Source organism: Meriones unguiculatus (assembly GCF_030254825.1).
Source record: "Meriones unguiculatus strain TT.TT164.6M chromosome Y unlocalized genomic scaffold, Bangor_MerUng_6.1 ChrY_unordered_Scaffold_23, whole genome shotgun sequence".
In the NCBI taxonomy this organism is placed as follows: Eukaryota; Metazoa; Chordata; class Mammalia; order Rodentia; family Muridae; genus Meriones; species Meriones unguiculatus.
The window spans coordinates 10642209-10786387 of record NW_026843709.1 but is presented as its reverse complement, the minus strand read 5'-3'; the positions used below and the strand labels follow the sequence as shown (position 1 = coordinate 10786387).

General features: G+C 38.1%; 1 pseudogene; it reads left to right on the top strand.

Moving 5' to 3' along the window:
- The first annotated feature begins 67863 nt into the window (after window positions 1-67863).
- On the top strand, window positions 67864-132871 carry LOC110544736 (A disintegrin and metalloproteinase with thrombospondin motifs 6-like; annotated as a pseudogene).
- Window positions 132872-144179: the final 11308 nt, after the last annotated feature.

The window sequence follows — 144179 nt, the reverse complement described above, 5'->3', positions numbered from 1 at the left end:
AAGGTCCAGTTTTAACTGTAAACCCAGGACCAGGAGGGTTCCTCACTGACCATAGAGTAGGACACAGCTGCCAATCCAGCCAGATGACCCAAGGCAAACCAGGTCAAAGAAGGTTGGAAACACAAGTGTGGAAGAGCACAAGCTGTCAAATAGTTAATTGCCCCTCAGTTTTCCTTTTACATAGAAAGATCTTTCTCTGACCCAGACAAACAAGTCCCAGGAATTGTTTTGTTTCAGTCTCTTTAGCTGTTCTTACTGACTCAATACCACAGGGAACCACAGACTCTGCCAGCCTACTATATCAATAAGAATGTGAAGTTACATTTAATGAGTACACCTGTAACTGCTCAGTTCAAGGTCACAAACCTAGGAAATTTCAGAACCAAGACCACAATAGGAGACCAGCTTTTCATTCAGTACATAAACCTAAATCCAAATGAAATTGAAAATTTCCTACTTTGGAAGTTATCTAATTAAATAAACATTAAAGTTTCATTTCCAACTTGATATTGTCACAGAGGTTAACAAGAGTTAATTTGTGGGATCTGGATAAAGTGATGATAAAAGGGCATGTCGAGTTTCACAAGAAAAAGTAACTTGTGCACAGGATCAGAGATACTGGACACTGAAATTTTCTTTACTCATTTCCATGGAAACCTAAGATTCTCTCATGTGCTGATTGGCTGAGAGGCAAAATAATGTCATGAAACAGGTGAAATCCAGAAAGATTGTCAGGAGCCAATTATTAAAAGGCCTAAAGTGTACAGAGTCCTTGAGAGACAGGCTGTGCAGTTGAAAGCACATAATACATAGATGACAGTTCCTACGACCAAGACTCTTACTTCAGGAAAAGTGTGACATATTTTTTTCAAGTGGTAATTAATAAAGTCACATGTCCTTGACATGTGAGTTTCATGTTAACATAGATTCCATTGTTATTTATTAAATACACAGATATATCATCAATCAGTGAATTACTTACTATGAAAATGTTGCTTTACCAAGGCAAATCTTTCAACAAAAAGCATTTAATTGTGACTTTGCTTATATTTATACAGAGAACATCCCTGATGTCACATCAGCAAGTAGTCATCTTGCTGTAATCTTGAGCAGAACAACTGAACGACAAATGTTAGGCAGAGAGAGGGAGACTGAGAGAAAAAGAAAAAGCTAGAGAGATCAAGACCAAAAGAAACAAAGATAAAAATTGACAAAGTCTGAGAGATAGAGACTCCATTCTGTCTTTCATTGGCATATCAACCTCAAAGCACACCCTCCCATAATGTAACTCCAATAGTAATTATATTATCCAACAAGGCCATACCTACTAACCCTTTCCAGATTTTTCTCACTAGGGATTAAATATGTAAATACATGAGCTTCAAGGGGACATTGCAATCTGAATTACCAGGACATGGAAAAAGATGTAGGGACTTCCAGGCTAAAAGAACATAGTTTGTTATTCAATACAATGATTAAAGTCCCAGCAACTTCCAAACTATAGAGAAGAACTAACATTCTCTTTCAGGGAAAATGGAATGTTTCCATATTGGAGTATTGTTCAGCTAAGAAAAGGACATCATGTTTTTTTTTGTTTTTGTTTTCCAGTCAAATGGATGAAACCAGGAAAAATTAATCAGGGTGAAGTAACTAAAATGTATAGAAAGACAAATATGGTATATATTCACTTGTTAGAGGTCTCCTAATAGTGAGGGATAAAGTTGCAATAGGCTTCTATTGTAAACAAACCATTCTTAAAATAGGGGTATTGGCTGGCTGTTAATTGAATTTTGGAGCCAGGTCATCATATGGAAATTTTCAAACAAACCCAGCTGTTGTTATTAAGATATGTTGCTCTCTGCCCTCAACTGATAGATCAGTGTCATGTTCTTGTATCCTCAGACATGTTTCTTTCTGCATCATTTGGGATTACTTACACAGTCCAATATTATGCACAGAGAGAACTTAAAACACCCAGCATTAAATAGGCTTTCCCTATGAAATTATGCCTCCTCTCAGAGCTCTGGGAAGCCTGCAAGAGAAGAAGCAGATCTGGGCACAGGGTCTTTTCTGAGACTGACATTCAACCAAGGACCATGTATGGATATAACCTAGAACCTCCACTCAGATGTAGCCTGTGGTAGCTCAGTAACCAATTGGTTTCTGAAAGTGAGGGGAACAAGGACTATTTCTAACAGGAACTCAATGACTGGCTCTTTGGTCTCCCCACCCCCGAAGGCAGGAGCAGTCCTGTTAGGCCACAGAGGAGGGCTTTGAAGCCAGTCCTGAAGATACCTGATAAAACAGGATCAGATGAATGGGGAGGAGGTCCTCCCTATCAGTGGACTTGGAAAGGGGCACGGTGGAGATGAGGGAGGGAGTGAGGGACTGGGAGGGAATGAAGGATCTGGACATGGCTGGGATACAGAGTTAATAAAATGTAACTGATAAAAAAAATAATAATAAAATAAAAAAAGAGAAGAAGCAGGAAGAGTGTCTTAAGTAGAGGGAACTGAGGACACGATGCCCTGAGAATCAGCCAACAGGATATGATTATGAAGACAGCCTTCATGAGACGTGAAAAGCTAGGGTCAGATAGAAGGGGGAGGAGGACCACCCCTATGTGGGTAATTATAGAAAGGCATAGGGGTTGAAGACGTAGGGTGGGTAGAACTGAAAGAATAAGAGGGAGGGGACAACAGAGGAGATACAAAGTGAACACATCATAATAAATAAATATATAATTATAACTGTGATCATGGCGATAAAGTATAGAGCTCTTCAGGATTAATGGCTTCTTCTTGTGGGTGGTGCCAGGGTTCAGCAATGCTGAGCACAGTTTTCCTTAAAGGACATGGCACTGAGACTCTGATCATGTTCCAATGAGTAGATGAACAACACATACTTCAATTGGTGTATTTTAAAGAAAAAAAATACTGTGACATATGGGAAGGAATTTGAACCAGGGAACAATGGAAAGGAGTGTAAGGTATATTATATGAAATTCCCACATAATCAATAAAAATGAAAAAGATAATATGTGAACAATTATACAATGCCTGTGAAAATGGAGAAAAGATACAGCTGAACAAGCTGTCCTGACAATAACACTATGTTTAAAGTGTTTGTCTGGAGCACCACTGAAGGAAACAAAGCTGCTCTTTTGTCCTAGGCTTATAGAACATACCCATTTCTCTGTCCTGAAGGCCCAGGTATAACTGTAAATCCCAAGACCAGGAGAGTTCCTCACTGACCACTATGTAGGAAACAGCTTGCTTGACAGAAAGTCTGAACAGCCCTACATGCCTCCATCTGGGCATTTGATAGCACACAACACAGAGATGACAGTTCCTGTCCAAGATTTTTGGTTCAGGAATAGTATCACATATTTCTTTCAAGAAGTCATTAATAAATTCATCTGGTATTTTGATATCACAATGGTAGTATCATAATGCTATGATGAATCTCAATGCTATTATGAGATCACAATGGGGCTATGACCTAAACATGCTATTATGGTATCACATTGAGTGTCCAAAATAATATTTCAGTTAAACTGTCACATATTTCTTTCTAGTGGCCATAAATTAAGTCGCTTATCCTTGATGTGTGAGTCATATTTTATCACAGATTCTATTATAATTTGTTTAATGCACAGATATGTCCACAGTCAGTGAATTACTTATTGGGAAAACACTCCATGACAAGGCAATTCTTTGAACAAAAAGCATTTAATTGGGATTTTGGGTATGTTTTTACAGAGACTACCCATGATTTCACATCAGTAAGCAGACAACTTTTTGTAGTTCTTTCAGAAGAACTAAGAGCTTTTCAAACTGAACCACAAGTGGAAGCAGATAGAAGGAGACTGAGAGAGACAGAGAGAGAAAGAGTTAGAGAGACATACTCAGAAATAGAGACACCAGACCAACAGAAACAAAGTTGTAAAGTGACAAAAACAGAGAAACAGAAACTCCATTCACTCTGCTCACTTTCATTTGAATATCAACCTCAAAGCATACCCTCCTATAATATAACTCCAATAGGAATTATATTATGTAACAAGGCCATACCTCCTAATCTTTACTAGATATTTGCTCATTGGGGACTCAACATGTAAATAAAAGAGCTTCAAGGAGACATTGCAATACAAATCACCAGGAAGTGGAAAAAGATGGAGGGATGTATAGGCTAAATGAACATAGTTATTCTGATAGTTTGTCATTCAATACAATGATTAAAGTCCCAGTAACTTGCAAGGACTAACTAACAGGACTGACAATCTCCTTTGGAGAAAATGTGGAATATTTCCATAAGGGAGCATGATTCAGCTAAGAAAATGACATCATGATATTTTCAGGCAAATATGCAGAACCAGAAAAAATCATCCTGGTGAAGTAACTAAAATGCAGAAAGACAAATATGGTATGTTTTCTCTTATTAGAAGGTCTCCTAATATTGGAAGATAAAGTTCCATTAAGCCATCTAATTGTGACCAAAGCAGTCTTCTTCTAGGGGTATAGTGTAACAGTGAATTGTACTGTTGGGCCACGACATCCTACAGAAATTTTCATGCAGCACAGGCTGTTTGTATTAAAATATGCTGCTTTCTCCCCTCAACTAATAGATCAGTACCATGCTCTTGTATCCAAAGAGATGCTGCTTTCTGTATCATTTTGGATGGTATTCAGAGACCCCAGTCTGATATTACGCAGAGGTAGAGACCTTAAAACACCCAGCATTAAATGGAATTTCAATATAAAATTCTCCCTTCCCTCAGAGGTCTGAGAATCCTGAAGGAGAGGAGGCAGTCAGAGTGTCATAATTAGAGGGAATTAAGGACACAAGGGGAACAATGCCCTGAGAATCAGGCCACAGAGGAAGCTGATGCAGCCATCCTTGATGAGAACTGATAAGCTAGGGTGAGATAGAAGAGGGAGTAGGAGCTCCCCTGTCAGGGGAACTAGAGAAAGGGCATAGGGGTAGAAGAAGGTTTTGGGGTGGAACAAGAATGAGAAGCAGAGGAGCCAGCATTGGGGATAAAAAGTGAACAAATATTGTTCTAAATAAATATGCCTTTGATGTGTTTTTAGATTCAGTTTTTATTTTGTTGAGTATTTTTACATCAAAGTTCATGACGGAGATTGGCCTGAAATTCTCTTTCTTTGTTGGGTCTCTGTGAGGTTCAGGCACTAAGGTGACTGTGGCTTTTTAGAATGAGTTTGGTAGTGTTTCTTCTGTTTCTATCTTGTGGAATAGTTTGAAGAGTATTGGTGTTAGCTCTTCTTTGAAGGTCTGGTAGAATTCGGTGCTGAAACCATCTGGCTCTGGGCTTTTTTTGCATGGTAGACTTTTGATGACAGCTTCTATTTCCTTATGGGTTATAGGACTATTTAATAGGTTTACTTGTTCTTGATTCAGGTTTGTCATGTAGAATTGGTCAAGAAAAATTGTCCATTTCATTCAGATTTTCAAATTTTGTGGCATATAGACTTTGGAAGTAAGACCTAATTATTGTTTGGATTTCTTCAGTGTCTGTGGTTATGTCCCCCTTTTCTTTTCTGATTTTGTTGATTTGGATAGATTTTCTCTGCCTTTTAGTTATAAACCTACTAAAATATGTACACCTAAAGAAACTAATCAGGAGGGAGGACTCTTTGCTAAAATGCTCAATTCCTACAGATAAAGGCAAAGAAGCTGGACATAAGAAGAAGGAGAAAAGAGGAACAAGTCATGAGCCTGACACCAAAGACATCTGAAAGGCTCTGCCTTGCTGACTATCAATGCAGATGCTGAGACTTATGGGCAAATTTTGGGCAGAGTGCAGGGAATCTTATGAAAGAAGTAGGAATCAGTAAGATCTGTAGAGGACAGGAACTCCATAAGGAGAGCAACAGAACCAAAAAATTTCAACCCGGGGCACTTCCTGAGGCACTGATACTGCAACCAAGGACTATGCATGGAGATAACCTAAGGCCACTGCAGAGATGGAACGCATGGCAGTTCAGTATCCAAGTGGGTTCCATTGTAACAAGTACAGGGACTGTCTCTGAAATGAACTGATTGGTCTGCTCTTTAATTACCTCCCCCTGATGTGGAAGCAGCATTACCAGGCCCCAGAAGACAACACAGCTACTCCTGATGAGACTTAATTGCCTAGAATCAAAAGGAAGCAATAAAAGATCTCTCCTCTAAGTGAAAATGTGGAGGAGCATGCATGCAGAGGGTGGAGGAATGGAGGGATTGAGATGGAAGAGGAAGGGAACCACAGAGGGGATACAAAGTGAATGAAGTGTAATTAATAAAGAAAAAATAAAGAAAGAAACAAAGGGATGAATACATAAGAAAACTGTGATAAAGGTGATGAAATATAGAGCTCTTTAGGATTGATGGCTTCTTTTGGGGGTTGTACTAGCATGCAGCAAAGATGAACATAGTTTTATTTATGGAAATTGGCATTGAGACACTGATTATGTTTCAATGTGTATATGAACAAAACATACTTCAATTAATGTATGTTAAAGAAAAAATAATTAGTGTGACACACAGGTAAGATTTGAACCTGGGAGCAATTGAAAAGGTGTGTATTCTATATTATATATCAATAAAAATAATATGCTGACATATTTTACACTGACTTTAACATGGAGAAATGATTCCACTAAAGGAGGACATAGTTTGAATTTGTAAGGCATGCTTTCTAGGAAGTCAATACATAGCAGAGAATCCCAGCCATGAACTAGTGGTTACCCAGGTACCTCAGACCCCATGAGCTCTGGTGGCACATATGAACCAGCATTCATGGCCCTAACACTACATTTAGGGAGTTTGTCAGGAAGACCACAGCAAGAAATACAGCTGCTCTTGTGTCCTAGGCATAAAACACAAACCCATTTCTCTGTCCTAAAGGCCCATTTTTAACTGTAAAGTCCAGGACCAGGAGGGTTCCACACTGACCATAGATAAGTACTTATTTGCCAATCCAGCAAGATTGACCATGTCAACTCTGTTCATACAGTTTTGGCAATAAGGTGTGGAACAGCATCAGCTGAGAAATAGTTTATTGCTTCTCAGTTCTCCCTTTACACTGACCAATATTTTTCTCTTTCAGCCAAACCAGTCTCATGTTTTCCTTCTCTTTGCCCTGCTCTTAAACACACTATATCACAGGTAAGCCTAGACCCTGCCAGCCTATTATATCAATAAAGATGTGAAGGTACATTTATTGAGTATGTGAGAAACTGCTCAGTTCAAAGTCACAACCTAGAAAATTTTAGATGGAACACCATGTAGGAAATCACCTTGTAATTTAGTACATTCTCCGTAATCCCACATCACTTTGAAGTTTCCCTACTTAGGATACTGTCCAATTAAATAAACATTAAAGTTTCATTTCCTACCTGAAATTGTCACAGAGGTAAACAGCAGTAAAGGTGTCGGGTCTGGATAAAGGGATTAGATAAATGCTACTTGTGTTTCATAAGAAAAACAGACCTGTGCACAGGATCAGAGCTACAGGACACTGAGGAAAGTTTGTTTACTCATCTTCATGGAAATCTCAAGATTCTCTCAGGTACTGATTGGCTGAGAGGGAGAATAATGTCATGCAAAGATGAAAGCCAGTAAGAATTTCAGTAGCCAGTTATTAAAAGGGCCAAGTGAAATGCATGCTTGAAAGAAAGTTTTAGCAGCTCTACATGCCTCAAATTGGGCAGCTGAAAGTAAATAAGCCAGAGATGACAATCCTGTGCCCAAGACTCTTAGTTCAGGAAAAGTGTCACATATTTCTTTCAACTGGTCTTTAACAAAGTCACGTGTCCTTGACATGTGTGTTTCACATTATTACAGATTCTATTAATATTTGTTAAATGCACAGATATGTCCTCTGTCATGGAAATATTTACTGGGAAAATGTGCTCTGACAAAGGCAACTCTATGAACACAAAGAATTCAATTGGGACCTTGCTTATATTTTTAAAGAAACCATCCAGGACATCACGTCACCAAACAGTCATCTTTTTAATCTTCCAGCAGAACTGAGAACTTTTCATAATGAACCACAAGCAGCAGCAAGAGAAGGTAGACTGAGAGAGAGAGAGAAAGAGAGCTAGAGAGACAGTTTCAGAAATAGAGACCAAGACTGATTAAAACAAAGAGACAAAGTGAAAGAACTGAGAGACAGTGACCCCATCTCTTTAGTCACTTTCATTGCCATATCAATCTCAAAGTGCACTCTCCTGTAATATAACTCTAAAAAATTATTTTTTATATTTTTAAATATTTTTTCATTTTTATTTTTATCAATACACTGTATACCTCCATAACCCTTCTCCTCTCAGAATCCCACCTTCCCTGCCACTTTTTCACTCATGCTCCCCCTCCAGTCCACTGATAGGGGAGGACTTCCTCTCTTTCCTCCTGATACTAGTCTATCATATCTCATCAGGAGTGTTTGCATTGTCTTCTGTGGCTTGATAAGGCTGCTCCACAATCAGGGTGAGGTAATCACAAATCAGGCCAATCAGTTTATGCCAGAGGTAGTCCCTGTTCCTATTACTATGCAATTAACTTAGACACTGAACTGTCATGGGCTATGTTTGTGGATTTTTGGTTCTGTTACCTTCTTGTGGAGCTCCTGTCCTCTCCAGATATTACTATTTGCCACTTCTTTCAGTAGATTGCATGCACTCTGCCCAACAGTTGGCCATAAGTCTCAGCAACTGCTTTGAAAATCTGCAGGACAGAGCCTTTCAGACACACTCTGTGGCAGGCTACTAACTTATTCCCTGTTTTCTCCTTCTGATGTCCATCTCCTTTGCCTTTTGGGAGAGGGATTGAGCATTTAAACCAATTTTCAAGCAACACAGTAAGTTGTTATTGAAATATGTTGCTCTCTGCCCTCAAATGATAGATCAGTCCCATGTTCTTGGATCCACAGTGATGCTTCCTTTGTATCAAATGGAATTGCATACAAAGACCCACACTCTGATATTATGCAGAGAAAGACCTTAAAACACACAGCTATACGTGGGATTTCCATATGAATATCTCCCTCCCCTCAGAGCTCTAAATGTTTCTCAACATTTTGAAGAAATAACAAACCTTGGTATTTATTTTATTAAGTTTACAAAGTAAAACCAAGCCATACTGTTGAAGCCAATTAAATAAAAACTGCAGTCATTACAATATATTCATATAAAAAAAAACTATAAGGTATGTTGTTCTTCATTTTAAAAGGCTGGAGATTCTTCAATGCAAAATGTTTACTTATGCTCTTTTACAGGATAAAATGGTCTAAACTTTCTTGTTAGCCCAGGTTTATGCAGGGCTATATATTGATCATTGTTAACCATTATGTAAAGTATATCACTGGAGGCCAGTACCAAATAAATGATTTAATGCTGTTTATTTCTGCCTTGTAGCTTTGGTATGTCCAGAAGAGTGCATTTTTGCTGAGGGCTACAATCTAAGTTTAGTTTTCTGTTTAATGTTAAATAAAACTTTTGTCCTTTCATTTCTTGCTGTTAAGTATTAACACAATGTGATAGGATTAATAAGATTTGTTAGGCCCTTTATAAATTATGTATCATTAATTTTTTTCTTTGATTTTAGTTTTAAAAGAGCAGATTTAAAATTATGCTAAACATTATAGTAGAGTACAAGATAGAGTTTTACATAGTCTCTTTGTTTAGTTTTTGTTGTTGTTGTTGTTGTTAAATCTAAAATTGGAACCATAAAGTTTGCTTATATAGTTCTACCTAAGGTTTGGTTCTAAAACATACATTTAAACAATATGCCAAATTTGAGATCAGAACATCCTGTTTCACAGGACGAAGTTTAGAGCAGATGATAAAGATAGACAAAGGGTAACTCACATATGCTGGCCCTCAGAATTCTCAGAGATCTGACAAATATGGCATTTTAACATATGTAAGCTTATTATGACAGAGTCAAACCTGTTGAGGCACAAAAAAAAAAACAAATTATTTTAGATTTTATAGGTGCAACTTATAGTTTTTCCTTTTAAAATAAAGTTAGCCCAATATTTGATACTTTAACTGTATTTACTGATGGTTCAGTATCTGGTGTTGCTGCCTGTGCTTGTTAAAGTAAAACAATATTTTTTCAAGTTCCTACCACATCTGCACAGAGAGCACAGTTATCTTCATTATTGGCTGTGTTTCAAAGTTTTAATAACTAGTCTTTGAAAATTTTTACAGTTAGTGCATATGTAGCTCAGTCTTTGCCTTGGTTGGAGACTGCAGGACAAATTCAGACATCTTCTTCTGCTGGAATTTTGTTTTTATAAATTCAAAATTTGATAAAACAATTTGATAAAACAATTTTCCCTGTTTTTATAGAAATTTGAAGGCTCATTCTAATTTGGCAGGTCCTTTGTCTAAAGGAAATGTGTTGGCAGATAAAGTCACCAAAGTTTATTGTTCACAGATAAAAAGGGCCCAGTATGCCCATAATATGAATCCTCTTAATAGTCAATCCTTGAGACTTAGATATGGATTGACTGAGGAACAGGCCCATAGTATAGTCAAGGCTTGCAGTACTTGTCTTCAGTTTCAGCCTGTTCCTCATTTGGATTGACCCGAAATCAGATTTGGCAAATGGATATTACTCATATTCCAGAATTTAAACAATTAAATATGTATATGATTGTATAGATACCTATTATGGATTTATTTTTGCCACTCCTCAACCAGAAAAACCTGCAAAGAATGTTATTGTTCCTTGTCTACAGGCTTTTAATGTTCTAGGAGTTCCTAAGCAAATTAAAACCGACACTGGAACCAGATATTGTAGCAAATCTTTTAAAAAGATTTTGTCAAAAGTTTCAAGTTTTTTATATAACTAAAATACCTTACAATCCTCAAGGACAAGGCATGGTAGCGCATGCCCACTAAATAGTTAATATTTATTTGATAAAAAAAGAAAGAAAGGAAAGCTACTCCCTTGGACACCTAGGAATCCTCTTAATCATGTTCTTTTCATTCTGAATTTTTAAAATTTAGATAAGCATGGTAAATCTGCAGCAGAGAGATTTTGGGAAACAGAAACCAAAAAAAAAAAAAAAAAAAAAACTTTTGCTGAAGTGAAATGGAGAAAACCTTTAACAAATCAATGGTATGGATGTGACCCTGTACTCATATGGGGACGAGATCTTTCTGTTTTTTTTCCTCAAGAAAATGATGCAGCCCTGATGGCTTCTGGAACATCTGTTGCAACAAGTGGATGAGAAGTTTTCTCCTGACAATGAGGAAGTCAATGAAGATCACTCTGGTCAAGTCAAGATGACTGTTTTTTGGCTATATGTTCCTAATCCACCTCTACTACATCCAGTTTCCTGGGATGATCCATAAGTCCTTGTTTATGTCAATCACACTTCATTGCTGGGTTTTCCTGCTTTTGAAGGAACACAAGTAAAACAGTCTCTTAAATTTTCAGGACTAGGAAGAGGTCATCCTCTTTGCTTTACCAGAGAGAGTATTCATCAGGACAGCTTCCCAGGTTTCCCTGTCCAGGAAACAGGTCAGAATGCCTACTACTCTAAAGTTGGGGTGTCAGCTCAAGCCTCTATTTGCAGCCAGGCAAAGAGAATCTTTGGAGAGATAGTATTGTCACTATTTAAGGGAGTTAATTAATAAAGAAAAAAAAAAACTGCCTTACACTGGAAAATAAAAAAAAAAAAAGAATGACAGTCTTACATCTCCAATGAGTTACCCACCCTGTGAGAAAGAGAATCAACACAATTGTCCTTCACTGATGTTTCCCTGGACAAGATTTATCAGAGAAATGCCCATCATCTACTAATGGGATAGTGACACTGCACTTACAGTTGTGGACTGGATTGGTCTATTTTTATGGGTATTAAGAACTTGGCTTCTGGTAAAGGCAGTCAAAATTCCTTTGTTTTAGAAAAATCTTTTAGTGCTGGACTTTGGAGGACTTCAAATAAAAGTTGGCAAAACTATGTATGAAAATTGGGGGCTGCATTGTTATATATAGGCATTCTCTCTGGGACTGCAAGCTTTGCTAAATTATTGAAGTATACTTCTATTTTGGCATGTTTAATCCTACTTGTTAACTGCTAATTGGAAACATTGTAGAAAGACATTTTAAGAACAAAGATACCTATTCAATTGAATGTGTATATTACAATCTTACTAATTGTGTTAGTGCTGATAATAATACTCTTTCAGTGTTACTTGTTAAGCAACCTGCTTTTGTTATGAATCCTGTTGGGGTCTGTGATTCTTGTTCTGATGAAACAGAATTTAATTGGACTCAGGTTCAGAATCACCTTACTGGTATTTAGTCATAGCAATAAAATTCTCATTGGACATGTTAACGATAGGAATAAAATCCATGACATACAATCTGTCAAGAAGTTTAGGTTTGAATTGGCCAATACAGCCTGGGATATATTTACTAGCCTCAGGTTGTACTTTCCACCCTTTGACTCTGTGTTTAAGTGGGCACTGACATTTGAGGGCATGGTGGGTATGGGTTTATTGGTCTGTGCCTGCCTCCCTGGTGTGTTACAGTTCCTTCTTCAACAACTTCAACTAGGGCAAGTGCAGTTGCATGAATTTAAATTAACCATCTCTAACAACCCCATTGTAATTCAAATCATGAGGACATGGAAAAAAATTTAGGGACTTCTAGGCTAAAAGTGCCTCTGAAAAGCTCTGCCCTACAGACTATCAAAGCAGACACTGAGACTCAAGGCCAACTGTTGGGAAAAGTGCATGGAATCATAAGTAAGAAGTGGGAAATAGTAAGATCTAGAGAGGACAGGACCCCACAAGGAGAGCAACAGAACCAGAAAATTTGAACACAGGGGTCTCTCCAGGGACTCATATTCCAACCAAGGAACATGCATGGAGATAACCTAGAACCCCTGCACAGATGTAGTCCATGACAGCTTAATATCCAAGTAGGTTCTATAGTAATGGGAAGAGGGACTGCCTCTGACATGATCTGATAGTCCTATTCTTTGATCACCTTGCCCTGGGGGGAGAGCAGCCCTACCAGGCCACAGAAGATGACAATGCAGCCATTCCTGGTGGGATCTGATAGACTAAGATCAGAAGGAAGGATAGGAGGTCCTTCCCTATCATTGGACTTGGGAGGGACAAGCGAGAAAAAGGGAGAGTGAGGGTGGGGCTTGTAGGGGAGGAGGGAGGGGGTTACAGGGGATACAAAGTGAATAAACTGTAATTAATAAAAAATTAAAAAAGATTTAAAAAAGTACACTCTATGTACACTCTCAGGACTGGGACCTTTGTGTGTTCTACAGTCTCTCTGATTTCATATATGCATAAATCCTGTTGTGTCTGGAGGATGCTATGTCCTTGAAGTTATACATCAACTCTGGCTCTTACAATCTTTCTGCCTTCTCTGAGCCCCAAGGTGAAGAGATTGATGTGATATTCCATAGTATATGTGCATTGGTTTGCCTCACCTTTTACACATTTACTCAGTGAGCATTTGAGCTGTTTTTAATGGGAAAGAATATTGTGAGCATGTGTGTATAGATTTTATTTTGTAAAATCACACTTTTCATTTTTTCTCAACTAAATACCTAGAAATACATTTACTAAGTCATATACTAGTTATGTACTTAATAGTCTATCTACCAAACTGTCACATAGACATGCTGTGTAATTTCACATTTCCACCATTATTATATTAAAAATCTCATTTCAATAAATATTTGTAGAACTTTAAAAAAAAAAGAACATACTTATCCTGATAGTTTGTCATTCAGTATAATGATTAAAGTCCCCGCAACTTCCAAGTTCTAAAGAATAGCACTGATAATCTTCTTTGGGGGAAAATGTAAAATATTTCCATAATGGAGTTTTATTCAGCTGCAAAATGACATCATGATATTTTCAGGCAAATGGATGGAACTAGGAAAAATTATCTTGAGTGAAGTAACTAAAATGAAGAAAGATAAATATTGTATGTAATCACTTATTAGGAGATCTCCTAATGGTGGGGGATGAAGTTACCATAGGCCAACTATTGTAACCAAACCAGTCTTCCACTAAGGGAATTGGGAGGCAGTTAATTGAGCTGTTTTGCCAGGGCATCCTAAAGGAATTTTCAAGCCACCCAGGTTGTTGCCATTTAAATATGCTGCTCTCTGCCCTCAACTGATAGATCAGTGCCATGTTCTTGGATCCACAGAGATGCTTCCTTCTGTATCAAGTGGTATTACGTACAGAGTCCCACAGTCTGATATTATGCAGAAAGAGTCCTTAAAACACCCAGGTCTAAATGGGATTTCCCTATGAAACTCTCCTTCCACTGAGTGCTCTGAGAAGCCTGCAGGAGTTGAGGCAGGAAGACTGTCATAAGTAGAGCGAATTAAGGACACAAGGAGAACAATGCCCTGAGAATCAGGCTGAGGAGGAAGATGATGCAGCCAACCTAGGTGATTCCTGATAAGCTAGGACCAGTAAGAAGGGGGTGGAGGAACTCCAGTATCAGGGGAATTTTAAAAATTGCAAAGGGGTAGAAGGAGGCTTTGTGGGACTTGAAGGAGATGAATGAGGGAGCAGCAGGGAGTATATGATGTAATCAAATCATAATAAATAAATACATAAGGAAAACTGTGATCTAGTAGAGAGCTCTTCAGGACTGATGTCTTCTTCTTGATGGTGATGCCAGGGTCCAGTAAGGATGAACTCAGTTTTCTTTAAGAGACTTGGCATGGAGAGTCGGATCATGGTCCAATGAGTATATGAATAACACATACTTGTATTGGTATATTTTAAAGGAAAAAAAATATGACACATGGGTTGGAATATGAACAAGGGAGCAATGTAAGAGGACTGTAATGTATATTATATCAAATTCCCACCTTAGCAAAAAAAATAATAATATTTTGACAACATTTACAATAACTTTTAACATGGAGAAAAGATTCTGCTAAAGAAGGCAGATTATTACTTTATAAGTAATGCTTTCCAGGAAGTCATTATGTAGCAGAGAATCCAACCACTCTAGGAATCTACCCCTATTCAGCTACCTCAGACCCCATGAGCTAAGGTGGCACCTCTGAACAAGCAGTCTTGGCAATAAAACTATGTTGTGAAAGTTTGTCTGGCAGATCATATCAGGAAACACAGCTACTCTTGTGTCCTAGGCAAATAGCACAGATGCATGTCTCTGTCATGAAGCCCCAGGTTTACTTGTAAATCCAGGACAAGGAGGGTTCCTTACTGAACACTGAGTAGGAAACAACTGCCAATATAGCCTGGTCAGCCAAAACAACTCTGCTCATAGAGGGTTGGCAAACCTAACGTGGAATAGCAATAACTGTGAAATTATATCATGCCCCTAAGTTCACCCTTTGCACTCAGAGAACTTTCTCTCTTTCAACCAAATCAGTCCCAGGAATTGTCTGGTTTCCTTCTATTTTCTGTCATCAAAAGACATGATAACCCAGGGAAGCCTCGACCCTGCCAGCCTATTACATCAATAAGAATGTGCAGGTATATTTATTCAGTACTCCAGTAACTGCTCAGAGCAATGTCATACCTAGGAAATTTCATATCAAAGACCACAATAGAAGACCACCTTGTCATTTTGTACATTCCTTTAATCTCACATCACATTGAAGCTTCCGTACTTAGGAAGTTGTCTAATTAAATAAACATTAATTTTCTTTTCCTACCTGACTTTTTCACAGAGATAAACAGTAGTAAATTTGTGGGATCTTAATCAAGGGATGAGATAAAGGCATGGTTGGTTTTTCAAGAAAATTTCATATGTTGATAGGATCAGTGATAGTGGAGAGTGAAGTAAGTTTTACTACTCATCACCATGGAAACCTCAAGACTATCTCATGTGCTGAATGCCTGAGGGCTAAATAATGTCATGCAACAGTTGAAAGCCAGTAAGAGTTTCAGGAGCCAATTTATAATTGATTGGTTCAGTTATTAAAAGAACCAAGTGGACAGTCTGCTTGAGATAAGGGTTATGCAGCCCTACATGCCTCAATCTGGGCAGCTAAAAGCAGGCAAGACAGAAATGTCACTTCTTGTGTCCAAGACTCTTAGTTCAGGAAAATTGTCACATATTTCTTTCAAGTGGTCATTAATAAAGTTATGTGTCCTTGATATCATTATCACAGATTCCATTAGTATTTGTTAAATGCACAGATATATCCTTAGTCAGTGAATTACTTACTGTGAAAATGCTCCCTAACCAAGGCAAATCTTTAAACAAAAAGCCTTTAATTGGGACCTTGCTTATATTTTTACAGAGACCATCCAGGATATCGTGTAATGAAGAAGTCATCTTGTTGTAGTCCTTTAGCATATCTGAGAGATTTTCATACTGAAACAGAAGTGGCATACACAGAGAGGCAGACAGAGAGAGACAGAGAAAGAGTTAGAGAGACAAATTCAGAAATATAGAGAACAAGACCAACAGAAAAAAAAGAGAAAGTGACAGAGACTGAGAGACAGAGACTCCATTCTCACTGGTCATATTCATTGGCATATCAACCTCAAAGAACACCTCCTATAATATAACTCCAAAAGGAATTATATTTTTAAATAGTTTTTATTTAATTTTTAAAATTACACTTTTTTCACTTTGTTTCCTCCCATAAAACTCCCCTCCTCCTCTCACTATCCAACCTTTTCTCCTCTTTCTCCATGCATGCCCTTCCCCAAGTCTACTGAAAGGGAGTCTTTCTTTTCCTTTCTGATCCTAGTCTACCAGAAATCATCAAGAGTGCCTGCATCATCTTCCTCTGTGTCCATCAGGGTGAGGTGATTAAAGAGCAGGCTAATCAGTTCATGTCAGAGGCAGTCCTTGTTCCCATTACTGTGGAACCTACTTGGATACTGAACTGCCCTGGGCTACAACTGTACACAGGTTCTAGGTTATCTCTATGTGAGGTACTTCGTTAAAGAATGATAATCAGAAAAGACCCCTGTGCTCAGATTTTCTTTTATATTGTACCCCTCCTTGTAGAGTTCCTGTCTTTCTAGATGTCACTATATCCCACTTCTTTCATTAGATTCCAGGCACTCTGCCCAAGAGTTGGCCATAAGTCTCAGCATATGCATTGGTAGTCTACAGGACAGAGCCTTTAACAGGCCCTCAGTGTCAGGCTCCTGGCTTTTTCCATCTTTTCTCCTTCTTCTGATATCCATCTTTTTGCCTTTCTGGATAGGAATTCTGGGTAGGAATTGTAGCAAGAGTCCTTCCTCTTGAAAAGTTTTTTTTTTTTGTGGTATTTCTTTTTTTTTACTCTTTTATTATTATTATTATTATTATTATTATTATTATTATTATTAATTACACTTAATTAATTTTGTATCCCCCCATAAGCCTCTCCCTCTTCCCGTCCGGATCCCACCCTCCCTCCCATTTCTGGATACATGCCCCTCCCCAAGTCCACTGATATGGAAGGTTCTCCTCTCCTTTCTGATCTTAGTCTATCAGTTCTCATCAAAAGTGGCTGCATTGTCCTCTTCTGTGGCCTGGTAAGGCTGCTCCCCCCTCAGGGAGAGTTGATCAAAGAGCAGGCCAATCAGATTATGTCAGAGGCATAATCAGAGGCAGTCCCTCTTCCCATTATTATGTAACCCACTTGGACACTGACCTGCCATGGGCTACATCTGTGCAGGGGTTCTAGGTTATCTCCATGAATAGTCCTTGATTGGAGTATGAGTCTCTGGGAAGTTCCCTGTGTTCAAATTTTCTTGTTCTGTTGCTCTCCTTGTGGAGTTCCTGTCCTCTCCAGCTCTTACCATTTCCCACTTCTTACATAAAATTCCATTCACTCTGACCGAGAATTGGCCATCAGGCTCAGCATCTGCTTTGATAGTCTGTAGGGCAGAGGCTTTCAGAGGCCCTCTGTGGTATGTTCCTAGTTTGTTTCCTGATTTCTTCTTCTGGCTTTCAGAGGCCCTCTGTAGCAGGTTTCAAGGTTGTTTCCATATATATATATATATATATATATTGTTTGTTTGTTTGTTTGTTTTTTTCAATGCAGTTTATTCAGGAACCTTGAACAATCATCTGACCCTGGAGAAAGCCAGCCCACATCATAAATAGCCTCTGGAAAGCTAACCCCAGCGTGCCACCTGGGCAATGCAGATAGGTCCACATACATGGAAGCAAGCCAGATCCTCGGCCTTAGCCAAATGTGGAGTTGTTTGTGACAGAGAGCACTCACCATCAGGAAAGTGGAAGGCGGAAACCAGCTCCATCTTTAAGGTGCGGCCTTTTGTAGCTCTCTACAGTTCCCCCATTTTTCTTTTAGACACATCAGACAAGAGTAGAGGTCTGATCTCTGATATTAGAAGTAAATGGGGACTTTGTACTGATGTTCATTTAGGTGTCATCCACTGATGTTCATTTAGGTGAGCATCAGACCTGTCTGATACCTTTTTCTCAGAGGCGGGACCTGGGGCATCAACCCGCATGCAATCAGACAAGCTCTTCTCTGGGTCGAAAGCGGCTGACCCTGAGTGCAGTGCTTAGCTTTGCATCCTGAGCATAACATTTTAGCTCTTTATGGTAGCCAACCATGCTTGGGGAGACTGTCCTGCTTCAATGGCTGTAAAGGCCTGAATGGTCATGGCTGCATTACCCTGTTGTGAGACTCTAATCTTGCATATATACCACAGGCAAACCAAGGAGACCAACACCAGAAGGCCTGCTAACGCTCCCATGCCCGCCCATTCCTTCAGATGATTCATGGCTGCAGCAATCCATGATGATAATCCTGTGGCTAGTCCTGCATCCACTCTGGTAGAATTTACTGTGACAATGACCACTCTCAGCTGCTCCATCGTAGTATCGAATTCTCCAGTCCAATTACCTAAAATATAGCTCGACAATTGTTTAGACAGATTTGCAGCACAGGAAAAATTCTCATGTTGTATGCTAGTGACTCAAAGTCCAGCATACTTTCATTGACAGCTAAGTTGAGTGATATGCCATAGGGTATCAATTTGCTCCTGCACGAGGTCAATCTTCTGATTGAACACTGTCAAGCCTCCTTTTAGTTGAACATTAATTCATTTTTGTACATCTAAGGCATGAGCTACATTGGCTAAAAGATTGTTCAGGGTCTTAGCAGTCTGCACAGTAAGACTCATGGCTAATGCCAAGGTGGTAGCTCCAATGGCCGCCAATGAGATGGTAGTAACAATAGTGGCTGTAGTTCCAAGATCCCTTTTCTGTCTGAAGAGAGTCATAGCGTGCAGGGCATCAACTGGCACAGGCACCCAGCGAGGTATGTGAGTAACCAGGGCATACCTAAATTCACTAGCATTCCAGCATTGGGCAAAAAATCAAGTATCATTACCACAATTACTTGGCTCTATCTGGCTAATAATTAATAAAAATGGGGGATATAAACAAACAGTTGTGGGCTTAGAGGAAATATTATGAGAAGCCTTAACCCCCTTGTTGGAACATCCTGCATCAGTTCTAGAACTAGCAGTGGTGGTGTCCAAGGTCTGAGTAGGTTCAGGAGACCATTGTCCCCAGGGGCAAGACATGCTCCATGTAAATTGACTGACTCCATGTTTCCCTCCACTTTTGAAAGTCATTTAAGGTTCTTAAATTATTTTTTCCCTCTTTTAAAATTTTTCATCAATTACACATTATTCATTCTGCATCCGCCCATAAGCCCCTCCCTCCTCCCCTCCCAATCCCACCCTCCCTCCTCCCTCTGCATGCATGCCACTCCCCAAGTCCACTGATAGGGGAGGTTCTCCTCTCCTTTCTGATCTTAGTCTGTCAGTTCACATCAAAAGTGGCTGCATTGTCCTCTACTATGGCCTGGTAAGGCTGCTCCCCCCCAGAGGGAGGTGATCAAAGAGCAGGCCAATGAGATTATGTCAGAGGCAGTCCCTCTTCACATTACTATGTAACCCAATTGGACTCTGAACTGCCCTGGGCTACATCTGTGCAGGGGTTCTGGGTTATCTCCATGAATAGTCCTTGGTTGGAGTATGAGTCTCTGGGAAGTTCCCTGTTTTCAAATTTTCTTGTTCTGTTGCTCTCCTTGTGAAGACCCTGCTCTCCAGCTCTTACTATTTCCCAGTTCTTACCTAAAATTCCATTCATTCTTCCCAACTGTTGCCCATCAGGCTCAGCTTCTGCTTTGATAGTCTGTAAGGCAGAGGCTTTCAGAGGCCCTCTGTGGTAGGTTCCTAGGTTGTTTCCTGTTTTCTTCTTCTTCTGATGTCCATCCTCTTTGCCTTTTCGGATGGGGATTGGACATTTTAGTTAGGGTCCTCTCTCTTGCTTAGTTTCTTTAGATGCACATGTTTTAGAGGGTTTGTCCTATGGTGTATGTCTATATGAGGGAGTATATACCATGTGTGTCTTTTTGATTCTGGGACAACTCACTCAGGATGATCCTTTCCAGATCCCACCATTTAACTGCAAATATCATGATTTCCTTATTTTTATATATCCAACATCAAACTGAACGGCGAGAAACTTAAACCAATCCCACTGAAATCAGGGACAAGACAAGGCTGCCCACTCTCTCCATATCTCTTCAACCTAGTGCTGGAAGTCCTTGCTAGAGCAATAAGACAGTTGAAGGCGATCAAGGGGATACAAATTGGAAAGGAAGAAGTCAAATTATCACTATTTGCAGATGATATGACAGTATACGTGAGTGACCCCAAAAACTCTACCAAGGAACTCCTACAGCTGATACACACCTTCAGCAAAGTGGCCAGATACAAAATTAACTCAAAAGGGCTGAGAAAGAAATTAGGGAAACAACACCCTTCACAATAGCCACAAATGACATAAGGTACCTCGGAGTAACCCTAACCAAGGAAGTCAAAGACATGTATGGAAAAAATTTAAAATCTCTGTAGAAAGAATTAGAAGAAGATATGAGAAGATGGAAAGATCTCCCATGCTCATGGCTTGGCAGGATTAACATAGTAAAAATGGCCATCTTTCCAAAAGCAATCTACAGATTCAATGCAATGCCCATAAAATTACCAATACAATTCTTTACAGAACTGGAAAGAAAAATTCTCAACTTCATCTGAAATAACATGAAACCCAGAATTGCGAAAACAATCCTCTAAAATAAAAGATCTTCTGGAGGTATCTCCATCCCTGATCTTAAGTTGTATTATAGAGCAACAGTTTTGGAAACTGCATGGTACTGGCATAGAAACAGAATATTGGATCAATGGAACAGAATAGAGGACCCATTAATAAACCCACACACTTATGGACACTTGATCTTTGACAAAGATGCCAAAACCATACAATGGAAAAAATGATAGCCTCTTCAACAAATGGTGCTGGTCCAACTGGATGTCTACATGTAGAAAAATGAAAATAGATCCATTCTTATCACCCTGCACAAAACTGAAGTCCAAGTGGATCAAAGACCTCAACATAAAACCAGACACATTAAATCGGCTTAAAAAAAAGTGGGGAATACCCTAGAACTCATTGGTACAAGAGAAAAGTTCCTGAAGAGAACACCAACAGCACAAGAACAACAACAAATAAATGGGACCTCATGAAACTGAAAAGCTTTTGCAAAGCAAAGGACACTGTTATCAAAACAAAGAGACCAGCTACAGATTGGGAAAGAATCATCACCAACCCTTTATCTGACAGAGGACTCATATCCAGTATATATAAAAAACTAAAGGAGCTGAAAAGCAGCAAACCAAGGAATCCACTTAAAAAATGGGGAACAGAGCTAAACAGAGAATTCTCTGTAGAGGAATAGCAAATGGCAGAGAAGCACTTAAAGAATTGCTCAACCTCACTAGCCATTAGGGAAATGCAAATCAAAACAACCCTGAGATTTCACCTTACACCCATGAGAATGGCCAAGATCAAAAACTCAAGTGACAACACATGCTGGAGAGGTTGTGGAGAAAGGGGAACCCTTCTCCACTGCTGGTGGGAATGTAAACTTGTACAACCACTCTGGAAATCCATCTGGCGTTTTCTTAGACAACTAGGAATAGTGCTTCCCCAAGATCCAGCCATACCACTCATAGGCATATATCCAAAAGAGGCTCAAGTACACAAAAAGGACATTTGATTAGTTTCTTTAGGTGTACAGATTTTAGTATTTATCTGATATTATATGTCTATATGAGTGAGTATACCTTTTATGTCTTTCTGCCTCTGGGATGGCTCACTCAAGATGATATTTTCCAGATTTCACTAAATACATACAAATTTCATAATTTTCTTGTTTTTTATTGCTGAGTAATATTCTATTGTGTAGATGTACCACAGTTTCTGTATCCATTCCTCCTTGGAGAGGTATCTGGGCTGAACATCTATGCAACAAATGCAAGGGCATTCACATTTGTAAAAGAACTTTAATAAAATTTAAAGCACATATAGACCTCCACACATTAATTGTGGGAGATTTCAACTCCCCACTCTCAACAAAGGACTGGTCAACAAAACAGAAATTAAACAAAGAAACAATAATTCTGACAAAGGTATTGAATCAAACAGACCTCACGGACATCTACAGAACTTTCACCCACATATAAAAGAATTTAACTTCTTCTCAGCTCCTCATTCTTCAAAATAGATCATATAGTTGGTCATAAAGCAAGACTCAACAGATATAAGAAGATGGAAGTAATCCTTTGTATCCTATGTGATCACCATGAAATAAAGCTGGACCTGAATGACAAAAACAGGAAAAGGCTTATACACAAATGGAAACTGAACAACTTGCTACTAAATGACAGCTGGGTCAAAGAAGAAATAAAGAAAGAAATTAAAAACTTCCTAGAATTCAATGAACATGAAGGCACAACATATCCAAACTTATGGGACACAATGAAAGCAATGCTAAGAGGAAAGTTCATAGCACTAAGTGCCTTCAAAAAGAAATTCGAAATACCTCATGCAAGCAACTTAATGGCTCACTTAGAAGCCCTAGAAAGAAAAAAGAAAAGAAAAAGGCCTACACCAAAGATGACTAGATGGATGGAAATAGTCAAACTCAAGGCTGAAAAGAATCAATTAGAAGCAAATAAATCATTTCAAAGAATCAATGAAACCAAGAGCTGGTTCTTTGAGAAAATCAACAACATAGACAAACACTTACCCAAACTAATTAAAAAGCAGGTAGACACTATCCAAATCAACAAAATCAAAAATGAAAGGGGAATATAACCAAAGACACTGAAGAAATCCAAACAATAATTAGGACTTACTTTAAGAGCCTACATGCCACAAAATTTGAAAATCTAATTGAAATGGACAATTTTCTTGACCAATTCCACATGCAAAAGCTGAAACAAGACCAGATAAATCAATTAATTATCCTATAACCCTTAAGGAAATAGAAGCTGTCATCAAAAGTCTACCATGCAAAAAATAAACACCAGGAACAGATGGTTTCAGCAGAGAATTCTACGAGACCTTCAAAGAAGAGCTAACTCCAATTCTCTTCAAACTATTCCACAAGATAGAAACAGAAGGAACACTCCCAAACTCATTCTATGAAACCACATTCACCTTGGCAACTAAACTTCACAAAGGCCCAAAAAAGGAAGAGAATTTCAGGCCAATCTCCCCTATGAACACTGATGCAAAAATACTCAACCAAATACTTGCAAACCAAATACAAGAACACATAAAGATATCATCCACTATGACCAAGTAGTCTTCATCCCATGTATGCAGGGGTGGTTCAATATATGGAAATCCATCAATGTCATCCACCATATTAACAAACTGAAAGAAAAAAAAAATACATGATAATCTCCCTAGATACTGAAAAAGCATTTGACAAAATACAACATCCATTCACCTTTAAACCATTTTAGAGATCAGGGATAAAAGGTACATATCTAACCAGAGTAAAGGCAATATATAGCAAACTTATAGCCAACATCAAACTGAACAGAGAGAAACTTAAAGCACTCTCAATGAAATCAGGGACAAGACAAGGCTGCCCACTCTCTCAGTATCTCTTTAACATTGTTCTCGAAGTCCTTGTGAGAGCAATAGGACAATTGAAGGAGACGAAAGGGATAGAAATTGGAAAGGAAGAAGTCAAAGTATCACTATTTGCTGATGATATGATAGTATACCTGAGTGACTCCAAAAATTCTACCAGGAAACTCTTCCAGCTGATAACTCCTTAGATGCTGAAAAAGCATTTGACAAAATCCAACGTGCATTCATGTTTATAGTATTGGAGAGATATGCTAGGGAACTCCTACTGCTGATAGACACCTTCAGCAAAGTGGCTGGATAAAAAATTAACTCAAAAAAATCAGTAGCCCTCCTGTATACAAAAGACAAAAGGGCCGAGAAAGAAATTAGGGAAACAACACCCTTCACAGTAGCCACAAATGACATATAGTACCTTGGTGTAAATATAATCAATCAAGTCAACGACTTGTATGAAAAAAAATTTCCCAACCTTTGGCAGAGTGCAGGGAATCATATGAAAGAAGGGGAGTTAGTATGATATGGAAAGGATAGGAGCTCTATAAGTACCAAATATATCCGGGCACAGTGTCTTTTCTGAGACTGACACTCAATGAAGGACCATCTATGGATATAACATAGAACTTCTGCTCGGATGTGGCCCATGGTAGCTCAGTAACCAAGTAGTTTTCGAAAGTAAGGGGAACAAGGACTATTTCTAACAGGATCTCAAGGGCAGGCTCTTTGACCTCCCCCCCCCCAGGGAAGGAGCAGTCCTGTTAGGACACAGAGGAGGACTTTGCAGCCAGCCTTGAAGAAACCTGATAAAACAGGGTCAAATGAAAGGGGAGGAGGTCCTCCCCTATCAGTGGATTTGGAAAGGGGCAGGGAGGAGACCAGGGAGGGAGTTGGGGAGGGGGAGGGAATGAGGGAGTGGGATACAGCTGGGAAACAGAGTGAACAAATTGTAAGTAAAAAGAAAAATAAAAATTAAAAAAAAAGAAAAAATTTCCAGTCTCTGAAGAAAGAATGAGAAGAAGATGTCAGAAGTTGGAAAGATCTCCCATGCTTATGGATTGGCAGGATTAATATAGTAAAAATGGCCATCTTACCAAAAGCAATGTAAAGATTCAGTGCAATTTGCATCAAATTACCAACACAATTTTTTACTGAACTTGAAAAAAAATTCTAACATTCATATGGAAAAACAAGAAATACAGAATGGCTAAAACAATTCTTTATATTAAAAGTCTTCAGGAGGTAACTCCATCCCTGATCTAAAGCTTTACTATAGAACAACAATATTAAAAACTGCATGTTGCTGGCATAGAAACTGATTGGTGGATCAATGGAATTGAATAGAAGACCCCGACATAAATCCATACACTTATGGACACCTGATTTTGACAAAGATGCCAAAATCATTCAGTGGAGAAAAGATAGCATCTTCAACAAATTGTGCTGGTCTAAATGGATGTTTACATGTAAAAATATGCAAATTGATTCATAGTTATCACCCTATACAAAACTAAAGTCCAAATCCTCATGAAACTGACAGTCTTCTATGAAACAAAAAACACTATCATCAGAACAAATGAATGCCTAAAGATTGGGAAAGGATCTTCACCAACCCTATATCTGAAAGAGGGATTAATATTCAGTATATATAAATAACTCAAGAAGTTAAACAGCAACAAATCAAGTCATCCAATTAAGAAATGGATTACAGAGCTAAACAGAGAATTCTCAATAGAGGAATATCAAATGGCAGAGAAAAACTTAAAGAAATGCTCAACATCCTGAGTTATAAGCGAAAAGAACATCAAAACAACCATGAGATTTCAATTTACACCCATGAGAATAGCTAAGAACAAAAACTCATTTGACAACTCATGCTGGAGAGGTTGTGGAAGAAGGGGAACCCTCCTCCACTGCTGGTGGAAATGTAAAGTTTTAAAACCACTCTGGAAAGCAATCTGGAGCATCCTTAGAAACCTAGGAATAGTGCTTCCTCAGGATCCAGCTATATCCTTCCTAGGCATATATCCAAAAGAGGCTCATGTACACAATAAGAACATTTGCTTTAGTTCTTTATATATACTGTTTATTAGTCCTCTGTCACATAGAGGGTTGGAGAAGATTCTTTTCCAATCTGTATTCATTCATTTTGTTTTGATGACAGTGTTCTTTGCTTTACAGAAGATTTTCAGTTTCATGAAGTCCCACTTACTGATTGTTGCTGTTAGAGCCTATGCTGTTAGTGTTCTATTCAGGAAGTTGTCTCCTGTGGCAATAAATTGGAGGCCCTTTCCCCACTTTTTATTCTAACCAATTCAATGTGTCATGTTTTATGTTGAGGTATTTGATCCATTTGTACTTTAGTTTTGTGCAGGGTGATGAGTATGGATCCATTTGCATTTTTCTCCATGAAGACATCCAGTTAGATGAGCACCATTTTATGAAGATGCTATCTTTATGCCAGTGTATGGTTTTGGCACCTTTGTCAAAACTCAGGTGTCTGTAAGAATGTGGATTTGTTTCTGTGTCTTCTATTTGGTTCCACGGAGCCACCATTCTGTTTCTATTCCAGTACCATGCAGTTTTTATAACTGTTGTTCTATAGTACAGCTTGAGTTCAGGCATGGGATACCTCCTGAAGATCTTTTATTATAGAGGATTGTTTTGGCAATTCTGGGTTTCTTGTTTTTCCATATGAAGTTGAGAATTTTTCTTTCAAGGTCTGTAAAGAATTGTGTGGGCAATTTGTTAGGAATTGCGTTGAATTTGTAGATTCCTATTGGTAAGGGAGTCATTGTTACAATGTTAAGCCTGCCCAGCCATGACCATAGGAGATCTTTCCATGTTCTGATATCTTCTTCTTATTCTTTCTTCAGAGACTTGAATTTTTTTTTCGAACCAAGTTACTTTAAGTATTTGAACAACTACAAGAACAAACCAAAGATACTATTCACTATGACTAAGTAGGCTTTATCCCAGGTATGCAGGGGTGGTTCAATACTGGAAATCCATCAATGTGATCCACCATATTTAGAAAATGAAAGGAAAAAAAAACACATGATAATCTCTTTAGATGCAGAAAAAGCATTTGACAAAATCCATTATCCTTTCATGTTTAAATTATTGGAGAGAACAGGGATGCAAGGCACATATCTAAATATAGTAAAGGCAATACAAATCAAGCCTGTAGTCTGCATGAAACTAAACTAAGAGAAAATTAAAGCCATCCCACTGAAATTAGGGACAAGGCAAAGCAGCCTACTCTATTCGTAACTCTTCAAAATACTTCTGGAAGACCTTGCTAGAGAAATAAGACAATTGAAGGAGATAAAGAGAATACAAATCAAAAAGGAAGAATTTAAAGTATTACAATTTGGAGATGATATGATAGTGTGCTTCAGTAACCCCCAAAATTCTACAAGGGAACTACCACAGGGGATGAACACGTTCAGCAAATGGCTGGATACAAAATTAACTCAGTAGCTCACCTGTATACAAACGACAAAAGGGCTGAAAGAGATATTAGGGAGACATAAGAAAATATATTACCTATCAAGGCTATATATCTTAACCCTATCCAGATATTTCCTCACTGGAGACTCCACATGTAAATTGATGAGCTTCAATAGGACAGTGCAAATCACCAGGAAGTAGAAAAAAGATGGAGGTACTTCTATGCTAAAAGAACATTGCTATCCTGAAAGTTTGTCATTTAATACAATGACTAAAGTCCCAGGAACTTCCAAAGACTAAAGAATAGGACTAACAATTTTCTTCAGGGAAAATGTGGAATATTTCCATAATGGAGTATTATTCAGCTAAGAAAAGGACATCATGATTATTTTCAGGCAGATGGATGAAGCCAGGAAAAATCATCCTGGGCGAAGTAACTAAAATGCAGAAATACAAATATGGTATGTATTTACTTATTAGGAGGTTTCCTAATAGTGGGGGATTAAATAGCAATAGGCCATCTAGTGACCAAACCAGTTTTCCACTAGGGGGATTAGATAGCAGTTATTTGTGTTGCTGGGCCAGGGCATTCTATAGAATTTTTCAGGCAACCCAGGCTGTTGTTATTAAAATATGTTGCTCTCTGATCTCAGCTGATAGATCATGAACATCGATCTGCCATGTTCTTGGATCCACAAAGATGCTTCCTTCTGCATCTAACAGGATTGAATACAGGGACCCACAGTTTGATATTATGTAGAGAGAGACCTTAAAACATCTGGCTCTAAATGTGATTTCAATATGAAATTCTCCCTCCCCTTAGAGCTCTGGGAAGCCTGCAGGAGAAGAGGCAGGAAGAGGGTCATAAGGAGAGGGAATTGAGGAAACAAGGAGAACAATGCCCTCAGAATAAGGCTGCAGAGGAAGATGTTGCAGCTAGACTTGATACCTGATAAGCAAGGGTCATATAGAAGGATGAGGAGGACCTCACCTATCAGGGAACTAGAAAAAGGGCATTGGTATTGAGGAAGGAGCGTGGATCTTGAAAGAGAACAGGGATGAAGCAGCAGAGGGGACCAAATTGTAATAAATAAATACATAAGAAAATCTGTGTACAAAGTGATGAAGTATAGAGCTCTTCAGGTTGGTTGGCCTCTTCTTGGGGATGGTACAAGTGTGCAGCAATGATGAACTGTTTTCTTTCTATTTTCCCTGCTCTCAAAGACTCAAACCCAGGAAAACAAAGACACTGTCACCCTATTATATCAATAAGAATGTGAAGGTACATTAAAGTATACATGTGTAACTCTTAGTTCAAAGTCACAACTTTGAAATTTCATATCCAAGACAGCAGTATGAGAGCACCTTCTCATTCCATACATTGCCCTGAATCCCATATCGCTTTGAAGCTTCTTTAAGTAGTAAGCTGTCCAACTAAATAAAAAAATATTAAAGTTTCATTTCCTCTCTGACACTGTCACAGTGGTAAACAGGAGTAAAGTTGTGGGATCTGCATAAAGGGATGAAATAAACAATTTTGGGTTTCACAGAAAAAGTAAAGTATACACAGGATCAGAAATACTGAACACTGAGGAAAGATTGTTTACCCATCTCCATGGAAACCTCAAGATTCTCTCAGGTGCTGATTGATTGAGAGGGAAAACTATGTCATGCAACAGGTGAAATCCAGTAGAATTTCAGGAGCCAGTTATTAAAAGGGCCAAGTTGACAGTAAGCTTGAGAGAAAGTCTGAGCAGCCCTATATGACTCAGTCATGGTGGCTGAAAGCACAGTTCCTGTGTCCAAGACTCCTAATTCAGGAAGGAAAAGTGTCACATATTTCTTTCAAGAGCTCATTAATAAAGTCAAGTGTCTTTGACGTGTGACTTTCACATTATCACAGATTTCATTATTATTTAAGTGGACAGATATTTCCTCACCCTGTCAATTACTTCCTGGCAAAACACTCCCTGAACAAGGCAATTCTTTGAACAAAAAGCATTTAATTAGAACCTTCTTTATATTTATACAGAGACCATCCAGAATGTCACATCAGCTAGCACATCTTGTAATTCTTCAGCAGATCTGAGAACTTCGCATACTGAACCACATGCAGCAAGCAGAGACAGGGAGATTGATAGAGACAGGGTGAGAAAGAGCTAGAGAGACAGATTGAGAAATAGATGAGAACAACAGAAACAAAGATATAAAGTGTAGGAGACCAAGCGACAGAGATTCCATTGTGTCTGGTCACTTTCATTGCCATATCAACATCAGTGCACACCCTCCTATAATATAATTTCAATAGAAATATATTATGTAATATAATATATATTATATATAATTCCAATAGGAATTATATTATCTAACAAGGACATAATTATTAACCCATACCTGATGTTTCTTTACTAGGGATACAGCATCTGAATAGATGAACTTCAAGTGGATATTTCAACTCAAACAGTAGAAAGTAGAAAAAATGGAGGGAATTCTAGGCTTAAAAAACTTCGTTATCCAGATAATTTGTAATTCAGTATAATGATTAAAGTCCCAGCTACTTCCAAGGTCTACAGAGCAGGACTAACATTCACATTTTGGGAAAATGTGGAATATTTCCTTAACAGAGTATTATTCAGTAAAGAAAATGACATCATGATATTTTCAGGCAAATGTATGAAACCAGGAAAAATCATCCTGGTTGAAGTAACTAAAATGTAGAAAGACAAACATGGTATGTACTCACTTATTAAGATATATCTTAATAGTGTGGGATTAAGTTCCAAAAGGCAATCTATTGTGAAAACCAGTCTTCCACTAGGGTGGTTAAGTGGCAGTTAATTGAGTTGTTGGGCCAGGGCATAGTATGGAAATTTTCAAGCAACCCAGGCTGTTGTTATTAAAATATGTTGCTCTCTTCCCTCAAGGGATAGATCTGTGCTATGTTCTTAGATCAACAAGGATTTTTCCTTCTGCATCAAATGGGATTGCATAGAGAACCCCGCAGTCTGATATTGTGCAGAGAGAGTCCTTACAACAGTAAGCTCTAAATGGGATTTCCCTATGAAATTCTCCCTCCCCTCAGTTTGGATAAGCCTACAGGAGAGGAGCCATGAAGAGTGTCATAAGTAGAGGGAATTGAGGATACAAGGAGAACAATGCTCTGAGAATCAGGCCACTGAAAGAATGATGCAAAGAGCCTTGATGAGACCTGATAAACTAGTGTTAGAGAGAAGGTTTGGAGGACCTACCTTATCAATGAAAAAGAGAAAGGGCATAGGGATAGGAGAAGCAGTGTGGGTGGGACTGGAAAGAGAAGAGGAAGGGGGCATCAGAGGGGAAACAAAGTGAACAAATTGTAATAAATAAATACATCAGACAAACTGTGATCAATGTGATGAAGTACAGAGATTTACAGGGACTGATGGCTTCTTCTTTGGGATTGTATCAGAGTACAGCAAGGATGACTGTTTTCTTTAACAGACATGGCACTGAGACTCCCATCATTTTTCTATTAGTATATGATCAACACATACTTATATTAATGTATTTTAAAGAAAAACAAATTTTTAGTGTGACCCATGGTAGGAATTTGAACCTGGGACCAATGGAAAAGCAGTTTATGTATATTATATGAAAGTCCCACACAAGCAATAAAAATAATATGGTGACAACATTTATAATGACTTTTTTTCATTTTTTATTTTATTATTATTTTTTATCAGTTACATTTTATTAACTCTGTATCCCAGCTGTGTCCTGATCCCTCATTCCCTCCCAGTCCCTCCCTCCCTCCCTCATCTCCACCGTGCCCCTTTCCAAGTTCACTGATAAGGGGGACCTCCACCCTAGACAGAGAAATAAGACAACTAAAGGAGATCAAGGGGATACAAATCGGAAAGGAAGAGGTCAAAGTGTCACTATTTCAGATGATATGATAGTATACATGAGCGACCCCAAAAATTCAACCAGAATACTCCTTCAGCTGATAAACACCTTATAATGACTTTTATCATAAAGAAAAGATTCTGCTAATGAAGGCAGGGTTTGACTTTGTAAAGCATGCTTTTCAGGACTCATTATGTCACAGAGAATGCTCGCCATGAACTAGTGGTTACTCAGCTACCATAGACTCATGAGTCAGGTGGCACCTCTGAACAAGCAGTCCTGGTACTAACTACATTTAGAGATTTTGTCTGGAAGACAAGAGCAGGAAAACCAGCTGCTCTTGTGTCCTAGGCACATAACATGGACAAATTTCTCTGTCCTGAAAACCCTGTTTTAATTGTAAACCCCAGGAACAAGAGGATTTCTCCCTGACCACTGAGTAGGACACAGCTGCCAATCCAGCCAGGTCAGCCAACATAACCCTGCTCATAGACAGTGGCAACACTATTGTGGAACAGCACCAGCTGTCAAAGAGTTTTTTGCCCTGAAGTTCTCTTTTTACAAACACTGATCTTTCACTGTTTCAGCCAAAAAAATTCCCAGGAATTGTCTGGTTTCCTTCTGTTTTCCCTGCTCTTAAAGACTCAATATCCAAAGGAATACTAGGCACAGCTTGCCTATTATATCTATGAGATTGTGAGTGTGCGAGTAACTACTCAGTTCAAAGTCACAACCTAGGAAATTTCAGATGCAATACCACAGTAGGATATCACCTTGTCATCCATATATACCACTTAATCCCAGATCACTTTGAAGCCTCCTTACTAAAGAAGCTATGCAATTGAATAAACGTTAAATTTTTATTTCCTATCTAAAATTGTCACAGAGGTAAACAGGAGTAAACATGTGGCATCCGGATAAAGGGATAAGATGTGGCTTGTTGGGTTTCACAATAAAATGTCAGCTGTGCACAGGATCAGAGATCCTGTACACTGAGGAAGTTTCTTTACTCATCTCCATGGAAACATCAAGATTCTCTCAGGTGCTAATTGGTTTAGAGGGAAAATGATGTCATGCAACATGTGAAAGCCAGTAAGAATTTCAGGAGCCAGTTATTAAAAGGGCCAAGTGGACAGTGTGCTTGAGAGAAAGTCTGAGCACCTATGCTTCAATCTGGGTGGCTGAAAGCACCCAACACAGAGATGACAGTTCCTGTGTCCAAGATTCTTAGTTCAGCAAAAGTGTCACATATTTCTTTCTAGAGGTCATTAATAATGTCATGGGTCCTTGACATTTGACTTTCAAATTATCACAGATTCCAGTATCATTTGTTAAATGCACAGATATGTTCTCAGTCAGTGAATTACTTTCTGGGAAAACACTCCCTTACCAAGGCAAATCTTAGAAAAGAAAGTTTTTAATTGTGTCCTTGCACATATTTTTACAGAGATCTTCCAAGATGTCATGTTAGCATTTAGTCATCTTGTTGTTGTCCTTCAGCAGATGTAAGAGCTTTTTATACTGAATCACAAGCATCAAGCAGAGAGAGATAGGCTGAGAGAGAAAGAGCTAGAGAGACATTTTCAGAAATAGAGAGACCAAGACCAACTGAAACAAAGATATAAAATGATAGACTGAGAGGGAGAGACTCCATTCCGTCTGGCCACAATCATTGGCATATCAATCTCAAAGCACACTCTCCTATAATATAATTCCAATAGGATTATATTATTTAACAAGGCCATACCTCCTAACCCTTCCAGACATTTCCTCACTGGGGACTAAATCTGTAAATAGATTAGTTTCAAGGGGACATTGCAATTAAAAAAAAAAAAAAAAAAAAAAAAAAAAAAAAAAAAAAAACTGGAATTAGAAGAAAATGGAGGGACTTCTAGACAAAACAAAACAAAAACCATACTTATGCTGATAGTCTTTCATTCAATAAAATGATTTAATTCCTAGAAACTTCAAAGGAGTAAAGAACAGCACTGATAATCTCCTTGGGGAAAATGTGAAATATTTCCATAGGGAATATTATTCAGATAAGAAAATGACATCATTTTATTTTTAGCAAAATGGATGGAACCAGGAAATATCATCCTGGGTGAAGTAACTAAAATGCAGAAAGAAAAATATGGCATGTATTTACTTATTAGGAGGACTCCTAATAGTGGGAGATAAAGTTCCAATAGGCCATCTATTGGAACCAAACAAGTGTTCCACTAGTGGAATTGGGTGGCAGTTAATTGAGTTGTTGGGCCTGGGCATCCTCCAGAAATTTTCAAGCAACCCAGGCTATTGTTATTAAAAAATATGTTGCTCTCTGCTCTCACCTGACAGATCGGGGCCATGTTTTTGGATCCACAGAGATGTTTCCTTCTGTATCAAATCAGCAAGCATACAGAGACCAACAGACCAATTTTATGCAGAGAGAAAACTTAAACACCCAACTCTATATGGGATTTCCCTATGGAATTTTTCCTTTCCTCAGATCTCTGGGAAGCCTGTAGGGAAAGAGGCAGGAAGAGTGTCATAACTACACAGAGTTGAACACACAGGAGAACAATGCCCTGAGAATCAGGCCACAGAGGAAGATGATGCAGCCTGACTAGATGAGATCTGATAAGCTAGGGTAAAATAGAAGTGGAAGGAGGATCTCCCCAATCAAGGAACTAGAGAAAGGGCATAGGGATAGAAGAAGGAGGCTGGGTAGGACTGGATGAAGAATAGGAGCGGGCAGCAGAGGGGATACAAAGTGAAAAATCGTAATAAATAAACACATAAGACCAACTTAGATCAAGGTGTTGAAGTATAAATATCTTGAGGACTTGATGGCTTCTTCTTGTGTTTGGTACAAGGGTGCAGCAAGAATGAACTCAGTTTTTTTAAGGGAGTTGGCCAGTGAGACTCTTACCATTTCCAATCAGTATGTGAACAACACATACTAAAATTGAAGTGTTTTAAAGAAAAAGCGTTAGTGTGACAAATGGTAGAAATTTGAAACTATGAACAATGAGTGTAATGTATATTGTATTCAATTATCCAATTCCCACATACCCAACAAAAATAACATGTTGACAACTTTTACAATGACTTTTAATATGGAGAAAAGATTCTGTTAAAAGAGGGTGTAGTTTGACTTTGTAAGGCATGATTTCAAGGAAATCATTATGTAGCAGAGAATCATAGCCTTGAAGAAGTCATTAACCAGTTACCACATATCCAGTGAGCAGTCCTGGCACTAACACTATGTTCAGACTGATGTTGGAGGACCACATCAGGAAACACAGCTCACTTTATGTCCTAGGTATATAATGAGGACACAATTCCCTGTTCTGTATGCCCAGTTTTAACAATAAACCCTAGGACCGAGAGGATTGCTCACTGATCACTGAGTAGGACAGAGCTGCTGTTCTTGGCAGGTCAACCAAGACAAACCTCTCACGGAGAGTTGCCAACACTAATGTGGAAAAGCTCCAGCTGTCAAATAATTTATTGGCTCTCAGTTCTCCTTTTATAGTAACTATCTTTCTCTGTTTCAGACAAACCAATCCCAGGAATTATATAGTTTTCTTCTCTTTTCCCTGCTCTTAAAGACTCAATACCCCAGGGAACCATAGACCCTGCCAACCTATTATATCAATAAGAATGTGAAGGTATATGTAGTGAGATTATGGGTAACTGTTCAGTTCAAAGTCAAAACCTAGGAAATTTCAGATCAAATACCACAGTAGGGGAACACCTTGTCATTCAGTACATTCCTCTTAATCCTACATCAATTTGAAGGTTCCCTACTTTGGAAGCTATACTATTAAGTAAACATTAAAGATTCATTTTCTACCTGAAATTGTGACAGAGGTAAACAGGAGTAAAAGTGTGGGTTCTGGATAAATGGATGAGATAAAGGCCTCTTGGATTTCACAAAAAAAAGTCACATGTATACAGGATCAGAGATACTGGACACTGAGCAAAGTTGGTTTACTTATCTCCACGAAAACCTCAGAATTTTCTCAGGTACTGATAGGCTGAGAGGGATATTGATGTCATGCAACAGGTGTAAGACAGTAAGAGTTTCAGGAGCCATCTATTAAAATGGACATGTGAACATCAGACATGTGAAAAATGCTTAGCAACCCTACGTGCCTAAATATGGGCAGCTGAAAGCACAACCCATAGATGAAAGATCCTGCATCCAAGACTCTTATTTCAGGAAAAGTATAACATATTTCTTTCAAATGGTCATTATTAACATCACATGTCCTTGACATGTGACTTTGACATTATCACAGATTCCATTATAGTTTGTTAAATGCACAGACATGTCCTCTGTCATGACAATATTTACTGGAAAAATGCTCCCTGTCCAAGGAAACTCTTTGAACATAGGTTTTCAATTGGGACCTTGCTTATATTTTTACAGAGACCATCCAGGATGTCACTTCAGCAAGCAGTCATCTTGTTGTAGTCCTTAAGCAGAACTGATAGCTGTTCATATTGAACCACAAGTGGCGGTCAGAGAAAGGGAGCCTGAAAGAGACAGACAGAGAGAGAGAGAGCTAGAGAGACACATGCAGAAATAGAGACTAAGACCAACAAAAACAAAGATACAAAGTGAATGATACAGAGAATCCATCTTTTTGATCACTTTCATTGCCATATCATCAAAACAGTATGCTGCTATAATATAACTCTGAAAGGAATTATATTTTTTATATTTTTATTTTAATTTTTATCATTTACACTTTATTCACGTAGTATACCCCCATAACCCCTATCCCTTCCAACCCCATTTTCCCACCCCACTTGTACACGCATGCCCCTCCCCAACTCCACTGATAGGGAGGTCTTCCTCTCCTTCCTTCTGATCCTAATCTTTCCAATCCATTCAGGAGTGGCTTCATTGTCTTTCTCATTGACCTGGTAAGCCTGCACCCTCAACATGGTGAAGTTATCCAAGAGCAGGCCAATCACATCATGTCAGAGGCAGTGCATGTTCCCATTATTATGGAATCCACTTGGACCCTGAATTGCCATGATCTACATATGTTCAGGGTCCTAGGTTATCCCCATGCATGGTATGTGATTAGAGGATGAGTCTCTTGAAAGACCCCTGTGCTCAGATTTTTTGGTTCTGTTGTTCTCTTTGTGGAGTTCCTGGCCTCTCTAAATCTTATAATTTCTCTCATATATCACTAGAGTACATGCACTCTGCCCAACAGTTGACCATAAATCTTATCATCTGCTTTGATAGTCTGCAGGGCAGAGTCTTTTAGTGGCCCACTGTGGCAGGCTCCTAACTTGTTCCCTGTTTTCTCCTTCTTCTGATGTTCATCCTTTTTGCTTTCAGTATGGGGATTGAGCATTTTAGCCAGAGTCCTCCTATTTGATTAGTTTCTTTAGGTTTGCAGATTTTAGTTGGTTTATATTATATGTCTATATGAGTGAGTGTATCCCATGTGTGTCTTGATGCTTCTGGGTAGCTTACTCAAAATGATCTTTTACATTTCCCAAAATTTACCCACAAATTTCATGATTTCCTTTTTTTTTATTGCTGAGTAATATTCCATTGTGTAGATGTACCACAATTTCTGTATCAAATTTTCATGGGGTGGCATCTGTATTGTGTCTAGGTTCTAGCTATTAAAAATAAAGCTGCTACAAACATGGTTGAGCAAATGTCCTTATTGTGTACTTGAGAATCTTTTGGATACGTGCCTAGGAAAGGTATAGCTGGATATTGTGGAAACACTATACCTATTTGTCTGAGAAAGAGACAGATTGATTTCCACAGTAGTTGTACAAGTTTACATTCCCACCAGCAGTAGAGAAGTTTTCTCCTTTCTCCACCTTCTCATCAGCACTTGTTGTCACTTGAGTTTTGATCTTGGCTATTCTGATTGGTGTAAGGTGAAATCTCAGGGTTGTTTTGATTTGTAATTCCCTGATGGCTAATGACATTGAGCATTTCTTTAAGAATTTCTCTGCCATTCAATATTCCTATATTGAGAATTTTCTGTTTAGCTCTGTTCCCCATTTTTTAATTGGATAACTTGATTTGTTGCTTTTCAACTTCTTTAGTTCTTTATATATACTGGATATTAGCCCTCTTTCACATAGAGGCTTGGTAAAGATTTTTTCCCAATCTGTATGTGTTCATTTGTTTTGATAACACTGTCCTTTGCTTTACAGAAGCTTTTCAGTTTCATGTGATCCCATTTACTGATTATTGTTTTTAGAACCTGTGCTGTAGGGCTTCTGTTCAGGATGTTGTCTTTTGTGCCAATGAGTTCAATACTCACCCTCACTTGTTCTTTTAACCGATTTAATGTGTCTGGTTTTGTCTTGAGATCTTTGATGCACTTGGACTATAGTTTTGTGCAGGGTGATAAAAATGAAAATACTTGCATTTTTCTACATGTAGACATCCAGTTAAACCACCACCATTTGTTGAAGATGCTCTTTTTTACATTGTATGGGTTTTGCATCATTGTCAAAACTCAGGTGTCCATATGTGTGTGGATTCATTTCTGGGTCCTCTGTTTTTTTCCACTGATCCACCATTCTGTTTCTCTCCCAGTACCGGGCAGTTTTTATTAATGTTTCTCTATAGTAGAGCTTGAATTGAAGGATGGAGATATCTCCTAAAGACCTTTTATTGTAGAGGATTGTTTTAGCAAATCTGGGTTTTTTGTTTCTGTATGAAGTTGAGAATTTTACTTTCAAGTATTGTAAATAATTGTGTTGGTAATTTGATGGGAATTGCATTAAATATGTAGTTTGCTTTTGGTAAGATGGCCATTTACTATGTTAATCCTGCTAGTCATGACTATGGAAGCTCTTTACATTGTCTGATATTTTCTTCTAATTCTTTCTTCAGGGATTTGATTTATTTTCATACAAGTCTTTGACTTGCTTGGTTAGGGTCATACTGAGGTACTTCATGTCTTTGACCAAATACAAGAACACATCAAAGATATCATCCACTATGAGCAAGTACGCTTCATCCCAGATATGCAAGGGTGGTTCAATACAGAGAAATCCATCAATATGATCCACCATATTAACAAACTGAAAGAAAATAATAAAAAAAAACACATGATAATCTCTTTAGATACTGAAAAAGCATTTGACAAAATTCAACCTCCCTTCATGTTTAAAGCATTGGAGAGATCAGGGATACAAGGCATACATCTAAGTACAGTAAAGGCAACATACAGCAAGCCTATATTCAACATGAAACTAAACTGAGAGAAACACAAAGCAATCCCACTGAAATCAGGACAAGGAAAGGTGGCCCACTGTTTCCATATCTCTTCAACATAGTTCTGGAAGTCCTTACTAGGGCAATAAAATGATTGAAGAATATCAAGGGATAGAAATGTGAAACAAAGAAGTCTAAGTATCACTATTTACACATGATATGATAGTATACCTCATTGACCCCCAAAATTCTACATGGGAACTCCTACAGCTGATATACACCTTTGGGATAGTGACTGGATACAAAATTAACTAAAAAAAAAAAATCAGTAGCTCTCCTGTATACAAAAGACAAAAGGGCTGAAAAAGAAATTAGGGAAACAAAAGAAATCATATTATCTAAAAAAGCCATACACCTAACCCTTCCCAGATATTTCTCCACTGGGGACTAAACATGTAAATAGATGAGCTTCAAGGGGATTTACAATTTAAATCACCAAGAAGTAAGATCAGATGGAGGGACTGCTAGGCTAAAAGAACATAGATATCATGAAAGTGTGTCATTCCATTAAAGTCCCAACAAGTTCCAAGGACTAAAGAACAGGACTGACAATCTCCTTTGGGAAAAATGTGGATTATTTCCATAATGGAGTATTATTCATTTAAGAAAATGACATCATCATGTTTTCAGGCAAATGGTTGGAACCAGGAAAAATCATCCTGGGTGAAGTACCTAAACAGCAGAAAGACAAATATGGTATGTATTTACTTATTAGGATGTCTTTTAAAACTGTGGGAAAAAATTCCAAAAGGCTATGTATTGTGAAAAAAATCAGTTTTCCACTACTGGGATTAGGTGTCAGTTAATTGAGTTGTTGGCTCAGGGCATGCTACAGAAATTTTGAAGCAACCAAGTCTGTTATTTTTAAAATATTTTGCACTCTGCCCACATTTGTTAGATGAGTGCCATGTCCCTGTTTCCACAGAGATGCTTCCTTTTCCATCAGATGGGATTGCATACAGAGACCCATACTCCTATGATATGCAGAGAGAGTCCTTACAACACATAGCTCCTAATGGAATTTACCTATGGAATTCTCCCTCCACTCAGAGCTCTGGGAAGCCTGCAGGAGAGGAGGCCAAAAAGTGTCATAAGTAAAGATAATTAAGGACACAAGGAGAACAGTGCTCTGAGAATCATGCCACAGAAGGCAGAGGAAGATGATGCAGCGAGCCTTGCTGACACCAGATAAACTAGGGTCAATTAGAAGGTGGAGGAGGACCTCCGCTATCAGGGAACTAAAGAAAGAGCATAGCAGTACAAGAAGGAGGGTGAGTGGGACTGGAAGGGATAGAGAGAGGGGGCAGCAGAGGAGATACAATGTGAACAAATCATAATAAATATATACGTAATAAACTTTGATCAAATTATGAAGTATAGAACTCATCAGGACCGGTGTCTTCTTCTTGGGTTGGTGCCAGCATGCAACAGGGATGATTTGTATTTTCTCTAAAAGACTTGGCACTGAGACTCTGATCATGTGCCAATGTTTAGATGAACAACACATATTTCAATTGATGTATTTAAAAATAATTCAGAGTTGCACATGGGTAGGAATTTGAATGTGGGAGCAATGGAAAATGAATGTAATCAAATTTCCACATAAGCAATAAAAATAATATTTTGACAACTTTTACAATGACTTTTAAACTGGAGAAAATATTCTGTTAAAGAGGGGCAGAGTTTGATTTGTAAGGCATGCTTTCCAGAAATTGCTAGGATTCTCTGCAAATAAATCTTTGCAGAGAATCCTAGCAATGAACTAGTGGTTATGCAGCTACCTCAGACCCTAAGACTTCAAGTGGCACATCTGAGCAAGCAGTCCTGCAACTATCACTACATTTAGAGGGTTTGTCTGGAGGACCACAGCAGGAAACACAGTAGCTCTTGTGTCCTAGGCATATAATATGGATGCATTTCACTGTCCTGAAGGCCCAATTTTAAGTGTAAACACCAGAACCAGTAGGGTTCCTCACTGACCACTGAGTAGGACTTGGCTGCCCATCCAGCCAGGTCAACCAAGGCAACCCTGCTCACAGAGGTTTCGCAACACTAGTAAGGAAAAGAACCGGCTTTCAAGTAGTTTATTTCCCCTCATTTATCCTTTTACACTTGTAGATTTTCTCTTTTTCAGCCAAACCAGTCCCAGGAATTATCTGGTTTCTGAAAGAATTTGGTAATTTGAATTCTGCCTCCTGGGCTTGGCAGATGCACAAGTCTTATCTAAGTTTTCTGTCACAGAGACTTTCCTTGGCGATCTCTGCATGTTGGGTTTTCTGAGCCTGAGAAGTAGATAGCAAACTCTCTGAAAGCTTGGATACTAGACAGCAAACTTTGTGTAAACTGGAGCAAATTCCTGGACACCTTGCCAGATGGCACAGATGTGATTCTATTGTGAATTTTTTTTTTTTTTTGCTTGTACCCTTTACTTTATAAGTGTTGTTTACACGTTCAATAAATTGAGACTTGATCAGGAACCTGTCTTGTCTCCATTCTTTGCATCTCTGTTCCCCCATTTATAATCCCTCTTTCCAGTGGATGGTGTTCGAATAGCCCACAGGACTGGTCAGTTTGCCTCTGAACAAGGGACTTTGAAAACAAGAGGCAATGTGAGAAACACTGATGTTTGGAGCTCTGAATGCCTAAGAAAAACTGTGCTTCACAACAACTGCCCATAGCATGGAGGAAGAAACAAGGAAGGCAAGCAATGATATCATGTGGCAGAGAAATAGCAAGAGATGTTAATGAAGACTTTAAAGTCAATTCTAATAAATGCATGGAATTGGGAGAAACATTCTTATCCACCTTAGTTTGTAAATGAAGATTGTCAATTACAAACTAATAATAATAATAAAATTGGATTGTTTGCCCTGGTAAAATTTAAAGTCTGATTTTGACTTTTAAAACTATAAATGTGATTTATGATTTCACTAATAAAGAGGATGTTTTTTATTAATATTACAAAAACAGGTTTTAAAAAAATATTTAAATGTTTAAAAAGCAGGTACCTCCCTTGTTTTTTGGCTTTGTCCCTATTTCTTTTGTTGTTTTGTTTTATTTTGTTTTTGTCTGCAGGCTTCTGTGTAGCTTCTGATTTTGGTTTGCCCACTAGGTCTGGAAAACTTGGAGAGTTTCCAATCTCATTGATGATGAATATGGAGGATGCTCCAATTCCCAGGAAAGAGCCCATGAAGGTTCTATTCCTTTTGGAACCAGGAGAGAGGATCGCTGGGACCGTGTTCTGTGTAGTAACAAGGCTGATGGAGCCTGCTCTCCATCTGGAAGCTTTGGAAAGGGCCATGGGCATCTGCTCCTCTAGAATCTATGTGTGAGGAGGGGACCCATGATGGGGTACAATCCTTCTGGAATCTGTGGGACATGTGTCCAGTAGGGGCTGGTTAAGTCCTGGTATTTGGGTATTCTGGGGTGTTTTAAAAAAGTAATCCTTGGGAAGTCTAACAAAGAACTTAAAACAGTTTCTCAACCTTTTGAGGGAAATAAAAAAGCTTAGTATGTATTTTAATTAATTTTACCAATTAAAACCAAAATATGCTTTTTAAGCCAATTAATCAAAAATTGAAGTTATTACAATATATCATGTAAAAAAATCTATAAAATATGCTGTTCTTCATTTAAAAAGTCTGGAGATTCTTAAGTGCAAAATGTTTGCTTATGCTCTTTTACAGAAAAAAAAAAAAAGACTACAGTTCCATGCTAGAGCAGGATTGTGTATGGTTATATTCAGATCATTCTTAACCATTCTATAAAATATATGCCTAGCTACCAGTCCCTAAATAAATGATTTAATGCTGATTTTTACTGGTCTGTAGATATAGTACAGCCGGAATAGTCTATTTTTGCTGAGGGCTACAGGCTAAATTTAGTTTTCTGTTTAATATTAAATAAAACTATTGTCCTTTAATTTTTTGCTGTTAAGTTTTAATACAATATGGTAGGATTAATAAGGTTTGTCAGCCTCTTTATAAATTGTTTATTTAAAAGTTTTGCTTTGATTTTTTTTTAAAGAGCAGATTTAAAGTTATGCTAAAGATTATAGTTGATAAAGATTGAATTTTAGCTAGTTTCTTTGTTTAGTTTTTTTTTTTTTAAGGTTGAATCTGAAATGGGTAGCCAGAAAGTTTGCCTATTTATATCTACCTAAAATTTGGTTCTAAAACATACATTTAAAAAATGCCAAAATTGAGATTATCACATCCTATTTTATAGGATGCAGTTTTCAGAAGATGATAAATATAGACAAAGAGTTACTCAAATATGCTTGCCCTCAGACTTGTCAGAGGTCTGATAAATATGGCATTTTAACATATGTAAGCTTATTATGGCAGAGTCAAACCTGTTGAGACACAAACAACAAATTCATTCAGTTTTTATAGATGCAACCTATAATTTTTCTATTTAAAACATAAGTTAGCCCAATTGTTGATAGTTTAACTGTATTTACTGATGGTTCATTATCTGGTGTTGCTGCCTATGCTTATCAAAGTAAAACAACATCTTCTCAAGTGTCTAACACATCTGTGCAAACAGCAGAGATATCTGTAGTATTGACGGTGTTTCAAAGTTTTAATAAGTAGTCTTTGAACATGTTTACAGATAGTGCATATGTAGCTCAGTGTTTGCCTAGGTTAGTGACTGCAGGTCAAATTCAGACATCTTCTTCTCCTGCTGGAATTTAATTTTTACAAATTCAAAATTTGATACAAAAGAAATGTTTCAACTTCTTATAGGACAATTGAGGACTCATTCTAATTGACAGGACCCCTGTCTAAAGGGAATGCATTGGCAGATGAAATCACCAAAGTTTATTGTTCATAGATAAAAAAAAGCACAGAATGCCCATAACAAGCATCATCTTAATAGTCAAATCTTGAGACTTAAATATAGATTGACTAAGGAACACGCCCATAGTATTGCAGTACTTGTGCTCAATTTCAGGCTGTTCCTCATTTGGGAGTAAATCCTACAGGATTGGCTCCAATTCAGATTTGAAAACTGGATATTACTAATATTCCTGAATTTTAACAATTAAAATATGTACATGTTTGCATAGATACCTATTCTGCATTTATTTTTGCCACTCCTCAACCAGGAAAAGCCACAAAGAATGTTATTGCTCGTTGTCTACTTGCTTTCAATATTCTAGGAATTTCTAAGCTATTTTAAACTGACAATGGAACATGATATAATAGCAAAACTTTTAAAAGATCTTGTCAACAGTTTCAAGTTTCTCATATAAGTAAAATAATCATCAAGGACAAGGGATTGTAGAACATGCTCACTAACCAATTAAGATTCATTTGCAGAAAACAGAGAAGGGGGAGCTAATCTTCTGGACACGTAAAAAAACATTTTTATCATGTTCTTTTTTGGATACGCATGGTAAATCTGAACCAGATAGGTTTTGGCATACAGAAACCAAGTAAACTTTTGTTAAAATAAAATGGAAGGGATCCTTTAAGAAATGAATGGCATGGACCTGACACTGTACTCATATGAGGACAAGGAAAATGACACAGCTCAATGGCTACTGGAACATCTGGTGTGACAAGTAGATGAGGAATTTACTCCTGACAATGATAATGGTGTCAATAAAGGCCCCTCCAGTCAAGATGACTGTTTATTGGGTGAATGTTTCTAATCCACCACTACTATATCCAGTTTCCTGGGATGATCCAGAAGTCCTTGTTATGTCAACAACATTTGGTTACTGGGTTTTCTTGCTTTTGAAGGAACACAAGTAAAACAGACTCATAACTTTTTACGACTAGGAAGAGGTCATTCTCCTTACTTACCAGAGAGAGTATTCATCAGGATGGTTTACCAGTCTCCCCTGGCCAGGTCATACATCAGAATACCAACTACTCTAAAGGTGGCAGCTCAAGCCTCCCTTTACAACCAGGCAAAATGGAACACTGGCGGGATATTATTGTCCCTTCCTACAGGAGTTAAGAATGACAGTCTTACATCTCCAGTGAGTTACAAACCCTGTGAGAAAGGGGATCAATGCATTTGTCCTCAACTGATGGTTCCTTGGACATGATGCATTAGAGACATGCTCACCATCTACTCCTAAGACAATGACTCTGCATTTACAATCATGGACTGGACTGGTCTATCATTAAGGGTAGTAAGAACTTGGCTCCTGGGTAAAGGCAGTCAAAATTCCTTTGTTTTAGAAACAGCTGTTAGTGCAGGACTTTGAAGGACTTCAAATAAAAATTGCCAAAACTATGTATGGAAATTGGAGATGTGTTGGGATATATAGGCATTCTCTCTGGGAATGCAAGGAGCTTTACTAAATTAACCAAGTATACTTCTGTTTGGGCATGTGTTAATCCTCCTTATTTACTGCTAATTGGAAACATTGCAGTAAGACATTTTAAGAACAATTATATCTATTCAATTCCATGTGTATATTCCAATCTTACTAATTTTTTAGTGCCGATAATAATGCTCTTTCAGTACTAGTTGTTAAGCGACTTGATTTTTTTTTATGATTCCTGTTAGGGTTTCTGATACTTGGTATGATGAAACAAAATTTAGTTGGACTCAGGTTCAGAATTACCTTGCTTGTATTTGGTCTAGGAAAAACTTCTCTTTGGACATGTTAATTTTGAGAAATAAGATCCATGACATAGAATCTGCCAATAAACCTAGGCAAATACAGCCTGGGTTATATTTACTTGCCTTTGGATGTGCTTTCCATCCTTTGACTCTGTGCTTAATTTGGGACTGACTCTTGCCAGACTGGCGGGTATGATTTTGTTGGCCTGTGCCTGCATTCCTTGTGTGTTACAGTTCCTTCTTCAACAAATTCAATGCATGCAAGTTCAGATACATGAATTTAAGTTAAAGATCTCTAACAACCCCATTTGATATGGAGATCACTCAATGATGTGTAAGAGTAAAATTGTGGTTTTTCCAACCTAAGACAGAGGCTCATAAAAATCACATCCAAGACCTTGATGACAAGTAAGGAAAAAATATACATTTCAGCAAACTAAGACAGGCTTTCCATAAAACAAAAAAGGGAGAACTGAAGGAGTTTGTTAGAATTCTTCCTCCTGACCTTGTCAAATGCTTGTTAATTGGAATTCTTCCTCCTGACCTTGTCAAATGCAGGTATTATCTAAGTTCCATGTCTCAGAGACTGTCCTTGGTAGTCTCTGCAACCAGGGCATTCTGAGCCTGAGAAGTAGAAAGCAGACTCCCTTCAACCTTTGGAACCAGACAGAAAACTTTGTGTAACCTTGAGTGAAGTCCTAGATACACTGCCAAGGGGCACAGACAAGTTGCTACTATGAAAAAAATTGCTTATACCCTTTGCTTTATAAGTGTTGATTGCACATTCAGTAAAGTGAGACTTGATCTGTCTTTTGTCCATTCTTTGCATCTCTGTCTCCCCATGTCCACTCCCTTTTTCAGGTAGACACTGTTCAACTATCCAGTAGGACTGGTCAGTTTACCTTCTCCTTTCCTGCTTTTAAAGACTCAATTCCCCAGTGACCCCTAGACCCTGCCAGCCTATTATATCAATAAGAATGTGAAGGGACATGTAGTCAGTACACAAGTAACTGCTCAGTTCAAAGTCACAGCTTAGGAAATTTCAGATCCAAGAGCAAAGAAGGAGACCACCTTGTCATTCTATACACTACCCTTAATCTTACATCACTTTTAAGCTTCCCTACTAAGGAAGCTGACCATTTAAATAAACCCTAGAGTTTCATTTCCTTTCTGACATTGTCACAGAGGTAAACAGGAGTAAAGGTATAGGATCTGGATAACGGGATGAGATAAAGGCTTGTTGGGATTCACAAGAAAGAGTCAAGTGTGCACAGGATCAGAGATACTGGACATTGAGGAAAGTTTCTTTACTTATCTCTATGGAAACCTCAAGATTCTCTCAAGTGCTGATTGGCTAAGAGGGAGCATGATGTCATGAAACAGGTTAAATTCAGTAAGTGTTTTAGGAGCCAGTTATTAAAATGGCTAAGGGGACAGCCTGCTTGAGAGAAAAGCTAAGCAGCCCTAATGCATCAATCTGGGCAACTGAAAGCACACAAAGCAGAGATGACAGTTTCTGTGTCCAAGACTCTTAAGATCAGGAAAAGTGTCACATGTGTCTTTCAACTGTTCATTAATAAACTCACATGTCCTTGATGTGTGACTTTCACATTTTCAAAGATTCAGTGATTATTTGTTAAATGCACACATATGTCCTCATTGAATTATTTACTCTGAAAATGCTCCCTGACCAAGGCAAATGTTTGAACAAAAAGCATTTAATTGGGACCTTTCTTACATTTTTACTGAGACCATTAATGATGTCATGTCAGGAAGCAATCATCATGTTGTAATCCTTCAGCACAACTGAGAGCTTTTCATCCAAAACCATAAGCATCAGGCTGAAAGAAGGAGACTGATAGAGACAGGGATAGATAGATAAGACCTAGAGAGACAGATTCAGAAATAGAGAGACTGAGAAAGACAGAAACAAATATATAAAGGGACAAGACCAAGAGACAGTGACTCCATGCTGTGTGGTCCCTTTAATTGGCATATCAACTTCAATGCACACACTCCTATACTATAACTTCAATAGGAATTATATTATCTAACAAGGCCATACCTTGTAACCCATACCAGACATTTCCTCACTGGGGATTCAACATCTAAATAGATCAGTTCCACATAGACATTTCAATTCAAATCATCAGACAGTGGAAGAAGTTGGAGGGACTTTTATGCTAAAAGAACATAGTTATCCTGAAAGTTTGTCATTCAATACAATAATTAAAGTACCAGAAAGTTCCAAGTTCTAAAGAACAGGACTGACAATCTCCTTTAGGGAAAATATAGAATATTTCCATAACAGAGTATTCTTCAGCTAAGAAAAAGACATCATGACATTTTCAGGTAAATGGATGAACCCAGGAAATATCACTCTGAATGAAGCAACTAAAATGCTGAAAGAAAATATGGAATGTATTCACATATTAAGAGTCTCATTATATTGGGGTATAAAGTTTCGGTAGCCCATCTACTGTGTCTAAACCAGTCTTCCACTAGGGAGATTGGGTGGCAGTGAATTGAGTTTTTGAGCCAGGGCATCCTACAAAAATTTTCAAGCTCCTAGTCTGTTATTAAAATATGTTGGTTCTCAGCCCTCAACTGATAGGTGAGTGCCATCCTCTTGGATCTACAGAGATGCTTCCTTCTGCATTAAATGGGATTGCATACAGAGACCCATAGTCTGATATTATGCAGAGACAGATCTTAAAACACCCAGCACTAAATGGAATTCTCCCTCCCCCCCAGAGCTCTGGGAATCCTGCAAGATGGAAGGCAGGAAGAGTATCCTAAGAAGAGAAAATTGAAGACACAAAGGGAACAATGCCCTGAGAATCAGGCCACAGAGGAAGATGATGCAGCCAGCCTTGAAGAGACCTGATAAGCTAGGATCTAATAAAAGGGGGAGGAGGATCACTCTTATCAGGGAACTGCAAAAAGTGTATAGGGGTAGAAGGAGGATGCTGGATGGAATTGGAAGGAGAAGAGGGAGGATGCAGCAGATGGGATACCAAGTGAATACATCATAATAAATAAACACAAAAGAAAAACTGTGAACAAGGTGATGAAATATAGAGCTCTTCAGAACTGATGGCTTCTTGGTGGTGGTGCCAGGGTTCAGCAAGGATGAACTCCGTTTTCTTTAAGGGCCGTGGCACTGAGACTGTCATCAAATTCCCATTAGTATATGAACAACACACACATAATTCAATTGAAGTATTTTACAAAAAAACAAATTTTTAGTATAAGCCACAGGTAGGAATCTGAGAGCTATGGAAAAGGAGTGTAATATATGTTATATAAAATTCATATACAATCAATAAAAATAATATGTTGACAACTTTTAAAATGACTTTTAATATGGAGAAATGATTCCACTAGAGGAGGGATTGTCTTTATAAGGCATGGTTTCCAGGAACTCATTTTGTAACAGAGACTCCTATCCATGAACTACTGGTTACCCAGCTAACTCAGGCCACATGAGCTCAGATGGCATCTCTGAAAAAGCAGTCCTGGAACTAACACTATGTTTAGAGGATTTTCTGGAGGACTACAGCAGCAAACACAGCTCCTCTTGGCATATAACACCAAAACATTTCGCTTTCCTGATGACCCAGTTTTTACTGTAAACCCCAGGAGCAGGAGGATTTCTCAATGACCTCTGAGTAAGACAGAGCTACCAATCGAGCTGGTCAGCCAAGGCAACCCTGCTCACAATGAGAGGGTTTCCAATACAAGTGTGAGCATCACCAGCTGTCAAAGTGTTTATTGCCCTTCAGTTCTTCTTTTATGTACACAGATCTTTCTCATTTTCACCCAAACCTGTCCCAGGAATTGTCTGGCTTCGTTCTCTTTTCCCTCTTCTTAAAGACACACTACCCCATAGAACCCTAGATCCTGTCAGCCTATTATAGCAAATACAAGGTGAAGGTACATTTAGTCACTACGTGAGTAACTGCTCAGTTCCAAGTCACAACCTAGGAAATTTTAGGTCTAAGACCACAGTAGGAGACCACCTTTTCATTCTGTACATCACCCTTAACCCCACATCACTTTCAAACTTTCCTACTTAGGAAGTTGTCCAGTTAAATAAACATTAAAGTTTGTTTACTTGTCTCCATGGAAACCTCAAGATTCTCTCAGGCATTGATTGCCTGAGAGGGAGAATGATGCTGTAAAACAGGTTAAATTCAGTAAGTGCTTCAAGAGCCAGTTATTAAAAAGGGCCAAGAGGACAGTGTGCTTGAGAGAAAGGCTGAGCAGCCCTACATCCCTCAATCTGGGCAGCTGAAAGCAGACAACTCACTTATGACAGTACCTGTGTCTAAGACTTAGTTCAGGAAAAGTGTCACATATTTCTTTTAAGAGGTCATTAATAGTCATGGTCCTTGCTTGACATGTGTGTTCATATTATCACAGTTTCCAGTATTTGTTAAAAGCACAGACATGTCCTCAGTCAGTGAATTACTTAGTGGGAAAATCTTCTCTGACCAAGGCAACACTTTGAACAAAAATCGCTTAATTGGGACCTTTCTTATATTTTAACAAAGACCATCCAGGATGTAATCTCAGCAAGCAGTCATATTGCTGTAGACCTTCAGGAGATCTGAAGGTATATACAGAACCACATGCAGCATCCAGAGAAAGTAAGACAGAGAGAAAGAGTTAGAGGGACAGATTCAGAAATAGAGTGATCTAGACAGACAGAAACAAAGATATAATGTGATAGAGACTCCATTCTGTGTGGTCACTTTCATTGGCATATTAACCTCATAGCACACCCTCCTGTAATATAACTCCAATAGGAATTATGTTATCTAACAAGGCCACACATTATAACACTTACGTGACATTTCCTTACTATGGACTAAACATGTAAATATATGAGCTTCTAGGAGACTAAGCAATTCAAAATCCCGAGAAGTAGAAGACGGAGGGACTTCGAAGCTAAAAGAGCATAGTTTGACATTCAATACAATGATTACATTCCCAGTAATTTCCATGGACTAAAACACATGACTGATAATCTCCTTGGGGAAAATTTCTCCTTGGGCAATATTTCCTTAATAGAGTATAATGCAGTTAAGAAAATGACATCACAATCGTGTTATTTCATCACAATGCTTTTATAACATTACAATGCTTATATGACAATACAATGCTATTATGACATCACAATGCTGTTATGACATCACAATGTTATAATGATATCACAATGCTATGATGACCACAAAATTGTATTGTGTGTATTCTGCTATTCTGACATCACAATTATCTCATGACTTCACAAACGGATGACTTCAAAATGGTATCAGGACATCACAATTCTATTATGATATCACAATATTTCGCTACTTTTACATTGCAATGCTATTATGAAATCACAAAGGTATTAATACATGACTGTGGTGTGACTTCACAATGGAATTTTGATATCAAAATAAGATTATGTTTTCACAACGATATGAGTTCACATGATATTAGAACATCACAATGGACATCTCCATGCTACTATGACATCACAGTCCTATGATGACCTGATTGTGGTATGATATCACAATGGAATATTGACTTCATATTTTAATTTGAAATCACCATGCTACTATAACACCACAGAGCAATTATGACACAGTGATATGACATAACAATGCTGTTATAAAAATCACAGGGCTATTATGACATCATAAATTTTTATGACATCACATTCCTCTTATGCTATCATAATAGTATTAGGACATCAAAATGCTTTTATGACATCACAGTGATATAACACCACATTGCTATGATGACCTCACAATGCTATGATGACATAAAAATTATATTATGACATCACAATGTCATCATGATATCACTATTCAATCTTTACATCTCAGTGCTATTATGACAAAATGACGCTCTTATAATTTGGCAGTGTTATGAGGTCTCAATGCAATTATGACATAACAATGATATTAGGCCATCTCAATGTTATGATGACTTCACAATGCTATTATGCTATCATAATGGTGTTAGGATTCGACATGCTTTTATGCTATAGTATCACAATTCGATAATGAGACCAAAACTGTATTATGACATCACAATGGCATCATGACATCAATATTCATCATTACTTCTCAATGCTACTATGACAACACAATGAACTTATGACTTGGCAATGGTATGAGGTCTCAATGCTATTAACACATCACAATGATATTAATAAATCACAGTGCCTTTATGACATCACAGTGGTGTTATGACTTCACAATGCTCATATGACATCACAGTGCTATTATAATATTACAATGGTATTATGTCAGCACAACTGTATGACATATCACAATGCCATTATGACATCACAATGATATGACATCACTTTGCTTTGATGACATTACAATGGTATTATGATATCACGATGGCATCATGACATCAAAATTCATCATGACATCCCAATGCTCTTAGGATATCACATTGCTATTAAACACCATTGCAATAGCACATCACAATGGAGTTATGACATTGCACTGCTATGATGACTTCACAATGCTATGACATAAAAATGATGTTACGATATTACAATGCTATGATAACATCACAAATTTATTACGACTTCACAATGGTATTACAATATGACTGTAGTATGACATCAGAATGGAATTTTGATACCAAAATTATATTATGATATCACAAAGTTATATCACAGTGATATAACATCACAATTGCTATGATGATATCACCATGGTATGATGACATAATAATATGACATCACATTGTTATGATGACATCAAAATGGTATTATTACACAAAGCTATTATGACACAATTGTTCAACAATTCTATCACAATTGTATGATGACAACAAAATACTATGATGACATCACAAAGATACAACATCACATTGCTATGATGACATCACCATAATATTGTGACATATCATAACATCAAAATTCATCATGACATCCCAATGCTATTAGTGTATCACAATACTCTTACAACATGATTGTGGAACCACATCACAATGGAATTATGACATTAAAATGCTATAATGACTTCACAATGGTATGACTTTACAATGATGTTTGGACATCACATGATGATATTACAATGCTATTATGTTATCACAATGGTGTTATGACTTCACAATGGTATTATGACATTACCATGATATTATGACGCATTATGACATGATTGTGGTATGACATCCCAATGAAATTTTGTTATGATATCACAAATATATTAGCACATCATAATGTTATTATGACATTACAATGCTATTATGACTTCAAAAAGGTATTATAACATCACAAATGCATGACATCTAAATGCTATTATTTCATCACAATGGCATCAAGACATCAAAATTCATCATGACTTCGCAACGCTATTATGACATTACAATGCTATTATTTCACAATGGTGTTATCACATTGCTATGATATTTGGACAACACATTGGCATCAAAATTCATTATGACATCCCAAAGCTATTATGACATCACATTGGCATTTTGGCTTCAAAATTCATCATGACATCCCAATGCTATTAGGAAATGATCGTGGCATGACTTCACAATGGAATTTTGATATCACAGTGCTATTATGGCATCAAAATGGCATTATGATATCACAATGGTATTATGACAAAATAATTCTATTATAAAATCACAACTTCACATTCAGTATGATTTCAAAATGCTTTTAGGACATCACCATTCTATCATGACTTCACAATACCATCATGACATCACAATGGTATTATTTCATCACAATGCTATTTGACTTGATAATGATATTATGATATATCAATACTATTAAGACATTACAATGTGATGATATCCCAAGGGTGTTATCACATCACAATGCTATTATGACATCACAATGCTATGATAACATTACTGCTTATATGCTTTCACAATGGTGTTATGACTCCAAAATGATTTTATGACTTCACAATGTTATTGTGACATCACAATGCTATTATGACATCAAAATTATATGATGACATCACAATGCAAAAATAATATCACAATGGACTTATGACATCAAAATTCATGACATTCCAATGCTAGTATATCATCCCAATGCTCTTATGACATGACAATAGGGTTATGACCTCAATATGCTATTATGACATCACAATTATATCATGACGTCACAAAGGTATTACTTTGCAATGATAGTAGGACATTCCATTTCTATGATGACTTCACAATGGTATTAGGATATCACAATGCTATGATGATATCACAAAGCTATTATCACATCACAATGATATCACATTGTGATATGCTATGACAACAAAATTATGTCAAGACTTCCCACTGGTATTATTACATCACGAACTTATGACATCACAATGCTATTACGACATGATTCTGTTATGATATCAAAACGTATTTATGACATTACAATGCTATTATGACTTCACAACTGTATGACTTTATAATGTTAATAGGACATCTCAATGCTATGATGGTATAACAATGCTATTATGACATCACAGTTGTGTTAGGACTTCACAATGATATTTTGACATCACCATGCTATTAAACCATCATGATGTTACTGTAGTATGACATCACAAAATAATTGTAACATCAAAATGTATAATGACTTCACAACTGTATGACTTCACAATAATATTAGGACAAAACAATGATATTTTGATATCACAATGGCATCATACCTTCCCAGTGCTATTAAGACATCACAATCCTATTCCAAAATGCTTGTGGTTTGACATCCCAATGATATTATGACATCACAATGCTATTATGACATGATTGTGTTATGATGTCATAATGGAATTACATTACAATGCTAATATGACTTTACAACGGTATGACTTTACAATGATATTAGGACATCTTGATGCTGTGATGACATCACAGTGGTATTATGACTTCACAATTGTGTGACATTTCAAAGCTATTATGACACCATGATATGACATCACAAAGCTATTATGCCATCACAATGCCATTTTTATATCAGCATGCTATTATTACATCACAATGCAGTGACACCATATCATTTAATATTACAAAGGAATTATGACATCACAATATTATTTTATCATTAAAATGCTTTTTGAAATCACAATGGTATTATGACTTCACAATGGTATTCTGACCTCACAATATTATTTCAAAATCAAGATGGAATTATGACATAACATAATTATTATGATATCACTATGCTATTATGACATCACAAAGCAATAATGACATTAGAATGGAATTATGATATCACAATCCTATGATGACATCCCAATACTATTCTGATATTCCAATGGTATTATAACATCATAATATTATATCACCATGCTATTATGATATCACAATGCGATGATATCAAAATGCTATTATGATAATCAATGGTATCATATCACAATGCTATGATGACATCACATTAGTATTATGACATCACAATTTTACTATCCCATCCCAATGATAATATGACATCACATTGCTGTCACCAGATCCCAATGCATTAGTGACATCACAGTGATATGACATTACAGTGTTGTTATGACATCATAATTATCATTATGACTTCACAATGTTATTGTTAGGTCACATTGGGATATCATGACATCCCAATGGATTTGTGATTTCACAATGATATTATGACATCACAATGGAATTATGATTTTAATCATATTATTATAACATCACAAAGTGATTATGATATCACAATGCTATTATGACACCAAATTTAAGGAATTTGAACTAAAGAAAATTGGGACCAGGTGGCACAGAGGTTAAGAGCATTCTTTACTCTTACAGATGTCCTTCTTCAATTCGCAGCAACCACCCTTTGGCTCACAACCATCTATAATGAGATCTGGTGCCCTCTTTTGGCATGCAGACAGAACACTGTATGACTATATATGAGTAGATAGATAGATAGATAGATAGATAGATGGATAGATAGATAGATAAAATAAAGTGTTGGTACAATGTTCTTTTGGAATGTACATAATTTACCCTTGTTCAATCAAATGCTGATTTCTGTCCCCCACTCTCGGGTTTCAATGCAGAAATTTCACTGTAATACTTATTCTATGCACCACCTGTCTCAAGTTTGTGTAAACGTGCCACCATTTGTTCTCTGTATTTTCAATAAAACAACCATCTACAATGCTGAGCAATGGAGAGGACAGGGTGGGACATCCAGGCACATAGAGGGAGGAAAAGCAAAGAAGCAGGGAAGGAGAGGTGGAGAATCAGCAGGAGAGTTCTTGGAACCATGTGGAGAGATGGACCATACCTAAGATACGACTACAAGAACGCATAATGAGTGAAATCTGAATGGTAGGAATCTATGTGGTCTTGGAAGTTTAGGATAGAATAACTATTGCCCAGCATTGTGCTCTAGGTTAATTAAATAAATCCCAGTTTCTGTGTCGTGATTGGGGTATCCAGCTGGTTTAGGAATAACTGCTGTTTAATCAAAACAGATATTTCAGTAGTAAATATTAAAAACTATCTACAAATGACACCAAGCTAATCTAATTGTGATGTCAAAACTGCATTATTCTGTCATAGTAGGTGATTTTATTAATGACCTCTTGAAAGGAATAAGTGACACTTCCTGAACTAAGAATCTTGGATAGGAACTGTCATCACTGGGTTGTGTGCAATCAGCTGCCCAGATTGAGGTATGTATGGCTGCTCAGGCTTTCTTTCAAGCAAGCTATGTCCTACTCAGTGGTCAGTGACAAACCCTCCTGGTCCTCGTGTTTACAATTATACCTGGGCGGAAAAATGGGTCCATGCTATATGCCTAGGATAAAAGAGTAGCTGTGTTTACATCAGTGGTGCTCCAGACAAACACTCTAAAGGTAGTGTTAGTGCCAGGACTAACACTACCTTTAGAGTGTTCAGCAGAATCTTTTGTCCATTTTCACATTCATTGTACAAGTTGTCAACATATTATTTTTACTGATTATGTGGGAATTTCATATAATATACAACACACTCTGTTTCAATTGCTCGCAGGTTCAAATTCATAACCATGTGTCACATTAATTTTTTGTTGTTGTTGTTTAAAATACACCAGTTCAAGTATGTGTTGTTCATATAATCAATGGAACATTATCAAAGTCTCACTGCCAAGACAATTAAAGAAAACTGAGTTCAGCCTTTGCTGCACCCTCGAACCACCTCCAAGGAATCCATCAGGCCTGAAGAAGTCTATACTTCATCCCTTGATGACAGTTTTTCTTGTATATTTATTTATTACAATTTGTTTGCTATTTATCACCTCTACTACCCCCTCCTTTTTTCCTTCCCATACCACCTACCCTCCTTCTTCTAACCCTTTGCCCTTTCTCTAGTTCCCTGATAAGTGAGATGCTTCTCCACCTTTTATCTGTCCCTAGTTTATCAGGACTCTTCAAGGCTGGCTGCATCATCTTCCTCTGTGGCCTGATTCTCAGGGCATTATATTCCTTTTGTCCACAATTAACTCTAATTATGATATTCTTCCTGCCTGCTCTCCTGCAGACTTTCCAGAGCTCTGAGTGGAGGAAGAATTTAATAAGGAAATCACATTTAGAGCTGGGTGTTTTAAGCTCTCTCTCTGCATAATATTGGACTGTGGTTCACTTTATGGAATCCCATCTCCGTGGATCCAAGAATATGGCACTGATTGATCAGTTGAGGGCAGAGAGCAATATATTTTAATAACAACAGCCAGGGTTTCTTGAAAAATTTCACAGGATACCGTGGTCCAATAACTGAATTCACTGTTACCCATTCATCCTATTGTGACACTGGTTTAGTCACAATAGATGGGCTATTGGAACTTTATACACCTCTATTTGGAGACCAATAAGTGAATACATACCATATTTGTATTTCTGCATTTTAGGTACTTCACCTAGGATTTCCTTGTTCCATCCATTTGCCTGAAAATATCATGATGTCATTTTCTTAGCTGAATAATACACTGTTATAGAAATATTCCACATTTTCCCCAAAGGAGATCGTCAGTCCTGTTTTAGACCTTGGAAGTTGCTGTGAATTCAATCATTGTATTGAATAAAAAAATGTCTGGATAACTATGTTTTTTTAGCCTAGAAGACCTTCCATCTTCTTCCACTTCTTGGTGTTTTAAATTGAAGGTCCCTTCAAGCTTGTTTATTTTCATGTTTTGTCCCCAGTAGGCAAATGTCAGGGAAGGGTTATAAGTTATGGTGTTATTATATGGAATTATATTATAGGAGAGTGTGCTTTGAGGTTGATATGCCAATGAAAGTGACCAGATAGAATGGGTCTCTGTCTCTTAGTCTCTGTCACTTTCTATCTTTGTTTTTGTCAGGCTTGGTCCCTCTATTTCTGAATCTGTCTCTCTAGCTATTTCTATATCTGTCTAAATCTCTCTACCTGCTTCTTGTAGTTTGAAAAGCTCTCAGTTCTGCTGAAGGACTGCAACAAAATGACTACTTGCTGACATGACACTCTGGGTGATCTCTGTAAAAATGTAAGTAATCAAATATTTTTGTTCAAAGATTTGCCTTGGACAGGGAGCATTTTCACAGTAAGTAATTCACTGACTGAGGACATATCTGTGCATTTAACAAACAATAATGGAATCTGTGATAATGTGAAAGTCACATGTCCATGACAAGTGACCTTATTAATGACCACTTGAAAGAAATATGTGACTCTTTTCCTGAAATAAGAGTCTTGGACACATGAACTGTCATCTTGGGTTATGTGATTTCAGCTGCCCAGATTGAAACATTTAGGGATTCTCAGCGTTTCTCTCAAGATTGTTGTCCACTTGGGCCTTTTAATAATTTGCTTCTGAAACTCTCACTGGCTTTGACTTGTTTTATGACATCATTCTGCCTCTCAGCCAATCTGTGCCTGAGAGTATCTTGACATTTTCAAGGAGATGAGTAAACAATCTTTCCTCAGTGTCCAGTATCTCTGATCCTGTGCACAAGTGATACTTTCTTGTGAACCCCAACAAGCCTTTATTTCATCCCTTTATCCAGATTCTACACCTTACTCCTGTTTACCTCTGTGACAATGTCAGGTAAGAAATGAAACTTTAATGTTTATTTAATTGGGCAGCTTCCTAAGTAGGGAAGCTTCAAAGTGATGTGGGATTAAGGGGAATGTACCAAATGACAAGGTGCTCTCCTACTGTGGTCCTGGATCTGAAATTTCCTAGGTTTTATTTTGAACTGAGCAGTTAGTCCTGTACTCACTAAATGTACCTTCACATTCTTATTGACATAATATTCGAGCAGGGTCTAGGGTCCCTTGGGGTATTAAATCTTTAATGGGGAAAAAAGAGAAGAAAGCAGACAATTCCTGGGATTCATTTGGCTGAAAAAGAGAAATATCCTGTAGGTAAAAGGAGAACTGAGGGGCAGTAAACTATTTAACAGCTGGTGTTGTTCCACACTAGTGTTGCCAACCCTCTATTAGTAGGGTTGCTTTGTCTGACATGGCTGAATTGGCAGCTGTGTCCTACTCAGTGGTCACTGAGGAACCCTCCTGGTCCTGAGATTCTATTTTAATATGTTCCTTCAGGGCAGATAAATGGGCCCAAGTTAAATGTCTAGGAACCAAGAGCAGCTGTGTTTCCTGCTGTGGTCCTCCAGACAAACTCTCTAAATGTAGTGTTAGGGCCAGTAATGCTAGTTCACTGGTGTCACCTGAGCTCATGCAGGCTGAGGTATCTGGGTAAATACTAGTTCATGGCTGAGATTCTCTGCTGTATAATGAGTTTCTGGAAAGCATGCCTTAGAAAGTCTTACTGTGCCCTCCTTAGCGGAATCTTTTCTTCATGTTAATAGTCATTGCAAAATTTGCCTACATATTATATTTACTGATTATATGGGAATTACATATAATATATACACTCCTTTTCCATGACTTACAGGTTCAAATTCCTACCCATGTGTCACACTATTTTTTTTTTTTCTTTAAAATACATCAATACTAGTATGGGTTGTTCATCTCCTAGTTGGAACATGATCAGAGTCTCAGTCTCTTGCTTAAAGAAAACTGAGTTCATCTTTATGGCACCATGGCAAAACCCACAAGAAGAAGCCATCAGTCTTTATGATCTGTATAGTTCACCATCGTGAAGACAAATTTTCTTATGTATTTACTCATTATGATTTGTTCGCTTTGTATCACTTCTGCTGTCCACTCCCACTTTTCCTTCCAGTCCCACCCACCTCCTTCTTCTACTCCTATGTCCTTTCTCAACTTCCCTGATCGCGGAGGTTCCTCTCCCTCTTCCATCTGACCCTAGCTTATCAGGTCTCACCAAGGCTGGTGCATCATCTTCCTCTGCGGCCTGATTCTCAGGGCATAGTTCGCCTTGTGTCCTCAATTTCTTTACTTATGACACTATTCCTACCTCCTCTTCAGCAAGATCCCCACAGGTCTTAAGAGAGAGAGAATTTTATAGGGAAGTTCCATTTAGAGGTGGGTTTTTTAAGTTCTCTCTCTGTGCATAATATCGGACTGTGTGTCTCTTTATGGAATCCCATTTGATAAAGAAGGAAGCATCTCTATGGATCCAAGAACATGGTACTGATCTATCCATTGAGGGCAGAGAAAAACATATTTTAATAGCAACAGCCTGTTGCCGGAGCCCACCTGCAGAATTGAACAGTTCTTGAGTTGGGAGTGAGGATTAAAATTAATAAACTAACACACAACACACAGGAGACTTTTTAAGAGGTTCCAGACTTGATCAGCCCCTTTTTTATTGCAGAGATCTTTTAAGCCAGAGTAAAAACAGCTCAGAACAATGGGTTAAATTCACAAGGACGTGAATCCAGAGGTGTGATCTTCACAATTTATCCCACCTGTTGTCACAAACAAAAGGAGATGGACTTGCAAATTCTTCCCTGACTTCAGTGAAGGCCTGGTAAAAGTAGTCTTTCTGCTGAGATTTAAATATCAAAGCAGCTGCCAGATCCACAGCTCCCAACAGGTCTCCCTTATTTATTTATTTATTTATTTATTTATTTATTTATTTTTAAATATGACCATAACTTAAGAGATATGGAGAAGATTATGCCTGTCTTAGGTTGTTTTTCTGGTAAGATATATTCTTACCAGTCATTGGTACATGAATTCCATGCCTTGGGTTGAACATATCCCAGAGAAACTTTACACATCATTGATGTCATTGATTACCAACCTCTGCTAGGGTAGAGACTGGAGTTTGATCTTATACAGATCAGCTCAGCTTTGACATTCTAAAAGGCCTTCAGGCAGGTTTTAGTTGCCACCTATAGGAGCGCATCTCCTATCACAAGCCAAGTCCAAAATAACACTCCATAAAGGTGACTTAGCAGATGACTCCTTGTGTAAATTACCAAGTCTGAGAAACATTCACAGGAACCATAGTAAAAAGTTGTCCAGCAATTAGAACCATTTGAAAGCTTACAAATACAGTTTGTTAGTTTACTTTGAAGGCAAGAAACATTAAAGTTTAAATCTTGTTAACATCTCCAAACAACAAAACAAAAAGCAAATTTACATACGCAGTTACAGGGCCTCCCAAGAGTTTCTAAAGCAAGCTTGTTTTGGTCTGCTGAAAGCCAGAGTCAGACTCAAGTTTCGCAGTTAGTCCTCTTTTTCATTTTTCCTGATTTTGTTGAGAATTTTCCGTATTAACAGAACAATCAAGCCAGTCCATTGTATAAGAGGTTTCTCCACATGATGTCTTCTCCCAGGAGCAGAATGAAACAAAAGCAGGTCAGGAGCTAAAGCCCAATGCAGCTTTACAGTCTCAGTCAGGGCAGAATTTACAATTGTCTACAGCAGGACCATCTTCCTTCTGGGGAACAACTCCTGTAAATCATACCAGCTTTTCTGGGATCCACCTTGCTCCTTCTGTGTCCTGTGAAAAAACACAAACATGCCCTCTTCCCCATATTAATACGGGGTCAGGGCCCTGCCATATTCCATTAATTGGATCTTTCCATTTTACTTGGGCATAATTATCTTTGGTATTATGATGCCACAATGAATCCACTGCAGAACGGCCTTGTATATCCACATTCAAAAAAATTAAAATAAAGCGAACATGATTAATATAATTCTGTGGTGTTTGTGGATATAGCTCCCCCCTTTTTAGTTTTTGCAATTGGTTCTTAAGAGATCCATGGGCTCAGTCCACAATTCCTTGGCCTTGGGCATTCTATGGAATGTCAGTTTTATGACTTATACTCATTTTTGCAAAAAACGCTGAAAATGTAGACTCCTATATCCCAAGCCATTATCAGTTTTTATAATGGAAGGAATATCAATTGCAGCAAAACACTTTAAGCAATGACTGATAACATGTTTGGTGCCTTCTCCTGTTAAGGGAGTTGCCATAATAAATTCTGAAAAAGTGTCAATTGTTACATGAACATATTTTAGTTCTCAAATTTTGGGGCACGAGTTACATCCATTTGCTACAAATGATTGGGAGTCAAGCCTCTAGGATTGACACCATAATGAGGTACATTAAAATGTTCAGGACAAGAGGAACATGATCTTACAATTTCTCTAGCGGCTTCTCTGGTAATATTAAATTGTTTCATTAAGCTCTTGCTATTTTGATGATGTAATGCATGAGAATTTTGAGCCAATTCTTCTTGGGATAATACAACCAAATTTGTGGCTTGATCTGCAAAATTATTTCCTAAATTGAAAGGTCCAGGAAGCCCTGAATGAACTCTAATATTTCCTACATAACAGGGCTGCACATGGCTGCAAATATTTTGTTGAATCTCTCTAAATAGATCTTGTATTTGTCTATTAGCTGTATTAACATATGCTGCAGTCTACAGGACTTGGAAGGCTTTAGCTTTATAACAGCTATTATTTTACAAGTTGAAAGAGGTAGAAGCCAATTTTTTAAAGACTGCGGCAACAGCTCATAATTCTGCAACTTGAGCTGAGGCTGGCAATGTTTGCAAAACAAAAGCTTGTCCCTGTAGTACATATACAGCTTTTCCATTTGAAGATCCATGTGTGAATACGGTTGGAACTTGAGGATTAAGGCTTTTGTTTAATTACTTTAGGAAACACAAAAGCATGCTCATTGGCAAATTGCAGTAACTTATCTTTTGGATAATGATTGTCAATGCGTCCTAAATAATGAGCAAAAGCCACGGTCCAACAATCTGCATTTTGAAATAACCAATCTACTTGCTGTTTGGTCAAAGGGACTCCAATTAAGGCAGGCTCTCTAACAAAATACTTGTGGCGTTCTGTGTGAGCCATTTGAACTAAACTAGCCACTGCTTCAGAATATGGTGTCAGAACTCGAACAGGAGACACAGACAAGTGCAACCATAATAATGGAACTTCTTGCCACAATATAGCAGTTGGACTATGAACAGTAGCCAAAATATATGCACCCAATTCTTTTAAATAATAAATATATTGAACATGTTGCTTTTCAATAGGTAATCCTATCTTTTGTAAAGCATTACAAGCTTCTTTGGTTTGGTATGTTCCCTTGTTGACAAAGGATCAGCCTCTCCTTTTAAAATGTCAAAAAGTGGTTTTAGCTCTCCTGTAGTTAATTTTAAATGGGGTCCTAGCCAATTAATATCACCTAACAACTTTTGAAAATCATTTAAAGTTTTTAGGTTGCATTTCCTTAATTGATTTTTTTGAGGCATAATAGTCTGAGGATATAATTTATATCCCAAATACAAATAGGGTGGTTTTCTCTGCACTTTTTCTGGTGCAACAACTAAACCTAGATCCTTTAAATCTTGTTCTAACTGTGTAAAACCACTTTATAATATCCCTTCGTTTTTATGAGCCAGTAAAAATGTCATCTATATAATGAATAATATACACACAAGAATATGCATCTCTGGTTTTAAAAACAGCTTGAGCCACAAAGTTTTGACATAAAGTCAGACTGTTTGCCATACCTTGAAGTAATACAAGCCAATGATACCTCTTCATAGGTTCTTTAAAATTCACTGATGGCACCCAAAAAGCAAATCTTTTACAATCTTGAGGAGGAAGAAGAATAGTATAAAAACAATCTTTTAAATCTAGTATAATTTTAAAAGTATCTCTAGGTATAGCAGAAGGGGTAGGCAATTCAGGTTGTAAGGCTCCCACTAATTTCGTGGTCTCATTTACTTTTCTGAGATCTTGTAAATGTCTCCATTTCCCTGACTTCCTTTTTATAACAAAAATAGGGGAGTTCCAAGGTGAGTGTGATGGAGCAATATTGCTGCTATCAAGCTGTTCCTGTCCTAACTGCCCAGCGTCTTTAATTTTCTCAAGGGAAAGAGTCCACTGACTCACCCACACAGGATCATCTGCTTTCCATGTTATTGGATCTGCATGGGGTACAGGTTGTTCAGTGACCTCCTCTAAAAATGACCCAACCCCTTTTTCAATTTTTTTGGGGATTGATATTAATTGCTGAGCTATGCCTAGTGCTGATTTTTCCAATCCTGAAGTAAGCATCAGATTGGTAACTGCATTGCTAGGACTATAAAAGTATACCTTCATATTAGTCATCACTTCTCTACCCCACAGATTAACAGGAAGGCCAGGGATAATGTATGGTTTAAAAGTTCCCTTGTGTCCTTCCTCATCCTTCCAATCCTATTCCTCATAATTGTGTAATAGAGTATTGTTTAGGCCAAAGCAGAGGCCACTGATCAGCAGTTAAGACAGAGACATCAGCTCTTGTATCCAACAAGCCTGTAAATTTTCTTCCATTAATTTGTAACACTAGCTCAGGCCAATTGGGACCAATAGCTTGTACCCAATAAGTATCAGAGGATCCAAAACTTGCATCTCCTCTCCTATCCTTTTTATTTGCATTTTTTTGTCTGAACTTGGGGGAGCAATATTAATTGAGCTAATCTTTGACCTTGATTTATTACAGAAATTCCATTTGGAGAGTATGTCATAATTTTTTATCTCCTCTTCAAAATCAGCATCAATTACTCCAGGAGCTACTAAAATTTCCTGCATAGTAGTACTACTTCTTCCTAATAATAGTCTCAGAGTCCCTCTAGGTAATGGACCATAAACTCCCATAGGTAGGGCTTGCAGCCCCATTTTAGGAGTTAATATTGTGTAAGCAGAGGAACTGAGGTCCAGTCCTGTGCTACCTGTGGTTGCTCTGCAGAGGACCTGAATGGATTTTCTTGTAGTGCCCCATAATATTGTTGTGGGGCCTGATGCTGGTCCCCTTTCCAGCTTCCCTGTATTAAAGGGTTTCCTACAGCATCTCTATTAGACTTACACTCATTAGCCCAATGCTTTTCTCTTTTACATCTTGGACGTAGACCGGGTTAATTTTGACTCCTTTCATTCTTACTAGCACCAGGACAATTTTTTCTTTGATAAACCATTTGCCCACAACCATAACAATTTTCAGATACTCTATGCTTTGCGTCTTTCTTTTGCTGAAATAACATGTCTTTAATAGATTTCCCCTGTAGGGATGTAGCCATCCCTACTTCTTGAGTATAAGACGGCCCACTGTCTGAACATAACCTAATATATTCAGAGATATCTCCTTTCTTTCTAATGGGTGCCAAGGCTGCTTAGCAAGCACTGTTAGCATTCTCATAAGTCTTACTACTACTACTACTACTACTACTAATAATAATAATAATCCAGACTTTTCATCACTTACAACTCTGTTTGCTGCTTGCATTAATGTTGCCACAAAATCTTTAAATAACTCATCAGGTCCTTGACAGATTTTAGACAAATCCTCCACCTGTCTACCTGCTTGTGGAAGTTTATTCCAGGCCCTCTGGGCAGCAGTATTTACCTGAGCATATATGGCCACATCAAAATCCAATTGTTGTCCTATTTCCCTGTAGATTCCTTCTCCTGCAAGCATGTCATAAGTTATAGGAATTCCCTGAGCTAGATTAAGTTCAGCTGTAGCTTGACAATGCTCTGCAAATTCTGACTTCCATAATAAATTATCTTCTCCTGATAAGCATGTTCTTGCTAACTGTTTCCAGTCCCCTAGGCAGAAGGCCTCAGTAGATATGGACTCCAACAGAGCCTGGATGAAAGGTGCTGTAGGACAGTATTGGCAGCATGCAGATTTTAATTCTTGTATTTGTTTAAAAGGTATAGGAGCATTGACTCTTGCCATATTACCCTCTCCCTCAGGTTGCTCCAGAACAGGAAAACCATAAAATTCAGTTACATCTTCTCCATTTTGCCTAGCTTCTTGTAAAGAAGGGGATAGCTTTGCCCATACAGTGGACAAAGGAAATGATCCCCCTGTCTTTGGGCCACTGCAACTATAGCCCTCCCAGGAGGAGAGTCCAAATCCTGCAACCAATGATGGGGTTGGAGCGGGAGATTGAGCTTCATTTCCCTAGTAGTTAATTCTCCATTTTTTTCTTATTTCCTCCAAGCCATACAACAGTCTTTTAATTTCTTTTTGCCAAGGCTTACACTTTTTAACATGCACAGCCTGAATTGGATGGTATCTCTCAGAGTAATACTGATCTGGTTCTTCCTCCAACTCTGCAACCTTATTAGGATGTAAGTCTTCCTCAAAGTCTCCTTCTGGCAAGAAATTACTGTCACCAGGAATGAAATATAACTCCTCTGGAGGAGCAGATGGTATAATATCATTTTTTTCTTGAAGCCTGCCATCTTTCTAACCTCCTTCTCTCTGAGCCTGAAAGTTTAACTTTCTCAGTTTCCTGCTGCTTATACAGACTACCTTTAATTAAGTTCCATACAGAAAACACTAGGCTAATGCCTTGTCCCAATTTTAGTTTTGGATTTACTCACTGCCCCCTTTCTATTTAATGATGTGAGATCTCCAACAACCTCGGTGTCCTTCACTGATTCTCTGTATCTCAAGTCCCATGTCCTGGCACCAATCTGCCTGAGCCCACCAGCAGAGTTGAATGGTTCTTGAGTTGAGAGTGAGGATTAAAATTAATAGACTAATACACAACACACAGGAAACTTTTTAAGAGATTCTAGAGTCGATCAGCCACAGCAGCCATAGCAGCAGCCTGACTTTTTTATTGCAGAGAGCTTTTAAGCCAGAGTAAAAACAGCTCAGAACAATGGGTTAAATTCACAAGGAGGTGAATCCAGAGATGTGATCTTCACAAGCTGTCACAAACAAAAGGAGATGGACTTGCAAATTCTTCCCTGACTTCAGTGAAGGCCTGGTAAAAGCAGTCTTTCCACTGAGATTTGAATATCAAAGCAGGTGCCAGAACCAGGGCTTGCAACAGCCTGTGTTTCTCTAAATTTCTGTGGCATGCCCTGGCTCAACAACTCAATTAACTGCCACCAATCTCTTTAGTGGAAGACTAGTTTGGTTACAATATATGGCCTATTGGAACTTTACCCCCCACTATTAGGAGACCTCCTAATAAAGTGAATACATACTGTATTTGGCTTTCTGCATTTTAGTTACTTCACCCAGGATGCTTTTTTTCTGCTTCCATCCATTTGCCTGAAAGTATCATGATGTCATTTTCTTAGCAGAATTATGGGAATAATCCACATTTTACCCAAATGGGATTGTGACTCCATTTCTTTGCATCTTCGAAGTTGCTGGAACTTTAATCAATGTTTTTAGTGAGAAATTGTCATAATAATTATGTCCCTTTAGCCTAGAATTCCATCCATCTTCCACATCATGATGATTTGAATTGCAATGTCTCCTTGAAGTTCACCTATTTAGAAGATTAGTCGACAGAGAGGAAATATCTAGGAAAGGTTAGATGGTATACCCTTGTTAGATAATGTAATTCCTATTGGATTTATATTATAGGATGGGATGCTTTGAGGTTGATATGCCAATGAAAGTGAACAGACATAATTGAGTCTCTGTCTCTTGGTCTCTTTCAATTTATATCTTTGTTTCTGTATGTCTTGGACTCTATTTCTGAATCTGTCTCTCTATCTCTTTCTCTCACTGCCTGCCATTTATAGTTCAGTATAAAAAGCTATCAGTTCGGCTGAGGGACTAAAACAAGATGACTGCTTACTAACATGATATAGTGGATTGTCTCAGCAAATTATTCACAAGGTCTCAATTAAATGATTTTTTATAAAAAGAGTTGCCTTGTTCAGGGAGCATTTCACAGTAAGTGTTAGTATTTTGGAATACAACCTGCTCCTGTGTTACCCAGCAAACTGTGATGTCATCATGCATCGCCAGCCAGGTGGCCACACCTGGAAGGTGTGATTACCTTGCCCCTTAAAGGGCTAACCCAGACACTATGGTCTCTCTCTCTTACACTTTCTTTCTCTCTCTTACACTCTTTCTCTCATTCTTACACTGTTTTTTTTCTCTCTCCTTCTTTCTCTTGTGGCCCCCTTTCCCCTTCCCTTTTCTTTCTCTCCCCATGTCCTGCTCCCCCCTCCCTCCTAATAAACTTCTTTCAGAGAATATCGATTAACCAGCCTCACACTTTTTAATAAATAATAACATTGATGCTGAAACCCGGGAAGGGCTCTCCTAGGTTTGCTAGGGTCCATTTCAGACTCCTATAATCTAACAGGACGGTTACAAGCGATTTTTCTCCTAAAAATCTTTACTTTTCTCTCAGCTGCCCTCACGCCCACGGGTAGTTTTTTCTTGGGCTGCTTCAGCTCTCCCCAGTTCCTGCCTGTTCCAAACTGACACTGTGGTAGGGCCTCTCTGAGAGACACAGCTCTGTAGGTCCCGTTCTGGTTGGCGACTGGAGATGTCCACTGCAGCCCAGGAAGGAGATGGCGAGGCTATGCGCTGGGGTGAGGGGGGCTGGCGCTGGGCGCTCAGCAGCTGCCTACTCCCACTGCGGCCTGCACGCCCCTGTCTGCAGGGCGACCCTGCCTGCTTGGCGACCAACAGGGAGGCCTGCCCGGGCCGCAGAGCTTACAGCCCAGGGCAGAGAGCCCCAGCTACACAGCCCAGCTCCTGCTGCAGTGGCTCTGGTGGCAGCGAAGGCCAGCCCCTCCCCAGCTCTGTGTTGTCTGCAGCAGAGTGGTTTGGTAAGAGGGTAGGTGATCTACCCAGGTCCCCTCGGGGGAGGCAAGCTAATAAAGGGACCATGTGTGTTTGCTATTCTGGCACGGAGCCTGGGGGATATATGCTGCTCTAAAATCAACCTTAAAAGCTTGGCATGCTGCTCTAGGTAGGACAGTTCTAAAAAAAAAAAAAAAAAAAAAACAATAAAAAAAAAAACAACAATAAACAGCACAGTCAGGAAACTTTTAAATTTCCTGTGGCATCCCTGGAAGGCTCCATGTTGGCTTTGGGGAGAAGTGGGCCTAGCTATTGCGTAAACCATTCTCTTAAAGTGGAGCAGCACCATCTTAGGTTCAGGTAAAAAGGCTCTGCCTCCTGCACACCCTGCTGGGCAGCCGTCTCCATGCACTTCCCCTGCTCCTCCTACCAAGCTGTTTCTCTGTGTGCTTTCTTCTAAGAGGCATTTCCCAAGCTTTAAGAAAAATAAATCTTTTCTCCCTAATTTCTGTACACTTTACTCTTTAGTCTTATATTTTAAATTCCTTATCTAATGCTTTATATAATCTTCTCATTGGGTTTGCATTTATAAGTCTTAATCATAATTAACTTATCTTTTAGACTAGGTCACAACAAGGAGCCTCATTTCAAGGTGGTATGGATTTTTATAAAAATTCAAAGTTGCATTTTACTATCCTATAATTCACTCCTGCTTCAAATAAATTTTATGTAATAATAAAATTTCAAAGTTATAAATATCTATTCAAATTAATTTGGTTTATGTGTTGCTCAAATTTAATTTTAAGATTGCTTTATACTGTTCTGCTCAGCAGTTATTTCATACAAATTGTTTACCAATATTCTAAATTAAGCTCTATTAATTTTAGAGGTATTTATGTTAAAACTGGGTCAACTTAATGCATCTCTATCATCAAAGGGTTAAAATATGCGTGGTTAATTTTAAAATTGGTTTATACTGTTATGCTAAATTGTTGGTTATAAACTTATAGCTCAAGAGATTGTTATTATATACAAGTTGCTTGGTATCCTAAATTATGCTCTATTAATTTAAATATACTTATATTTAAACTGGGTCTATTTCCTGTATCTCTACTATCAAAAGGTTAATATAAACTTGGTCATGTTCTTTTAAAATTATGTTATTAATCTGTAGTATATAGCCTTAGACTATTATAAGCTTTAAACTTTTATATATTAAATCATACAAAAACTCTTGTGCTCTCACTTTAATAAATTATATTCATGACTTTTCAGGTTCTAACTTAGCAAGGACAAAACCTAAAGTCCTGGTTAATATTTACTCATTAACAAATGCAAGTTAATAGTCATCTCATAGATACATATTAATATTCCTGCAGATGCAAACATGGTCTCACCACAATTTTTAATGAACAGGTGAGGATGGTCATTGAATCTCCATATAGGAGTTGGTAAAAATAGTGAGCCATCCTGAAGGGCTCTAGACCTAGCTGTGTTCGGAATCTGCTGGCATTCCCTCCAAAACAAAAGAAGTTTGCATAGCCAAAAGTCTGTTCCACCAGGTGACATTTCAAATGCAGCCAAGTAGATGCTGGTCCCACTGCTAACATGCCAAAGCTGGCTGCTGGTAAACTGGCCTCTGAAAGTCAATATGCTCCAAAGCAGGCTTGTCCTCTGTGCCCAGCCATGGAGATTCAACCAGCACAAGAGCACAGATACTTCCAGCCTTCTAGCTGGTTGGCCTGGCAGAGGACAGGTGGATCCTAGACTTAGCAACCTCCACAGCTCTCCCACAGGTCTGCTTTTGACCTCAGAATGAGGTCCCATGGACATATTGCCAGCTTCTTTGTTTGGAGACTTCAGGTGCCTTCCCAGTTCTCTTCACATGCAGGAAACCTGGCCTTTAGCCTAAGTCCTTGGGCTGCTATTTTCAGGCCTGGACACCGTCCAGACTCAAGAAACAGGCCTAAGCTACCATCCCTTTAGCTAAAGGACAAAAATGTTCAAAGCAGTTTCAACTCTGTCCCATGGAAAAATAACTAATTACAAAGGTCCCTCTCAAAAATCATATTTGAAAGATGTCTTAAGGTTAATAAATACAAGTTATATATGTTTGAGTCTTAAATGTGTCTTAAGTTTGATAATAAAATTTATAAATTTTTGAGTGTCTAAAAATGTTTTAAGGTTGGGAAATGCAAGTTATAAAGGTTACAAGGTCTAAGGTGATTTAAGTTATCTTAAATGGGTAAAATGGCTTAATATTTCCTCCTGTTATTATGCTACTGTTGTATTGACTGTCAAGAGTTTTAACCTTTATCAATAGGGCTATAATTTATCAATCTGACTCTGATACAAAAAATATTACACTATACCACGTTCTATTATGGTTCTAAGCTCAAGATTGTAATTCTCCATCATATCTATGCTTATACTAAAAGTTAAGATCAAGTGATTTTTCCCTTTTACTCCATAAAATGCTCATGCATTTTCACAGATCATCTTAAAAAATACTTATGCTATTAACACAAATATGTATATCTACTCACTTTTTCTACAATGCAGAGTACAATTGTAAGACTAACATGTCTAAAGTTTTATATCCTTCTTAAAACTTAAAAGTAATTCTTGTAAGCTGCCGAAAGTCCACCTAAATCCACCTCTCAGGTCAATTGGACTCTAGATAAGTACTGTACTTTTTGCCTATATCAAAAGGTGGGACTCCTCCCCTTTCCCTGGTTTTGGGACTTCCTTTCCTGGCTACCAGACTGCTATTTACTGCAGGCAACCACTGGCTGTATTGGTGAGTTCTCCTTATTGACCAGCCACTAGATTGGTGAGTTCACTCCATTTTCTTAGCATAAACGTCTCTCTTGGTAGTGGAAGCTTGACCAGAGAGCTCTGGCAACTTCGTACTATCTTTTGAGATGGAGGGACCCCCCCCCCCCAGTCATAGCCTTAACTGTCTGGGTTTGACCCTCTATGATGACCTCCATTTTAGGACCTCATTCTTCCTTGGGTGGTATGTCCCCTCTAGCACACGGTTCCTTCTTACCCTTGCTTGCTCGCTTGCTCACTTGCCCATGGGACAGTCCTCACTCACACAGTGATCCTTCTCCTCATCTCTTGCTCCCTCATGGGAATACCTAGCACTAGGCAAACCATCATGCTCTGACCATGCCCCACTGGGCACCATGCCCCATCTCTGGCCAAAAGCTGATGAGCTATTGGACCAGGTAGGATTCCTCTTGCTAGGAGTTACACCTTCCCATTCGGACATCTCTGGAAGGTTGTTTGACTTTTCTGCCCCCAATGGGAGACGCCCAGATGCCCTTCCCTTCAGACAGGATACCCTCTGGAGAGTTTCAAGTTTCTACACCTAGTGCCAGCTGGCACCAGGGCCTCTAAGTTTACATGATTCTTTAACCAAACCTTACCTGAATGACAGATTGAAAACAGCCTTCTTTAAATATTTCCAGTGATTGGTTAAATAAAGGTCCTCCCAGGTAGACAGAGGTTCCCATGTACAAGCATCTTTCATCCAAACCTTCTATTCCTGTTTGCTCTCCCAAAAGTTTTCAGTGTATACCTAGAGGATTTTCTCCATAACCTACTCAACTTTATCTTTTGCCTAAATATGTGTTTCAGTGTCCTGCCCAACACAGATGTTTCCTATAGCCACAACAGTGCCAAAGCAGCTACAGGTGTTCAACTCTGACCTCACAGACTTCCAACAAGCTGGACCTGCAGCCATGGATGTTCTCACAGAACCTGGAAAGCATCATAACAGCCTATTTTTCCTGGACTTGGCCAACCTTTCAGCCTTTTGATCTCCCTATAGCGCCCCCAGTGTCAGCAGGAAGTAGCCAGAAGAGAATCTATGCCCATTATTTACTTGTTGTTAACAAAAGTCTGAAATGGTGTGCTTCAGGACCAGGACAAGTAACTCCAGATTTTCCCAGGTTTCCCCAGTCCCTACCTGCTGCCTGGCATGGCTGGCAACTCTCTCTACCCTAAATTTTCCAGGGCAGAGAATTCCCTTACTCTTGACCTTGAAATCTTACCATTTTGTTGCTATAATTTCTCTTTCCCTCAAACCCTTGCATGACAACCAAGAGCTGCTTCCAATAAAGTATAAAGTTATTATACTTTAACTTACCATATAAAAAGCAGCCCAAGCTCCTCATTTTTTAATTATAGAAAAAAGGAGGAATGTTAGTATTTTGGAACACAACCTGCTCCTGTGTTACCCAGAAACCTATCTTGTCATCATGTATCACCAGCCAGGTGGCTACAACTGGAAGGTATGGTTACCTTTCCCCTTAAAAGGCTAACCACCACATATGGTCTCTCTCTCTCTCTTTTACATTCTTTGTCTCTCTTACACTCTTACTCTCTCTCACTCTTACACTCTTTTTTTCACTCTCTCCCTCTTTCTCTTGGAGTGCCCTCCATTCCTCTTCCCTTTTCTCTCTCTCCCCATGCCCTGCTTCCCACTCCCTCCTAATAAACTTCTTGCAGAGAATATTGGTTAACCTGCATACATGGAATGAAGCATACTTGGTCATATTGAATGATATCTTTGATGTTTTTTGGTATTCGGTCAAAAACATAAAGTAACTTGATACGACCCTACCCAAGCAAGTCAAATACTTTTATGAAACTAATTTCATAATCCTTAAGAAACAATTAGAATAAGATATCAGAAGATGGAAAGATCTCCATGCTCATGGCTTGGCAGGATTAACATAGTAAAAATGGAAGTCTTACCAAAGCAAACTAAAGATTCAATGAAATTCCCATCAAATCAACACAATTCTTTACAGACTTTGAAAGAAAAATTCTCAACCTCATATGGAAAAACAAGAAGCTCAGAATTTCTAAAGCAATCCTGTACAATAAAAGATATTTTGTAGGTATCTCCATCCCGGATCTCAAGCTGTACTATAGAGCAACAGTAATAAAAACTGCTTGGTAGTGGCATAGAAACCGAATGATGCATTATGTAACCAAATAGAAGACCATTATGGACACACACTTATGGACACCTGATTTTTGACAAAGTTGTCAAAACCAAAAAATGGAAAAAAGATAGCATCTTCAAAAAATGGTGCTGGTATAACTGGACATCTAAACGTAGAAAAATGCAAATAGATTCATACTTATCACCCTGCACAAAACTAAAGTCCAAGTGGATCAAAGACCTCAACATAAAACCTGACAAATTAAGTTGGATAGAAGAACAAGTGGGGAAGAACCTTGAAGTCATTGGCACAGGAGACAACTTCCTGAACAGAATACCAACAGCTATACTGTTGGTGTTACTGTTGGTTACTCTAAGAGCAACAATCAATAAATGAGACCTCATAAAATTAAAAATCTTCTATAAAGCAAAGGACGTTGTCATTAAAACAAAACAAATGCCTACAGGTTGGGAAAGACTCTTCACCAAGTCTTTTTGTGACAGAGGGCTAAAATCCAGTATATACAAAGAACTAAAGAAGTTGAAAACAACAAATCAAGTAATCCAATTAAAACATGGGGAACAGAGCTAAACAGAGAATTCTCGACAGAGGAATATCGAATAGTTTAGAAACACTTAAAGAAATGTTCAACATCATTAGCCATCAGAGAAATGCAAATCAAAACGACCCTGATATTTCACCTTACACCCATCACAATGGCCAAGATCAAAAACTCAAGTAACAGCACACACACAAGGGGTTGTGGACAAATAAGTACCTTACTCCACTGCTGGTGGGAATATAATCTTGTACAATCACTCTGAAAATCAATCTGGCACTTTCTCAGACAACTAGGAAAAGTGCTTCCTCAAGATCCAGCTATACCACTCTTAGGCATATATCCAAAGGAGGCTCAAATTCACAATAAGGATATTGGCAAAACCATGTTTGTAGCAGCTTTATTTGTAATAGCCAGAACCTGGAAACAACCCAGATGTCCCACAATGAAGGAATGGATACAGAATTTGTGGTACTTCTACACAATTAAAAAAAAAAATGATGATCATCCTGAATGAGTTTTCCCAGAAGCAGAAAGGTAAATGGTATATACTCACTCTTATAGATATATAATATAGGATAAACCTACTAAAAACTGTACACCTAAAGAAATTAATCAAGAGGGAGGACTCTGGATGAAATGCTTAATCCCCATCCCGAAAGGCAAAGAGGATAGAAATCAAAAGAAGGAAATAAACAGGGAAAAATTTAGGAGCCTGCCACAGAGGGCCTCTGAAAGGCTCTGACTTGCAGTCTATCTAAGCAGATTTTGAGACTCATAGTCAACTGTTGGTCAGAGTACATGGAATCTAATAAAGAAGTGGGAAATAGTAAGATCTGGAGAGGAGAGGAACTCCACAAAGAGAGCAACAGAACCAAAAAATCTGAGCACAGGGTCCTTCTTAAAACTCATACTCCAACCAATCTCCATGCATGGAGATAACCTAGAACTTCTGCACACATGTAGCACATGGAAGTACAATGTCCAAGGTGGTTCCATAGTAATGGGAAGAGGGACTGCCTCTGATATGAACTGATTGGCCTGCTAATTGATCTTCTCTATTTGATGTGATGGGTAAGCAGCCTTACAAGATCATAGAGGAAGACCATGCAGCCACTCCTGATGAGATCTGATAGTCTAGGATCAGAAGGAAGGAGAAGAACTCCCCTGTTAGTGGACATGGGGAATAGCATGTATGGAGAAAAGGGACAGCAGAAGACAGGGTTGTTTTTTTTTTTTTCTTTTTTTGGATACAATGTGAATAAAGTGTAATTAATTAAAATTAAAATTAAAATAAAAATATTTAAAAATATAATTCTTTTTGGCATTATATTATAGAGGGTGTGATTGCAGGTTGATATTCCGATAAAAGTGACCAGATAAAGGGAGTCTCTGTCTATCACTTAAGGTCAATTTATATCTTTGTTTATGTTGGTCTTTGTCCCAATATTTCTGAATCTGTTTTTGTAGCTCTTTCACTCTCTTGCTCTCTTGTCTCCCACTCTCTGCCTGTCACTTGCTGTTCAGTATGAAAAACTCTCAGTTCTGCTGAAGGACAACAAAAGTTGACGACTGCTTGGTGACGTGACATCATGGATGTTCTATGAAAAATATAAGCAAGGTCCCAATTAGATGATTTTTGTAAAAAGAGTTGCCATGGTCAGGAAGCATTTTCCCAGTAAGTAATTCACTGACTGAGGACTTACCTGTGCTTTTAACAAATAATAATGTAAGCTGTGATAATGTGAAACTCATATGTCAAGGACTTGTGACTTTATTAATGACCACTTGAAATATGTGACACTTTTCTTGAACTAAGAGTCTTTTAGATCAGAAAGGAGAGGAGAACCTCCCCTATCAGTGGGCTTGGGGAGTGGCATGCATGCAGAGGGAGGAGGGAGGGTGGGATTGAGAGGGGAAGAGGGAAGAGCTTATGGGGGGATGCAGAATGAATAAAGTGTAATTGATGAATAATTTAAAAAAATCCTTATAATAACAAATTATCAATAAAAGGTAAAATTTAAAAAAAAGAGTCTTTTACACAGGAACTGTCATCTCTGGGTGGTGTGCTTTAGCTGCTCTGATTGAGGCCTGAAGGGCTGACCCCATTGCACATTGGTCAAAATAAACCTCTTGCAATTTTGCATCTAGGAGATCTGGTCTCTTGATTTCTCTTCACCCTTTCTGAAAATTAGGCTCGTGCTGGGCCTAACAGTATGGTGCATTGCCTGGGAAACTGAGATACTGAGGACACTCGCTATCAGAAGACTCATCTGAGCTCAGAAGTAGGTACAGCAGTTGTCCTTGTCATTTATATCTGTGATCTGGTACATGTTTGTTCTGCATTCTAGTTTACTGACAGTGGCAGTGTCAGGTTTCTGTCTTTCCTGAAGCTTTGATTTTGGTCTGGCTTGTGAGCATCCATAGAAGGGGTTCGAGTCCACTGAGTGGTTTGAGGGCACTTGCCTAGAAAGGCCCATTGAGGCAGACAGATATGTTCTTAACACAGTCACAGGGCAACCTGGAGGACACTCAGGCTGCCCCTTTCTCTGAACAGGGAGGAGACAGAGGAATTTCCTCCTCCAAACTCTACTGGGAGGGAACAGAGAGATTCTGCTCCCTGAACAAGCTGAGTCTGTGCCTGTGTGCCTTGGCCTAATAAGGTGGAGACCTTTTAGTCTTGAGGTCACAAACGAGACAGCCTATATTCTGGTTTCCTTCCTCTTATTGTCTTGTCTTATTTTTTTATTTTTTATTGTTGGACTTGGACTGATGATTTATCTGGACGTATATTTTAACATGGGACAGGACATATCAACTCCTCCCCTCTCAGAGTGACAGCCTTGAAGGGAGATGAGAAGAAGGAGCTCATGGCACTAGGAGTTCCCAGGCTGTCCTCCTACCCCACCCAGGCAGGAGGGGACAGAATGCACAGAGAGGAGCCATGGCATGGTGAGCAGGAGGAAAGGGAACACTACATGTCTCCTTCCCCCTCCCCTATCCTGGGCTAGTTTGGGATGGTGCTCAGAGAACTGGCTGGGCAGAACTGGCCTAAGACCCGCCTCCCCAGCTGCTGAGCAGCAGTTCACCCCTCCGCCTTCCTCCTTCCATCCATCATCCCACGGGCTTCAGTCAGTGATGGCTCTTGGACAGAGGTGGGATGGATAGAGCCACTTCTGGTTCTAAAGATTAAATTGTTTGCACTTATAAATTTTGGTCTTATGGTTATGCTCTGTAAATTCACTCCTGAAGAAGATACTTTGTTTGATATTGCAAAAATGAGTTTAAAAAAATGTTTAGATACTTAAAGTGATAAAACATTTAAAGTTTATCAGGTTTTTAAAGCAATAACCCTTAGGCAGTCTAACAAAGCAAACAAACAAAAAACCTTGAAACAGTTTCTTAACTCTTTGGGGAGGTCAAAAGAGCTTGGCATTTATTTTATTACTTTTGCAGAATGAAACCAAGCCATGCTGTTTGAGCCAATTAAGAAAACTGCATTTATTACAGTGTATCCTGTCAGGATGGTAAAGACCTATAAAATAATTTAGTATATTCTAGACTATTGAAAGAACACATAAGGATTTTAATGAAAGTTTTTGTGTTGTATAAAAAGCAAGAGTGAAGACGAAAAAGACTGGAAAAGTATTAAAAAAGGATATCAGAGAAAAAGAATAGCTTGTCTAATGCATAAATATCTGGTTAAGTCAGAAGAATGTTATGGAGGGTCCATGTATGTATATGGGGCCAGGGGGCATATAAATATATGAATAATGTTTGCTTTGGTTCTTTATACCTACAAATATGATTTAAAAAAACTGTAAAATATGTAATTCAGATATGCTGGCCCTCAAGCTTATCAGATATCTGATGAATATGACATTTTAACATGTGTAAGCTTATTGTGTCAGAGAGTCCCAAAATCCTGGCAGTAGTGAAATACCCAGATCGCGAGTCCCCAAAAGACCAACAGGCTTTGAATCCGATGTAAAACACAGGAGGGTCCTTTATTACAAACTCGAGCTGGGTGGCTGCCCTTACAAGAACAAAGGGGCAAGCGACCCCCAACTCTGGGGGAACAGGGATTTTAAGGGGTCAAAATTCAAGCAGGGAAGTGTAGGTCTTGGCATCACAGGATTGGGTGAAAGGGTCTCTCAGGGAGCTGACCTTTAAAATGATTGGTTTGCTTCTAGGCGCCAAAACTGCAAATGGTTAGGTCTGGCTACCTGGGGGACACCTGGCCACCCCCTCATACGTGCAGGTTAGGCTGTAGCAAGGGGGAGGGGGAATTAACACATTCCATGGGCTTTCCTAGGGCCTTTGTGACCCTAGTCACACTCTAATGTTAATCTTGGTAGGGGGCTGCTGCCGGACCTCTGCTCTGAAAGGACTGTGATTTCACCCCAGTCACAGGAATTACCTCTAAGTTTTAGAACCTTTCAGTAGCTCCCCAAGGTCTCTGAGAAGATTTGGACACAACGATGGATGACTGCAACTCTGGATTGTGGTATGCTAAACACTGGGCAATACTGCCTCAACTGGCCTGCTGCTAGGGCTCAGCCAAACCTGTGGACAAAGTCATGGACACCTGAAAAGCCATTGTTTCACATTGCAAGAGGCAAGGTGAGGTCAATCTCTTGTATTGCTACTTTCCACAGAAGCAGTTTCTCATCCTCTATGCCTGATGGGTGGACTGCCTCTGTTCAGTTATCCAGGAGACCACAGGAGCTAGGGACATTGTAACTAGTCATCTCTGTCATTTTGATTGACTCATGGATTGGTACATTTACTTAGCTCATAATTTATCCTTCTCAGGTCTCTGATCACATTGAGAGCTAGGCTGGAAGGCTAGGCTAAGTTAATGGAATCTTGGCAGCTAAAGAGAAGACAATTAGGTCCACTATCAGCTCATTGGACAGTTCATTAGTTAGTTAAAACTACTAGGTACTATATCTTTTGTATAAATAGGGAAACAGGTTTGCCCTGCTCATAGGCTTTACATCAGTTGACAACGTCTTATGATAATAGTTGGATAAAAAGATATAAAGTTTATGTAGGGTCTGAGAATATAGGAGTTCAGGTAATGAAAATCTAAAAGAATGATATTTTGTCTAAAAAATGTTTCAGGGTTGATAAATGCAAGAAAGATTAGAATGTCTAAATGTTTTAAGATATATAAATATAAATTATAATGATATAAAATTAACTTAAAACATATTAAAAACAGAAGATATTTTAGATTTCTTCCTTTTGCTACTCTTGTGCTTATGCTGTTAAAAAATTCCAGAAGTACAGAATCTTGGCATTAATCAATAGAGTTATGATAAGCTGATAGAGTACTGACTGCTTACTATTCAGTCACAAGCTTGAGATTTTAATTTCCTTTGGGTATTTTCTGAAAATAGACTTAAAGTTGCTTTTCATCATGTTAAAAAGCATCTGTTATTGTATTAGATTTGCTGATATGTTACTTTTCTGAGTTTTTTTTTAATATATATTTCCTTTTGTGTACTAAAAAATTCACATGAGTTTAAGAAAATCAAAAGGTCATGAGAACTTGATCTGGCTTAGCTCGAACAGATCCCAGATGAGTTTTTCCCTGGTGTTGGGATTCCTCACATTTCCCATTTAATAGACAAATCTTAACTTCTGTCTCTAGTCTGAATTTGTCTCAGCAGATTTTCACCTGGTTGACTCTATTTTAAGATCAGGTATGGGCTGGTGAGCTAAAATCTGGACTTTTTGGAAGCTGACATGACTGCTCCTTGTCTCTTCAATTGGATCAACTAACCAGAGACTGTTAAGGACCGCCTCATTGCCCAGCCTTTGACTGGCTCCTAGTAATCTTAACTAAATTAGGAAAAACTTATGATCAGAAAAAAAGGCCATGATTTTGGCATCAAAGTGAGAGATTCTAATATCTTGGGTGGAATCACTAAATATTCAGGAGAAATCCTTAAAATTCAGGTAAAAGCAACCCCCTGGACACTCAAAGAATGGTACCCTTATTTACTTTGCTTGTTTCTTTAACATTTGAACCCATTATCATGAATCATCTGGTTTTGTTTATTACAAAAAGGTTAGTGCAGTACAAGTGCTTATGCTAAGACAACATAACAAAGAGTAAATATGACTGGGCATAAAACAGAAACAAAAACCCAGATAATTACAGATTAAGGTAACTACCCATGAACTCTCCCTAACTTTTGACATGCATTTCAGCCTCTTTCAAACTGAGATATCAACAATACAGTGTCAGAATTGAAGATATTCCATAAAGTGGATCTCCAGCCCATTGTCCCATTCTACAGGCTGAAATGTTGATTCAAAAGAAAAAATTTTCTTGACATAAAATTCTCACCCTGAAGCTGCTTCATGATTGAAGCAGTTACAAGAAGAAGGGTGCAATGAAAGGGTCAGACTAACTTTGTAAACTATATGTCTTCTAAAGCCTATAGATTTGAGTTTTAGGTCCAGGTTAAGCTAAAGCCTCTTAGTACCTTCCCAGAGAACAGAAGAATGTGACCATCTCTGTGATGACAGATATAAAAAAGCGAGCAAGCAATGACATTCACTCAACAAAAACAATGACCAGACCCTTGTCTTCAAGAGAGTGTTTCTTAGCAACCAAACCAGATGGCCTCAATCCTTCTTCTCAGTAGATCCTGATGTCCAGAAAATGCTTGCAGTCCCAATTTTCAAGAATGAGCTAACCACCCCCACCTTTAATTGTAGCTGCATCCACACTTGGTAGGACTGGCCAAGCTTGAGAACCAAAGACTAATCAATTATCTTACTTTATAGCTTCCTCATCCAATCCTGAATTGCCAAGACTGCAACCTCAAAATTCCCTTGCTTTGTCTTTTAAAAATGCAAGACCTTTGTCTCCCAGGGGCACTCTTTGCTGCCCTGCAATGGTGACCCACTGGGCAATGGTCAAAATAAACCTCTTGCAATTTTACACTGATGAGATCTGGTCTCCTGAGTTCTTTTCATCCTTTCTAAATATTAGGCTCACAATAGGCCTAAACAGAAGCATCTTTGTGGATCCAAGAACATGGCACTGATGTATTGGTTGAGAGAAACATATTTTAATAACAACAGCCTGGGTTGCTTTTTTTTTTTTTTTTTTTTTTTTTTTTTTTAGGATGCCCTGGCACAACAACTCAAATAACTGCCACCCAATACTCCTAGCGGAAGACTGGTTTGGTCACAATAGATGGCCTATTTTAACTTTATCCCTCACTATTAGCAGACGTTCTAAGAAGTGAATATATACCATATTTGTCTGTCTGCATTTTATTTTCTTCACTCAGGATGATTTTTCCTTGTTCCATCAATTTGCCTGAAAATATCATGATGTCATTTTCTTAGCTGAATAATACTCCGTTATAGAAATATTCCACAATTTCCCCTAAGGAGATTGTTAGTCCTGTTCTTTTGAATTTGGAAGTTGCTGGGATTTTAGTCATTGTATTTAGTCATTAGTTATTTCAGGATAACTATGATCTTTTATCCTTGAAGTACCTCCATCTTCTTTTACTTCCTGATGATTTGAATTGCAATGTGTCCTTGAAGCTCATCTATTTACATGTTGAGTCCCAGTGAGGAAATGTCTGAGAAGGGATAGAAGATCTGGTCTTGTTAGATAATATAATTCCTTTTGGAATTTTATTATAGGAGGCTGTGCTTTGAGGTTGATATGCCAATGAATGTGACCAGATTGAAAGGAGTTTCAGTCTCTAGGTCTCTGTTACTTTATGACTTTGTTTCTGTCCTTCTCAGACTCTCTCAGTATCTTCTGTCTCTCTCTAGAGCTTTCCTCTTCTGCCTGCTGTTTGTAGTTCAGTATGAAAAGCTCTCAGTTCTGCTGAAGGTCTACAACAAGATGGATGCATGCTGACATGTTATCCTGGATGGTCTCTGTAAAAATATGAGCATGGTCCCAATTAAAATCTTTTTGTTCAAAGGTTTGCCTTGGTCAAGGAGCACTTTCCCAGTAAGTAATTCACTGACTGAGGACAAATCTGTACATATAACAAATAATAATGAAATCTGTCATAATGTGAAAGTCATGTGCCAAGTACACGTGATTTTATTAATGACCACTTGAAAGAAATATGTGACACTTTTCCTGAACTGAGAGTCTTAGTCACATGAACTGTTATCCCTGGAATGTGTGGTTTAAGCTGCCTGTTTGAGGCATATAGTGCTGCTCAGTCTTTCTCTCAAGCAGGCTGTCTACTTGACACTTATAATAACTGGCTCCTGAAACAGAATCTTATTGTCTTTCTCCTGTTTCACGACATCATCCTTCCTCTCAGCCAATATGCACCTGAGAGAATCTTGAGATTTACATGGAGAGAAGTCAACAATCATTCCTCAGTGTCCAGTATCTCTGATCCTGTGCAAATGTGACTTTTTCTTGTGAACCCCAACAAGCCTTTATCTCATCCCTTTATTTGAGATCCCACATGTTAATTCCTGTTTACCTCTTTGACAATGTCAGGTAAGAAATGAAACTGTATTGGTTATTTAATGGAACAGCTTCCTAAGTAGGGAAGCTTCAAACTGATGTGAGATTGAAAGAATAAAAAGAATGACAAGGTGGTCTCATATTGTTGTCTTGGATCTGAAATCTTCTAGGTTTTGACTTTGAACTAAGAAGTAACTCGCATCCTCACTAAATGGACCTTTACATTCTTATTGATATAATAGGCTGGCAGGATCTATGGTTTATTTAGTCTTTAAGAAAGGGAAAAGACAAGGAAACCATACAATTCCTGGGAGTGGTTTGACTGAAATAGAGAAAATTGGTAAGTGTAAAAAGAGAATTTAGGGGCAATAAATTATTTGAAAGCTGGTGCTGTTCCATACTAGTGTTACCAAACATCTATGAGCAGGGTTGCCTTGATTGACCTGGCCTGAATGGCAGCTATGTTCTAATCTTGATTATGTGAGGAATTCTCCTGGTCCTTATGTTTCCAGTTCTAACTGAGCCTTCTTCACAGAGAAATGGGTCTATATTATATGCTTAGTACACAAGAGCAGCAGTGTTTCCTACTGTGATCCTCCAGCCAAACCCTCTAAACATAGCTTTAGTGTCAGTACTGTTTTTTCAGAGGTGCTACCTGAGCTCATAGGGTATGAGGTATGAGGTAGATGGGAAACCACTAGTTCATGGCTAGGATTCTATATAATGGGTTCCTGGAATCAGGCCTTATAGAGTCAAACTCTTCCCTCCTTAAACAGAATCTTTTCTTCATGTTAAAAGTTATTGTAAAAGTTGTCAACATATTACTTTTATTGCTTATGTAGGAATTTCATATAATGTACATTACACTGCTTTTCCATTTCTCACAGGTTCATTTTCCTACCCATGTGTCACATTAAAATTTATTTTTCCATTAAGATACATCAAATGAAGTATGTGTTGTTCTAATACATATTGGAACATGATCAGATTCTCAGTGCCAAGTCCCTTAAAAAAAAAAAAAAAACTCAGTTCATCCTTGACATACTCTGGCTCTACCCCCCAAGAAGAAGCCATCAGTCCTGAAGAGCTCTATACTTCATCACCTTGATCAAAGTTTTACTTATATATTTATTTATTATGAAGTTTTCATTTTGTATCCCCTCTGCTGCCCCCCTCCTCTTCTCCTTCCAGTACCACCCACCCTCCTTATTGTACCCCTGTGCAATTTCTAAAATTTCCCTGATAGTTGAGATCCTTCTCTCCCTTCTAACTGACCCTAGCTTATCAGGTCTCATCAAGGCTAGGTGCATCATCTTCTCTGCAGCCTGATTCTCAGGGCATTGTTCTCCTGTGTCCTCAATTCCCTCTACTTATGACACTCTTCCTCTCTCTTCTCCTGCAGTCTTTCCTGAGCTCTGAGGGGAGAGAGAATTTCATAGGGAAACCCCTTTTAGAGCTGGGTGTTTTAAGGTCTCTCTGCACAATATTGGACTGTGGGTCTTGTTGGAATAATGTTCTTTTGAAATGTACCCTTGTTTATTCAAATGCTGATTCCCCCCCATTGTCTTGTTTCAAACCAGATATTGCATGTGGTAATTATTCCAAACATCCTGTCTCAACTGTGTGTAAACAGGCCAAAATAAAACAACTAGCCACAATGTTTAGCCAGAGGGCAGAAAAAGAGTGGGAGGAAGAGCAGGGAGAGTAGAGCTGGAGAGAGAGCTGGAGGACAGATCTTGGAACGACAACTTTCAGGATAATGATGTCCTTTTAGCCTATAATTCTCTCTATATTCTTCTACTTCCTTGTAATTTGAATTAGAATATCCCCTTGAAGCCTATCTATTTACATAGGGAGTCCCCAGTGAGGAAATTTCTGTTTAGGGTTAGGAGGTATGGTCTTGTTATGTAGTATAATTCCTTTTATTTCCCTAATTTCTTTCTCTGTCCTTTTATCTTTTGTATACAGGAGAGCTACTGATTTTTTAAAGCTAATTTTGTATCCAGCACCTTTGCTAAAGGTGTTTATCAGATGTAGGAGTTCCCATGTAGAATTTTTTGGGTCACTCAGGTATACTATGCTACCATCTGCAAACAGTGATACTTTGACGTCCCCCTTTCTAATGTCTATCCCCTTGATCTATTTCAATTGTCTTAATGCTCTAGAAAGGACTTCTAGAACTATATTGAAGAGATATGGAGAGAGTGGGCAGCCTTGCCTTGTCCCTGATTTCATGGGATTATTTTAAGTTTATCTCTGTTGACTTACATGTTGGCTATAGGCTTGCTGTATATCGTCTTTACCAAATTTAAATATTTGCCTAGTATCCCTGATCTCTCCAATGCTTTAAATTCAAATGGATATTAGATTTTGTTTGATGATTTTTTGGCATCTAAGGAGATTATCATGTGTTTTCTTTTTCTTTCATTTTTTTTTTAATATGGTAGCTCACATTGATGGATTTCGGTATATTGAACCAGCCCTGCGTAGCTGGGATGAGTTCCACTTGGTCAAAGATGATATATTTGATGTGTTCTTGTATTCAATCAAAGACATAAAGTACCTGTTTGTGACCCTAAACAAACAAGTCAAAGAATTTTATGAAAATAATGTCAATTCTCTAAAGAAAGAATTAGAAGAAAATATCAGAAGTTTGAAAGATCTTCCATATTCATGGCTTAGCATGATTAACATAGTAAAAATGGCCATCTTACCAAAAGCACACTAAAGAGTCAATGAAATTCCCATCAAATTACCAACACAATTCTTACAGACCTTGAAAGAAAAAACCCTCAGCTTCATATGTAAAAACAAGAAACCCATAATTCTTAAAAGGATCCTCTACAATGAAGAAATATTCTGGACGTATCTCCATCACTGATCTCAAGGTGGATCATAGAGCAACAGTAATAAAAAAATGCATGGTACTGGCATAGAAACAGAATGGTGGAACAATGGAACCAAATACAATAACCGGAATTGAACCCACACACTTTTGTATTCCTGAATTTTGACACAGATGACAAAACCATACAAAGTAAAACAAAAAACAAAAAACAAAAAAACAAACAAAAAAAAAACAAAAACAAAAACGTAGCATCTTCAACAAATTTTGCTGATCTAACTGGACATCTACATGTATAAAAATGCAAATAGATCCATACTTATCACCCTGCACAAAACTAAAGTTCAAGTGGATCAAAGACCTCAATATAAAACAAACACATTAAGTAGGTTAGATGAACAAGTGGGGAAAATTCTCGAACTCATTGGCACAGGAGACAACTTCCAGAATTGAACACCAACAGCACAGGCTCTAAGAACAACAATTAGTAAATGGGACCTCGTGATACTGAAAAGCTTCTATAAAGCAAAGGACACTGTCATCAAAACCAAACAAATGCCTACAGATTGGGGAAGAATCTTAATCAACCCTTTATGTGACAGAGGGCTAATATCCAGTATATATAAAGAACTAAAGAAGTTGTAAAGCAACAAATCAATTAATCCAATTAAAAACAGGGATTAGAGATAAACAAAGAAATGTTCAATGTCATTAGCCATCATGGAAGTGTAAATCAAAACTACACTGAGATTTCACCTTACACCCATCAGAAGGACCATGATCAAAAACTCTAGTGACAATACATGCTGGAATGGATGTGGAGAAAGGGGAAAACTTCTCTACTGGTGGTGGGAATATATAATTTTACAACCACTGTGATAAACAATCTATCTCTTTCTCAGACAACCAGGAATAGTTCTTTCTCAAGATCTAGCTATAGCACTCCTACTCATATATCCAAAATGAGCTCAAGTACACAGTAAGGACATTTGCAAAACCATGTTTGTAGCAGTTTTATTTGTAATAGCCAAAACCTGGAAACAATCCAGATGCCCCCAACGGAAAAATGGATACAGAAATGGTGGAACATCTACACAATGGAATATTACTCAGCAATAAAAATCAAGGAAATCATGAAATTTGCAGGTAAATGGTGGGAACTGGAAAATATAATCCTGAGTGAGCTACTCAGAAGCACAAAGACACATATGGTATATACTCATTCATATAGACATATAATATATGATAAACCTACTAAAATCTGTACACATAAAAGTAATTAATCAAGAAAGAGGACTTTGGCTAAAATGCTCAATCCCCATCCTGAAAGGCAAAGAGGTTAGAAATCATAAGCAGCAGAAAACAGGGAACAAGTTAGGAGCCTCGGAAAGGTTCTACCCTGGAGACTATCAAAGCAGATGCTAAGACATATTGCCAAATGTTGGGCAGAATGCATGGAATCTATTTAAAGAAGTGGGAAATAAGAAGATCTGGAGAGGCCAGGAGCTCTAAAAGGAGAGCAATGAACCAAAAAATCTGAGCACAGTGGTCTTTCCTGAGACTCATACTCCAACAAATTTCCATGCATGGAGATAACCTAGAAACCCTGCACAGATGTAACTCATGGCAGTTCAATGTCCAAGTCGGTTCCATAGTAATGGGAAGAGGGATTGCCTCTAACATGAACTGATTGGTCTGCTCCTTGCTCATCTCATCCTGATGGGGGAGCAGCCTTACCAGGCCACAAAGGAGATAATGCAGCCACTTCTGATGAGAACTGATACACTAGGATCAGAAGGATAGAGAGGAAGATCTCCTGTGCCCATGGACTTGGGAAAGGGCATGTGTAGACAAGTGAGAGGAAAGGTGGGATTGTGAGGGAAGAGAAGTTATGGGGGTATACAAAGTGAATAAAGTGTGATTGATAAAAATTAAAATAAAAAATATTAAAAAATATAATTCATTTTGGCCTTCTATTATAGGAGGGTGTACTTTGAGGTTGATGTGTCAATGAACATGACCATAGAGATGGCATCTCTGTCTCTCAGTCTCTGTGACTTTGTATCTTTCTTTCTGTAGGTCTTGGTCTCTTTATTTCTCAATCTGTCTCTCTAGCTCTTTTTCTCTGTGTGTCTTTCCGTGTCCCTTTGTCTGCCTGACCCTTGTGGTTCAATATGAAAACCTATCAATTCTGCTGAACGATTGTAACAAGATGACTGCTTGCTGATGTGACATCCTGGATGGTCTCTGTAAAAATATAAGTAAGGTCCCACTTAAACACCTTATGTTCAAAGAGTTGCCTTGGTCAGGGAGCATTTCCCCAGTAAATATTTCCATGACAGAGGACATATCTGTTCATTTAATAAATTACAATAGAATCTGTGATAAGGTAAATGTCACATGTCAAGGACACCTGACTTTACTAATGACCACTTGAATGATATATGTAACAGAGTTGAACTCTCATCTCTGGATTGTTTGCTTTCAGCTGCTTAGCCTTTCTCTCATGTAGGCTGTACAATTGGTGCTTTTAATAATTAGCTCCTAAAATTCTTACTGGCTTGCACATGTTTCATGACATCATTCTTCCTCTCAACCAATCAGTACCTGAGAGAATCTTGAGGTTTCCATGCAGATTAGTAAACAAACTTTCCTCAGTGTCCTGTATCTCTGATCCTGTGCACACAGGACTTTTTCTTGTGAAACCCAACAAGACTTTTTCTTATCCTTTTATCCAGATCCCACACCTTTACTCCTGTTTACCTCTGTGACAATGTCATGTAGGAATTGAAACTTTAGTGTTTATTTTATAGGACAGCTTCCAAAGTAGGGAAGATTCAAAGTGATGTAGGATTAAGGGGAATGTATTGAATCACAAGGTGGTCAAATATTGTGCTCTTGAATCTGAAATTTCCCAGGTTGTGAGTTTGAACTGAGCATTTACTGGCATACTCACTACCTGTACCTTCACATTCTTATTGATATAATAGGCTGGCAGGATGTAGGGTTCCCTGAATTATACTACATCACCTTGATCACAGTTTTTGTTATGTATTTACTTATTATGATTTGTTTACACTGTATCCCCTCTGCTACCCCTTCCCTCTTCTCTTCCATTCCCACCCACCTTCCTTCTTCTAACCCTATGTCCTTTCTCTAGTTCCCTGAGAGGGTAGATCCTCCCCCCCCCTTTCTATCTTCACTTACCTTATCAAGTCTCATCAAGGCTGCCTGTATCATCATTCTCTGTGGCCTGATTTTCAGGGTATTGTTCTCCTTTTGTCCTCAATTCCCTCTACTTATGACCCTCTTCTTCCTTCTTCTCCTGCAGAATCTTCAGAGCTCTGATCGGTTGGAGAATTTCATAGGGAAATCCCATTTAGAGCTGGGTGTCTTAAGGTCTCTCTGTCCATGTAATATCAGACTGTGGGTGTCTGTATGCAATCCCATTTGATGCAGAAAGAGGCATCTCTGTGGACACAAAACATTGGCTTTGATCTATCAGATGAAGGAGGAGAACAACATATTTTCATAACAACAGCCTGAGTTTCTTGAAATTTCCATAGGATTCCCTGGCACTATAACTCTATTAACTGCCACTTAACCACCCTAGTGGAAGACTGGTTGTTCACAATAGATGACCTGTTGGAACTTTATTCCCTTGTATAAGGAGACCTCCTAATAAGTGAATACATAGCATATTTGGCTTTCTACATTTATTTATTTCACCCAGAATGATTTTTCCTCATTCCATTCATTTGTCTGAAAATATCATGATGTCATTTTCTCAGCTGAATAATAATTGTTATGGAAATATTCCACATTGTCCCCAAAGGAGATTGTCAGTCTTGTTCTTTTAGAACTTGGAAGTTGCTGGGACTTTAATTGTTATATTGAATGACAAACTATTAGGATAACTATGTTCTTTTAGCCTAGAATTCCCTCCTGCAGGTGATTTGAATTGCAATGTCCATTTGAAGATCATCTATTAACATGTGGAGTTCCCACTCAGGAAATGTCAGGGAAGTATTAGGAGGCATGGCCTTATTGGATAATATAATTCCAATTGTAGTTATTTTATAGAAGGTTGTGCTTTGAGGTTGACATGCTAATGATTGTGACTAGACAGAGTGGAGTCTCTGTCTCTTGGTCTCTGTCACTTCAATTTTTTTTCTGTTGGTCTTGGTCTCTCTATTTCTGAATCTGTGTCTCTGCCTGTTTCTTACTCTGTGTCTCTAAGTATCTCTCTCTACCTGCCACATGTGCTTCAGCATGAAAAGCTCTCAGTTTTGCTGAGGGACTAAAACATGGTGACTGCTTGCTGTTGTGACATCCTGGATGTTCCCTGAAAAAATATAAGCATTTTCCAAATAAAAGGTTTTGTTGATAGAATTGCCTTGGTCAGAGAGCATTTTCTCAGTAAGTAATTCACTGAGTGAGGACATATCTGTTCATTTAACAAATAAGAATGAAATCCATGATAATATGAAAGTTACATATCAAAGACACATGACTTTATTAATGAACACTTGAAAGAAATATGTGAAACTTTGTTTAATTAAGAGTCTGGGACCCAGGAACTGTCATCTCTGCGTTTTGTGCTTTCAGTTCCCCAGATTGAGGCATGTAGGGCTGCTCAGCCTTTCTCCTAAGCAGGCTGTCCTCTTGGCCCTTTTAATAACTAGCTCCAAAACTCCTACTGGCTTGCACCTGTTGCATGACATTAATCTCATTCTCAACCGATCAGCACCTGAGAGAATCTTAGGGTTCCATGAAGATGAGTAAAAAACTTTCCTCACTGTCCAGTATCTCTGATCCTATGCACTTGTGACTTTTTCTCATGAAACCCAACAAGCTTTTATCTTATCCCTTTATCCAGAGACCACAAGTTAATCCTGTTTACCTCTGTGACAATGTTTTTTAGTAAATGAAACTTTAATATTACTTTATTTATTTGGACAGCTTAATAAGTAGGGAAGCTTCAAAGTGATATGGGATTAAGGGGAATGTACCTAATAAAAAGGTTGTCCCAAACTGTGGTATTGGATCTGAAATTTCCAAGTTGTGACTTGAACTGGGCAGTTACTTGTGGACTCACTAAAAGGACCTTCACATTCTTATTGATATATTAGGCTGTCATGGCATAGGATTCCCTGCATTATTGATTCTTTAAGAGCGGGGAAAATAGAAGGAAAACAGACAATTCCTGGCACTGTTTTGGCCAAAACAGCGAAAGATCAGTGTATATAAAAGGAAAACAAAAGGGCAATGAATTGTTTGGCAGATGATGCTGTTCTACACTAGTGTTGTCAAACCTCTATGAGTAGGGTTGCCTTGTCTGACGTGGCTGGATTGGCAGCTTTGTCCTACTCATTAGTCAGTGAGCACTCCTCCTTGTCCTGGGGTTTACAGATAAAAATGGTCCTATAGGACAGAGAAATGGGTCTGTGTTTTATACCAAGGACAAAAGCTTAGCTGTGTTTCCTGCTGTTGTCCTCCAGACAAACCCTCTGAACATAGTGTTTGTTCCAGCACTGCTTGTTCAGAGGTGCCACCTGAGTTTATGGGGTCAGATGAAGCTGGGTAACCACTAGTAGATTGCTAGAATTCTCAGTATATAATGATTCCTGGAAAGCATGCCTTAAAAGGCAAACTCTGGCTCCATTATCAGAATCTCTTCTCCATGTTAAGAGCCATTGTAAAAGTTGTCAAGATATTATTTTTATTGATTATATGATAATTTCAAATAACATACATTTTACTCCTTTTCCATTGCCTACAGGTTCAAATTCCTACTGATGTGTCACACTAATAATCGTTTTTTTTTTTGTTGTTTTTTGTTTTGTTTTAATTCATCAATCGTAGTATGTGTTGTTCATATACTTATCAGTAGATGATTAGAGACTCAATGCTAAGTACCTTATAGAAAACTCAGTTCATCCTTGCTGCACCCAGGAACCACCACCAAGAAAAAGCCATCCATCCTGAAGAGAACTATCCTTCATCACCTTGATCACAGTTTTTCTTATGTATTTATTTATTATGATTTGTTCACTTTGTATCCCCTCTGCTGCCCTTTTTTTCTTCTCCTTCCAGGCCCAACTACACTCCTTCTTGTACCCCTATGCCCTTTCTCTAGTTCTCTGATGTGGTGTTCCTCTTCCCCCTTCTATCTGAACCAAGCTTATTAGTTCTCATCAAGGTTGGCTGCATCATCTTCCTCTGTGGCCTGATTTCAAGACATTGTTCTCCTTGTGTCCTCAATTCCCTCTATTTATGACACTCTTTCTGCCTCCTCTCCCTCAGACTTCCCAGAGTTCTGAAGGTAGGGAGAATTTCATAGGGAAATCTGATTTAGAACGGGTGCTTTAAGGTCTCTCTGTCTGCATAATATTGGACTGTGGGTCTCTTTATCAATTCCATTTGATGCAGAAGGAAGCATCTCTGTTGATCCAAGAACATGGCAATGATCAACCAGTTGAGGAGAGAGAGCAGCATATTTTAATAACAACAGCCTGGGTTGCTTGAAAATTTCTGTAGGATGCCCTGACCCAACTGCTCAATTCACTGCCGCCCAATCTCCTTAGTAGAAGATGGGTTTGAACACAATTAGATGGCCTATTGGAACTTTACCCCCAACTGTTAGGAGACCTCCAAATAAGTGAATACATACCATATTTGTCTTTTTGCATTTTAGTTACTTTACCCAGAATGATTTTTTCTCGTTCCATCTATTTGTCTGAAAATGATGTCATTTTCTTAACTGAATAATACTCCGTTTTGAAAATATTCCATATTTTCTCCAAAGGAGATTGTCAGTCCTGTTCTTTATACCTTGTGAGTTGCTGGACTTTAATCATTGTGTTGAATGACAAACTATCAGGATAACTATGTTCTTTTAGCCTGGAAGTCCCTAGGAAGGTTTACTTTGAGGTTGATATGCCAACGTAAGTGACCAGACATAATGGGTTTCTGTCTCTCTATCTCTGTCACTTTATATGGTTGTTTCTGTAGGCCTCAGTCTCTCTATTTCTGAATCTGTCTCTCAACATCTTTCTCTCTGTCTCTCTCAGTCTCCCTCTCTCTGCCTGCTGCTGGTGGTTCAGTAGGAAAATCTCTCAGTTCTGCTGAAGAACAACTACAAGATGACTCCTTGCCAACTGGATGTTCTCTGTAAAAATATAAGCAAAGTCCCAATTAAATGTTTTTTGTTCAAAGCTTTGCCTTAGTCAGGGAGCATTTTCACAGTAAATAATTCACTGAGTGAGGACATATCTGTGCATTTAATAAAAAAAAATATTAGAATCTGTGATAATATTAAAGTCACATGTCAAGGACTAGTGACTTTATTAATGACTACTTGAAAGAAACATGTAACAGACTCACTTAACTAAGAGTCTTGGACAAAGAAACTAACATCACAATGGAATTATGTCATCACAATGCTATTTTGACATGGTAATGGTATAATGTCTCAATGCTATTATGACATCAAAATGACATTCCACTGGTATGATCTTACATTGCTATTATGACATCACATTGTTATTTGATATCACAATATTATTTTTACATGACAATGCTATTATGATTTCAAAAAGTTATTTTAATAACACAATGGTATGACATCTAAATGCTTTTATGACATCACAATGATGAGACATCACAATGATATTATGAAGTAACAGTGCTATTATGGTATCACCATACTGTTAAAAAAATCACAATGCTATTATGACTTCAAAAAGGTATTATGACTTCACAATGGTATAATGACATTACCATCCTATTATGATATCTAAGTGGTATTACAACATGATTATGGTATAATTTCACAATGAAATTTTGATATCAAAATGCTATTATGAATTCACCATGGTGTGACTTTACAATGATATGATGATGTCACAATTCTATTTTGTTATCATAATGTTATTATGACATCAAAATTCATCATAACATCACAGTGCTATTATGACATCAAAATTCTATAAAGATATGATTGTTTTATGACTTCACAAATGAATTGTGATCTCACAATAATATTATGACATCTCAATACTATTATGACTTCAAAATGTTATTATGACATCACAATAATATGACATTGCAATGGTGTTATGACACCACAATGATATTATGACTTCACAATGCTATTTTGATATCTAAATGCTATTAGGACATCACAGTGACATGAAAACACAATGCTATTATGTCATCACAGGAATGTTTTTACATCACATTGCAATTATGTCATCAAAATGTATGATGACATCACAACCCTATAAAGAAATCACAGTGCTATTATGCCATCACAATCATGTTATGACTTCAGAATGCTATTATGACTTTAAAATGCTATTATGACAATACAATTGTATTATGACATGACACTGCTTGTATGACATCATAGTGTTATGATGACCTCACAATTATCTTATGACATGTTTGTTATGACATCACAATGGCCTTATGATATTACAATGCTATTATGACTTCACAATGGTATGAATTTACAATGATATTAGGACATGTTAATGCTCTTATGACATCTCAATGCTATTATGCCATCACAATGCCATTATGAATGCAAAAAATAATTATATCAAAATGGTATTATGACATCACAATGCTATTATCACTTCACAATGCTACGATATCAAAATTGTATTATTGTATCACAATGGTGTTATGCATTCACCTTGCTATTATGACATCACAATGGTGTAGGACATGATCTTGGTATGACATCACAATGGAATTTTCAAATCAAATGCTAATATGACTTCACAACAGGCAGACTTCACAATGACATTAGGACACCTAATGCTATGTTGACATCAAAATGCTATTTTGACATCATGACATCAAAATTCATCATGACAACCCAATGCTATTATGACATCACAATGGTTACGTGCTGATTGGCTGAGCAGGAGACTGATGTTATGAAACAAGTTAAAGCTTGTAAGAGTTTCAGGAGACAGTTGTTAAAAGGGCCAAGTTTATAACCTGCTTGAGAGAAAGGCTGAGCAGCACTACATGCCGCAATTTGGGCAGCTGAAAGAACACAACACAGAGCTGACAGTTTGTGTGTCCAAGACTCTTATTTCAGGTAAAGTGCAATATATTTCTTTCAAGTATTCATTAACAAAGTCAGGTAGCTGTTTTAAGAATGAATTAATATTTACTATGGATTTATCTTTTAGTAAAGCTGCTGTTAATCCAAAACAGCTGTATAACCAAATATTACCACACAGAGACTGGATTTAATTAGTTAACATAAAACACAAGGCTGGGCAATAGTTACTCCATCCTAAACCTCCAAGCCCTCATAATTTCATAGCATTTAGATTTCTCACATTATTCTTGCTTTTACTGATATCTTAAGTCTGGTTCATGCTCCACATTCTGCATGATCTCTACTCCAGCTCCCTCTCCAAGCTCTCCTTGTCCTTTCTCCTCCTACTCATTTCCTGCCCTCTGGCTCCTTCCCTCTTTCCTGTCCTCTAGGCACTCTCTTTCCACAACATTAGGGCTAGTTGTTTTCTTTTGGCCTGTTTACACAAAATTGAGACAGGATGCTTAGAATAAGTATCACAATGCAATATCCAGATTGAAAACAGAGAGTGTGTGTGTGTGGGGGGGGAGAAATCAGCACTTGAATGAACAAGGGTAAGGTGTACACATTTCAAAAGAACATTATACCAACATTTCCCCCTATAAGTCCAATAGAAGACTTCTTTTCTTTCAATGCAATAATAATTATGAAATTATGAAAACTGTTAGTTAAAATCTAAATGTGCAAAGTTTAGTCCATGTGTATTTAGCAACATAGAAGAAAGCATCTGGTTATCATATTAATCTTGAAAAGTTAAAAGTTCTATACCTAAATTAAGTTTTATCCTTATTGGTATTACCTATATAAAAGGATTTCTTAACTTTTAACAACTTAATCCTAAATGTGGCACTATGACTATTTGGTCTTTAACCCCAACAGAGACTTGAGAAGTAATAAAATTAGTTATTGATTAAATAGGAGGTGCATGTTAGCTGCTTCCAAAAAAGAAAAATGAAATAGTCAGAAACATTTTGCTGTTTGAACAGTCACCCATAACTCTCCATAAAGTAGGAGCATCATTTTCAGCCTCCTGGCTCAGAATATTTGACAGACATATATGTAAAGCAGGAACTATTTAGGACTTGCTTACCCTGTCTTGGCAGAGTTTGGCAGTCAACTAGTCCTGCAATAGCTTGCCCATTTTGGCACAATTTGTCTGTCTAGAAGTGAGGCTATTTTCTTTACCCAAGTGGCTCGTTTGTCACATTTGAGGCCATCTCCATATGGAGGTTCTTTGATGCTCATTATATTCTTTCAGGTAGACAGGGTGCTGCCAGGAGGTAACCTGTCTCATTATCAAAGAATCTTTAAAATAATAAAAATATTTTAAATGTCATATTCTGTAGGTCTCTGATGTTTTTGAAGACTATCTTTATATAATAAATAGATCTGTCTACAAAATCATTTCTATCTGTCAAACCTAGGATGTATACTCCTGTGATTAAGTAGACTAGCGTCTGACATGACAATGAGTTCAATAACTAGCAAATAACTTGCATTACCTTATACCCTAACCAGTTTTTAATAGCACTTTAAAAGTATTGGAAGTAGCCTTGAAATTGTATCAATATACTAAAGCTTATACCAATGTATCAAAAATAGACTTATTTTTGCATCAATATGCAAAATTACATACCAGAGTTAAAATTAACCTTATTTGAGAAAAACTAATAAAACCCTAAGTTGAGTAGATTCAATAATCTTTTTTTCTATTCCTGTAAGATATCCCTGTATATTCCTTGTTTCACTTTGAATAAGACCATTAATAATAAACATCTCCCAATGACAAAATTTTGTAGCCATAGCAAACAACCAAAAACATACACAACCCCATTTAAGAAAAATTGGATGTTGTTCTCACGGATTTCTTCTAGCTGACATTTTGGACATATAGAAAACCTTTATTGGGCCCAAATAAAATTGGGAAAAAGTGGTTAATTAAGCAAACAATAACATTTGTGCCCTAATCTTTGAATGTTGAGAAATTTCAGACTTAATAAAAGTTTTCTTTGGAACAGTCTAAAATGCTGGACCAATTAAAATTAGTAGCTTTGTTCAAATTATTTTGGGACTCTGATGAGAAACACAATTTGATGTGAAACAGCAATTGAAGCAGTCGAGGCAGGAACAAAGAGAATGCTAGAACATGGAAGATGCTGAAACAGATGTGTCAATGTCTCATCATGCTGAAGAATGATTCCATTAGGTTTGATCCACAATCTCTGGTGTCCAGTTCTTTTGTTCTGCAAACATATAATTTCTCACAAGCATGATAGAGTTCTAAAATTAAAATGTATGAGCTGTGCAGGATGAATCTAAACTGTAAGCCAATTTTATCTATGCAAATTAAAAGGTTAGCATTTTGAGGATTTTATAGCCAAAGATTTATTGGCCAAGTATTGTTGTAGTTTTTAGCTGGAGATACATTTTATGTCTCAGTTAGTTTTAGAGTTGCTCCCAAGTAAAGGGATCAGAGCAATATAAGTTACCATTATTAATGAACATATTATTATTATGTTGAAATCAAAACAAAGTTGGATAGATCAAAATATTTTTTTTGGCTCTTGTTTGCCTGTTGTATTTGGACAAGTACCTACCTATTTCCCTAGAGAAGCTTCTGATTAGAGAGACAAGTTGGTTGCCTTGAGTAATAGAAAATATATGTTTTAAGTAAACTTTATATAATCTTTTAAATTTAAAATGACAGGAAACTGTAGGTATCTTGTACCTGTTTAGAGATTTAGCCCTAGATTTTTATGTTGTGGCTATCTGTCCTATCTTGTGGTTTACATAGAATGGTAGTTATACCTTTATAGCCAAACTTTATTTAAACTCCCTCTTACTTTAGCATTTAAGCATAACTTAGGCATCTTTTTTCCTGGGCATTTCATTGATATTGACTATTTTTTGGCTTGCCCCTTTTTTATACAGCCTGGGCAGTTATGCCGTTTTAGCCAAATGTTAATAAACTCTATTAGCATTAGCATTTAAACTCTCTTACCCTTAGCATTTAAGTATATCCTAGTCATTGTGTACCTTGGCTTTACATTGATAGTGGCTATTTTTTGGCATGCTCCTTTTTTATACACAGTGAACAGTTATGATTTATAGCTTATCTTTACTTAAACTCTCTTAACATTAGCAGATAAACTCTCTTCCCCTTAGCATTTACCCTAGCCATCTTGTACCTGGATTTTTACATTGTTTTTGGCTATCTTTGACTTCCCCTTTTTTGATATGGGATGGACAGTTTGTTTTGTTTTTTTTTTAAACACATGAAACAATTTTTTAGTTTTTAGGTTGGCATGTACTTTGACATCTTTAAGCCTCCTGTGTCTTTTTTATATGCATGACCAACATTTTTCTTCCATGGAAATGTCTCATGTTTAAAAGAATAAGGAAGTTTTCAGAGCAGTGTAACTTTATTTCTCTTCACATAAACCTAAAAATGGTGTGAATTCTACCTTTAGATCAGTAAGAACATAACATCTATTATTAAGAAAAAAGACTTTACATGATAACATTAAGGAAAATTTTGTCATTTTGAATCTTAGATTATCTCTGCAAATGGCTAAACAGCAGGAGTTGTCATCTTGGCTTTTATTATGTAAATTAGGTTGATCAGGACTCACAGATCTGCCTGTTTCTTTTTACTTTTGTTGGGAAGAAAGGCCTTCAACATCTTGTTCAGACATTTACATATATATGTGTGAATATATATATATGATGCTGATTATACATATATATGTATATGTATAATCAGTATCATTGTAACCCAAAGACTTTATATGAAATATGAAAATCAAACAAAGAGAAAAGAAAATTTTAGGTTTGGGATCAGTTGTGGCAATTTATACTGAAACAAACAAAGCCCGGTTGGTCATTTGAATTTTAGCCATTATTAATGTAATTTCTAGGAAATGTGATCTTTTTCTTGTCTGTAACTCAGTATTCTAATACTTGTTTTTTTCCCCCCATTTTTCTCCTTCAACTTTCTTGGTGTATGTATGGAGAAGAACCAACACCATTAAACATATTGCAACCAGATCCATGACTATCACAGCCAAAAGAAGCCAAAAGGGATTAAAACACCCTCTGCTGTGCACTTTTTTTTTTTTTTTTTAATTTTTACGCCAAACTCTGTCTAAAATTTTTTTTTCCCTCCAGTTCCTTTCTTTCCTGCCATGGTGGGGAAATGAGCCAGTTGAGCCAGCCACAGTATAAAAGTAGCCATGCTTGTTTTCCCCTCAGTTAAACTGCAGCAGAAGCCAGTTTTGTTATGAAAGTCTCAGGTCTGCCCACAATAGGCTGTCTTTTGACCCTGGGCTGGTTTAAGAACCTCTCTCTTAAATAGAAGTCACTGACCTGGGAGTTTGTAGTTTTTAAGTTTTGACTTTATCACTGGGCGCTTATTCCCCCCACAAATTATGTTTAAGTATGATTTAAAGGGTGTGGATACTTACATTAGTTGGGTGCTTTTTTTTTTTTGTAAGTGACAATTTTTACTAATAATTATCTTTAAGTAAAGCAGCTGTTAATACTAAACATCTGTATAACCAAATCACCACACAGATACTGTTTTTATTAGTTAACATAGAACACAATGCTAGGCAATAGTTACTCCTTCCTAAACCTCCAAGCCCTCATTGTTGAATAACATTTAGATTTCCTACATTATACTTGCTTTTAGTGATATCTTAGGTCTGGTTCATCCTCCAAGATCTCTGCTCCAGCTCTGTCTACAAGCTCTCCTTGCTTCCTTGCTCTTTCTCCTCCAACTCATTTCCTGCCCTCTAGCTCCTCCCCTCTTCCCTTTCCTCTGGCTCCTCCCTATGCACAACATTGGTTTTTTTTTTTTTTTTTTTTGGCCTGTTTACAGTTGAGAGAGGATGCTTAGAATAAGTATCACAATGCAATATTCAGATTGAAACCAGAGAGTTGGGGGAGAAATCAGCACTTGAATGAAAAAGGGTAAGGTGTGTACATTTCAAAAGAACATTATACCAACAGGTGGCCTTGACATGTGACTTTCATATTATCACAGATTCCAATATTATTTATTAAATGCACAGATATGTCCTCATTCAGTGAATTACTTACTTGGAAAATGCTCCCTGACCAAGGCAACTCTTTGAAAAAAAAAAGTATTTAATTGGGACCCTGCTTATATTTTTACAGAGACTATCCAAGATGTCTCATCAACAAGCAGTCTACTTGCTGTAGTCCATTAGCAGAACTGACAGCTTTTCATACTGAACCACAAGTGGCAGAGAGAGAGATATAGACAGAGCAAGAGAGAGAAAGAGCTGGAGATGGAGAAGGACAGAAACAAAGATAAAAAATTGAAAGAGACCAAGAGACAGAGTCTCCATTCTGTTTGGTCACTTTCATGGGCATATCACCTGCCAAGCACATCCTCCTATAATATGACTACAAAAGGAATTATGTGTTTTTAATAATATTTTACTTTAATTTTTATTAATTGAACTTTATTCAGTTTTTATCCCTTGTAAACCCCTTCCCTTTCCCCTCTCAAACCCACTATAACTCCCCCTGTCCATGCATGACCCTCCTCAAGTCCACAGATAGGGGAGGTCTTCCTCTCTTTCCTTCTGATTCTACTCTGTCGGATCTCATCAGGAGTGGCTCTACTGTCTTCTTCTGTGGCCAGGTAAGGCTGCTCCCTGATCAGGGTGAGGATTTCAAAGAGCAGGCCAATCAGGCCATGTCAGAGTCAATCCCTCTTCCCATTACTATGAAACTCACATGGACACTGAACTGCCATGGGCTACATCTGTGCAATTTTAGTCAGAGTCCTCCCTCTTGATAAGTTTCCTTAGGTGTACAGATTTTAGTAGGTTTATTGTATACTATATATCTACATGAGTGGGTACATACCATGTGTGTCTTCTGGGAGAGCTCACTCAGGATGATCCTTTCCTATTCTTACCTTTTACCTGCAAATTACATGACCCCAAAATTTCTACCAGGGAACTCCTGCACCTTCAGCAAAGTGCCTAGATAGCAAATTAGTTTAAAAAAATCAGTAGCCCTTCTGTATAAGAAAGACAAAAGGTTTGAGAAAGAAATTTGGGAAAAAAAGAAACAATGTTATCTAATAAGGCCATACCTCCAAACCTTAAGGAGACATATCCTCGCTGGAACTAAATGTGTAAATACATGAGCTCCAAGTGGATAATGCAACTCAAATTACCTGGAAGTAAAAGAATTGGAGGGACTTCTAGGCCAAAAGAACATAGTTATACTGAAATTTTGTCATTCAATACAATGTTTAAAGACCAAATTACTTCCACGGTCCAAAGAAAAGGACTGACATTCTCTTTTGTGGAAAATGTGGAATATTTCCATAATGGAGTATTATGGTAAGAAATCAGATAAGAAAATCAGTATTATGGTAAGTATCAGATAAGAAAATGACATCATGATATTTTCAGACTAATGGATGGAACTAGGAAATATTATGCTGGGTGAAGTAACTACAATGTATAAAAACAACTATGGTATGTGTTCACTTATTAGGAAGTCTCCTAATAGTGGGGGATAAAGTTCCAAAAGGGCATCTATTGTGACCAAACTATTGTACTAGGGGGATTGGGTGGCAGTTAAATTAGTTGTTGGGAGAGGGCATCCTACGGAAATTATCAAGCAACCCAGTCTGTTGTAATTAAAATATGTTGCTCTCTGCCCGCAACTGATAGATCAGTGCCATGTTCTTGGGTCCACACAGATGCTTCCTTCTGCATGAAATGGGATTATATATAAAGACCCACATTCTGATATTATTCAGAGAGAGACCTTAAAACTTCCATCTCTAAATGGGATTTCCCTATGAAATTTCACATCCTCTCAGAGCTCTGGGAAGCCTGCAGGATAGGAGGCATGAAGAGTGTCATGAGTAGAGGGAAATAAGACACAAGGATACCAATGCCCTGAGAATCAGGCCACAGAGAAAGATTATGCAACCAGACTTGATGAGACCTGATTTAGGGACAGATAGAAGGGGATGGAAGACCTCCCCAATCAGGAAAGTATAGAAAGTCATAGGTTTAGAAGAAGGAGAGTGGGTGTAATGGAAGGAGAAGATAGAGTGGGCAGCAGAAGGAATACAAAGTGAACAAATCATGATAAATGAATGCATAAGAAAAACTGTGATCAAGGTGATGAAATATAGAGAGAGCTCTTCAGGACTGATGGATTCTTCTTTGGGGTGGTAGCAGGGTGATGTAAGGATGAACTCACATTTTTTAAGAGACTTTCATGGAGACTAATGATATTCCAATGAGTATATGAACAACACACAATTCAATCAATGTATTTTTTCTTGTTTTCATTTTATTTGTTTATTTTTTATTATTAGTTATATTTCATTAACTCTGTATCCCAGCTGTATCCTGATCTCTCATTCTCTCCCAATATCTCCCTCCCTCCCTCCCTCCCTCCCTCCCTCCCTCCCTCCCTCCCTCCGTCCCTCCCTCCCTCCCTCCGTCCCTCCCTCCCTCCCTCCTTCCCTCCCTCATCTCCTCTGTACCCCTTTCCAAGTCCACTTGGGGAAGACCTCCTTGCCTTTCTTCTGACCTGTTTTATCAGGTATCTTCAGGACTGGCTGCAAAGTCCTCCTCTGTGGCCTAGCAAGAGTAGGCTCCCTTGGGGGGTGGGGACATCAAAGAGCCTGCCATTGAGTTCCTGTCAGATATAGTCCCTGTTCCCTTACTATGGAAACTGATTGATTACTGAGCTACCATGGGCTACATCCAAACAGTGGTTCTAGGTTATAGCCATACATGTTCTTGGTGGAGTGTCCATCTCAGAAAAGACCCCTGTGCCCAGATATATTTGGTCCTTGTGGAGCTCCTATCCTATCCACAACATACTAACTCCCCCTTCTTTCAGATGAATCCCTGCACTCTGCCAAAGGTTTGGTTATCAGCCTCAGTATCTGCTTTGATACACTGCTAGGTAGAGTCAGAGGCCCTTTGTGGTAGGCTCCTGTCCTGTTACTTGTTTTCCCCTATGTCCAATGCACATCCCATTTGTCTTTCTAAGTGAGGATTGATAATCTTATTGCAGGTCCTCTTTCTTGTTTATCTTCTTTAGGTGTATAGATTTCATTATGTTTAGCATATGTTATAGGTTTATATGAGTGAGCATATACTATGTGTGTCTTTCTCCTTCTGGGATACCACACTCAGAATTATCATTTTTTAGATTCCACCATTTGCCTGCAAATTTCATGATTTCCTCATTTTTGATTGCTGAGTAGTATTCCATTGTGTAAAAATACCACAATTTCTGTATCCATTCCTCTGATGATGGACATCTGGGTTGTTTCCAGTTTCTGGCTATTATAAATGAAACTGCTACAAACACGGTTGAGCAAATGTCCTTATTGTGTACTTGAGCAAATTTTGGGTATATGCCTAAGAGTAGTATAGCCAGGTCTTGAGGAAGCACTATTCCCAATTGTCTGAGAAAGCTCCAGATAGACTTCGAAAGTGGTTGTACCAGTTTTCATTCCCACCAGTAATGGAGGAGGGTTCCACTTTCTCCAAAACCTCTCCAGCATGTGTTGTCCTTTGAGTGCTTTATTTTAGCCATTTTAATTGATGTAAGGTAAAATATCAGGGTAGTTTTGATTTGAATCTCTCTGATGGCTAAGAATGATGAGCATCTCTTTGAGTGTTTCTCTGCCATTCTATATTCCTCTACAGAGAATTCTCTGTTTATCTCTGTACCCCATTTTTAAATTGGATTCCTTGATTTATTGCTTTTTAACTTCTTTACTTCTTTTTATATGCTTAATATCAGCCCTTTGTCAGATATAGGGTTGTGGAAGATCCTTTTCCAGTCTGTAGGTTGTCATTTTGTTCTGAAAACTGAAACTTTTGCTTTACAGAAGATTTTCAGTTTTATGAGGTCCCATTTATTGATTGTTGCTCTTAGACCCTGTGCTGTTGAGGTTCTGTTCAGGAAGTTGTCTCCTGTGCTGATGAGTTCTAGTATCTCCCCAATTCTTCTTCTAACTGATTTAGAGTATCTTGTTTTATATTGAGGTCTTTGATACACTTGGACTTTGGTTTTATCCATGGTGATAAATATCAATCTATTTTAATTTTTCTTCATGGAGTCATCCAGATGAACCAGCACCATTTGTTGAAGATGCTGTCTTTTTTCCATTGAATGGTTTTGGCTTTTTTTAGTCAAAAAATCAAATATTCATAGGTATGTGGGCTTATTTCTGGGTCTTCTATTCAGTTTCCTTGGTGCTCCTTTGTGTTTCTTTGCCAATACCATGCAGTTTTTATTACTATTGCTCTGTAGTACTACTATATCCTGAAAATCTTTCTATCAACATAGATGGAGAAAACAAAACATTCTAGGCTAAAACTAAATTTATACAATATCTACACAGCAAACCAGCCCTATAGAAAATACTAGAAGGAAAACTCCAATCCAATGAAAATAACTTCACCCAAGAAAATATAGCATACAGATAATATCCCAAAGACAATTAAAGAAAACTAGCAATGGAACACAGTATGACCAGCAAGTCCTCAATAAAAGAAACTAACGTTCATTGGTCACTATTATCTATCAACATCAATGGATTCAACTCTCCAATAAAAATACACAGACTAACAAAATTGGTGCGGAATCAGGATCCAATATCTGCTGCACCCAAGAAACACCCCTCTGCCACAATGACAAACACTACCTCAGAGTAAAGGGCTGGAAAAGTGTCTTTCAGGCCAACGGACCTATAGAAAACAAGCAGGGGGAGATATCCTAATATTTAATAAAATAGACTTTCAATCAAAATTAATCAAAATAGATGCGGAGAGGCACATCATTCTCATCAAAGGCAAAGTCCACCAAGAAGACATCACAATTCTGAACATCCATGGCCCAAATACAAGTGCACCTACATCCATAAAGGAAAAATTATTAAAACTCAAATCACAAATCTATCCCAACACCTTAATAGAGGGAGACTTCAACACCCAACTTTCACCAAGGGACAGATCATTTAGACAGAAGCCTGAAAGTAATAAACACACTTACAAAAGTTCTAAATGAAATGGCCCTAGTAGATGTCTACAGAACTTTCCACCCAAACTCAAAAGACTATATCTTCTTTTCAGAAACTCATGGAACCTTCCCCAAAATAGACCATATAGTTGGTCACAAAGCAAGCCTCAACAGATACAAGAGGACTGAAGTAATCCCCTGTATTCCATTTGATGAACATTGACTAAGGTGACACCTCAAAAACAATGGACTTAGAAAAAGCCTACGAGCACATGGAAATTGAACAACTTGCTGCTCAATGACAGCTCGGTTAAGGAAGAAAGAAAAAAAGAAATTAAAGACTTCCTAGAATTAAATGAAAATGAAGGTACAACATACCCTAATTTATGAGACACAACGAAAGCAGCGTTCAAAGGAAAATTCATAGATATAAGTGCCTTCAAGAAGAAATTTGTGACATCTCATACAAGCAACTTAATGGCCCAACTGAAAGCCCTAGGGAGAAAAAAAGGCAGCAAATACACGCAAGAGGAACAGACAGCTGGAAATAATCAAACTCAGGGCTGAAGACAATTAATTAGAAACAAATAAAGCTATTCAAAGAATCAATAAAACCAAAAGCTGGTTCTTTGAGAAAATTAACAAGATGGAGAAACTATACAAATCAGCAAAATCAGAAATGAAAAGGGGGACATAACTACAGACACTGAGAAAATCCAAAGAATCATTAGGTTGTACTACAAAAGCCTATATGCCACAAAACTCGAAAATCTAAAAGAAATGGACAATTCTCTAAATAGAATCCATCTACCAAAATTAAGTCAAGATCAGGTAGAACGATTGAATAGTCCTATATTCCCCAAGGAAATAGAAGCAGTTAAAAACAGTCACCCTTCCAAAAGAGACCTGGGCCAGATGGATTCAGTGCAGAATTCTACCAGATCTACAAAGAAGTGCTAACTCCAATTCTCTCCAAACTATTCCATGCCAGGTACCGGCTCAGTCGGGCTCCAGTAGTCCGAAGGAGGACAAGGCTTCGGACGGGAAGACAGGGTTTCCTCGATGAATTGACAGACAGAGACACCTTGATGGTTTTGACTCTGCTGAACTTTACTGAAATCAAGCTAGTATTTTTATAATGATTTCACAAAAGGCACCTTAAAATTGGCATACTTCCCAGAACATTTAGACTTTTATAAAAGAATACAAAGTTTACATTTTAACTCAAAATGTAGTCAAACATAAAGCAGTGCCCACAAGAAATCTTGGCCTAAAAACTTTGTGATCAGAGCAAACAAAGAAAAAGAAATCTCAAATGTAGTTTCATTATTGCTAACCAGTGAAGAGGAAAGTCAGTAGCTAAGTCAGATACCTGTCAAAATCTTTCTCTATATCAAAATCTAATTACACCTTTGTTAACCATCCTCACATATGTCCTACCTAAGATTTATAATCTTCCTTAGAAACAAGGCACTGAAGGGAGGGGAAACTCCTGCCATCTGCACCTCTCATGCTATTATTTTTTAAGAAGGAGACTATTATTTTCTCACAATTCTTAATGCCTATTAATACTAAATCTAATTCATTATTTTTCTTAAACTCATTTCTTTTATATTTTATTTTTATTAAAGCTTTTAATAATCTAAAAATAATAAGTTTTTTTTTATAAACTTAGTTGTGCTGTTTCAGGAGTCACAGAGAAAGATCAAAGAATTCATTAATCCAGCCCCAGAGCCACAACTGAAAAAGCGTAGAAATCTCGGAATACATCTCTCTTCCAAGTTGGATGAGTCTGCCATGGACCTTCCAAGGAGCGATTTTCTGAAGAAAGCATGTCTCCCACCCTATAGCATATACCACGAAACTGCCGTGGGTGTGACAATTCCACAAATTAGAAACAGAAGGAACATTACCAAAATCATTCTATGAAGCCACATTCACCTTATTCACCTTGATACCTAAACTACACAGACCAAAAAAAAAAAAAAAAAAAAAAAAAAAAAAAAGTAACAGAACTTCAGACTTATCTCTCTTATGAACACTGATGCAAATATACTCAATTAAATTCTTGAAAAATGAAGCCAAGAATACATCTAAGATATCATCCAATATGACCAAGCAGGATTCATCCCAGGCATGCAAAGGTGGTTCATCATATGGAAATCAATCAATGTAGTCCACCACATAAACAAACTGAAGGAGAAAATCCACATGATCATCTCCTTAGATGCCAAAAAAGCATTTGACAAAGTCCAACACCCATTCATGTTTAAAGTCTTGGAGAGATCAGGGATACAAGGCACATAGCTAAACATAGTAAAGGCAATATACAGCCAGCCTCTAGCCAACATCATACTCAATGGAGAGAAACTTAAATCAATCCAACTGAAATCAGGGACAAGACAAGGCTGCCCACTCTCTCCGTATCTCTTCAACATAGTACGTGAAGTCCTAGCTAAAGCAATAAGACAACTAAAGGAGACCAAGGGGATATAAATCAGAAAGGAAGAGGTCAAAGTGTCACCATTCACAGATGATATGATATACATGAGTGACCCCAAAAATTCAACCAGAGAACTCCTTCAGTGGATAAACACCTTCAGCAAAGTGGCAGGATACAAAATCAACTCAAAAAATCAGAAGCCCCCCTGTATACCAAAAACAAAAGGGCCAAGAATGAAATCGGGGAAACAACACCCTTCACAATAGCCACTAATAATACAAAGTATCTTGGGCTGACTCTAAACAAGCAAGTGAAAGACCTGTTTGAAAAAACAAACAAACAAACAACAAAAAAAGAAAAAAAAATCTTTCAGTCTCTGAATAATTGATGTATTTTAAAGAAAAAAAAATAATGAGACACATGGGTAGTTCTTTGTACCTGGGAGCAATGGAAAAGGAGTGTAATGTATAGTAAATGAAATTCCCTCAAAAGCAATAAAAATATGTTGACAACTTTAATAATGGCATTAAGTTGGAAAAAAGAGTCTGCTAAAAATGACAGAGTTTGACTTTGTAAGGTATGCTTTCCAGGAACTCATTATGTAGCAAGAATCTTAGCAATGAACTAGTGGTTACCCAGCTACCTCAGACACTATGAGCTCAGGTTGCACCTCTGACCAAGCAGTCCTGACATGAGCATTACTTTTAGAGGGTTTGTCTGGAGGACCAGAGCAAGTAACACAGCTACTCTTGTATCCTAGGCAAATTACACTGACATGAAGGAACATTTTTATGTGGAAACCCCAGGACAAGTAGGGTTCCTCACTGACCACTGAGTAGGACACAGCCACAAATTAAGCCAGGTCAGCCAAGACAACCCTGGTCATAATCTGTTGGCAAAACAAATGTGGGAAAGCACCACCTGTCAAAGAGTTTATTGTCCTGCAGTTCTCTTTTGACACTCACTGCTCTTTCTCTGTTTCAGCCAAACAAGTCCCAGGAATTGTCTGGTTTCATTTTCTTTTCCTGCTCTTAAAGACTCAACAAGCTAAGGATTCCTAGACCCTGCCAGCCTATTATATCAATAAGAATGTGAATGTATATTTAGTGAGGTCACCATAATTGCTCAGTTCTAAATCACAACCTAGGAAATTTTAGATCCAAGACCACAGTAGGAGACCACCTTGCCATTCGTATTTTACCCTTAACCCCACACCACTTTGTAGCTTCCCTACTTAGGAAGCTGTCCAATTAAATAAAGTAAGATTAAAGTCTCATTTCCAATCTGACATTGTGACAGAAGTAAACAGGATTTGTAAAGGTGTAGGATCTGGATAAATGGATGAGATAAAGACTAGTTGGGTTTCACAAGAAAATGTCACATGTGCAAAGGATCAGAGATACTGGACACTGAGGAAAGTTTGTTTACTGATTCCCATGGAAATCTCAACATTTTTCTCAGGTGCTGATTGGCTGAGAGGGAGAATGATGTCATGAAACAGGTGAAAGCCAGTAGGAGTTTTAGGGACCAGTTATTAAAAGGGCCAAGTAGAAAGCCTGCTTGAGAGAAAGGCTGAGCAGTCATACATGCCTCAAATTGGGCAGCTGAAAGCACACAACCAGATGTCAGTTCCTGTGTCTAAGACTCTTAGTTAAGGAAAATGGTCGCATATTTCTTTTAAGTCTTCATTAATTATTTCAGATGGCCTTGACATGTGACTTTCATATTTTCACAGATTTCATTATTATTCATTAAATGCATACATATGTCCTCACTCGGTGAATTACTTCCTGTGAAAATGCTCCTTGACAAAGGCAAATATTCAAATAAAAAGCGTTAAATTGGGACCTTGCTTATAATTTTACAGAGAAGATCCAGGTTGTCATGTCAGCCATCAGACATCTTATTGTTGTCCTTCAGCAGAACTGAGAGCTTTTTCATACTAAACCAAAAGCAGCAGGCACAGAGAAGGACACTGAGAAAGACAGAGAGGGTAAGTGCTAGAGAGTCATATTCAGAAATAGAGAGATCTAGACCGACAGAAACAAAGATTTAAAGTGATAAAGACCAAGAGACAGATACTCGACTTTGTCAGGTCACTTTCATTGACATAACAGACTCAAAGCACACCCTCCTACAGTATAACTCAAATAGGAATTATATTATCTAACAATACCTCCTAACCATTCCCAGACATTTCTTTACCAGAGATGCCACATATAAATAGATGAGCTTCAAAATGACACTGCAATTCAAATCATCAGGAAGTGGAAAAAGATGGAGGTACTCTTAGGCTAAAAGAATATAGTTATCCTGAGAGGTTTTCATGCAATACAATGATTAAAGTTGTAGCAACATCCAAGGAATAATTAACAGGAATGACAATCTCCATTAAAGAAAGTGTGGAATATTACCATAACGGACTACTTTTCAGCTAAGAAAATGACATCATGATATTTTTAGGCAAATGGATGGAACCAGGAAAAATCAACCTGGGTGTAGTAAATAAAATGCAGAGAGAAATTTATGGTATATATTCACTTATTAGGTGGTCTCCTAATACTGGGTGTTAAAGTACCAATAGGCAATCTATTGTGAAGAAACCAGTGTTCCACTAAGGAGAATGGGTGACAGTTAATTGAGGTTTTCAACCAGGGCTCCTAAGTACATTCAAGCAACACAGGCCATTTTTTTTAACCTATGTTGCTCTCTGCCCTCAAATTGATAGATCAGTGTCATGATCTTATACCCACATAGATCCTTCCTTCAGCATCAACTGGGATTGCATACAGATACCCACAGTCCGATATTATGCAGACAGAGACCTTAAAACACCCAGCTCTAAATTGGATTTCCCTATGAATTTCTTCCTTCCCTGTGAGCTCTGGAAAACCTGCAGTAGAGGAGGCAGGAAGAGTGTCATAAGTAGAGGCAATTCAGGACACAAGGAGAACAATGCCCTGAGAATCAGGCCACAGAGGAAGATGATACAGGGAGCATTGATGAGACCTGATAACCTAGGCTCAGATAGAAGGTTGAAGAGGGCCTCCCCTATAAGGGAATTAGAGAATGGGAATAGTGGTAGATTAAGGAGAGTGGGTTGGAGTGGAATGGTAAGAGAGAGTAGGCAGCAGCAGAATGGATACAAAATGAACAAATCTTAATTAATAAACACATAAGAAAAACTGTGATTATGCTGATGAAGTATAGAGCTCTTGAGGACTGATACCTTCTTCTTGGGTGTGGTTTCAGATTGCAGCAAGAATAAACTCAGTTTTCTTTAAGGGACTTGCCAATGAGACTCTGATTTTGTTCCAATGAATATAAGAAAAATGCATACTTCAACTGATGCATTTTAAAGAATAAAGAATTTAGTGTGACACATGGGTAGGAATTTGAATCTGGGAGCAATGGAAAAGGTATGTAATGTATGTTATATGATATTTCCACATAGTCTATAAAACTAATATGTCAGCAACTTTTACAATTGCTTTTAACATGGAGAAAAGATTCCGCTAAAGGACGGCAGAGTTTGACTTTGGAAGGCATGCTTCCAGGAACTTACTATGTAGCAGAGAATACTAGCCATGGACTAGTGGTCACACAGCTACCTCAGACACCAAGAGCTAAGGTGGCACTCTCAAAAAGCAGTCCTGGCACTAAAACTAAACTTAGAGGTTTTGTCTAAAGAACCACAGCAGGAAACACAGCAGTTCTAGTGATCTAGGCATATAACAGCTACTCATTTCTCTATCCTGAAGGCCAAGTTCTAACTGTAAGCCCCAGGACCGGGAGGATTACTCACTGACCACTGAGTAGGACACAGGTGCTGAACTGGACAAGGCAGTCAAGGAAACTCTCTCATACAGGATTGCCAAACATAGTGTTGTACAGCCTCAGCTGTCAAAATGTTTATTGCCCCTCAGTTCTTCTCTTACACTCACATAAATTTCTGTTTCAGCCAAAAGAATCCCAGAAATTGTGTTTCCCTCCTCGTAAAGACTCAATATCCCAGGAAATCCTAGGCCCTGCCAGCTTATATTATCAATAAGAAAGTGAAGGTGCATTTATTGAGTACATGAGTAACTGCTCAGTTCAAAGTCACAACCTAGGAAATTTCAGATCCAAGACTACAGTAGGAGACTACCTTGTCATTCAGTACATTCCCTTTAATCTTACATCACATTGAAGCTATCCTACTTAGGAAGATGTTCAGTTAAATAAACATTAAAGTTTCATTTCCTACCTGAGTTTGTCACAGAGGTAAACAGTAGTAAAGGTGTGTCTCCTGGATAAAGGGATGAGAGAAAGGCTTTTTGGGTTTCACAAGAAAAAAGTCACATGTTCACTGGATCAGAGATACTGGAAACTAAGGAAAGTTTGTTTACTCATCTTCATGGAAACCTCAAGATTCTCTCAGGTGCTGATTAGCTGAGAGGTTGAATTTAGAGCCAGTAAGTGTTTCTGTAGCCAGTTATTAAAAGGATCAAGTGACAGCCTGCTTGAGAGAAAAGCTGACCAGCCCTACATGCCTTAATCTGGGCAGCTGAAAGCACACAACCCAGAAATGAGAGTTCATGTGTCCAAGACTCTTAGTTCAGAAAAAGTGTCACATATTTCTTTTAAGTGATCATTAATAAAATCACATGTCCTTTACATGTGACTGTTACTTCATCACAGATTCCACTATTATTAGTTAAATGCACAGATATGTCCTCAGTCAGTGAATTACTTACTGGAAAAAATGTTCCCTGACCAAGGCAACTCTTTGAACAAAAAGCATTTAATTTGGACCTTGCTTATATTTTTACAGAGACCATCCTGGATGTCACATCTGTCCTTCAGCAGAACTGAGAGCTTTTCCTACTGAACCATAAGTGGAAATGAAGAGAGAGGGAGTCTGACAGAGACAGAGACAGAAAGAGGTAGAGAGAGAGATTCAAAAATGGAGAAACAGACACCGACAGAAACAAAGATATGAATTGACACAGACCAAAAGACAGAGACTCAATTTTGTCTGGTCATTTTCATTGGCATATCAACCTCCAAGCATTAAGTCCTATAATATAACCTCAATAGGAAATATATTATCTAACAGGGCCAGGCATCCTAAAACTTCCCAGACTATTCCTCACTCGTGATTCCACATGTAAATAGATGAGCCTCAAGGACACATTGCAATTCAAGTTACTAGGAAGTGGAAGAAGATGGAGAGACTTCTAGGCTAAAAGAACATAGTTATCCTGATAGTTTGGCATTCAATACAATGATTAAAGTGCCAACAACATCCAAGGACTAAAGAATAGGACTGACCATCTCATTTGGGGAAAATGTGGGATATTTCCAGAATGGAGTATTATTCAGCTAAGAAAATGACATCATGATGTTTTTAGGCAAATGGATGTAACCAGGAAAAATCAACCTGTGTGAAGTAACTAAAATGTAAAATGCAGAAAGCAAAATATTTTATATATTAACTTATTATTTGGTCTCCTAATAGGGACAGATAAAATTCCAATAGGCCATGTATTTTGACCAAACTGTCTTCGAATAGGGTGATTGGGTGGCAGTTAATTGAGTAGATGCCAGGGCATCCTACAGAAATTTTGAAGCTACCCAAGGTGTTTTTATTAAAATATGTCACTGTCTGCCCTCAAATGTTAGATCAGTGTCATGTTTTTGTATCCACAGAGATGCTTTCTTGTGCACCAAATGGGATTGCATACAGAGATCCACAGTCTCATATTATGAAGAGAGAGAGACCTTAAAGCACCCATCCCTAAATGGGATTTCATTATGAAATTCTCTCTCCCATTAGAGCTCTGGGAAGCCTGCAGGAGAATAGGCATGAAGGCTGTCATAAGTACAGGGAATTGAGGACACAAGAAGAACAATGCCCTGATAATCAGGACACAGAAGAAGATAATGCATCCATCCTTGACAAGACCTGATGAGATAGGGTCAGATAGAAAGGGGAATAGGCCCTCCCCTACCAAGGAACTAGAGAAATGGCATAGGGATAGAAGAAGGAGGGTGTGCAGGACTGGAATGAGAAGAGGCAGGGAGCTGCAGAGGAGATACAAAGGGACCAAATAGTAATAAATAAATACAAAAGAAAAAAACTGATCAAAGTGATGAAGTATAGAGCTCATTAGGATTGATGGCTTCTTCTGGGGGTGGTGTCAGGGTATGGTAAAATGAATTCAGTTTCCTTTCAGGGACTTGGCACTGAGACTCTGATCATGTTCCAATGAGTATATGAACCACACATACTTAAACTGATATATTAAAAAATAAAGTTAGCATGACACATGGTAGGAATTTGAACCTGGAAGCAATGGAAAAGTGGTGTAATGTATACTATATGAAGTTCCGTGTAATCAGAAGATAATATGTTGACAAATTTTACAATGACTTAGCATGGAGAAAAGATTCTGCTAAAGAAAGGCAGAGTTTGACTTTGTCAAGATGCTTTACAGGAACCCATTATGTAGCAGAGATTCCTAGCTATGAACTAGTGGTTACCCTCCTAGCTCAAAACACATGCGCTCATGTGGCACCTCTGAACAAGCAGTCTAAGCACTAATAGTACATTTAGAGATTTAGTCTGGAGGACCACAGCAGGCAACACAGCTGCTTTTGTGTCCTTGGAATATAACACTGACCCATTTCACTGTCCTGAATGTGCCAGTTTTAAATGTAAACACCAGGACTAGGAGGGTTCCTCACTGACAACTGTTTAGGACATACCTGCAGATCCAGTCATGTCAGCCAAGGCAACCCTGGTCATAGAGGGTTGGTAACACTGGTGTGGAACAGAACCAGCTGTCAAATAGTTTATTGGCCCTCAGTTCTCCTTTTACACTCACAGGTTTTCTGTTTCATCCAAATCAGTCCCAGGAATTTTCTGTTTTGTTTTTTTTTTTTAAGGAGTCTGTTAATTCAAATTCTGCCTCCTGGCCTTGGCAGATGCAGGTCTCATCTAAGTTCCATGTCTTAGAGTCTGTCCTTGGTGGTCTCCGCATGTGGGGTGTTCTGAGCCAGAGAAGTAGATAGCAAGCTTCCTGCAACCGTGGGAACCAGACAGCAATCTTTGTGTTACTGTTGGTATAACATTATTTGAAATGTATACATTTTACCCTTGTTCGTTCAAATGCAGATTTCTCTCCCCAATCTCTGGAGTCAATCCAGATATTGCATTATGATACTTATTCTAAGCATCCTGTCTCAACTGTGTGTAAACAGGCCAAAATAAAACAACTAGCCCCAATGTTGTGCAAAGGGAGGAGCCAGAGAACAGAAAAGAGAGGAGGAGCTAGAGGGCAGGAAATGAGTTGGAGGAGAAAGGGCAAGGAGAGCTTGGAGAGGGAGCTGGTGGAGAGATCTTGGAGGATATGGAACATGAACCATACCTAAGATAACACTAAAAAGCAAGTATAATGTGGGAAATCTAAATGTTAGGAAATTATGAGGGCTTGGAGGTTTAGGATGGAGTAAATACTGCCCAGCATTGTGTTCTAGGTTAACTAAATAAACCCAGTCTCTGTGTGGTGATTTGAGTATACAGCTGTGTAGGACTAACAGCAGCATTACCAGGAGATAAATCAATAGTAAATATTAATAAACACCTACAATATGTAATCTTGAGTGAATTCCTGGATGCCTTGCCAAGTAGCACAGATGTTTGGCTACTGTGAAATAAATTTTGCAACCCTTTGCTTTATAAGTGTTGTTTGCACATTCAGTAAACTGAGACTTGATCAGGAATCTGTCTTGTCTCCATTCTTCACGTCTCTGTTCCCCCATTTCCATTTCCTCTTCCAGGTGGACCCTATTTGACTAGCCCACAGGATAGGTCTGTTGGCACCTGAACAAGGGACCTTTTAAATGAGGGGCAACATGAGAAAGGCTGGTTTTTGGTGCTCTAGATGCCTGTGAAAAAAAGTGAGTCCTGACAACTGCCCATTGCATGGAGGAAGACCAAGGTAGGCATTCAGAGAAATCATGTGGCAGAGAAATAGCAGGGAGATGTTAATGAGGACTTTAAAGTCAATGCTAATAAAACTAAGGAATTGGGAGAAACCCCCTTATCCCCTTAGTTTGTAAATGAAGTTTGTCCCTGGTTCCCAGGGAAAGGTACCATCAATCTGGAAACTTGGAAAAAGGAATCTTACAGGCTAAGGAGTTTCTTGGGGAAATTAGAGCAGCCAAACAGGCAGAAAAAAAGTACTTCCAAAGTTACTTCAAATGTTCATAAAGGAGTTCAAACAGATTTGTGTAATTTGAGAGCAAAACATAATTTAGGAGCTAGATAGTGAAGATGAAATGGAGTCAGAGGAAAAAAGAACTGCCAAGTCTCATAATTCAGACTGGCCTCCTTCTCCCTCTGCCCCCATGGCTTTCCCTGCAATATGTTCAGGAGAGAGGGGACCACTGTAGGAGGATCTTACTGTTCTCTGAGACAAAGTCCAATTTGAAAGGGAACAAGTTCACATATTAAGGGAATTAGAGAAATTAAAATTACAAAATAATAGTAAAATAATTGTAATAATTAATAATAATAAATTGGATTGTTTGCACCGGCAAATTTTAATGTCTGGTATTGAATTTTTAAAATTATAAATGTGCTTTATGCTTTCACTCCTAAAAATGATGCATTGTTTTAATATTACAAAAACACATTTAAAAATATTTAATTGTTTAAAAAACAGGTAACTGCAGTTGTTTTTTGTCTTTGTCTCTATTTCTTTGTTTTTTGTTTTTTTTTTAATTTTCAATTTATTTATTTATTATTTATTATTTATTTATTTTTTCAATGCAGTTTATTCAGGAACCTTGAACAATCATCTGACCCTGGGGAAAGCCAGCCCACAGCTTAAATAGCCTCTGGGTAGCCAACCCCAGCGTGCCACATGGGCAATGCAGATAGGTCCACATACATGGAAGCAAGCCAGATCCTCAGCCTTAGCCAAATGTGGAGTTGTTTGTGACAGAGAGCACTCACCATCGGGAAGGTGGAAGGCGGAAGGAGGAAAGCAAAGGCGTAAACAGCTGTTTCTTTTTGTCTGCTGGCTTTTGTTTTGGTTTCTGGTTTTGGTTTACTTGCAAGGTCTGGGAAACTTGGAGAGTTTCCAATCTGGTCAATGGAATCTGGAGGATGTTCCAATTCCCAGGAAAGAGTCCCCTAAAGGTTCTTTTGGGACCAGAAAGAGGGTCTCTGGCACCCTATTTTGTGTGGTAATAGGGCTGCTGTTGCCTGCTCTCCATCTGGAAGCTATGGAAAGGGCCATGGGGGCTCTCTTTCTTCTGGAATCTATGTGTATGCGGGGGATCCATGAGAGGGTCCACTCCTTCTGGAATCTGGGGGACTTGTGTCCTATACGGGCTGGTCAAGTCCTGGTATTTGGGTTTTCTGTTTACTCCAACATGACAATGTCAATTTCTACATTCCTTATGTGTTTATGTGTGTGTGTGTGTGTGTGTTTATCTGTAGATATTTTGGATATTTTTAGACATGAGACAATTTGAATCAACACCTCTGAGTTTGATCCTGGACCATCAGAGTTAAATTCTATAAAACATTTAAAAAATTATCAGGTATTTTAAAATAGTAACCCTTGGGCAGTCTAACAAAGAAGTTAAAACAGTCTCTCAACCTTTTGGGGAAAATAATAAAACCTTGTTATTTATTTCATTAATTTTATAAAAATAAAACCAAGCCATGCTGTTAAAGCCAAGTAATCAAGAACTGCAGTTATTACAATATATCATGTTTAATAAAACCCTATAATATATGTTGTTCTTCATTTAAAATGGCTGGAGATACTTCAATACAAAATGTTTGATGATGTTCTTTTATGGGAAAAAATCAAGTAACACAGTTCTATATTAGCCCAGGTTATGCATTGGTATCCATTATATAAAATATATGCCTGGCTTCCAGTACCAAATACATGATTTAATGTTGTTTCTTTCTGTCTGATAGATTTGGTACAGGCTAAGTTTAGTTCTCTGTATAATGTTAAATAAAAGTTTCATCCTTTAATTTTTGGATATTAAGTTTTAACACAATATGGCAGAGTTATTAAGATTTGCTAGCCCTTTTGTAAATTAGGTTTAATTAAAAGTTTGGCTTTGCTTTTAGTTTAAAACAACAGAGTTTTAAAGTTATGCTAAAGATTATAGTTGAGTACAAGATTGAGTTTTACTTATTCTCTTTGTTTAGAATTTTTTAAGGTTTAATCTAAAATGGGTAACCATAAAGTTCGCCTATGTACATTTATCTAAAATTTTGTTCTAAATCATACATTTAAAAAAATATGCCTAAATTGAGATTATAACATCATGTTTTATAGGATGAAGTTTAGAGCAGATGATAAAGTTAAACAAAGAGTAACTCAAATATGCTGGTCCTCAGACTTGTCAGAGATCTGATAAATATGGCATTTTAACATATGTAAGCTTATTATGACAGAGTCCAACCTGTAGAGGCACAAAAAATAAAAATAAAACAAATTAATTCAATTTGCTAGGGGCAACCAATAGTTTTTCTGTTTAAAACCAAAGTTAGCCCAATTGTTGATACTTTAGTAGTATTTACTGATGGTTCATTATCTGGTGTTGCTGCCTATACTTATAAAAGAAAAACGATATCTTTTCAGGTGTCTAAAACCTCTGTGCAAATAGCAGCGTTATCTGCAGTATTGGCTGTGTTTAAAAGTTTTAATAATCAGTCTTGTTACATTTTTACAGATCACAGTGCATATGTAACTCAGTCTTTCCCTAGGTTAGAGACTGCAGGTCAAATTCAGACATCTTCTCCTGCTGGAATTTTATTTTTAAAAATTCAAACTTTTGATACAAAACAAACCTTTCCCTTTCTTATAGGACATTTCTGGGTTCATTCTAATTTACCAGGACCCCTGTCTAAAAGAAAGGCATTGGCAAATAATGTCACCAAATTTTATTGTACACAGTAAAAAGAGCCCTGGATGCCCAGAGTATGCATTATCTTAATAGTCAAACCTTGAGACTTAAATATGGATTGACTAAGGAACAGGCCCACTGAATAGTAAAGGCTTGCAGTACGTGTCCTCAGTTTCAGCCTATTCCTTATTTTGGAGTCAATCCTAAAGGATTGGCTCCAATTCATATTTGGAAAATGGATATTATTCATATTCCTAAATTTAAATAATTAAAATATGTACATGTCTGCATAGATACTATTCTGGATTTATTTTTGCCACTCCTCAACCAGGAAATGCTGCAAAGAATGTTATTGCTCCTTGTATACAGGCTTTTAATGTTCTAGGAGTTCCTAAACAATTTAAAATGGACAATGGAACAGGTTATACTAGCAAATATTTTTAAAAAATTTGTCAAAAGTTTCAAGTTTCTCATATAACTAAAATATCTTACAGTCCTCAAGGACAAGGCATGGTAGAGCATGCCCACTAAACATAAAGGTTTATTTGCAAACCTCAAAGAAAGGGGAGCTACTTCACTGGACACCTAAGAATCCTCTTAATCATGTTCTTTTCATTCTGAATTTTTAAATTTTGAATAAGCATGGTAAATCTGCAGCAGATAGATTTTGGCATACAGAGATCAAGAAAAATTCTGCTACCGTAAAATGGAGGGATCCTTTAACAAATCAATGGCACTGACCCGACCCTGTACCCATAATGGTATGATGATCTGTCTATGATTTTCTGCAGGAAAATGATGCAGCTCAATGGCTACCTGAACATCTGGAGTGACAAGTGGATGAGGAATTTTCTAGTGACAATGATAATGATGTCAATGAAGATGCCTGTGGTCAACATGACTGTTTATTGAGCATACATTCCTAATCCATCTATACTACATCCATTTTCTTGTGATGATCCAGAAGTCCTTGTTTATCTCAATAGCACTTTGTTGCTGGCATTTTCTGCTTTTGAAGAAACTAAAGTAAAACGGACTCTTAACATTTGAGGAATAGGAAAAGGTCATCATCTTTTCTTTACCAGTCTGAGTATTCTTCATGCCTGCTTACCAGTATCTCCTATCCATGTCATTGGTCAGAATGCCTCCTACTCTTAAGTCGGGGTTGCATCTCAAGCCTCCCTTTGCAACCAGGCAAAGTGGAATATTGGAGGGATGTTATTGTCCCTTCCTACAGGAGTTAATAATGACAGTCTTATATCTCCAGTGAGTTACCCACCCAGTGAGAAAGGGGATCAATGCACTTGTCCTTGGCTGATGGTTCCTTGGACAAGTTACATCAGAAAAAAGCCCACCATCTACTCCTGGGACAATGACACTGCATTTCCAGTCAAGGACTAGACTAATCTATAGTTAAGGGTATTGAGAACTTGGCTTCTGGTAAAGATAGTCAAAATTCCTTTATTTTAGAAAAAGCTTTAAGGGGTCGACTTTGGAGGACTTCAAATAAAAACTGGCAAACCTAAGTATGGAAATTTTGGACTGCTTTGGGATATATAGGCATTCTCTCTGGGAATGCAAGTAGCTTTGCTAAGTTAATCAAGTGTACTTCTGTTTTGGCATGTGTTAATCCTCCTTATTTACTTCTAATTGGAAACATTGTAGTAAGACATTTTGAAACAATGATACCTATTCAAATGAATGAGTATTCCAATCTTACAATTGTTTTAGTGCTTATAATAATGCTCTTTCAGTATTACTTGTAAAGCAATCTGCTTTTGTTATGATTCCTTTCAGGGTTTGTGATTCGTGGTATGATGAAACAGAATTTAATTGGACTCAGGTTCAGAATCACCTTGCTGGTATTTGGTCATAGCAAAAACTTCTCATTGGACATGCTAACGATGAGAAATAAGATCCATGACATAGAATCTGCCATGTAACCTAGTTTAGAATTGTCCAATACAGCCTGGGATATATTTACTAGGCTCAGGAGGCACTTTCCATCCTTTGACTCTGTGTTTAAGAGGGAACTGACAATTGAGAGCCTGGCAGGTATGGGTTTGTTGGCCTGTTCCTGTCTTCCTTGTATATTTCAGTTCCTTCTTCAACAACTTCAACACATGCAAGTTCAGTTGCATGAATTTAAAGATCTCTAACAACCCCAATTGATATGTAGGTAAGTCAATGATGAGTAAGATCAAATTTTCAATTTTTCCAACCTAAGACAGAGGCTTTAAAAAAATCCCATCGAAGACCTTGATGATGAGTAAGAAAAATATTTGCCAACCTAAGACAGGCTCTCCATAAAACCAAGAAGGGGGAACCGAAAGAGTCTGGTAATGGGAATTTTACCTTCTGTTCTTGCCAGATGTTGGTCTTATCTAAGATCAATATCTTAGAGACTTTCCTTTGTGGTCTCTGCAAGAGGGCCATTCTGAAAAGTAGATAGCAAGCTTCCTACAACCTTGGGAATCAGACAGCCAACTTTGTGTAACCTTGATTGAGTTCCGGGAGGCCTTGTCAGATGACACAGATGTGTTGCTACTGTGAAAATTATTGTTTGAACCCTTTGCTTACAAGTGTTATTTGCATGTTCAGTATATTGAAACTTGATCAAGAATCTCTCTTATGTCCATTCTTTGCATCTCTGTCTACCCATTTATACTCCCTCTTTCAGGTGGACGCTGTTCGACTAGCCCACTGTACTGGTCAGGTTACCTTCTCTTTTCCTGCTAATAAAGACTCAAAACCACAGGGAACCCTAGATTCTGCCAGCCTATTATATAAATAAGAATGTGAAGGTACCGTTAGTTCATATTCTGTAACTGTTCAGTTCAAAGTCACAACCTAGGAAATATCAGATCCAAGACCACAGTAGGAGATCACCTTTTCATTGGGTACATTCCCCTTAATCCCACTTCACTTTGAAGCTTCCCTACTTAGGAAGCTGTCCAATTAAATAAACATGAAAGTTCCACTTCCTACCTGACATTGTCACAGATGTAAACAGCTGTAAAGGTATAGGATGTGGATAAAGGGATGAGATAATGGCTTGTTGTGTTTCACAATAAAAAGTTAGGTGTGCACAGGATCAGAGAGACTGGCCACTGAGAAATCTTTTTCACCCATAATCCATGGAAACCTCAAGATTCTCTCAGTTGCTGATTAGCTGAGATGGAGAATGATGCCATGCAAAAGGTTCAAGCCAGTCAGAGTTTCAGGAGCTAGTTATTAAAAGGGCCAAGTGGACAACCTCCTTGAGAGGAAGGCTGAGCAGAACTACATGCCTCAATTTGGGCTGCTGAAAGTACACAGCCCAGAGATCACAGTTCCTGTGTACAAGATTCTTAGTTCGGGAAAGCTGTCATATATTTATTTCAGTGGTCATTAATAAAGTCATGTTTCCTAGACATGTCAGCTTCACATTATCTTAGATTGAATTATTATCTGTTAAGTGCACAGATATGTCCTCAGTCATTGAATTACTTACTGGTAAAATGCTCTGTGACTAAAGCAACTCTTTGAACAAAAAGTGTTTAATTGAGTGAGACCTTGCTTATATTATTTATATAGACCATGCATGATGTCAAATCAGCAAGCAGTCATCTTGTTGTAGTCTTTCAGCAGAACTGAGAGTATTTCATACTAAATCACAAGTGGCAGGCAGAAAGAAGGAGACTGAGAGCGACACAACTAAGAGCTAGAGACACAGGTTCAGAAATATAGAGATGGAGACCAAAAGAAACAAATATATAATTGGAAATTTTCCAAGAGACAGAGACTCCATTGTGTCTGGTAACTTTCATTGGCTTATCAACCTCAAAGCACACCCTACTATAATATAACTCCAATAGGCCATAACTCCTAACCCATACCAGACATTTCTTCACTGGGGACTCAACATGTAAACAGATGTCTTCAAGTGGACATTTCAATTCAAATCACCAGGAATTGGAAGAAGAGGGAGGGAATTTTAAGCTAAAAGAACATCGTTATCCTGTTAGTTTGTCATTCAATACAATGATTAAAACCCCAGTAACTTCAAAGTTCTAAAAAACAGTGCTGAAAATCTCATTTGGGGAATATGTGGAAATTTTCAATAACAGTATTCTTCAGCTAAGAAACTGAAATCATGATATTTTCATGTAAATGGATGAACCAAGGAAAAATAATGTGTGTGAAGCAACTAAAATGCAGAAAGACAATAATGTATGTATTCACTTATTGGGAGGTCTCCTCACACTGGTGGATAAAGTTCCAATAGGCCATCTGCTGTGACCAAACTTGTCTTCCACTAGGGGGAATGGGTGGCAGTTGTTGTGCCAGGGCATAGAATGGAAAAATTCAAGCAACCCAGGCTGATGTTGTTAAATATATGCTGCTCTCTCCCCTCAAATGTTAGATCAGTGCTATATTCTTGCATTCACAGAGATGCTTCCCTCTGCATCAAATGGGATTGTATACAGAGACCTACAGTGTGATATCACACAGAGTCACCTCAAAATACCCAGCTCTAAATGTGATTTCCCTATGAAATTCTCCCTCACCTCCGAATTCTGGGAAGCCTGCAAGAGAGAAGGCAGGAAGAGTGTCATAAGTAGAGGAAATTAAGAACACATGGAGAACAATGCCCTGAGAATCATGTCACAGAGGATTATGATGGAACCAGCCTTGAAGAGACCTAATATTTTAGAGTCAAATTGAAGGGAGAGAAGGACCTCCATGACAGGAAACTAGAGAAAGGCATAGGTGTAGAAGAAGGAAGGTTGGTGAGACTGGAAGAAGAGTAAGAGGGCAGTAGAGGGGATACAATGTGAACAAATCATAATAAATACTAAAGAAAAACTGTGATCAAGGTGATGATGTACTGAGCTCTTCAGGACTAATGGCTTCTTCTTAGGGGTGGGGCCAGGGTATGCTAAAATGAATTCAGTTTCCTTTCAGGGACTTGCCACTGAGACTCTGATAATGTTTTAATGAGTAGATGAATGACACATACTTTAATTGATGTATTTAAAAAAAATTAGTGTGAAACATCAGTTGGAATTTTAATCTGGATGCAATGGAAAAGGAGTGTTATGTATGTAATAAAAAATTCCCACATAATTATTAAAAATAATATGTTGACAACTATTTTTAATATTTTTTTTTATTTTTTTATCAGTTACATTTTATTAACTCTGTATCCCAGCCGTGTCCCGATCCCTCATTCCCTCCCAGTCCCTCCCTCCCTCCCTCATCTCCACCGTGCCCCTTTCCAAGTCCACTGATGGGGGGACCTCCTCCCCATTCATCTGATCCTGTTTCATCAGGTATCTTCAGGATTGGCTGCAAAGCCCTCCTCTGTGGCCTAACAGGACTGCTCCTCTCTTCGGGGGTGGGGAGACCAAAGAGCCAGTCATTGAGTTCCTGTTAGAAATAGTCCCTGTTCCCCTCACTTTGGGAAACCAATTGGTTACTGAGCTACCACAGGCTACATCTGAGTGGAGGTTCTAGGTTATATCCATACATGGTCCTTGGTTGAATGTCAGTCTCAGAAAAGACCCTGTGCCCAGATATATTTGGTCCTTGTGGAGCTCCTATCCTTTCCCCATCAGACTAACTCCCCTTCTTTCTTATGATTCCCTGTACTCTGCCAAAGGTTTGGTCATGAGTCTTTGCTTTGAAAACACTGCTAGTTAGAGTCTTTCAGATGCACTCAGTAGACTCCTGTCATACGTTCAATGCACATCCCATCTGTCTTTCTAAACGAGGATTGATCATCTTAACCCATGTCCGCTCAATTGATTATCTTTTTTAGGTGTATAGACTTCATTATGTTTATCATATCTTATAGGTTTATATAAGTGAGTATATCCCATGTTTGTCTTTCTCCTTCTGGGATATTTCACTCAGAATGATCTTTTCTAGATCCCACCATTTGCCTGCAAATTTCATGATTTCCTCCTTTTTGATTGCTGAGTAGTATTCTATTGTATAAAAATGCCACAATTTCTGTACCCATTCTACCATTGATGGACATCTGGGTTGTTTCCAGGTTTTGGCTATTACAAATAGAGCTGCTATAAACATGGTTGAGCAAGTGTCCTTTTTGTGTACTTGAACAAACATTGGGTATATACCTAGCCTACAGATTGGGAAAGAATCTTCACTAACCCTTCATCTGACAGAGGACTAATATCCAGTATATACAAAGAACTAAAGAAGCTGAAAAGCAGCAATACAAGTAATCCAATTAAAAAAATGGGGAACAGAGCTAAACAGAGAATTCTCGACAGAGGAATATTGAATGGCAGAAAAACACTTAAAGAAATGCTCATCCTCATTAGCCATCAGGGAAATACAAATCAAAACGACCCTGAGATATCACCTTACACCCATCAGAATGGCCAAGATGAAAACCTCAAGCGATAACACATACTGGAGAGGTTGTGGAGAAAGGGGAACCCTCCTCCACTGCTGGTGGGAATGTAAACTGGTACAACCACTCTGGAAAGCTATCTGGCGCTTCCTAAGACAAATAGGAATAGTGCTTCCTCCAGACCCAGCTATACCACTGTTGACAACTTTTACAATGACTTTATCATGGAGAATAAGTTCTGCTAAAACAGGGCAGAGTTTGTCTTTATAAGGCATGCTTTCCAGGAACTCATTATGTAGCAGAGAATCCTAGCCATGAACTAGTGTATTCCCAGCTAATTCAGATCACAGGAGCTCATCTCTGAACTAGCAGTCCTGGCACTACCACTACGTTTAGAGGGTTTGCTGAAGGACATAGCTGTGCTGGTGTCCTGGGCATATAATATGGACCCATATCTCTATCCTGAAGTCCCAGTTTTAACTCTAATCCCCAGGACAAAGAGGGTTCCCCAGTGACCCCTGAGGAGGACACAGCTACAGATTCTGCCAGATAAGCCAAGGCAACCCTGCTCATAAAGGGTTGGCAACACTAGTGTAGAATATCACCAGCTGTCAAATAGTTTATTTCCCCTCTGTTCTCCTTTTACATTCACCATTTTTTTTCTCTGTTTCAGCCAAACAGTCCCGGGAATTGTCTGATTTCCTTCCATTTTCCCTGCTCTTAAAGACTCAATAGCTCAGGGAAGCCAAGACTCTACAAGCCTATTATATCAATAAGAATGTAAAGGTCTATTCAATAAGTATTTGAGTAACTGCTTTGTTTAATGTCATACTCAAGGATATTTCACATCCAAGACCACAGTAGTAACCATCTTGTCATTGGGTACATTCCCCTTTCCCACCTCATTTAGGAGCTTCTCTACTTACAAAGCTGTCCAATTAAATAAAGATGAAAGTTTCATTTCCTACCTGACATAGTCACAGAGGGTAAAAGGATGGGATACTGGCCTCTTGGGTTTCACAATAAAATGTTAGGTGTGCACTGGATCAGAGAAACTGGCCACTGAGAAAACTTTTTTTACTCATCTCCATGGAAACCTCAAGATTCTCTCAGGTGCTGATTAGCTGAGAGGGAGAATGATGCCTTGCAGAAGGTTCAAGCTTGTAAGAGTTTCAGGAGTTAGTTATTAAAAGGGCCAAGTGGGCAACCTGCTTGAGAGAAAGGCTGAGCAGAACTATATGCCTTAATATGGGCAGCTAAAAGCACACAAACCACACATGACAGTACCAGTTTCCAAGACTCATAGTTTAGGAAAAGTGTCACATATTTCTTTCAAGTGACTTGTCCTTGATCTGTGGCTTTCACATTATTACAGGTTACATTTTTATTTGTTAAATGCACAGATATGTCCTCAGTCAGTGAATTACTTACTGTTAAAATGCTCCCTGACCAGGACAACTCTTTGAACAAAAATCTTTTAATTGGGACCATGCTTATCTTTTTACAGAGACCATCTGTATTTCATGATAGTTTGCAGTCATCTTGTTGTTGTCCTTCAGCAGAATGAAGAGCTTTTCATACCAAAAGCAGCAGGCAGAGAGATGTAGCCAGAGCTATAGAGAGCTAGAGAGACAGATTCAAAAACTGTGAGACGGAGACCTTCAGAAACAAAGATGTAAAGAGAGAGAAACCGAGAGAAAGAGACTCAATTCTGTGTGTTCACTTTCATTGGCATATTCAACTCAAAAGCACACCCTCTTATAATATAACTCCAATAGAAATTACATTATCTAACAAGGCCATAACTTCCAACCTAGGTCCCAGACATTTCATCCATGGGGACTAAACAAGTAAATAAATGAGCTTCAAGGGGACATTGCAATTCAAATCACCTGAAGGTGGAAAAAAATGAAGGACTCATAGGCTAACAAAACATAATTATCCTGATAGTTTATCATTGAATACAATGGTAAAAGTCCTAGAAACTTGCAAGGACTAAAGAACAGGACTGAGAATATGGAATATTTCAATAATGGAGTATTATTCAGGTAAGAAAATGACATCATGTTATTTTCAGACAAATGGATGGACCCCAGAAATATCATCCTGGTTGAAGTAGGTAAAATGCAGAAAAACAAATATGGTATGTATTCAGTTATTAGGAGGTCTGCTAATAGTGGGGTACAAAGTTTCAATAGGCCATCTGTTGTGACCAAACCAGTCTTCGAATAGGAAGATTGAGTGGCATTTGCTTGTAGGGCAGGACATCCTATGGATAATATCAAGTAACCTAAACTATTGTTATTAAAATATGCTGCTTTCTATCCTAAACTGATAGATCATTGACATATTCTTGCATCCAAAAAATGCTTCCTTCTGCAACAAACGGAATTGCATATAGTCTCAAAATCCAATATTATTCAGAGATAGATCTTAAAATACCTAGCTATAGATGGGATTTCCCTATGAAATTCTCCCTCCCCTCACAGCTCTAGGAATCCTGCAGGAGAGGTTATGGGAAGAGCATCATAATTAAAGGGGACTGAGTACACAAGGAGAAAAACACCCTGTGAATCAGGGCATAGATGAAGATGATGCAGCTGGCCTTAATGAGAACTGATAAGGTAGGTTCCAATAGAAGTAGGAGGAGGACATCCCCAATAAGGGAACTAGAGAAAGGGCATTTGGGTAGAAGAAGGAGGGAGGTAGAACTGGAAGCAGAAGAGTGATGGGGCAGCATAGGGGATACAAAGTGAACAAATTGTAATAAATAAATACATAAGGAAATCTCTGATCAAGGTGATGAAATATAAAGTTCTTCAGGATGAATAGCTTATCACACTCTGGTGACAGAGTGTGGCAAGAATGAACTCAGTTTTTTTTGTTGTTGTTGTTTTGTTTTTAAGGAAATTGGAACTGAGATTCTTATCATGTTCCAATGAGTATATGAACAAAAATACTAAAATTGATATATTTTAAAGAAAAAAATAGTGTAAAATCAGGACAGTCCCAAACACAAAATATCAAAGAAATCAAGGATGCCATGAAAAGACGAAATCTTAAAATAACAGGAATTAATGAAAAGCTAGACTTCAGGCTCCAAAGTCCAGAAAATATTTTCAAGAAAATTTTCCCAACTTAAAGAAAGAGATGTCCATAGATACACAAGAGGCCTATAGGACACCAAATAGACTAGACAAGAAAAGAAACACAACATGTCACATCATAGTCAAATCACTAAATCTACAGAACAAAGAAAAGATATTTAAAGTAGCAAGGGAAAATGACCAAGTAACATATGAAGGTAAACCTATCAGAATCACACCGGACTTCTCATCAGAAACTATGAAAGCCAGATGGGCCTGGGCAAGTGTCATGGAGACTCTAAGAGATCACATGCCAACCCAGACTACTATATCCTGCAAAACTTTCAATCAACATAGATGGAGAAAACAAAATATTCCATGACAAAACTAAATTTATGCAATATCTACACAGCAAACCAGCCCTACAGAACATACTAGAAGGAAAACTCCAATCCAATGAAAACAACTTCACCCAAGAAAACATGACAGATAATATCCCAACAAAAATGAAAAGAAAACATGCAATGAGACACAGTAAGATCACCGACTTCAATACAAAAGAAACTAACATTTATTGGTCAATATTATCTATCAGCATCAATGGACTCAACTCACCAATAAAAAGACACAGACTAACAGAATTGGTGTGTAAGCATAATCCAACATTCTGCTGCATCCAAGAAATGTACCTCTGCAACAAAGATAAACACTACCTCAGAGTAAAAGGCTTTAAAAATGTCTTTCAAGCAAATGGACCCAGAAACCAAGCTGGGGTAGCTATCCGAATAACTAATAAAATAAACTTTCAACCATAATTAATCAAAAAAGATGTGGAAGGACACTACATTCTCATCACAGGAATAATCCACCAAGAGGACATCACAATTCTTAATATGTATGCCTCAAATACAAGAGCGCTTACATTCATAAACGAAACATTACTAAAACTTAAATCACACATCGATCCCATCACCTTGATAGTGGGAGACATTAATACTCCACTTTCAACAAGGGACAGATCATCTAGACAGAAACCAAATAAGGAATTAAAGGCACTTACAGAGGTACTAAATCAAATGGACTTAATAGATGTCTACAGAACTTTCCAATCAAACATAGAAGAGTATACCTTCTTTTCAGCACCTCATGGAACCTTCTCCAAAATAGACCATATAGTTGGTCATAAAGGAAGCCTCAGCAGATACAAGAAGATTGAAATAATCCCCTGTATTCTATCTGACCACCATGGAATAAAGCATCAACAACAATGGAATTAGAAAAAAGCCTACAAGCACATTGAGACTGAACAACTTGCTGCTCAATGATAGCTGGGTTAAGGTAGAAATGAAGAAAGAAATTGAAGACTTCCTAGAATTCAATGAAAATGAAGGTACAACATACCCTAATTCATGGGACACAAGGAAAGCAGTGCTCAGAGGAAATATTATAGCATTAAATGGCTTCAAGAAAAAAATTGTGACATCTCATACAAGCAACTTAATGGACCAACTGAAAGCCCTAGAGAAAAAAGAAGCAAATGCACCCAAGAGGAGCAGACGGCTTGAAATAATCAAACTCAGAGCAAAAATCAATCAACTAGAAACAAATAAAACTATTCAAAGAATCAATGAAACCAAAAGCTGGTTCTTTGAAAAAATGAAGAAGATAGACAAACCTTTAGCTAAACTAACCAAAAGGCAGAGAGAAACTAGCCTTATCAGCAAAATTAGAAATGAAAAGGGGGACATAAGTACAGCTATTGAGGAAATCCAAACAATCATTAGGTCGTACAACAAAAGCCTATATGCCACAAAATTCGAAAATCTAAAAGAAATGGACAATTTTCTTGATAGATTCCATTTACCAAAATTAAGTTGAGATCAGATAGAAAGATTGAATAGTCCTATTTCCCCCAAGGAAATAGAAGCAGTCATCAACATTCTCCCTTCCAAAAAAAGTCCTGGGCCAGATGGATTCAGTGCAGAATTTTACCAGACCTTCAAAGATGTGTTAACTCCAATTCTCTCCAAACTATACTACAAAATAGAAGCAGAAGGAACATTACCAAATTCATTCTATGAAGCAACATTCACCTTAATACCTAAAACACAAAAAGACCCAACAAAAAAAAAGAGAACTTCAGACCTAACTCTTTAATGAACATTGATGCAAAAATACTCGATAAAATACTTGCAAACTGAACCCAAGAACACATCAAAGATATCACCCACCATGACCAAGTAGGCTTCATCCCAGGCATGCAAGGGTGGTTCAACATATGGAAATCCATGAATGTAATCCACTACATAAAAAAACTGAAGAAGAAAAACCACATGATAATCTCCCTAGATGCCGAAAAAGCATTTGAAAAAGTCCAACACCCATTCATGTTTAAAGTCTTGGAGAGATCAGGGATACAAGGCAGATATCTAAACATAGTAAAGGCAGTATACAGCCAGCCTATAGCCAACATCAAACTTAAAAGAGAAACCTAAATCAATCCCACTGAAATCAGAAACAAGACAAGGCTGCCCACTCTCTCCATATCTCTTCAACATAGTACTTGAAGTCCTAGCAAGACCAATAGGACAACTAAAGTTGATCAACGGGATACAAATGAGAAAGGAAGAGGTCAAAGTGTCACTATTCACAGTAGATATGATAGTACATATGATGGACCCAATAATTCAACCAGAGAACTCCTCCAGCTGATAAACACCTTCAGGAAACTGGCAGGATACAAAATCAACTCAAAAAAAAAATCAGAAGGCCTCCTGTATACCAATGACAAAAGGGCCAAGAAAGAAATAAAGGAAACAACACCCTTTACAATAGCCGCATAAAGTACCTTGGGTTGACACTAACCAAGCAAATGAAAGACTTTTTTTAGAAAAAGTTCAAGTCTCTGAAGAAAGAAATTGAAGAAGATATTAGAAGATGGAAAGATCTCCCATGCTCATGGATTGGTAGGATAAACTTTGTGAAAATGGCCATCCTGCCAAAAGCAATCTACAGAATCAATGCAATTCCCATGAAAATTCCAACTCAATTCTTTATGGACCTTGAAAAAAAGATTCTCAGCTTCATATGGAGAAACAAAAAACCCAGAATCTTCAAAACAATCCTGAATAACAACAGATCATCTGGAGGTATCTTCATCCCTGATCTCAAGGTGTACTACAGAGCAATAATAATAAAAACTGCATGGTATTGGCATAGAAACAGAAAGGAAGATCATTGGAACCGAACAGAAGATTCAGAAATAAACCCACACAACTATGAATACTTGATTTTTGACAAAGCAGCTAAAACCATTCAATGGAAAAATGACAGCATTTTCAACAAATAGTGTTGGTCCAACTTGATGTCTACATGCAGAAAAATCAAAATAGATCCATATTTATCACCCTGCACAAAACTAAAGTCCAAGTGGATCAAATACCTCAACATTAAACCAAATACTCTCAATTGGTTAGAAAAAATAGTGGGGAACAGCCTAGAACTCATTGGCACAGGAGACAACTTTCTGAGGAGAACACCAACAGCACAAGCTCTAAGAGCAACAGTCAATAAATGGGACTTCATGAAGTTGAAAAACTTCTGTAAAGCAAAGGATACCATCATCCAAACAAAACGACTGCTTACAGATTGGGAAAGAATCTTCACCACCCCTTTTTCTCACAGAGGGCTAATATTCAGTATATATAAAGAAATAAAGAAGCTGAAATGCAACAAACCAAGCAATCCAATTAAAAAATGGGGAACAGAGCTAAACAGAGAATTCTTAATAGAGGATTATGGAATGTCAGAGAAACAATTAAAGAAATGTTCAATGTCATTAGCCATTAGAAAAATGCAAACCAAAACGACCGTGAGATTTCACCTTACACCCATCAGAATGGGCAAAATGAAAAACTCCAGTGACAACACATGCTGGAGAGGTTGTGGAGAAAGGGGAGCCCTCCTCCATTGCTGTTGGGAATGTAAACTGGTACAACCACTTTGAAAGTCAATCTGGAGCTTACTCAGACCATTAAGATTAATGCTTCCTCAAGACCCAGCTATACCACTGCTAGGTCTATACCCAGAATTTGCTCATGTACACAACTAGGACATTTGCTCAACCATGTCTGTAACAGCTTTATTTGTAATTAGTCAGAACCTGGAAACAACCCAGATGTCCATCATCAGAGGAATGGATACAGAAATTGTGGTAATTTTACACAATGGAATACTACTCAGCAATCAAAAATGAGGAAATCATGAAATTTGCAGGCAAATGGTGGAATCTAGAAAAGATCATTCTGAGTGAAGTATCCCAGAAGGAGAAAGACAAACATGGTATACACTTGCTTAAATAGACCTACAATATATAATAAACATAACGAAGTCTATACACCAAAAGGAGATAAACAAGAAACCAGACATGAGGTAAGATGATCAATCCTCTCTTAGAAAGACAAATGAGGTGTGCATTGGACATATGATAGGAGTCTACTGCAGAAGGCATCTGAAAGACGCTACCAAGCAGCGTTTCAAAACAGATACTAAGACTCATAACCAAACCTTCTGCAGAAGGGGAGTTAGTATGACAGGGAAAGGATAGGAGCCCCACAAGGACCAAATATATCTGGGTACGGGGTCTTTTCTGAGACTGTTTCTCCGAGCAAGGATCATGGTTGGATATGGATATAACCTAGAACCTTTACTCGGACGAAGTTCATGGTAGCTCAATCACCAATTGTTTTCCCATAGTAAGAGGAACAGGGACTATCTTTGACAGGAACTCAATGGCAGGCTCTTTGACTCTGCACCCCCCAAGGGAGGAACAGTTCTGCTAGGCCACAGAGGAGGACTTCACAGCCAGCCCTGAAGAAGAATTGATCCACAGAAAAAAACAGTTTCTGCTCTACAGGGAACCTACATGAAGATCAAGCTGTCCCCCGGCCACACATGTCTTTAAATCTGAGGGGGATGATTACTATATTAATGGTGCCTGGACTATTGACTGGGCTAGAAAATTTGATGTTTCTGGGACAGCTTTCCACTACAAGAGACCAACAGATCACCCAGAATCCTTGGAAGCTCTAGGACCTACCTCTGAAAACCTCATTGTAATGGTTCTACTCCAAGAACAGAATTTGGGAATTAGGTACAAGTTCAATGTTCCCATTGTTTGTACTGGCAGTGGTGATAATGAAGTTGGCTTTATGTGGAATCATCAGCCCTGGTCAGAGTGCTCAGCTACCTGTGCTGGAGGTGTCCAAAGACAAGAAGTGGTCTGTAAAAGATTGGATGACAACTCCATTGTCGAGAACAATTTCTGTGATCCTGACAGTAAGCCCCCTGAAAATCAAAGAGCCTGCAACACTGAGCCCTGCCCACCTACATGCTTCATTGGAGACTGGTGCAGCAAATCTTGTAATGGTAGGATGCACATGAGGGCTGTGCTCTGAATTAGGAAGGTTGGACTGTCTGAGGAGGAGACACTGGACTACAGTGACTGTTTAACCCACCGGCCTGTGGAGAAAGAGTCCTGCAACAACCAGTCATGTCCACCTCAGTGGGTAGCTTTGGACTGGTCTGAATTTACTCCAAAATGTTGGCCAGGATTCAAGCGTCGGATTGTTCTGTGCAAGAGCAGTGACCTTTTTAAACATTCTGAGCTGCACAATGTCCAGAGGAGAGCAAGCGTCCAGCTCCCATCTGCTTCAGTCTGGGCCATTGCCCTCCTCCCTACTGGGTGGTAGGAGACCGGGGCCAGTGCTCTGCTCAGTGTGGCTTAGGACAGCAAATGTGAAATGTGCAGTGTCTCTCCTATACTGGACAGGCATCTGTTGACTGTCTGGAATCTGTTCGGCCTCTATCCATGCAGCAGTGTGAAAGCAAATGTGACAGTACTCCCTGGACACAGTATTAGGAGGGAATGCCAGATCTGAGAGATCCAAACAACACAGGGAAACTCACTGTGGAGTGCTTGTGTTCTGTCAAGTAAATCTAATAGCCTGTTTACCTCCTTGGACCATTAAGATCAATTTTATTATGGACTTAACAATGACACTGAATCCATTTATATTTAAGACTGTTTTAAATATAGTTATTATGACTTGGTCAACTATGGAAGTAGAAGAGATTCAGATTAAATCATATCTTAAAAATATTTACTATACTTTATCTCACCACAATTTAAATTATAAAATGGACCTTGGACTATAATTTAAGAAACAATTATAAATCAAACATATTGAAAGTTTGTATTTTTTGTTATACCACTTAATTTCCTTAGGAATGACCCCTGTTCTGAGCACTGCTTTAAACTCAACAGTGACGGACTTGGTTTGAAGAAGTGCAGCAATGGCTGCAGCTGTGCAAGTCTATAAACTCAGTGCTAAGAGACTGTGGCCAATTTGCCATTGTGCAATGAAGCTGAGATTTCCATTATAACTTTAAGAGAAAAACATTTCAATTTCATGTAGAAGCCAGACCTAGGGTATGGCAGAGACTGAAGTACTAGGCCCTTTGCAGCCATCACACAGGATGCCTTACTTCTTCTTTGAGTCACCCTGGCTCCTTAGTGTTTACATCCCCACCAGCCACAGATGAGCTTCTGCCCTGTTGGGCTGTTGCGTGCATGGTAAGCTTATGGAGGTGATGCCATGCAAAGATAGGCTGACTTAGTAACAGCCAGGCAGGCCCTTCTGCAATTCGCTGACAGTCTGATGGGTTCCACATGTACTTTCTTTGATATGGTACAAGGGCATTTATTTATATGAGAGCAAGTGTGTGCATGTGTGTATTTATGTGTGTGTGCAGGCCCTCCTGAGGGTGGAGACAGGTGAGTTTGCTTGCATATAAATGTGCTCTTTCTGTGAGTTTTAAAATAGGGAAGGATAAGAACCAAAGAAGAAAAGTTCAAAGAGAGAGATCATAAGGTATAAGCTTAGCAGTTACTCGACCAAATAGTTTGTATGTATTTTCTCAATGGCTATTAAATGGGAAACCCAATTTCCTGGGCAAGTCACCGTCTAAAAATCATATCTTGCTGAATTGAAATGGCTAGCTTAGGTCTTCCATCTTCAGGCTTTACAACTTGCTGTCAAAGGACTCAACAACTAGATGTTTTTAAAAGGTACTAGTTTATATTAATACTTTGTACTTGAACACTTGTAGCTTGTAGCAGGTTTTTGGTGAACGTGCTTTGTGTCAAGCACACCTCTTTAGTCCTTCACACTGTGCCCCATGCATACACCATCATCTAAAACATAACTAAACAGCTACTTTGTAAAAAAGAGAATATTTTCATTTAAGAGCATGTCTCACTTGTATCTACCACTGTGCTCTGAAACTCAACTTCAGTGTGTCACATATGTGGTAACCTTAGAAGAAACACTGTCACCAAAGGCATCCTCAGCTTCTGGCTCTCTGTGTACAGTGGTAGTGGATATTACCCCACACTCCAGTGTGACAGGCCACATCTCATTCCCTCCTTCTCACTCAATACCATCCCAAGTTTTCCAAAGGAGGCTATCAGTGATACAAAATATATAGCCAAGACCTCCATCTAACTGCCCTGAAATGACCAACCCCAGTGCCATCACAGCTATTCCATTAAAGGAAGGTAGCCCATGGAAGCCTGGCCCAGACTTGAATTCCCTTGGTCCTTTTCAAAGGACAGTTAACTTGGTGCTAATGTGCCCTGGTGAAATGAAGGAAGACTGGATGATTGTTGAGGTAGCTTAAACATAGGCTTGCTATCCACATATGATTTTTACTAGCATAAGTATTAGCTCATGCTTTTATTCAGAGAAGATTCCTTATAGTACTTGTAAAAATCTGTATTTACCTCACTTGGAAGCTAATATCACAGGAACTGACCCTCAGGTACTGTGCAGTGCCTGCCTCTGCCACTGCCAGGGGAAGAGATCAGCCCAGGAAGTGCACCACACTGAGGGCAGGCTTCTGCCAGAGGTAGAACAGCCTCCCATGGGAGAACAAAGCATGGATAGACCAGAATGTAATATTTTTGATTAGAGCCTGAGCAGGCTAAACAAAGCAAAAAAGCATCTTCCATAACACAATGCAACTCCTCTGCTACTACAGCCATCTCTGTGCATGGTAACAGTGGGATCATCAGCAGAGGCAGGGCTGCCCTGGCAGGCACTCCAGACCTCTGGATAATTCAGTAAGTAATAAAACTTCAGCTTGTAAAAATGAAAAAAAAAAAAAAAGCTTTTTAAATTTAAAATATAAGAATACCATTGGTATGTTGTACCTATTTAGAGGACTAGCCCTATATTTTATATATGTTGTAGCTATTTGTCCTATCCCCTTGTTTATATAGAATGGGTAGACATGCCTTTATAGCCAAACTTAATTTTAATTCTCTCTTACATTCAGCATTTAAGCATCTTGTACCTGGTCTTAACACTGATAGTGGCTTTTTTGTTTTTGTTTTGTTTTGTTTTTTTGTTTGTTTGGTTGGTTGATTTTTTTTTGCTTGCCCCTTTTTTATAAAGACTGGACAGTTATGCTTTTATAACCAAACTTTATATAAACTCAGTTATCATTAGCATATAAACTCTCTTACCCTTAGGGTTAAGTATATACTTATATCTTGTACCTGCATTTTTACATTGGATTTGACTACTCTTTGGCTTGCCCTCTTTTTCCTATGGGATGGACAGTTTTGTTTTCTAAACATATCAATATAATTATTGAGATTTTAAAACTAAACTAGGTTGGAATGTACTTGGCCATCTTTAAGCCTCATGTGATTTTTTTTTTCCATAGACATGACCAACATTTTCTCCCCATGAAAATATCTCACATTTAAAAGGATAAGGTAGTTTCCATAGCAGTATGACATTATCTCTCTTTACACAAACCTAAAATTGATGTGAATCCCACCTTTAGATCAGTAAGGACATAACATCTATTATTAGGAAAAAAGAATTTACATGGTAAACTTAGGAAAATTTTGCCATTTTGAATCTTAGAGTATCTCTACAAATGGATAAACAGCAGGAGTTGTCATCCTGGCTTTTGTTATGTAAATAAGCTTGATCCTGAACTCAGAGATTTGCCTGTTTCTTTTTACTTTGTGTTGGTAATAAAGGCATGTGCCTTCACCCATGTGTGTGTGTATATATATATATATATATATATATATATATTTAAATCAGCATCATTGTAATTCAAAGCCTTTAAATAAAAATCAAACAAAGAGACAAAAAAATTTTAAGTTTGGTGGTCAGTTGTGCCACTTTATGTGTAACTAACAAAGCCCAGGTTGTTATTTTAATTGATGTTTTAGTGAATTGCTGGACCTTACCAGAAAGAGCTGACAAGTATCTTACACCCAGAGAACTTTGAATTTTAGCCATAATTAATTTAATTATTAGGAAGAGTGCCTTTTTTCTTGACTGTAACTTAGTATTCCAATCCTTCTTTTTGTTTTGTTTTTCCCCCATTTTCTCCTTCAACTTTCTTGGAGAAGAGCCAACACCATTAAACATATTGCAAACAGATCCATGACTATGACAGCCAAAATGAATCCAAAGTGAATTAAAACACCCTCTGCCATGGCATTTTTTTATTTTATATGTGGCAGTTTAGGCAAAACTGTCTAGATATCTGTCTACCTCCACTTTCTTTCTTTCCTACCATGTCTGTGGAGCTGACCATTTGAACCAGCCACAGTATAAAGGAATGATGCTTGTTTACCCCTCAGATAAACTGCAGCAGCATGCAGTTTTGTTAAGTCTGAGGTCTGCCCACAGAAGGCTGTTTTTTGCTCCTGGGCAGGGTTAAGAGTCTCTTAAAAGAACAGTAATTTACCTGGGAGTTTTTGGGTTTTAAGTTTGCATTTTTTAACCGGGATCTTATTTCCCCAACCAAACTAAGAAAAAGTATGATTTAAGGGGTGTGGGCACCAATTTTAAGTGACTATTAATATTTACTATTGATTTTGTAAGACCTAGGGTCTCATAGCTCAGGAGTTAAAAATTTTGCACTTCCCAGAAAAACCACAGACCACGGACTCATTGCAAAAGCAAGAGGTTTATTAACCATTGGGAAATGGGGTCACCCATGCCAGCAAAGAGTGGTACCAGGAGACAAAAGCTTTAGGTTTTTTTTCTTTTTTTAAATTTTTATATTAATTACACTTTATTCATTTTGCATCCCCCCATGAACCCCCCTCCTCCCCTGCCGATCCCACCATCCATCACCTTTCTTCATGCATGCTACTCCCCAAGTCCACTGATAGGGGAGGTTCTCCTCTCCTTTCTGATCTTACTCTATCAGTTTTCATCAAAAGTGGCTGCATTGTCCTTTACTGTGGCCTTGTAGGGCTGCTCCCCTTTCAGGGGGAGGTGATCAAAGAGCAGGCCAATCAGATTATGTCAGAGGCAGTCCCTCTTCCCATTATTATGTAACCCACTTGGACACTGAACTGACATGGGCTATATCTGTGCAGGGTTCTAGGTTATCTCCATGAATAGACTTTGGTTGGAGTATGAGTCTCTGGGAAGTTCCCTGTGTTCAAATTTTCTTGTTCTGTTGCTCTCCTTGTGGAGACCCTGTCCTCTCCAGCTATTACTATTTCCTACTTCTTATGTAAAATTCCATTCACTCTGCCCAACAGTTGGCCATCAGGCTCAGCATCCACTCTGATAGTCTGTAGGGCAGAGCCTTTCAGAGGCCCTCTGTGGCAGGCTCCTAGTTTGTTTCCTGTTTTCTTCTTCTGGCTTTCAGAAGCTCTCTGTAGAAGGTTCCTAGGTTGTTTCCTGTTTTCTTCTTCTTCTGATGTCCATCCTCCTTCCCTTTCAGGATTGGGATTGGCCGTTTTAGTTAAGGTCCACTCTTTTGCTTAGTTTCTTTAGATGCACAGATTTTAGTGGGTTTGTCCTGTGTTGTATGTCTATATGAGTGAGTATATACCCTGTGTGTCTTTTTGTTTCTGGGAAAACTCACTCAGGATGATCCTTTCCAGGTCATACCATTTAACTGCAAATTTCATGATTTCCTTATTTTTCATTGCTGCGTAATATTCCATTGTATAGATGTACCACAATTTCTGCATCCATTCTTCAGTTGAGGGGCATCTGGGTTGTTCCCAGCATCTGGCTATTACAAATAAAGCTGCTACAAACACAGTTGAGCAAATGTCCTTTTTGTGTACTTGCACTTGTTTTGGATATTTGCCTAGAGTGTTATGGCTGGATCTTGGGGAAGCCCTATTCCTAGTTGTCTGAGAAAGCCCCAGATTGATTTCCAGAGAGGTTGTACAAGTTTACTCCCACCAGCAGTGGAGAAGGATTCCCCTTTCTCAACAACCTCTCGAACATGTGTTGTCACTTGAGTTTTTTATCTTGGCCATTCTCATGGGTGTAAGGTGAAATCTCAGGGTTGTTTTGATTTGCATTTCCCTAATGGCTAATGAGGTTGAGCATTTCTTTAAGTGCTTCTCTGCCATTCGATATTCCTCTACAGAGAATTCTCTGTTTAGTTCTGTTCCCCATTTTTAAGTGGATTACTTCGTTTGCTGCTTTTCAGCTTCTTTAGTTCTTTATATATACTGGATATGAATGCTCTCTCAGTTAAAGGGTTGGTGAAGCTTCTTTCCCAATCTGTAGGCAGTTGTTTTGTTTTGATGACAGTGACATTTGCTTTGCAGAAGCTTTTCAGTTTCATGAGTTCCCATTTATTGTTACTCTTAGAGCCTGTGCTGTTGATGCTCTGTTCAGGAAGTTTTCTCCTGTACCAATGAGTTCTAGGGTATTTCGCACTTTTTTTTTTTAGCCGATTTAATGTGTCTGGTTTTATGTGGAGGTCTTTGATCTACTTGGACTTCAGTTTTGTGCAGGGTGATAAGTATGGATCTATTTTTATTTTTCTACATGTAGACCTCCAGTTGGACCAGCACCATTTGTTGAAGATGCTATCTTTTTTTCCATTGTAGGGTTTTGGCATCTTTGTCAAAGATCAGGTGTCCATAAGTGTGCGGGTTTATTTCTGGGTCCTTTTTTTGGTTCCATTGATCCACCATTCTGTTTCTATGCCAGTACCATGCAGTTTTTAAAACTGTTGCTCTATAGTACAACTTAAGATCAACTCTTAATTCAGTTAATCTGTCACATATTTCTTTCAAGTGGTCATTAATAAAATCACAAGTCCTTGACATGCGAATTTCATATTATCACAGATTCCATTATTATTTGTTAAATGCACAGATATGTCCTCTGTCAATGAATTACTTACTGTGGAAAAACTCCCTGACCAAGGCAAACCTTTGAACAAAAAAGCATTTAATTGGGACCTTGCCTCTATTTTTACAGAGACAATCCAGGATGTCATGTTGGCAAGCAGTCATCTTGTTATAGTACCTCAGCAGAACTGACAGCTTTTCATACTGAACCACAAGCAGCAGTCATAGAGAGGGTGACAGAAAGAGACAGAGAGAGATACAGAGAGAGAAAGTGCTAGAGAAACCAATTCAGAAATAGAGAGACCAAGACATAAAGAAACAAATATATAAATTGACCTAGACAAAGAGACAGAGACTCCATTCTGTCTGGTCACTTTTACTGACATATCAACCTCTGAGCACATATTCCTATAGTATAACTCCAAAAGGAATTATAATTTTTAATATTTTTATTTTATAAAAATCACATTTTATTCAGTTTGTATTCCCCAATAAACCATTCCCTCCACCCATCCTAATCCCACCCTCACTCTGCCTTGTCCACTCATGCCCTTTCCCAAATCCACTGATAGGAACTTCCTCTTCTTCCTTCTCTTCCTACTATCAGATCATACCAGAAGTGTCTGTATTGTCTTCCTCTGTGGCCTGTTAAGGCTGCTCCACAATCAGGTATGGTTTTCAAAGAGCAGGACAATCAGTTCATCTAAGAAGCAGTCCCTATTCCCATTACTATGGAACACACTTGGACACTGAATTGCCATGAGCTCCATCTGTGCAAAGGTTCTAGGTTACCACCATGCATGGTACTTGCTTAGAGTCTCAGGAAAAACTCTTGTGCTTGATTCTGTTGCTCTCCTGGTGGAGGTCCTGTCCTCTCCTGATCTTACTATTTTCCACTTCTTTCATTAGATTCCATGCATTCTGCTCAACAGTTAGCTATAATTCTCAGCATCTGCTTTGATAATCTGCACGGCAGAGGCATTCACAGGCCCTCTGGGGCAGTCTCCTAATGTATTCCCTGATTTCTCTTTCTGCTGTCCTTTCCGTTACAGAAGTTTTTCAGTTTCATGAGGTCCGTTTTACTGATTTTTGCTCTTAGAGCATGTGCTGTTGGTGTTCTCTTCAGGAAGTTGTTTCCTGTTCCAATGAGTTCAAGGAACTTCCCCACTTTTTCTTCTAACAGATTTGATGTGTCTAGTTTTATGTTGAGGTCTTTGATCTACTTGGACTTTAGTTTTGTGCAGGGTGATGAGTATGGATCTATTTTCATTTTTCTACATGTAGACATCCAATTGGATCAGCATCATTTGTTGAAGATGCTGTCTTTTCTTCATTGTATGGTTTTGTCATCTTTGCCAAAGATCAGGTATCCATAAGTGTGTGGGTTTATCTCTGGGTCCTGTTTGGTTCCATTGATCCACCATTCTGTTTCTATGCCAGTACCATGCAATTTTTATTGCTGTTGCTCTATAGGACAGCTTAAGATCAGGGATGGAGATACCCCCAGATGATCTTTTATTGTAGAGGATTGTTTTAGCAATTCTGAGTTTCTTGTTATTCTATATGAAGTTGAGAATTTTTCTTTCTAGGTCTGTAAAGAATTGGTAATGTGATGGGAATTGCATTGAATCTGTAGATTGCTTTTGGTAAGATGGCCATTTTAACTATGTTAATCCTGACAAGCCATGAGCATGGGAAATTTTTCCATCTTCTGACGTCTTCTTCTAATTATTTCTTCAGAGACTTAATTTTTTTTTTCATACAAGTCTTTGACTTGCTTGGTTAGGGTTACTCCAAGGTATTTTATGTTATTTGTGCCTATTTTGAAGGATGTTGTTTCCATAATTTCTCTCTCAGCCCTTTTTTCTTTTGTATACAGTAAGGCTACTGTTTTTTTTTTAACTAATTTTGTATCAGGCCACTTTGCTGAAGGTGTTTTTCAGATGTAGGAGTTCCCTGGTAGAGTTTTTGGGGTCACTCATGTATACTATCATATCATCTGCAAATAGTGATAATTTGACTTCTTCCTTTCCAATTTGTATCCCCTTGATCTCCTTCAACTGTCTTATTGCTCTAGCAAGGACTTCCAGAACTATGTGAAGAGATATGGAGAGAGTGGGCAGCATTGCCTTGTCCCTGACTTCAGTGGGATTACTTTAAGTTTCTCTCCATTCAGTTTGATCTTGTTGATAGGCTTGTTGTATATCACCTTTACTATGTTTAGATATGTGCCTTGTATCCCTGATCTCTCCAATACTTTAAACATGAATGGATGTTGGATTTTGTCAAATGCTTTTTCAGCATCTAGGGAGATTATCATATGGTATTTTTCTTTCTGTTTGTTAATATGGTGGATTTTCGTAAATTGAACCACCCCTGCATACCTGGGATGAAGCCTACTTTGTCATGGTGGATGATATCTTTGATGTGTTCTTGTATACGATTTGCAAGTATTTTGTTGAGTATTTTTGCATCAATGTTCATGAGGGAGATTGGCCTAAAATTCTCTTTCTTTTTTGAGTCTTTGTGAGGTTTAGGTACCAAGGTGACTGTGGCTTCATAGAATGAGTTTGGTAATGTTCCTTCTGTTTCTATTTTGTGGAATAGTTTGAAAAGAATTGGTGTTAGCTCTTCTTTGAAGGTCTGGTAGAATTCTGCGCTGAAGCCATCTGGTACTGGGCTCTTTTTGGTTGGGAGACTTTCGATGACTGCTTCTATTTCTTTAGGGGATATAGGACTATGTAATTGATTTACCTGGTCCTGATTCAGCTTCGATAAGTCAAATCTATCATGAAAATTGACCATTTCATTTAGATTTTAAATTTTGTGGCATATAGACTTTTGAAGTAAGTCGTAATGATTGTTTGTATTTCCTCAGTGTCTGTAGTTATGTCCCCCTTTTCATTTATGATTTTGTTGATTTGGGTGGTGTCTCTCTGCCTTTTAGTTAGCTTGGCTAAGGGTTTGTCGATTTTGTTGATTTTCTCAAAGAACCAGCTCTTGGTTTCATTGATTCTTTGAAATGATTTTTTTTTTCTAATTGATTGATTTCATCCCTGAGTTTGATTATTTCCAGCAGTCTACTTCTTTTTGGTTTGTCTGCTTTTTCTTTTTCTAGGGTTTTTAAGTGAGTCATTAAGTTGCTTGAATGCACTGTCTCAATTTTCTTCTTGAAAGCACTTAGTGTTATGAAGTTTTCTTTTAGCACTGCCTTAATTGTGTCCCACAAGTTTGGGTATGTTGTGTCTTCATTTTCATTGAGTTCTAGGAAGATTTTAATTTCTTTCTTTATTTTTTCCCAGCTGTCTTTTAGTAGCAAGTTGTTCAGTTTCAATGTATGTGTAGGCTTTTTGCTATTTCTGTTGTTATTGAGGTCCAGTTTTATTCCATGGTGATCAGACAAGATAAAAGGTCTTATTTCTATTTTCTTGTATGTGTTGAGGCTTGCTTTGTGACCAACAATGTGGTCTATGTTGGAGAAGGTTCCATGAGGTGCTGAGAAGAAGATAAATTCTTTTGTGTTTGGGTGTAAGGTTATGTAAATGTCTGTTATGTCCATTTGATTCAAGACCTCTGTTAGAGATATTGTTTCTTTATTTAATTTATGTTTAGTTGACCTGTCCTTTGTTGAGAGTGGGGTGTTGAAGTCTCCCACTTTTAGTGTGTGGGGATCTATGTGTCATTTAAGTTCCATCAATGTTTCTTTTACAAATGTGAGTGCCCTTGTATTTGAGGCATAAATGTTCAGAATTGTCATGTATTCTTGGTGGAATTTCCCTTGATGAAAATGAAGTGTCCTTTCCCAATCTCTTTTGATTAATTTAGGTTGAAAGTCTATTTTTACAGATATTAGAAGGGCTACTCCTGCTTGCTTCTTGCATCCATTTGCTTGGAAAGACATATTCCATCCCTTTACCCTCAGGTAATGTCTATCTTTGTGACTTAGGTATGTCTCTTGTATACAACAGATTGCTGGGTTTTGTTTATGCATCCATTTTGTTAGTCTGTGTCTTTTTATTGGAGAATTAAGTCCATTAATATTGAGAGAGATTAATGACCAGTGGTCGTTAGATCTTTGAATTTGATATTGGCTGTGGTCATACAGTTGTGTGCTTGGTTGCTTTTTGTTTTACTGTAGTGGGGTTATTTATTTCCTGTGTTTTCTTGAATGTAGCTAGTTTTCTTGGGTTGTATTTTCCCTTCTAGTGTCTTCTGTAATGCTGGATTTGTTTGTAGTATTGTTGAAATTTGTTTTTGTCATTGAGTATCTTGTTTTCTCCGTCTATGAGAACTGAGAGTTTTGCAGGGTATAGTAGTCTCAAATGATATCTGTGGTGTCTTAGGGTCTGCATGATATCTGTCCAGGCCCTTCTGGCTTTCATAGTCTCTTGAAATGTCAGGTGTGATTCTAATGGGTTTGCCATTATATCTTACTTGGCCTTTTTCTCTTGCAGCTTTTAGTATTTTTTTCTTTGTTCTGTATACTTACTGGTTTGATTATTATGTGGTTGGAGGATTTTCTTTTCTGGTCTAATTTATTGGGTGTTCTATAGGCCTCATGTATTCTTATTGGCCTCTCCTTTAAGTTGGGAAAATTTTCTTCAATGATTTTGTTGAAAATATTTTCTGGGTCTTGGAGAAGGGAGTCTCATTTTTCCTTTATACTTATTATTCTTAGGTTTTATCTTTTCTTATTGTCTTGCATTTCTTGGGCGGTCTGTGTCAGGAATTTTTTAGATTTATCATTTTCTTTGACAGATACATTGATTTCTTCCATTGTATCTTCTACACCTGAGATTCTTTCTTCCATTTCTTGTAGCCTATTGGTTATGTAGTTCCTGCTTTCTTCCCTAATTTCTTTCTCTCCACCATTTCTTCTGTTTGTGTTTTTTTTTTTTTTTAATTTTTCCAATTCTATCGTTAGGTCTTCAGCTATTTTGTTGGTTTCCTTCACCTGTCTGACTGCATTTCCTGTTTTTCCGTCAATTCCTTCAGCTGTTTTTTTTTTTTTTTTTTTTGA